This window comes from Hemitrygon akajei, unplaced genomic scaffold, assembly GCF_048418815.1.
Source record: "Hemitrygon akajei unplaced genomic scaffold, sHemAka1.3 Scf000043, whole genome shotgun sequence".
NCBI classification, from domain to species: Eukaryota; Metazoa; Chordata; class Chondrichthyes; order Myliobatiformes; family Dasyatidae; genus Hemitrygon; species Hemitrygon akajei.
Genome location: NW_027331929.1, coordinates 4868721 through 5012899, shown reverse-complemented (window position 1 = coordinate 5012899; position 144179 = coordinate 4868721). Strand labels below are relative to the sequence as shown.

The following is a 144179-nucleotide window of genomic DNA, read 5'->3' as shown; positions in this document are numbered from 1 at the left end:
TGCTCTAGTCCTGGCTCATGCCCTGTCTCCTAGTCATGTCCAGGGCCTGTGTTTTGTCCAGCGTCGCTTCCTCCCCACTTCCCTGGCTTTCTTGATACACTTCGTCCTCACCCTCTTACCTCAGTGTCTGTGTCTTGCATTACAACGCGAAGATTTATAATAATACACCGAACTTTTCTGGCTGCCGTCTCGGCCATTGCCGATATTATTACGAATGCAATAACAAAAGTCAATGTTCAATGCCTCTACCTGTCTTGTAATTGTGATCATTCTTTGGGGCCTTTGTCCCTAAATGTCTCTCCTCCAAGCTCATAACCACTTTCAGGGCAATTCTGTCCGTGGCATCGGTAATATCTTGGCCTGACAGGGATTGTAAATGACGTCATCGCTGACAATTGGCTTTATTGAACTTAGCTGGATAGATTATGAGCATTTTATTTCTTGTAAGGGAGCGGGAGTATTACCAATGTGGTCTCCATTGTGCTTGAATAACCAGTGCCTCTGTAAAGATAATGTCTGGAGTATGGTGACAGAAATCGGGGAGACTTGTGGGCAATGAAGATTAAACAATGAAGTCGTGCAGTGAACAATCTTCGGGCAACGAAGTTATGGGAGGGAATGTCGTGTCGTGCCTTGCTATGGAGATGGTGCAAGTTGCGGAGAATATGCTGTTTACATCCGTTCGTGGCGTTTTCCCTGGGGACGAGGAGACCCAAACTCTTCTGCTAATTTGGGTGGGAAGGAGTGATATTACCTGCGGGAAATACAACAGAGAGTGGTGACGGCAGCATCGGTCGTGGTGGAAGGGAAATTCCTTTTACTGTGAAATGTCTTGAGAGGAAATTCAGATCCAATGAAATGATAGAAGGGAATGCGAGTGTCCATGTTGATGGAGGCATTGTCAATATAACTCTGAGAGTCAGTAGCTTGGTTTTGTAAAATATGTCGGCAGATAACCTGTCTCTGGAATTGGGGACAGTAAGATCGGGAGAAAAGAGTGGTGTCACAATGGGACCAACCTGATCTGAGGGCGGTGTGGGAACTTGTAGGCAATGTAGATGAGATTGACGAGCACAGCGTGGGTGCAGGAAGAAGCACGAATTCAGTCGTCACTGCAGAGATAAACGGGTTGTTTCGGGAAAACAGACGCCCTCGCGGGAGTACGACCTTGCAGATGGACCAATGTATTTGGCCGGGCAGAAGGACTGCACGGTGGAAACATGGGGCAAAATGAGCTAAGAACAGTAGGGCAGAGATGAGAAGATTGGCCGGAACGAGGGACGAGCTGTGCGGCTGTATAAGAGACTGTTCTATGCAATCGCCGTTTTGGAAGTGTGAGTGGATCAAGGATTGCGCCGATCCCAGAGGAACAGAAAGTCGCCGCAATGCGTGCAACGTTAGTTAGGTCTGGGGGTGGTGTGGTTGGAGACTCCGCTAATTCACGACTTCCTCGCTCCAAGGAGAGCAAACGGAGATTTTACCACATTCTTTAGCTGCTCCCTGAACTTGGTCTGTGTCACGGCGTAAAGGGCCGTGTTTGTACAGCAGCTCAAAAGCTGCAGCATAATGCCCAGCTCTCGCAGCGAATCCAGCGGTCGCACAGACGTGGTAAGATCATACAGCCGCTCCCATGCAGAATACACAGTGAAAGGTGCCCACAGCAGGATGAAATTACCGGAGACGATCAACAATAAAACGAGGGATTTCCTGCGTTTCTCCATCTCCGGGTCTCTGGCACTCTGTCCGTTTCCTGGAGCCCTGAGTCTCCTGCGACCTCTGCTGGTGACTAATACGTGCCTGACGGTGAAGCCGTTCGTTACTAGAACCAGCACAAATGGGAGTACAGGGGTGAGGAGGTAATAAAATAGGTCAATTTGAGTCGTGAGTTTGAAATAATAAGCTCTCTTTACACAAATGAATGGATCAATTATCCATGTGAATTTCTCTGAGAGACGAAAATACCAGTAAATATTCTTTAAACAGCTGGCCACAGTCACTGTCCCCAAAACCACGGCCGCAGCTTTCCCGGTGCAATATTTTGTTTTCAGCTTCTGGCAAGAAATGGCGATACACCGATCAAAGGTGAATGCGACGGTGAACCAGACCGAACAGTCGGTTGCGGTGTAAATCAGAGTAGCGTGGATATTACATCCCTTGGTCATTGATTGGATGAAAACGTCGTACGACATGTACATTAGTGGAATCTTGCTCATTATCAGGTCCAGAATAAGGACCAGAAGATCCGCCGCTGCCATGGCAACCAGGTAGCAATTGACAACTCTGGAGAGGCCGCACGTTCCACGGGACAGGATGAATATGGTCACAATGTTCACTGCCAAACAAAATAAAGCAATCAGGTTAAATACGTGAGGAAGGGTTCAATTAAAACGAGCATCTAATGTGTACCAATGATAGACGGAATAATAGCGACTATCAATCAATAAAATTCAACCGTCTTGCAAAGCAGTGTAAACTCAGTGCAATCTGTTCGATGGACTATCAGCAACGGAACAGAAAGCGGCGAACAGAGATAAAGATGGCGGATGATTGGGAAAATCCGGACGTGTTGAGAGACAGAGAGCTGAATGATGGATGATCTATTAAGTCTCCGGAATCTCAACTGGCGGGAAATAAGCGTCCTTGACATCCACCACTTTTAGTTGATCGTTACCCAGGGCGCCTGGATTTGCAGATGGAGCAGCAGCCCAAACCTCATTATTGCACCTCTCTTCCTGTTTGCCGACATTGAGGGGGGGAGTATTACCTTGCGATGATACCACGAGTCTCACAGTACTCGTGTCTTTACATTCGAATGCATTTCATTAATATTTCGAAAATGCATTGTTTTTTTCAGCAACAATGACGTTGATTTGTTACCGCAACAATACGTCATGTTCATTATATCGATCATTTGCAGTGGTCTATCATGTTTTCAGAAACGTGCTACATGGGGTTTGTACACTGTCAGATGCGGATTCCGTGAAAATGTACATGAAGGAACTTTGCATTTTATACATTTTCTGTCACAATCCGAAAATGCATTTAAGAATACAGTGGGGAGGAGGATGGCGGGAGCCAGAAGAGGCAGCCAGGAATTATATTGCGGAGACAATGCTTACTTTGCTTCAGTGGTATCTCCGACAGCACATGACATTTGGAAGGGTATCAAAGAGTTTATTAGTTTCGAATCTGACCGATATTGATTACAATGATCAGAGGGAAATGGAGGAGGTGTGTTCACCGGAACGTTATTTTTTCTACGGGAAGACAGATAATAGAATATCTCTCCTTGGCGATTTACGCCAACACAATTCTGCTCCAGCCTCAGAGTGACTATTAAAACGACAACAAAAGAACGTAAACTGTTAACGTACTTGGATATAGAGCAGGCGAACGCAAACATGAGCAGGTGGAACCATTAAGATAAATGTTCACGGTTAGAGAACTTGCATAAAATGCCATTTTTGAACTACAGCAATTGTGGAATAGTAAAGAATGTACGGATTCTGGGGTTATCCCAGGAGCCAATATGAGGGAGCTAGTTCTGTTTGGAGCAGAAATGAGAGTGTTTCCTTTGATAATATGGAAGACACGTCCGAAGGTCTTCAAATCAGAGGGACCCGGTTATTGCTGAGGGTGGCCCTGGAGTGCAGATAACAGTCAGACCGATTAGCCACGGACAGACTAAGGGTTTGGAACCCTGTTGGATTCGAAAGTAATCTCAAGTGAGGATGCAACTTGATTCACAACAGACACTCCTGACTCGAGGATAGAGAGGATGAAAACAGGGTATTCTTTAAAATTGTCAGGCGGCGGTGTGCAACAATTTTATGTAAGTTTATTCATCAGAAATTTGCCAATTGCATCCAGAGCATTTATGGGGTAACGTGACCAAAGCACACGATCCATGACGGTTCATGTATTTCCTTCCCAACACCGTTCTCCTGCACTCTCTGCATAAACTTTCCCCCTGTTAATTACGCACCATTCAAACTCCGCTTAAAGTGTGCCCAGTTATGAGGCTACGGCAGTCGTTTGGTGGCAATGAATTCCAAAGACACTCTGCCACTGGCAATAGATAGATAGATAGATAGATAGATAGATAGATAGATAGATAGATAGATAGATAGATAGATAGATAGATAGATAGATAGATACTTTATTCATCCCCATGGGGAAATTCAACTTTTTTTCCAATGTCCCATATACTTGTTGTAGCAAAACTAATTACATACAATACTTAACTCAGTAAAAAAATATGATATGCATCTAAATCACTATCTCAAAAAGCATTAATAATAGCTTTTAAAAAGTTCTTAAGTCCTGGCGGTTGAATTGTAAAGCCTAATGGCATTGGGGAGTATTGACTTCTTCATCCTGTCTGAGGAGCATTGCATCGATAGTAACCTGTCGCTGAAACTGCTTCTCTGTCTCTGGATGGTGCTATGTAGAGGATGTTCAGAGTTTTCCATAATTGACCGTAGCCTACTCAGCGCCCTTCGCTCAGCTACCGATGTTAAACTCTCCAGTACTTTGCCCACGACAGAGCCCGCCTTCCTTACCAGCTTATTAAGACGTGAGGCGTCCCTCTTCTTAATGCTTCCTCCCCAACACGCCACCACAAAGAAGAGGGCGCTCTCCACAACTGACCTATAGAACATCTTCAGCATCTCACTACAGACATTGAAAGACGCCAACCTTCTAAGGAAGTACAGTCGACTCTGTGCCTTCCTGCACAAGACATCTGTGTTGGCAGTCCAGTCTAGCTTCTCGTCTAACTGTACTCCCAGATACTTGTAGGTCTTAACCTGCTCCACACATTCTCCATTAATGATCACTGGCTCCATATGAGGCCTAGATCTCCTAAAGTCCACCACCATCTCCTTGGTCTTGATGATATTGAGACGCAGGTAGTTTGAGTTGCACCATATCACAAAGACATTCATCCTCATCTAAGGGGACATTCATCTATACTGAGGCTACGCTCTTTGGCCCAATACCCTTTCGGATGCATCCCTTGCAGGACGGTTCCACCTCAGCCTGGTCCCCTAACCCCATTCTCCAAAATCCCACCGAATCCAGACACAGGGCCATTAAACACGACACATACGTCAAATCAATCTTCCCTGGATCATTTTCGTAAAACTGCTGCGGATCATCACAACTGCCAGAACATATTTTCTTGGACAGGGGTCCACAGGATAGTAAATGATCGACGTACATACAGCAAAGAACAAGTTAATTAACACCTGATAAGTGTGACAGCGGTATTATTTATCATTACGAGAGTTACAGCTGAGGAGGAAAATGCGTAGTTCAGTATTGTTTTAAGTTATCTTTGGAAAGAGACTCACCGGGAAGAGCAATGATGGCGAGGACGGGGAAGAAAATCACTTGAATGGTGATAAATATATGCGTGATTCGAAAATCTACTGTTATCCAATCATCATCTGCAAAAATATGTGGAAACATCCAGAAGACATTTTTCCAATTCCCCGTTATATTCCACGCTGCTGGTCCGAGATTTTCATCCATTACAGAACAAGCTAGTCTCTCCCTCTTTGTATCGCTCCCGATGTCTGCCCGTGTCAGGAGAGGCTGCTCTCGCTTAAACTGGGGGACTGAGTGAACCTGACTTTTATTAATAAGATAGAAACTCTCCGGTGACGTCAGCAGACTTCCTTGAAAAAAAAAAGATGCCTATTAAGTTCCATGAAATGACAGGTAGAGTGAACCCTTTGTTTACCTAGTAGCTGAGGAACAATTGTGTAGATTCGTGCTGCAGTTATGACATAACCTGAAATTACAAATAAATAAGTAAATAAATTAATAAATCTCATAACGGTCCGGTGGGCTAACACAGTTTAAAGTCGAACAAATTGGTCCAAAAATAATAAACCAATATTTGTTTTTTCGTTATAAAATTTCGTGTAAGGAAAGAGGTAAATTAGTCGAAAATCACATCTGAATCCTCCTTGGCGTGGGTACAAATGGGCAACAGAAAACAGTGTTTCAAAAGCAGAGAGGTATTAACTTATAATGAGGAAGGTTTATGAGAGAGAAACAACTATCAGCTTCTATGTAAACGTGCTCTCGTTTTGGAATTGAGTAGCGAGTAGACAAGGAAGGCAGACTTTCGGGTGTGGGAAGACAGAGAGTGAGAGTGTGAGAGACAGAGACAGAAAGAGACAGAGACTGATGTAATTAGTTATCAGCAACTGGGTTCCATCCAGCACAATTTGTATCAGATGACTCGTAGTCGTTAAGTATCCTTTGCACACAGTCTTCCTGCTTTTTCACAAGTGTCTGATTGGTATTTCTCATATCATCCTTACAATGTAGTCGTTTAATAATCTTCAGCATTTGTGTCTCACCTCCTTCCGAATTCTTGATGTCCTGAATCAGAAAGAAGCATGGAATAACATTACAACCCGTGCACGTACCCGTACCCCATACAAGAGGCCACGCCGCAGTCATACACGCATTGGCACCGTACGGAAGCTGATGCTGTTCCGCTTGGTGTAAAGAGTCGGTGTGATAGGATGCCTTTTAATTCAGGGGCATCAGCATCTTTCTGTGAGAATACTTTGTAGTTATGAGCAAGGAAAGGGGATGCTGTAACTTTGGACAATTCTTCCCCCACTGTAGATCGCACAGAAACAAGCAGCCACCAGTTCTCGAACTCGGTGTCTTATTTTATTGTACACAAACACGTGGCGAATTCACTGACTCTGAATGTGGTGAACTGCATCTATTTCAGACTGCAACTCATCTGATTGGTGATGTGCAATAATTGTCTTTGCTGTTCTACACGGTCTCGCTGACACATCACAAACCTGAACATTTATTTGCAGCTTTTTTCACAATATTTTAAGTGTGAATATGTTAGAACCACAGTGGCACGCAAAAGTTTGGGCACCGCTGATCAACATTTCTGTTACTGTGAATAGCTAAGCGAGTAAAAGATGACCCGATTTCCAAAAGGCATAAAGTAAAAGAAGACACATTTCTTTAATATTTTAATCAAGATTACTTTTAGTTAATCTATCTTTTACAGTTTCAAAATAACAAAAAAAGGACAAGGTCCCGAAGCAAATGTTTGTGCACCCGGCATGGTCAGTAATTAGTGACACGCCCTTTGGCAATTATCACAGCTTGTAAACGCTTTCTGTAGCCAGCAAAGAGTCTCTCAATTCTTGTTTGGGGGATTTTCGCACATTCTTCCGTGCAAAAGGCTTCTAGTTCTGTGAGATTCTTGGGTCATCTCGCATGCACTGCTATTTTTAGGTCTGTCCACACATTCTTGATGTTGTTTAGGTCGAGGGACTGTGACGGTCAATGCAAAACATTCAGCATGCGCCTCTAGAGGTACTCTATTGTGGATTTTGAGGTGTGTTTAAGATCGTTATCCTGTTGTACAAGCCATACTCTTTTCATCTTCAGCTTTTTTACAGACGGTGTGATGTTAGATTCCAGAATTTACTGGTATATAATTGAATTCATTCTTCCCTCAACCAGTGAAATGTTCCCCGTGCCATTGGCTGCAACACAAGCCCAGATCACGATCGGTCTACCCACGTGCTTAACAGGTGGAGAGGAGAATGCTCCATTTTAACTTCATCAGTCCACAGAACGTGTTTCGAAAATGCATCAGGCTCGTTTTCACGTTCCTTTGCAAAATTCCGACGCTGAATTTTGTGGTGAGGATGCAGGAAAGGCTTTCATCTGATGACTCTTCCATGACGGTCATAATTGTGCAGGTGCGCTGCACAGTAAAACAGTGCTCCACCACTCCAGAGTCTCATAAATCTTCCTGAAGGTCTTTTGCAGTCAAACGGGGGTTTTGATTTGCCTTTCTAGCGATCCTACGAGCGCTACTCTCGGAAAGTTTTCTTGGTCATTTAGACCTCGACTTGACCACCACCGTTCCTGTTAACCATTCATTTCCTAATTACATTACAAACTGAGGAACCGGCTGCCTTAAAACGCTTTGCTATCTTCTTGTAGCCTTCTGCTGCTATGTGGGCATCATTTATTTTGATTTTCAGAGTGCTAGGCAGCTGCTTAGAGGAGTCCAGAGATACTGATCGTGGGACAAGGTTTGAGGAGTCAGAGTATTCATAAAGTTTTGAAATTTGTATCACCTGGTTTTTCCTAACGATGATTGTGAACAAGCCATAACCCTAACAAGCTATTTACAGTCGGAGAACTTGGTAAAAGTTATCTGAGAAATTAAATCTCTTTGGTTGCCCAAACTTTTGCATGGATCTCATTTCCTTTTTTTCCCCCATTTTAAAATCGTACAAAACAAAAACAATGCAGCAATCTTGCTTAAGGTGTTGAAAACAATGTTTCGGCAATAACTTTATGACTTCTGGAGATCAGTTCATCTTCCATTCACTTAACTATTCACAGTAACAGAAATGTTGAACAGGGGTGCCGAAACGTTTGCATGCCACTGTTCGTTTAGATGCACGCTGTATATGCTAACAATTATATTTACTATATTATTGACAGCATCGGACATCAGGAAAATAGACATCTGTATAAAGCTGCAAGTGATATTCTTAGGCTCCCCGGGGTGTGACATTAATCTGCAACACTGAACACAAGCTGCACCTCTTTTCATACTTTAGGTTCTTTATCTACTTCTCCACTGAACAATGTACGGAATTATTCTTGTGCAGACAGACAATATAAAGAGATGTAAGATGCCCTTTCCTCCGCTAGTCGGCAGGTCACACTTCAGCATGGTTAGTCCACCTGCTTCACCCGCTACTCTGCCTCCATCCCACGATCAGGGTCACGTCCAGCCATGTGAGTTGGTACAGGGTCGTGTATATTACAAGTGCTGGCTATGCGACCATTGACGCCAGACAGAAAATCTTTGAAGAGTGATTATTATCACTGGGCTCCTTGAACACAGGGACGAATTGTTACCGTTTAGCGCACTGAGGTTAATGAGATTGTATTTGAGATTGTGGAGGAGATTCTTGTGAGAGAACAACCTGTACAAAAGGGAAGGATTACACGGGAATACAATAGGTCAAATGTCCTTGCGGGAAGGATGGCTAGAATTTTTAAGGTGGGTTTAAATTAATTTAAAAAGGGGGCTGGGAACAGGCGTGATAGTGCTGAAAATGTGGTAGTTGCTTGACAACAGAGCAACGTGCAATGAAACTTCTAGCAAAGTAAGGCTGATGACAGGGCAAGATTGCAAAGGCGGGCAAAATCAAAATGTGTGAATTCTGGTCTGGCGGTGTTATATTTTCTGGAAGTGCGCCGGACTCAGCAGAGAGTGGTGTGGACACCCCAGCGGATCTGTAGTTCGGAACTCAGGACATTACAGACCCCACAAACAAGAGTAAGGATAGTGTCTACAAATTTAAACGGGAAATAGGAAATGTATGCTAAAAGGACAGGACAACACGAGTCATGGAAGAATTCAATATGCAGGGAGACTGGGAAGATCAGGTTGGTGAGGGAATGGTGGGAATTTTCAGAATGCCTGCGAGGTGCCTTTTTCGAGCAGCTCGTGGTTGAGACCGCTGGGGGAACGGAACAGATATTCTAGATTAGGAGCTGTGTAATTAGCCGGAATTGATCAGAGTGTTTGGTAAAAGAGCACTTTGGAGAAAATGATAGCTACATGAAGGAATTCACACTGAAACATCAGAAAAGGGAGCTGGAACGGGGTGTATCGGAATTATTGTGGAGTAAAGAGAATTACAGAGGCATGAAGAAGGGGTTGGTCAGAATTGATTGAAAAAGAACATTGGCAGAAATGACAGAAGAGCAGCAACGGCTGTAATTTCCGTAAAGAATTTGGAAGGAACGAGATATATGCAGCTGAAAGAGGGGCAATACACACAAAATGCTGGTGGAACGCAGCAGGCCAGACAGCATCCATAGGAAGAAGCACAGTCGAAGTGTCGGGCCGAGACCCCTCGTCAGGACACGGTCTCGGCCCGAAACGTCGACTGTGCTTCTTCCTGCTGCGTTCCACCAGCATTTTGTGTGTGTGTTGCTTGAATTTCCCGCATCTGCAGATTTCCTCGTCTTTGCGATCCTAAAGAGGAGATGTGTACTAAAGGAAAGATGATACAAACGTGGCGATCAAGCGAAGGCAAATTGAACATAATAGCCAAAGAGAAGGCAGGTAATAGAGCAAGAATTAATGGGAATTCAATGACTGGGAAGTTTTTAAATGACAACAGAAGGCAACTAAAAAGTCATCAAGAATCTAAAGAAGGAATCCAAAATTATGCTAGCAAATAATATTAAAGAAGATTCCAACAGTATCGTCACATAGACAAACTGAAAGAAAGAGGCGAAAGTGGATATCGGGCTGGAAAGCCATGCTCGAGAGGTAGTAATGGCGGATAATGAAATGGCGGACGGACTGAATAAATGTTTTGCATCAATTTTCACCGTGACACTGGCAGTATGATGGAAGTTCCAGGTATCAGGGGTCACGGTAGTGAAACCTAAACTCTACACAATAATTCCAAAATCAGAGTTGCTCCGTGGATAATGTTCTGCATACCTACGGCTAAATTCCTTGTCGCATTTCAGAATCTCCAATGCAACCTGAATCGTCATGGCAAACATCGTTCAGCTGTCATTTTATCACACTGGCACATCAGCTGGTGCACCGTGCTTTTAAAGTTGTGGATGTTGTGAAGATTTGATTGAACGGAGGACATTATATACAGCATCGGATAGGCCATTCAGTGCACGATGTTTTGCCGACGTTGACACCACTTTATACTGTGTGAAGGATTACCCCTCAGTTATAACGGTCAGTTAGGGACGGGCAGATTCTGTACTTATTGTATCATCGAATACACAAATAAATCTACACAACCTAAAACGCCTGTCTGTACTTACAAAGTTTCCAGGACGTCCCCGCCCCCAAAAAACGGACAAAGAATAGAACAGCTAGAAAGGAGTCAACGCTGGCCAGGTTCTTCCTTGCCCCGATCTCACTACCACGTGTCCTACCTGGGGTCGTTTATTCAGCGACCTGCGTTGTTTTGCCTGAGGGGAGATGTGGCTCATTTGCATTTGAAGCCTCCCGTTGGAATCTACCGTGAATGGTGAATGAAGATGAAGGTAACATGCCATCAGCGGAATCAAATCCTGCTTTCTCTTTCCCAAAAGGAGGTTCTCCGGGAACTAAATATATCATCCGAATAGTTTCTAGCCATCCTTCCATCGTCAGTGGAACTTCATTGTCCTGTTGTCTGGAGCCTTTCTCCGCAAACCCTACATCCCGTCCACCCGCAGAAGACACTTGGAGCATTGACCCCGTGGTGAATCGTACCGAGTCTGCTCCAGGATGACTAACGTTGGCCAGATGCTGCCCTGTAAACAATGATCATTGTTGATAGCCGTATCTTTGTCAGCTCTGTTCATTGCCCTGACAGATGTATTTGGACTGCAGTGAGCTGAGAACTGTAAACGCTATGCTATGTCTGAATGTTCCTTTGTTCTCGTACTAGGTTTCATGACAATGTTGTGAGCTTTCGTCTCTGATACCACCCGTCCCTCACCAGCGCCCACTCCAGCGCACCCCTACCCCGTCATTGTCTTCACAGGACCACCAACTCGAAAAGTCGTTGGAACGCACATCTTTTTCTGCTTATTGTGAAGTTGTTGAATATCACCGGTCAGGGAATAATGACCCTGAGACGACAGTTGAAGATCGCATAAGAGCGTCGATTTGAATTGCTTTCAATAACTTTCATTGAATAACCTATTCAGAGAAACACCGATGCGTTACGGTACTAGAATGCCGACAACTATTGTTTCGTTTGTGCGTTTTCGGCATTATTTCTCCTCTCTGATCAGTCTGTATCTCTCTGTAACTCCAACCCGATATCAATTCTCAAGGTTTGGGATTATTTATTGTCACTCATCAGCTGGCGAGCATAAAGAAGAGTGAAACGATTATCACTGGATTCCGATGCACACTGCGTATAAAAACACAATAAACAAACTATAATCGCAATACTATAAAACACTTAGGACTGTCAGAGAGTTGTGCAGCAAAAGTATGGTGGCTTCCGAAGACGATAAACTTGGCTTCCGGGGATTAATGTTAAGGCCGGTACCAGCGGGGTGGCGTCTGTTTTGACTATTGCACAAACGTCATTGTTCTGGATCGATGAGGAAACCATAGAAATTGTTAAAACACTTGGCTAAGCAATAAGAGCAAATCAAGGACAGGCAGGTGCTGCCCTACCTCTGGCGGGGCAGGAAGCAAATACTCAGCCTTTTCAACCTAGAGACCATCTACATGAAACGACGCCGAACAAAGTCTGTGTTAAGAACGGCCTATCAGGTGATCCTGGTGACAAGGACTGCTGTGGACGTCCAACTGGATACACGACACCAACTACAAGTTACCTTCTGCTGAAGTACGGAAGTCGGAAGACTGAATTATGAGGACATTACTTCGGTTGTTTTGAATATTGGAGTTCACTATGCCGGGGAAATCCTACGGTACTTAATTGGGCTTAGCTTATGAATATGCAACTAATGTAGTCAGTTGTTGAGTTTGTCGGGAGATTCCTCCGCACGAAGCAGGGGTTGCGCCCTTGTGGCCAATTCCCCTCAACGGGACGGAGCGAGAATGTTTCTTTAAAATGGCCAGCAGCTTCAACACCTATTACTGGCCAGAAAAAGGGAAGGAATGGATACAGGATAGACAAGATAATCAACAGGAGAACAAGGTTATATGGATATCAATCAGCTCGATATTAATTAATGGACGTTGATTCGTGGGATGGTCTATGCCAATCGATTATTTAACAACTCACAATGTGCCTCGTTTGCCTGCCGCTACTCAAACAGCTGGAAAGTGCTGGTGCCGAAAACAAAGGCAGGGTCAGTGAATGGGAAGGAGTAGCTGCAGAGAGAAGACTGACTTATTGCACCGTAACCTTTGCAACTCTGACAGGTGCTGACGATTAGTAAATGGCACATACTGGATACCCGTCGTTAACCCTGGTAACGTCTGAACTGGACTGGATGTTGCTACCCTGGATTTGCGGTACCGGCGGTACTTCGCTCCCATGACTCAAACCACCCCGCCCATCCGCGAAGGAAGAGGGGGATTACGCTTACAGAAACGTTCCGGATGCTTACTTTTCCTATGCATGCGGCAGGGAGAACAGCTCAAGGACTGACGCGGGTGGATTCATCCCACTAAAAAATGAAACGGCCTTAACTCCGGAGATTACGTAACTGAAGAGAAATTAATTATCCGCTGATATATTAGCTGCAAGCACAATGGTTTTACAAAATCGTATGACCCTAAATTTTGTGTTCGGAGTCACTTATGCCATCACAGGACACACTGGGGTCTGATATTGGTGTTAATTTTAAATGTACGGGTTATCCGATGTGCCTGCGCCTTCAGGCCATGGTTCTGCCCCGGACACGTGGCAATGTTTACTAAATTGAAACTAGCATCTTTTGACTCCTAATGTGATGAAAACGCGTGTTTAAACATGTGGCTGTTCTCCTCAGATTACGGACAAGTAGGAGGAGTGGGATGGATCTAGCAAATAAAAAGGAGAAGATTGTCGCAGGAAAAATGACAAAGGGTTATCGGAATCATGGGCATTCTATGATAGGAAGCAGAATGAGCCTATTTTACTTACACTAATAATGGATCAATGTCATTAAAGAGGAACAGTCGGCCGCTGTCGGAGAGGCAACGTTAATAACGGTTTGCATTATGCTCCGATTAATGAGGAACTTGTTGTGTAAATGATAATTTTGTGTAAATTGTGGGAACAGAGGCTTCAGGCCTGCTGATCTCGTGTGATTAGATTCGGCGTATAAATTTGAACTGTAACCTTGCCTTGGCGGACTCGCTGTCTGTCCGTTGGAGGGACGGCTTCCCGTGGTAACTCAAAATAAAGGATACAGCTGGTTTTGAGGTTTGATCGGCACAGTGAAGGAACCCTTCGGAAGCAGCGATCATAATATGACAGAATAGAATTCATCCTGCGGTTTGAGAGCGAGAAGCTAAAATTAGATGTGTCCACATTATAATGGAATAAAGGGAATTCCAGAGGCATCCGTTGGGATCTGGGGAAGTTTGCTTGTAAGGGGACAGTAGCAGGCATGGTGGCAGAGCAGCAATGTCTGGAGTTTCAGACCGCAATCAGAAGGCCTAGGACACATTCATCTGCAAGAGGAAATAATCCACAGGGGTAATACAGCAATCACGTGTGACTGGAGAGGCAGAGGCAGCATAATAACAAAGGACATGCGATACAACCGCTCAACAAGACTAGAGGAGTGGAAAGTTTTTTTGTTCTAAAACAAAAACTAACACAAGACAATTAAACCAATAAGGTGGGGAACATGAAATGAAGGTAAACCAACCAATAACCTAAAAAAATGATGCGCATTAGACAAAAATTAGAGAGTGTCGGGAGGTACATGATAGAAAACGCACACGCCCGTACGTTTTCCTGAAAGGGAAAACTCTCCTGACTATTTGAGGAAGTAACAGTCAGTATAGACAAACGAGATGTTGTTTACCTACATTTGCAGAGGCCTTTGAAAAAGCGCCGCACATCAGGTTGCTGAACAAGATCAGACCTGATGGTATTGCAGGAAATATTACAGTGGAGGGAAGGTTGGCTGACAGACATTGAGAAAAGAGTCGGAATAAAAGTGGCCTAGCTGGTAGGCTGCCAGTGAATAATGGCGTTCCGCAGGGGTCTGTATTGCGATTCCTGCTTTTCATGTATAGGCCAACGATTTGGATGCTGGAATTGATTTTTTTTTTGTTACCAAGTTTGCAGACAATGAAATAAATCGTTTGAGGAGCAGATAGTTTTGAGAAAGCATGGAGCTTTCAGGAGGCTTTAGACGCATTCGGAGAATGGGCAAACGTAAGTATATATATACACACACACGCGCGCGCACACACACACACACACACACTCACACACACACACACTCACACTCACACACACACTCACACTCACACACACACACACACACACCCACACACACACACACACACACACACACACACACACTCACACACACACACACACACACACACACTCACACACACACACACACACACACACACACACACTCACACACTCACACTCACACACACACACACACACACTCTCACACACACACACACACACACACACACACACACACACACACACACATACAAAGTGTTCATGCACTTTGATGAAATTGATAAAAGCGCAGACTCTTTCGAAACTGGAGAAAACTTTTTTTTTTAAACCATAGTCTTTGGAGTTTCTTCCTCAGGTTTTCCTGGAGGTTAACCTGTAGGTTGATTCGGAAGTCAGGAAGATAAACACAAACAACACATTCATTTAGAGAGTAAAATAATAAAAGAGCAAAGATCTGATGCTGCGGTTTTGTTGGTGAGACGGTACTTGTAGAATTGTGATAGGTTTTGTCCCCCTTGTGAAAAATAGACCTAATATTGAAAAAGGATTCAGAGGAAATTCACGAGAATAATTCCTGGAATTAAAGGGTTAACTTACAAGGCGGGTTTGATGGCTCCGAACCTGTACTAGTTTGAGTTTAGATTAGAAGAATGTGAGTGGATTTCATCCAAAGTTATTAAATATCAGAAGCCCGAGATAAAAGGGTTATGGAAATGTTGGTTCCAATAATGGGTGAGTCTAAGACCAGAGGGTATGTCCTCAATTGATATCTGTAAATAGCAACAGCAAAGACTGTCCGATGTTCTTCATCCGGGTTTCGTTGTCCACAGCGAAGTAAGAACAGAACGGCTTCCGAGATACAACAGATTCCCGGAGCCACTGAACGCTGCTGCTGTTAATTACCTGAGACAGAGTATACACCGACTGAGATGTGATATTGCTTTAAATTGTTTTACTTCATACATTGTGAAATCATTGGACTTTCAAGGAACGAAACCTAAGACAAATTTTCACTGCATTTCGGTACATGTGAGATTAATACTTATAAAGCAGAAATAAACCCAGACAGAAGAAAGTCTGGATAGAAATTCCGGTGTCAGCTGCAGCGACACACCCTGAGGCTCAGGGCATCACAATTATCGGCAGAAAATAGGCAGTTTTAATCTCTTGCAGGCAAGACTGGCGTCTCAGGTCAGGCAGCTAAGACGATTATAAAGGATACCGAACACAGAGAACATCGGATTTTTTTTCCCTCACCGGAAGATTTTGCCAAGTCAGTGAGAATTGCTGATGCCGGAAGTGGTGTGACAACTTCTCGTACGTTTGCGAACCCGTGATATGACCCTGTCTTCCGTCAGCGGTTCGGGCAAGGGAACTGAGTGTGGGCGGCCTGATCTGTCCAGGAACTGTGACTCCCGCACGGTGGGAAGTCTTCCTTAGATCTGTTCCTCGTTACACCGCGGGCAGATGGAAATGGAATCGGGTTAATATTGTCAGATAGACCGAGATTCTGTGAAAATCTTCACCTGTGTACTGGTCATAAAACTCAAATAATTATACAGAGCAATGAAGTAGGTCAGGATAAATAATAACAATGCGGAGTAAAGTGAAACATCTACAGATACAGTGCAGAACAAGTGGACAAAAAAAGAGGAAAATCACAGCCAAATATACTGGGAAGTGAGTCCGCAGCGTACTCGCATTTCAGCAATAATCTTACATCTTACAATCAGCGGAGCAGATCTCGACGAACCTGAGGTTTCATTTGCCGTATTTTTTGTACCTTTTCCAAAGTTTTCCCGATCTTGATTGCAGGGAATATCGGCGAAACAGTGTGACGAATCATGTGGCGATAGTAGACCGGCTGAGTATCGAGTCGAACAAGGAATACGCCGGACTCCGATGCGGGAAGAATTAATCCAGACCGACCGAACTAATCCATGCATCCTCCCATCCGCATTCCTGTCCAAACTTCTCCGAAGGGTTGAAATCGAAATCGCGTTCGCCACTTGCGCCGGCAGCTCGTTCCGCACTCTCACCACCCACTTGACCTTTCACACTTAACCCATGACTTGTAGTTGTATTCCACAATAATCAGTGGAAAAAATGAGAACTGGTTGCATTTACCCTATCTATACTTCTCCTAATTGTGTAAACCTCCCTTCATGTCCCCTGAATCTTCTACTTTCTAAGCAATAAATTTCAATCTATCCTTATAACTCGGGTCCTCCAGACCTGTCAACACCCTTGATTATTTTCTGTACTCCATCGATCTTGTTTACATTAATCCTGCAGGTAAGCGGCCGAATCTGTACTCGGTACTCGAAATTAGACCTTATTAACGCCTTATTCTCGCAACTAAAAGAACCAGTGGATATTTTATTACGGCCCTCATTTGCTCCCTGAACATGGTTTGGGTGACGCAGTATTTACGGAGAACGGTGCCCAGAGCAGGAGGAAATTGCTGGAGATGATCAGCAGTAAAACGAGGGATTTCCTGCGAGTCTCCATTTCAAGGGACCCTGGCACTCTGTCCCTTGTCAACACACCGGAGTCTCCTGCGCCTTCTGCTGGTGACTCAAACGTGTCTGGCGGTTAATCCATTCGTGAGGAGATCCAGCAGGAATGGGATTACGAGGGTGAGGATGTAATTAAATAAGTCTATTAGCCTCAAGATATATGGGGACAAAGACCCGGAAGGCTGGCAAATAAATGAAGCAATCATCAGTGTATAATAACCTGAGAGTCGAAAATACCAGTAAATGTTCCTTAAACAGCTGATCACCGTCACTGTCCCTAGAATCAGAACCGCTGTTTTCCCGGTAAAATATTCAGTTTTCAGCTTTTGGCAACATATGGCCACAAATCGATCAAATGTGAAAGTGACGGTGAAGCAGAAGGAACAATCGGTGGCGATGTGAAGCAGGACGGCATGTATATTACACACGGGTGCAGACAGAGACCAGAAGTAAACATCGAATGGCGCGTAACTATTCGGAATCTTGCTTAATATGAGATCCAGGACAACGACCAGAAGATCCGCTGCTGTCATGGCAACCAGGTAGCCAGTGACCACTCTAGAGAGACCACACTTTCCTCTGGACAAGATTAAAATCGTCACCAGGTTCACTGTGAGAAGTATAAAAAAATCAGTCAGTACTCATCAGGAAGCTTTCTCCATTAAATGGACATCTAATATATCTCGTGCGTTTCTATGCTTAGTCATGTTTTTAATTTTAGTGAAAAGCAATTACTATGTGAAATCTGTGAAAAGTCGAGCAGAATATTTGCGGTCAAATATCACCCAGGAAATAGCATTAAATATCAAAGATAACGATCACTGATGATTGGACAATTTCGTACATGTTGAGGGAATAGAGGTAGTAGGGGCATTAAATACTAACTCCGGTGAAACGTAATTGCCATGAAATAAATGTCCGCAACACTGACACAGGCTCCTGCCCTTGATCATGATAAAGTAACGTGCAAAACTCTTACGCATATATAATATAGCTGGGTTGCCTGAGACTTTTGAACAGGGCCAACTTCATCAACGTATAGCGGAGAGCGAGTTTGCGAATCTGGCGGGAGCAAACGGTGTTGGCAAATGGGAGGGTGGAGATGTGGAACAGTGGCAGAGGAGGACTGCCGGGGCGGGTTGGCGTGGGTGCAGACACACCCAGTCCTGAGTCACCGGCAAGGTCATTCTATTCCAAACAATTGTTTATTGATCATTACAGAATGTCTCTATAGTGCTTCCCGCTCCGGCCCTCTATCTTCTCCTTTTCCCAACCGTGACTCCCCTCTCCCTGCTCTCTTCCCACTGTCAGTCAACATCAGATCAGGCTCATCATCACCCTCTCATGTCAATGAATCAATTATTTTGTTTGCAGTAGTCTCACAGTGCAATGCATAAAATTACTGTAGTACAGTACTGTGCAAAGGTCTCGAGCATCCTCTCTATCCTATGATAGATCCTATGCTAGCCCGATGCATTAACCAAAAGGGTACTGTCACTGATCATCCTGTCAGCAGTAGCTCCGTTGAATTCGCTCAATGAGAGAGTGTGTCAGAGCTGCGGTATCGAACCAAGTTTCACACGACCCGTCAACTGATCCAAGGCAGCCGAAATAAAGCTTGGAGAAACGGGTAGACTTTCCGGAACGCTGAGTGGAAGAGCCGACCTTCCTGCATCAAATGATGTGATCACAGACCGAAGGTTACCTGCTCAGATCGTACTCACTTGGAACAATTCCTGCAAGGTACTTTATCTCCTTCAGAAACACCTTCCTGTGTGAACGGCATTCCCTTCATTCATATGCATTTTATTCCGTTCCTGACGAAATATTATTTAGCCGCAGCTGTGATCCCCCTCCACAGTAGCACAGTAAGAATATCGTGGCCTATTCGCAATCTTACAGTTTGCAGGTATGTTTTCAGTTTTGAGCAAGGATTGAGTTCACAGTCCAAAACAAACTCCGATGATAACAAAACTATCAGTTCAGGACATTTTTGTAATGCAATCGGAGAATGCAATCAGTTTTAGGCGACGACTACCGTAAATCACTGAGTCAAATGCGCCCGCCAAATATCAGTAAAAACATTGGCAAATTACAAAAGTTGAATTCCAGTCGTAGATATAACTATGATACAGCCAACATGGTGAGGAGAAGCATGAGTCATCGCAACATTTTAATGGAGGGATACTGGAAATTGTGAACGCTTTCCTTTTGATGAAGAACATTTAAACGGATTTCAAGGAATAATTCCAAACTTCGAGCAATAACGCCGAAGCTCATGTTGTTGATATGAGGATTACTATTTTTTTGAAATGACCAGAGAACAAGAGAGGCGGGAGGATTCAAAATAGCTTAACTCTTTGAGGAGAAGACAAATAATGGGCCGTTTCACTTTGCTTTCATTATTACACAATTCCACGAATGGGTCAGAGTGACAATCTAAAAGGGAATCAAAGGAAATGAAATATTTACTTTGCTGGAGACAGGAAAGGACAATGTGGAATTTCGAAGGGGCGGAACAATTGATAAGTTTAGATATTGTGGGGATGGAGCTGCAGTGGGACGAATGCCAACAGAGAACCGCGAGGAAAGGAGCGGGGGTTCTCTGGACCTCCCGAGAGTTTAAGAATAGACAGCTGGCCCTGGGAGAAGTAGAACGGGGGAATGATCTGTTTATGACATGGTTGGCCCGTACGAAGCTTCAGTACGCTTGTGAACTGTCGCTGTAGGGGAGTGACCCCGGCGTGTAGATGACACAGTCCGAACAGTTGCCTGCAGGAATAGTGCGGATTTGGATCTCAGATTACAGTGACCATCGCAAATAGACAACAGAGCAGTTGTCTCCGGGAATATTGCCGATAGTAAGATCAGATTAAATTCAATGGGAACACAACGCGAGAAGCGCCTGGATTCAGCACCAGATATTCCCGAGGCGAGTATGGTGGAAACAAAAATGAAGCAACGTCTACAGATGCAAAATATCAAAGCCTTGACCCTAAACTAATTCGAGCAAAGATTGAACACAGTTTGCCGATCAGATCATTGACTATTACACTGGAACATTTCTAAAAGCCACAGTGAACAGCATCGGTTGCAGATTTTAGAGTGCTGAAGCTTTCATATCTGGTGTGTGACAGTCGCAATAATTTCAAATTCGTTTTACACATTAGAATGAAAGGAATGCAGTTAAATATAGGTGCGTAATTAAGCTTTGGAGAGAGATTCACCAGGAAGAGCAACCATAGCGAGGACGGGGTAGTAAATCACCCGAATTAATTTTATTGCATACACGATTTGAAAATGCAAGATTATCCACTCATCATTTGCAAAGAGAAATTCAGCAGCCCAGAGGGGATTCTGCCGAATTCCTGTTACATTCCACACTGCTGTTCGCAGACTCTGATCCACTCCGGAGCAAGCAAAGTTTCTTCCCCCAAAGTATGTCCTCTCTGTCCCGCTTGGTGGGTCCTCCAGTCGCTGTCAGTGCCGGGGCGGCTGCTCACGTTGACACTGAGAGAACTCGGTGAGTCGGACGGCTATTAATATGAGAGAGAAACTCTCTTGTGACGTCGAAATCCTGCGTGGAATTTACATTATTTCTATTCTGTAAAATGAGAGATGCAGTTAACCCTTTTTGCATAGCAGCCGTGATGCTGGTGTGGGATGAACACCCTTCATTTGGATTGCTTGTGTTTGTGGCTCTACCATCTTTACCCTGCTGAAGCATATATTAAATGCAATTCATAAACCTGTCACGCCCACCCGATCGTTCCATGCACTTAACTGAAGCAGCTCCCCATCTTTCCAGAGTAATTGTCTGCACTCACCCTGTCCTTTGGTGCATGACTCGTGAGGATCTGGTCAGTGATGACTCTGCAGAAGCAACAAACTCATCTGTGTGGTCAGTGATAGACCGGAAGCGGCAGAAACACCGCTGGCCTGGTCCGTGTACTGAGGGGAGTGTTTGGGCAAATCCCGAAGACCGTGGTTCACATCTCTCCCCAACTGCAGAACTCTCTTTATTCGAACCCTGAGACATTTCTCTCCTATGCGAGGACATTTATATTTCCTTAGAAGATATTTTGAATAATTGTACGCCTTTACTGGTTAACATTTGGTTAAACACCCCCTCTTTGCATCTCGTTCGATGGTTCACCTTTCAGTGTATTTGACGGACGGGTATACTCACAGAAACACCGAGAACGATATTTCAAACGTTGTGCAGCTGTATACGGAACACGTGGAAATTTAAAACCTTGGCTCCTTAGAAACAAATATTGAAATGAGCAAAGTTCTAGACTCACTAGCATGTGCTTGCAACCCTGCCGGTCCTGTCCTTCAACTTTACACCTAACTCCTAAACTCTCTTTGCAGGACTTCCTCCTTCTTGCATATCCATGCCATTGGCCCCTACATTGGGTTGAGTTTGCTAAGTGTATGCAAAAGGGTTCCAGGGACAATATTTAGATAGGTCTGCAAGAGGAGAAGGTGTATTGATCTTGTATTGGGAAATGATCCCTGGTCAGTTGTCAGGTCTCTCCGTGGGGCAGCATCATGGAGTTAGTGATCACAATTCCATCTCATTAACCAGAGCAATGGAGAATGATAGGAACAGACATGGTAGGGTAACGTTTAATTGGAGTAAGGGGAAAATATGAGTCTATCAGGCAGGAACTTTGAAGCATAAACTGGAAGCAGATGTTCTCCGGGAATCGTACGGAAGAAATTTGGGAAATGTTCAGGGGATATTTTGTGGTGTTCTGCGTAGGTATTTCCCAATGAGACATGGAAAGGATGGAAGGGTACAGAAACCGTGGTGTACGAAGGCTGTTGAAAATCTAGTCAAGAAGAGAAGTAGTCAAGAAGAAATCTTCAAAAAAAAAGCTAGATAATGATAGAAATCTGGAAGATTATAAGGCTAGCAGGAAGTAGGCTAAGAATGAAATTTGGAAGGGGCCATGAAAATGCCCAGTTTGACAGGATGAAGCAAAACCTCAAGGAATTCTACAATTATGTGAAGAGCAGGAGGAGAAGACGTAAAAGATTAGGACCAATCGACAGTGACAGTGGGAAAGTGTGTATGGAACCGGAGGAGATAGCAGACGTAGTTAATTAATACTTTGATTCAGTAGTCACTACGGAAAAGGATCTTGCCGATTTTAGCGATGACTTGCAGTGGACTGAAAAGCTTAAACGTGTACATGTTAAGAAAGAGGATGTTCTGGAGCATTTGGAAAGCATCAAGTTGGATAAGTCGCCAGGAGCGTACGGGATGTACCCCAGGCTACTGTGGAAAGCGAGCGAAGTGATTGCTGACACTCTGGCAATAATCTTTGCATCATCAATGAGGACGGGAGAGGGTCCGGAGGACTGGAGTGATGCGGATGCTGTTCCCTTTTTCAAGAAAGGGAGCAGGGATAGCCCGGAGGTTAGTAAGTTGATGGTGAAGGTCCTGAGAGGCAGGATTTATGAACATTCGGAGAGGCATAATCTGATTACGAATAATCAGCATGGCTTTTACAAAGGCAGGCCGCGCCTTACGACCCTGACTGATTTTTCTGAGGATGTCGTTAAACGCATTGTTGTAGATGGATTTTATCAAAGTAAGGATGCTTGAGATCGAGGGGCACATTACCTTGTGGGTTCAGATTTGGCTTGCACACAGAAGGCAAAGTGTGGTTGTGGAACGGTCATATGCTGCATGGAGGCCAGTGAACAGTGGTGTGTCTCAGTGATCTGTTCTTTGATCCCTACTCTTTATGATTTTTATATATGAAGTGGATGAGGAAGTGGAGGGGTGGATTAGTAAACATGCTGATGACACAAAGGTTAGGGGTGTTGTGGATAGTGTGGATAGTTGTCACAGGTTACAGCGGGACATTGACAGGATGCAAAACTAAGCTGAGAAGTGGAAGATGGAGTTCGAGCCATATAAGTGAGAGGTGGTTCATGTTTGGTAGGTCAAATGTGAAGGCAGAATATAGTATTAATTGTAAAACTGCGGGCAGTGTGCAGGATCAGAGGAGTCTTGTGGTCCGAGTCCCTAGGACGCTCAAAGCTGCTTCGCAGGTTGACTCTGTGGTTAAGGAGGTGTACGGTGTATTGGCCTTCATCAATCGTGGGACTGAGATTCAGAGCCGGAAGGTAAGGCTGCATCTATATAGCACCCTGGGCAGACCCTACTTGGAGTACTATGCACAGTTCCGGTCGCCTCACTACAAGAAGGACGTGGCAACCATAGAAAGAGTGCATTACAGATTAACAAGACTGTTGCCGGTATTGTAGAGCTTGTCTTATGAGAATAGGTTGAGTGAACTCGGCCTTCTCTCATTGGAGCGACGTAGGATGAGAGGTGTTCTGATAGAGGTGTACAAGATAATAAGAGGCATGATCGTGTGGACAGTCATAGGCTTTTTCCCCAGGGCTGAAATGGCTAGCACGCGAGGGCATAGCCTTAAGGTGCTTGCAAGTAGATACAGAGGAGATGTCAGGGTCAGTTTTGTTTTACTCAGAGAGTGCTGAGAGCGTGGAATGGGTTCCCGGCGATGGTGGTGGAGGCGGAAACGATACGGTCTTTTAAGAGACTTTTGGATAGGTACGTGGAGCTTAGAAAAATAGAGGGGCTGTGGGTAAGCCAAGGTAATTTTAAGATAAGAACATGTTCAGCACAGATTTGTCGGTCGAAGGTATACATAGAGTGCTCTATAGGTTTTGTATGTTTTTACCCTCAATCGCAGAGAGCGGTGTTGGCAACCCAGCGCATCTGAGGATGAGAAGCTTCCTTTCCGCAGTATAGTTACATCAGTAGATGAGTGAAAAGGGCCCGGAGGATCAAAACCGAGTCCAGCCTCAACAACTATAATTTGTTTCAGGTACTTCCGTCCAGCAAGCGATACTGCAGCTTGAAGGCCTGGGCCAACAGGCTCTTGGAAGGCATCTTTCATCAGGCCATCATAGAACCATAGAACCATTGAACATTACAGAACAGAAACAGTCCTTTTGGTCCTTCTTGGCAGTGCCGAAACATTTTTCTGCCTAGTCCCACTGACCTTCACCTGACCCATATCCCTCCATACTCCTCTCATCCATGTACCTGTCGAAGCTTTCTCCCCTGTTAAAAGTGAACCCGCATTTACCACTTAATCTGGTAGCTCATTCCATACTCACAATACTCCCTGTGTGAAGAAGCCCTCCCTAATGTTCCCTTTAAACTTTTCCTCCTTCACCCTTAACCCATGTCCTCTGTTTCTTTTTTCTCCCCCAGCCTCAGTGGAAAAAGCATGCTTGCATTCACTGTACGCATACCCATCATAATTTCATATCCCTGTATCAAATGTCCCCTCATTCTTCTACGCTTCATTGAATAAAGTCCTAACCTATTCGACCTTCCTCTGTAACTGGGTTTCTCAAGTCCCGGCAACATTCTTGTAAACCTTCTCTGCACTCTTTCAAACTTTATGATATCCTTCCTGTAATTCGGTGACCAAACCTGCACTCAATACTCCAAATTCGGCCTGACCAATGCTTTATACTAACTCACCATAACATTCCAACTCTTATACTCAATACTTTGATTTATAAGGCAAACGTTCCAAAAGCTCTCTTTACTACCCTCTCTATCTGTGACTCCACTTTTATGGAATTTCTTATCTGTATTCCAAGATCCCGCTGTTCTACTGCACTCCTCAGTGCCCTACCATTTACCTTGCATGTTCTGTCTTGGTTTTTCCTTCCAAAGTGCAATACCTCGCACTTGTCTGTATTAAACGCCATCTGCAATTTTTCAGCCGATCCGTTTGATCAATACACATTGATCTGATTGCATATCTGACTGTAGATTGTATGCCACTGCAAAACAATTCTGTATACAATCTTAGTGTTTAGGTAATATCCTACCAACTGCATGATAAATAGCAGCGGACCTAGCACCAATCCCTGCAGCAGAATCGTCATAGTCAAGGAATCAACTATCTACACTCTGGCCTCTTACCCTAAATCTGTGTTGGATTCAAGATTTTTTGGTTTGATGTGTCTGACTGAAAACTGGAAGACAACATACGAAACAAAACCACAACTGAAGAAACAAAATAATGTAGTGACGGCAGTATTTCATGGGGACATAATCGGCACTTTGGATTTTCAGCACTCAGTGTCAGTGTCAATTGAATGCGTTGCACGCTATGGTGTTCAATCCAGTTTTCCTCACAAATAATAGAGCTGCCTGGGAACTTGCTGATCGATCACGTATTTTTCTGTCTACTTTTGTTGAAAACGAATATAATTGAGAAATGCTTGTAGAATTGTGAAAGCTCTGGCTAATGTCTTTGAAGTTAAATAGACTGCAACACAAGTCATGGTAGTGGAGTAAAGTGATCAAGTTATTCACGAGTAGATGCTCTGTGCTTCATACCGAACTGCTGATGTCCCATTTCAGCAGCTGAAACCTCGTATCTTGCAAACTATATGTTGGAAACGTTCATATTATCATTTGTTTAAAAGTTAACAATCTGTAACATCCCTTGTGTAGACGAATTTATGGCACGGTTGGTGTAGCTGGTTGTCCCTGATGTGACTGATGTCATAACCATACTAATTGCCTCAGAGGAGTTACACTGAATTGCATATAACTCTGTAAGTCTGATAACCAGTTGGAAATTTCCATATAGTTGGAAATTTCCATACAATTGAACGCTGCTTCCGACGGAATATGGAATATGCAGCGATTTACTACATCGCGGGCATTTTCTATCCTGCAATTGTAGCGATCGGTGTCCCTGGTAAGATACTGAAGCTCTATCATGCATGGTGCATGGTGCCATCGTCTTGCTTTTGACTTTTACTCAGCACAAATGCTACCCTCAGTTTCAGTTTCCATATCTTTCTGACATCATGATTTTTTTCTCTTTCGTTAAATAAGTTGTTGCCGATATGTCCATAGTTTCATAGTCTGATCTTGCTCGGCTCTCTGAAACGACATTCGTCGCTATTCTAGATCGTCAGTTTATTTTTCAAATGCCCCTCCAGCCGAATATCGACACGATTATGGTTCCTCCATAATCGCTAAATTAGAACTCATGATTTGCACCTAATTAATTTCACTACAAATATACCCTTCAGCTGTTTCATCTTTAGTAATTGAAATGGCGTTGTTCGTGGGCCGTGCGTCGTGAGAATCAGATGGCCGGCTATAACCTGTCGGATGGTTGCCAACCCACGGCCACTCCGGTCCATTATTGTCCTCCATCCGGAGTGCACCGTCTGAAGCCGGCTGCATTGCATTTCTGTTGTTTGACTTCCATAAAAAACTACACCCTGCATATCATTGGAAGAATGGTGGAAATTCAGACAGTTGTAACTACCGATAATTCTGTGTTGTTTTTATTTTCCTGCAAATTTCCTGTAGTTAATTTAACGGCGATTGTGATCCTATCTCGGGGAAAATGCGGACTCTCCAAATGCATCACCCGTTACCTGGTTGGAATGGCAACAGCGGACCTGATGGTGGTTATCGTTGCCGTTTTACTGGATGAGATCAGAAGAATCTACATTCAATCCAGATCCCTGCTCATCACTCCGGTATGTGCTCTAGCACTTGTATTTTGGGTTGCGACGAGAGACTGTTCTGTTTGGTTTACGGTCAGTTTTACCTTCGATCGTTTCATCGCGATATGTTGTCGAAAGCTGCGGGAACGTTACTGCACTGAGAGAGCAGCAACGGTGGTTATGGTGACCGTGGTTATAGTGAGCGTCGGGAGATGTGCCCCGTTTTACTTTGCCGTTGAACCTTACGTCATTATTGACAACATACCGTGGCATTGCGCCCTCACATATGAATACAATACTTCACCCTTGTGGAGAGGATACGAATTGCTGGATAGCATTTTAACACCTTTGCTACCAATCGGCTTAATTCTAGTGTTCAATGGCTTAACAGTGAGGCATATCATTGCGGCCAATAGAGTCCGCAGAGGACTTCGGAACGGCAGTGAAAATCAGCAGGATACCGAGATAGAAAACCGCAGAAAATCGATGATTTTGTTGTTTGCTATATCAGCTAATTTTATTTTATTTTGGATCCCCTATGTAGCTCATTCCCTGAAATGGCAAACGCAAAACTATGATTATCAGGACAGATATTTCAGTTCCCCGGTATATATACTACAACAATTCGGGTTCATGTTGCAAATTCTGAGTATGTGCACCAATACCTGCATCTATACTCTGACACAGAGGAAGTTCAGAAAAGAGCTGAAGGATGGAATGAAGTATGTGGTTACGTTAAATGGCCGTCTGTGCGGATAACATCCACGTCCAATTGCGCAGTTCTCTGACAAAACAGTTTTACAAACTCAGTGGAAGCTTCTAATAAAACGGTTTTACAAATGAGTAGGTCATGAATCCAAACAATCATTTGCCTGGTCATCCTGAAATTGCAAAATCCACGGAAGGTTGTATACTTCACACAGCTGAGGTAGGAACCTGGGCAAATGTTCAATTGACTTTCGTGATTGTTACATTGTTTGACTTTCTCCAAACTATCGCAGAGACTTGAGACAGACAAAGACAGCAATGGCTTCCGGACAAACCCGTGTTCAGATGATTGAAAATTGACAGTGTCGGGTTAAAGAGAGTAAAGTGAGTGCCATTGAAACACACGGACAGTAACACAGCTGCGGAAATGGAATAAACAGTCTATAAATTGTCTATTTATAGACAGTGATTAGAACTCAGAAGCAGAAAGGAAGCAATCACTCGCTTGGGACCCCGCACACTATCTCTAAATCAAAAAAAAAAGGTAGAGACAAGAAGAATCTGATGAAGAGGTTGATTTTGGACAGGTGGCATATTAACACGGTTGTTGTCACAATCAAATTAAACTTCCCTAATATTCATTGGCACTTTTTCGGGATAAAAGGTTCCCGAGAACCTTTATGATAATAAAAATAATAAAAAAGTAATAATAAAAAATAAGTATGATAGTATTTCTCAATAAGCTGGCAGGGGAATAGAGCACCGTCTATTCAGGACCTGGTACCAGAAAATGACACAGATCTCCTCGCGGGTCAACTGTTCGACATTTACCATAAGCATTCAGTGTGCTAGGAGCTGACAGTAGAGAATGTGTTTAATTGGTGCTATTAGGTAGGCATTTGGAGCCGAATTTGGGAAATGGTGTGCTCCTTGAAATGCGCAATAAATGATTTGCTAATGGAACAGTTGATTGGCGTTCAGTATAGACTTGTCTCACTGCAGCCAGGAACGGAAGGTAGTGTCAAATAACCCTGGTTGCCAAGAGATATGGAAAACCTCGTCAAGAAGAAGAGAGAACTATACTTAAGATTCAGGAAGAAAAGATCAGACAGGGCTGCGGAAAGTCACAAGTTGGGCGGGAAGGAAATGAACTGAACTTAGAAGAATTGGAAAGGAACATGAGAATGCCTCTGAGTGTCTCATTACGGTACATGAAGAACAAGAGGGTGACGAGAGGGTGGGAGGGACATATCAGGAAACATCTGGCTGGAGTGCAAGGAGGCAGTGAAGGTCCTTAATGATACTTTGCTTCGGTGTCAGCCGGTGAGCGCGACCTTGATAAAAAGACGGATACAGTGGGACATCCCTACGTTACGATCTATGCCTTGGAAAATTGTAAACCATTAAAATAAACCATTCTATATTTATATATAGAAGATATGTACCCCAGGTAACTAGAGCAAGCGGGCGATGATACTACTGCGGTTTTAAACATGATATTTGTGTCTTCACTGGCCACAGGAGTATTACCGGGGAATTGGAGGATGGTGACTGTTAATTCTTTTTTCAAGAAAGATTTACAGGACATTGAGCCTTTCGTCAGGGTGGGCAAGCTCCCGGGGAGGATTCTTAGAGATGGAATTTATGCATATCTGGAGAAATTTATTCTGGATGAGAACAGTCAGCATGGTTTTGTAGGAGCTGGTCCTCCCACATGAGCCTAAATGAATTATTTGAAAATGTGAAAAAATATACTGATGAAGACAAAACAGTCGATGCGGGCTGTATTAATCATGTAAGGTGTTTGACCGGGATATGCATGATAGGCACATTCAGAGAGTGAGACGGCATTGGGTCGAGCGAAACCTGATTGTGTACACTGAGAATGGGCTTATCAACAGAAGGCAGATTAGATACTAGAAGGAAGGGATTCTGCAAGGAAGACGGTGGTCAGTGGTGTTCCACAAGTAACGGATACACGTTAATAGACTTTACAACTATGTCTCCACTCCGCAATGAAAGTGTTCTGAAATTCCGACTGTAATTTGACCATCCTGCAAAACTTGGATATTTTATTGAATTACTGCTGACGATGTATGCAAAATTCTGAATTTCTGAATGGAACTGCACGCAATACAATCTGACCTCCCGTTGGCATATTACACAGCTGATGCTACAATGACAACAAAAGAAATATTTTCAATGGAACCCATAACACTCAACATTTGATAGTCTTCAGCAGCATCTGTTAGTGCTCCCCAGATCGACCAATCTCCCAAAATGCGAATTCCAAATTCCAATTTCAAGTATACATGAATTTATCCATCTGCCAACTTATCTTTCAACAATGAGTTTGTCGTGGCCGGAATAGTCACACTCATATTTCGATCCCTTTAACCGTGATTCCACCTGGCCGCGGAGGAATCTGCGTCTCCGTCTGAAATCAATACAAAAGCAGACAAATAAAAGATCATATTCTAAATACGCAGGTAAAGCAAAACCAAAAATACAGACTTGAACTTTTCTATCGTCAAACCGTTGCAGGTCACTGGCATATGGAGGGTTAATTGCCAGGGTGAAATACCTTATCAAATATGCTAAAGAGCACAAGGAAGGTAAATGAGGGTGATGGTCGCCCAGATACACTAAGAGTTTCGGAAAGAAACCCACCATCTGAAATTCACATCAGGGCCTGGAAATGCATTTCATTCAAGGAAACATACAATTTGAGATAGATATATTGTGGTGTCGAACGGAGGATTAATTCAAGCATTCTCTCAAAACAAACCTAACAAACAGGAGTGCCTTCCGTTCACTTACGCACGAATTGTCTCTCTTTAGATTTCAAGTGATCTGACAAATGTCCAGTCCCTATGCAATATTTTACGTTCTCAATGCATTCACACTTTAAACTATCACAGAAAATGAAATCTTTTCCATGTCAAAAGCAAATGGACGCTGGAAGTTATGTATCGTACGCAGATTAATATTTAAACCATTTAAAATACCTCAGCGCGCCATTAAATCTCTAACGGCGTCCACGTTCTCTCACCTGCAATCTATGACCAAGTACAGGATTCAGAGTAAATCAACGTTTTGTTGCATACTAGCAAGGTTAATAAACCTAAATACCACCGCTGAATGAATAGGTTTGGACACAGTACTGGGAACATTTCCCCAACAAAATCCAATTCAGAAATCTCTTACTGATGGAGTGAAGGTATATTCCTTTAGAGTGTTACTTCCCTCAGAATTTCACACTTGCACTTTCTTGTGCACACTCGAAAACTTTGTACTGAACCTCAATTCCTCACTGTGTGTTAGGACAGAAGGATGAAACAATATCAAGGACATTCTAGATTCATCGGTGCTGCCAGACACCACATATATCTGACTATTGGCTTTAAATTGTCTCGATATAATGTTTATTCATTGTGGCCCTTGGGACACCATTCATTGATCTGACGTAAATTTAATTGAGTGCTTGCCGCTCCTCTGGTTACATTTGGTTGGCACGTCTGGCGAGATACTCTGCTCGTACCCAGAAATAACTTAAAGGATTGTTTAATTCTTCACTTGCTGCCTTATTCTTGTATTTGCCGCAAATTCGAGTGTGAAGAATGTAATTCCGGGACTGAGAAAAGGCTGCTATGTATTATGACCTAATGATATGTTCCTATAGAAACACATTCAAATCAATGTCCTTTCATCAGCGTTACCTAGACCGTGTATTGCTCTCCGGTGACCATGGTCTGTAACAACTCAGTATGATAATCCGCAGGCATGAATGTCTCATTTTCCTGAGCAGTATCTCTCAGATGCTTAAACACAAAGGAAGTAGTGCATGTTATATTCCCGTTTCAGTTCCTGCTTCGTTTCCTTACATTGCGATCTCTTTCTGGTCTCACATGGGGAAATCGCCAAGAGAGGTACAAGGTTCTTCGGTTTGTATGCTGGCAAGAGATGTTTGGAGCGAGGCTGCCGTACAGAGATGCGTCACTACGTCCTCTTCTATTTCAAAGACCCATATTATTTCTCTCTGAATGGGCAAGTTGGCTGTGCAGCTTTTCCATCACTTTGGAAACTTCTTCTGATCTCTAGTGTTGTGTTTCTTTTCTAATATTGATTTAAGAATTATATTCATAATGTCTTTAAATCAGTGCAAATTTTCCCATCCTTCCACTACAAGCTAAAATGCTTCTTATCTCTCACTCTTTTCTATAATAAGCTCTCTAAATCTGACTGAAAAGCATTGTTATCCACTCTCCTTTCGCCCACTCTCCTTGTAAATTATTGGGCTTCTCCCTAATGTGAATATTTTCTCTTCAAGCCTGACACCACCTCATGCAACGCATAATTGCTTCTTCGAATCATTCCCGCTTTACTTTATATTACTGCCGACAGTCTCCACAATCCTCAATTAAACATTCTCCTGCACTGACTTTGCTTAACTACCAGACGTCACATCCTTCCGCGAGGAATCATCCACATCTTTATCGTAGCTTTTTCAAAAAATGTATTTATTTTAATTCATACCTCCATGACCAGCCTAGTCTACACAATGAGGACAATTCCTTGTTACGTATTTCTCCATCAGACGATTAAAAAAAAACCGTGATGGTGTGTTGTAGTTATGGGTACCATTATCTTCCAAAATACTGACTGGAAGAACCCAGTGACTTATGGACCAGAGGAGAGTGAATTTATTGAAACGTTAAACAAGTGTTTCTTGACCCAGTGTATTCATGCACCAGCAAGAGGAGAATCCTGTCTAAATTTGATATTCTGTAAACATAACGCTGAGTTTTGAGTACGGAAGTTGTTGTGCCTTTAGGAACAAGTGATCATATCATTGTTAGTCTCGAAGTTTTTTTTGGGAGTATATCAGTAAAAACTAAAACAAGTGAATTCAATATCGGGAAGGTACATTTTGTGAAGATGTGGCTAAGGCTTTAGAAGGTGAACTAGAAGGATCTGCTTGACATTCGGGCCGATTTAAAGAAGTAATACTCGCAGTGCAGGAAAAGTTCATACCCAAGGTCGGGAGAAGCAATCAAAACGATAGATCAATGTTCAAAGGTTAAAGGAAAATTTTTAATCAGAGTACACATCTAACGGCAGACACAGCCCTGAGATTATTTTCCAGTGGCTATACATAGCAAATCTATAGAAAGTGTGTGCTGCCTTTATGGCAGTTATTTAGTTTATAATATTTTCGCTTAGTAATTTGTTAGCATTTTTTAGGTAAAGTTAGGATTGTTTAAGTAAATTCATTCGTCTGTAATATATCGCGGCTGCGATGACGTCACATCCGGTTTCGCCGCGTCTTGTGGGAAAATACCGGTTTGGGATAAACGCAAGGGTGGGGGTCGCTCACATGTGGTAGTCCAGCGCAAGCAGTTGTTCCCTACGCACCAAAAACACAGCGAAAGCAACGCTGTAAGTCATTAGATAATCGATATGTTGAATTAAAATGTTAACGCCGATTCTGTTAAAAGTAACGACGGTCGATAAGGTTTATGTTTTCGTTAGTTAAAGAGTCGGGATAGTTTGTGTTGAAGTGTATTTAAAGTAGTCAATGGAGCAGGTAGATTCTGACTGTATGCTGCACTTTAATGTAATGTAGTTATTGTAGTTTTACCTTTGCAAGTATTCACGATGTAAATGTGATATTGAGAAGGAAACAAATACTGTACCAATCTTGTATTGTTTTTTATCAACAGTTTTCACCATACGTTAATGTGAAGAGTGAACAGTAAATGTTTAATCTTACTGCGACCTTGTTTTCATTGACTCCGGTTTAACTCGACGTTTAATTCGGGTCCGTTACACCCGAGCGAGAACGTTACAGTGAAAAAGCGGCATTATCAGGTGTTTCAAGTGCAGCAATGTCAAATCGGTCCAGCATAAAGTCGTTGCCATCCAGCGACAGGGGCAGTAGGGCATCAAGTAAGGCCATCCAAGCAAGAGCTAAAGCAGAACTCGCCGATGTGCGAGCGTGCTTTGCCAAACAAGAATTAGAAGTCAAAATGAAAGCGGCTGCCAGAGAAGCCGAAAACGAGTTGGAAGAGCAAAACCAGAGGACAGAAGCCGAAAACCAGAGGAGGAAAGCCGAAAACAAGAGGAAAAAGGCTGCCAGAGAAGCGAAAACGAGTTGGAAAGAAAAAGGATAGCGTCAGAGTTAGAAGTGCTGAAGCTAGAACGAGAAGCAGCAGCTGCCAGGGTGGAAGCAGAGTTCATAGAAGATGCTGAAGAAATGCATGATCCGGTTGACGGAAAATCTACTTCAGAAAAGATCAGGTTGGAACGCACAAGCGACTATGTCCAATCTCAAATAAACTGGAAGATTCGTTCTTCCGCTCCACACTCAGTAGATAACGTTCAACTTCACGAGGAGTCTCAGAGAGGGCCGACCGCATCACATCCATCCGAGGAAATCAATTTACGCGTGCAACTCGGCGACGAACCCTAGAGTGCAAGGGCTCACGACAAGTACTTCTCGACACCGAACTTACCAGATTTGGGGAGAAGAGAGGCAAAGACCGAGTCCAGAACAGCAAATTCCATAACAGATGTACGCCCTCAGTCGTGTACCTGCAGACATGTTCCCTCAGCCCGCACGCCACTTGCAGTCGAACCCGTAGCACGGTATTTAGCACAACGGGATCTCGTCACTTCAGGACTATACCAGTTCGACGATAAACCTGAAAATTACCGTGCATGGCACTCCACATTCACCAACGCTATCGACGAAGTCCAGCTCAGAACAACCCAGAAGTTGGATCTTATGGCGAAATGGCTGGGAAAAGAATCATGCGAACAGGTGAGATGCATGCGTTCAGTGTACATCAACAAACCCGAGCTAGCATTGAAGAAAGCATGGGAGAGACTTCAGAAGGGCTATGGGGCCCCCGAAATTATTGAAGCGGCGCTATGCCAACGTTTGGGAAATTTTCCTAAGGTGTCAGCCAAGGACCACACTAAGCTAAGAGAATTCGGAGATTTACTCATGGAGATTCAAGGCGCCAAAGAAAATGGCTACTCAGCTGGTCTAGTATACCTAGATACTCCAACCGGGATTAGACAAATCGTGGACAAACTTCCATTTGGGCTGCAGGACAGGTGGTTGTCCGTTGCCTCAGAGTACAAGGAAGATCACAGAGGTCGATTTCCTCCCTTTGAGTATTTCACTAGGTTTGTGTGCAAGGAGGCGAAGAAGCGAAATGATCCTAGCCTCATAGGTCCAGGAAGCAGTACAATTTACACCAAGCCAGATAAATCCTCTCCGAATAATTTCAACATTAATAAACCAGTCTCAGTGCTTAAGACTGAAGCCTTTACAACTAACAACGACCCTAGCAAGAATTGTCCATTGCATAACAAACCCCACCCCCTCAAAAGATGCAGAACGTTTAGGGAAAAACCCCTTGAAGAGTGGATGGCCCTTCTCAAGGAGAAAAGAATATGTTTTAAATGCTGTTCCTCGACCTCTCACTGTGCTAGAGAGTGTACGATTGCCGTGAAGTGCCCGGAATGTAATAGCACTAATCACGATGGGGCCATGCATCCCGGCCCGTTACCGCGAACCGACAAAGCTCCACCACCCCCACAACAGGACGGCGGGGAGGGAGAAGCTCAGTCCAGGACAACTGTTGTCAGCTCGAGCTGTACAAAAGTTTGCGATCAAGCTCAGTCAAGCCGTTCTTGTTCAAAGATCTGTCTCACTAAGGTATACTCTAAGGGAGCCAAAGACAAGGCCATCAAAGCCTATGTAATTCTGGATGATCAGAGCAAACGTTCGCTAGTCAGTCCAGAGTTCTTTAACTTGTTCAACATTGAGAGTGAGCAGTTCCCATACTACCTTAGAACTTGCTCAGGCAACATGGAAACTTACGGAAGGAAGGCTGAAGGCTTCCAGATCGAGTCCCTGGATGGTAAAGTCGTCATCTGTCTCCCTCCACTCTTAGAGTGCAACGAAATCTTGAATAACCGCACTGAGATCCCGACGCCAAGTGCGGTGCTACACCAGCCACATCTCCACCACATCGCCAAACACATCCCAGAACTGGATCCAAAAGCGGAAATACTCCTGCTATTAGGAAGAGATGTTCTCCGGGTGCACAAGGTCAGGCAGCAGGTCAATGGACCACACGACGCCCCCTTTGCGCAACGCCTGGATCTGGGCTGGGTGGTGATAGGAGAGGTGTGCCCTGGCAACATACACAAATCGACGGTTAACGTACTCAAGACCAATGTGCTAGAGAGTAGCCGCCATTCGATTCTTCAACCCCGCACAAGTTCCATGTGTGTCCAGGAAGCACAACAAGGCTTTAACAAGCGCAAAGTAACTGACGAGACGCTGGGTCAGTCAGTCTTCGCTCAAACGGAGCATGATAATAAACCTGTTCCGTCAGCTCAAGACGTCATTTTCTTAGAAATAATGGACACCGAAGTCTTCAGAGATGAAGCAAATAATTGGGTTGCCCCACTACCTTTCAGAGAACCACGCCAGCGACTGCCAAACAACAAAGAGCAGGCAGTCAAGCGGTTCACGTCCTTGCAAAAAACCCTGAAAGGGAAACCTGAGATGCAGCAACGCACCCGATTGACCCACGGGGTACTGTGCACACTAATGGCAGAGGTCACAGCCATTATAAATGCACGATCACTCCTACCTGTGTCTTCCGACCCGGAAAACCCCTTCATACTCTCGCCATCAATGCTCCTTTCGCAGAAGGCGGGAGCACCCCCCTCCACCAGGGGACTTCTCTCATAAGGATTTGTACACAAAGCAATGGAGACAGGTCCAGGCCCTAGCAAATCGATTCTGGTCTCGTTGGAGACAGGAATATCTACCTTTGTTGCAACACAGACAAAAGTGGACAGAACCCCGCAGGAATCTTCAAGTTGGAGATTTATTCCTGCTCAGAGACAAGCAAATCGCCCGCAACTGCTGGCCAATGGCCAGAATCACTGCCACATTCCCTAGTAGTGATGGACATGTCAGGAAAGTCGAGTTGAAAACTACCGACCAAGGCGATGTGAAAATTTACCAAAGGCCAGTTACAGAAGTCATTCTACTTCTACCTAATGACTGATTTAGAGACTGAAGTTTTGTATTATGTTCATTGTGACCTTACGAAGGTCAAGTGGGGAGTGTGCTGCCTTTATGGCAGTTATTTAGTTTATAATATTTTCGCTTAGTAATTTGTTTGTTAGCATTTCTTAGTTAAAGTTAGGATTGTTTAAGTAAATTCATTTGTCTGTAATATATTGCGGCATGCGATGACATCACATCCGGTTTCGCCGCGTCTTGTGGGAAAATACCGGTTTGGGATAAACGCAAGGGTGGGGGCCAGACATGCGTCAGTTCAGCGCAAGCAGAGTTTTCTTTCTACGCACCAGAAACACAGTGAAAGCAACGCTGTAAGTCATGAGATAATCGATATGTTGAATTAAAATGTTAACGCTGATTCTGTTAAAAGTAACGACGGTCGATAAGGTTTATGTTTTCGTTAGTTAAAGAGTCGGGATAGTTTTTGTTGAAGTGTATTTAAAGCAGTCAATGGAGTCGGTAGATTCTGACTGTATGCTGCACTTTAATGTAATGTAGTTGTTGTAGTTTTACCTTTGCAAGTATTCACGATGTAAATGTGATATCTAGAAGGAAACAAATATTGTACCAATCTTGTATTGTTTTATCAACAGTTTTCACCAGACGTTAATGTGAAGAGTGAACAGTAAATGGTTAATCTTACTGCGACCTTGTTTTCATTGACTACGGTTTACCTCGACGTTTAACTCGGGTTTCGTTACACCCGAGCGAGAACGTTACATGGACTATAGTCAGACCATCAATAGGTTCACGCAGCTTGACGCGTACCCCCTACCCCGCATCGCGGATATGGTCAACCAGATAGCTCAGTACAAGGTGTACTCGACGATAGATCTGAAATCCGCTTATCACCAGCTCCCCATCCGCCCAGATGACCGCCCCTACACCGCCTTCGAGGCGGGCGGCAGGCTCTATCACTTCCTGCGCGTCCCATTTGGTGTCACCAATGGTGTCTCAGTCTTCCAGAGGGAGATGGACCGGATAGTGGACCAGTAGATATCTGGTTCCCTATCTAGATAACATCACCATCTGTGGTCGCGACTGGTCGGATCACGACGCCAACCTCCAACGATTTTTCCAAGTGGCCGAAGCTTTGAACCTTACTTATAACAGGGACAAGTGTGTGTTCAGAACCACCCGACTCGCTATCCTTGGGTATCTCGTGGAAAACGGGGTCATTGGCCCTGACCCCGACCGTATGCGCCCCCTGTTAGAACTCCCTCTTCCCACCACTCTCAAAGCCCTCAGACGGTGCCTGGGTTTTTTTTCCTATTACGCCCAGTGGGTCCCCCCTTACGCAGACAAGGCCCGCCCCCTGGTCAAGTCTACCACTTTTCCCCTCTCTGCTGAAGCCTGCGCGGCCTTCAGCTGCATTAAAGGGGACATTATCAAAGCAACGATGCATGCGGTGGACGAGACCATTCTCTTCCAAGTAGAGAGTGACGCCTCCGATTTCGCGCTTGCCGCTACCCTGAATCAGGCAGGCAGGCCAGTAGCATTCTTTTCTCGTACCCTTCAAGGCTCTGAACTTCGACACTCCGCGGTGGAGAAAGAAGCCCAGGCCATAGTGGAAGCTATTAGGCACTGGAGGCACTATCTCGCCGGCAAAAGGTTCACCTTGCTGACCGACCAGCGCTCGGTTGCGTTCATGTTCAGCAACCAACAGCGGGGCAAAATCAAAAATGTTAAAATTTTGCGGTGGAGAATGGAACTCTCCACCTACAATTATGATATCCTGTACCGGCCTGGCAGACTCAATGAGCCCCCTGATGCCCTATCCTGGGGAACGTGTGCTAGTGCACAGCTCGGCCAGCTGTATGCCCTTCATGCACATCTTTGCCATCCGAGGGTCACCCGATTTTACCATTTTGTTAAAGCCCGGAACCTGCCGTACTCCCTGGAGGACATCAGGACGATGACCAGGGACTGCCAAATCTGCGCTGAGTGCAAACCGCACTTCTACCGTCCTGACACTGCGCAGCTTGTCAAGGCCACCCGCCCCTTTGAGCGACTGAGTGTTGACTTTAAGGGCCCCCTTCCCTCCACTGAACTCAATGTCTATTTTCTCAATATTATTGACGAGTACTCGCGATTCCCCTTTGCCATTCCCTGCCCCGACACTACTACCACGTCCGTCATAAAAGCCCTGCGCCAGCTCTTCACTCTGTTCGGATATCCCTGCTATATCCACAGTGATAGAGGGTCCTCCTTTATGAGTGACGAGCTGCGCCGGTACCTGCTGGCTAGGGGCATTGCTACTAGTCGAACCACGAGTTACAATCCCTGGGGGAATGGACAGGTGGAGAGGGAGAATGCCACAGTGTGGAAGGCCACACTTTTAGCCCTTAAGTCAAAAGGGTTGTCGGTCTCTCGCTGGCAGGAGGTCCTCCCCGAGGCACTCCACTCTATCCGCTCTCTGTTATGTACATCCACCAATGCCACCCCTCACGAACGCCTATTCTCTTTTCCCAGGAAGTCTGCCACTGGGACCACCCTACCGGCTTGGCTGACGTCCCCGGGGCCAGTGCTGCTCCGGAAACATGTGAGGAGTAATAAATACTCCCCGCTGGTAGAGAAGGTTCACCTCCTGCATGCTAACCCCCAGTATGCCTACGTGGTCTTGCCTGATGGGCGGGAGGACACGGTCTCCGTCCGCGACCTTGCGCCCGCAGGAGCAGCAGACCACTACACCGAACACTCCACGGTAACTATGAACCCGGTACCCGAGGTGACACCGCGCACACCGTGCCCCACACAGACTCGTCACGACGCTCATGTACCGGGCATCTCGTACGCGTATATTCCGGGCGCCTCGCACACACGTGAGGGATCCCTGACACCTCCAGTTAGGCCAGAACCAGCACAACCTCCGTCTCCTGTGCAAACACCACCACCGGCACCTGTGCATTCACCACCACCGGCACCTGTGCATTCACCACCTCCGGCACCTGTGCAATCACCACCACCGGCACCTGTGCAATCACCACCTCCGGCACCTGTGCAATCACCACCTCCGTCCCCTGTGCAATGACCACCTCCGGCACCTGTGCAATCGCCACCTCCGGCACCTGTGCAATCACCACCTCCGGCACCTGTGCAATCACCACCACCGGCACCTGTGCAATCACCACCTCCGGCACCTGTGCAATCACCACCACCGGCACCTGTGCAATCGCCACCTCCGGCACCTGTGCAATCACCACCACCGGCACCTGTGCAATCACCACCTCCGGCACCTGTGCAATCACCACCACCGGCACCTGTGCAATCACCACCTCCGGCACCTGTGCAATCACCACCACCGGCACCTGTGCATTCACCACCACCGCCACCTGTGCAATCACCACCTCCGGCACCTGTGCAATCACCACCTCCGTCCCCTGTGCAATCACCACGTCCGGCACCTGTGCAATCGCCACCACCGGCACCTGTGCAATCACCACCTCCGGCACCTGTGCAATCACCACCACCGGCACCTGTGCAATCACCACCTCCCTCTCCTGTGCAATCACCACCTCCGGCACCTGTGCAACCACCACCTCCCTCTCCTGTGCAATCACCACCTCCGGCACCTGTGCAATCACCACCACCGGCACCTGTGCAATTACCACCACCGGCACCTGTGCAATCGCAGCTGGAGCTACGTAGATCGCAGCGACAGATTCGACCACCTGATAGACTTAACCTGTAAATATACTTGTAAGAAACTTCGCCACCTGGGGACTCTCTTTTAAAACAAGGGGGGGGGGGTGAATGTGGTGAACTACATATACCTGTCTGGACTGCTCCTGTGGCTCCTCCCACAGACCCCTGTATAAAGGCGATTGAGGCCTGAGCCCGGCCTCATTCTCCAGAATGTAGTGTTGTTCATTCTTCCAGTCAATAAAAGCCGATATCTCGCTTCTTCCGTCTCAGAGTGAGTTATTGATGGTGCATCACTGCTGTTGTGCAGATCCTGTCAGTGTCTCAGTGTCACGATGAGGGGCGTGTTCATGTCAGATGTGGGTTGTGGCTGTGACATCGAAACACTTTCAGTGTCCCATTGAAGAACATCCCCGTGTCACAGTGAGGGTTGTGTGTCTCGTTCATAGCTTATGCAAACGGCACTGTCCCGCCTGCAATCAAGTCTCACTAATATCTGCCGTGTCAGGCTTAGAGGCGTTGTCCCCTGACCTGAGCGCATCGGCCCTTCAAACAATACTTCCTGCATCGAAACGTACGCAGCTCAGAACATGAGTCCCGACAGGCTCGAGTTTTTCAGAAGTCCTCACAACATCTGTCCGAACAACCACTCTACTAACTCTAATGGTGTTCTTATTAACATGTCCCTGCAACTCTAGTTTATACCACCACTCTCCCCTTCTCATGGCAAACCTTACCGCTGGGATATTAGTTCGATCCCAGTTCAGGTGTAAACTGTGAGAGTTGCTCATGGGAGAGGAAATGAAGGAGCTGAGCGAGGTGGGGGCGGTGTGGCGCGGCCTCCAGGCAGGGGTCTGTGCTGCCCCGCAGTGTTCGCTCGGCAGAAGATAATCTGCTTTGTGAATAATTGTCGATTACAATGGCATTCAAAATGCCCGGGGTGCTTCAAGCTGCATAAATGTGTGTGTGTGTGTGTGTGTGTGTGTGTGTGTGTGTGTGTGTGTGTGTGTGTGTGTGTGTGTGTGTGTACTTACTGATATCCTACATATACTTGCTATCTGTTTCCTTATACATATTACGTGAGTTTCAACACTAACTCCTTAGCCACGTATTAAACTGAATGTTCTTGCTAATTTTGTCCACACCGACACATACATCAGTTTGGAGAACCGGCTCCCTTTTCCTACTTATACACCGGTGACGATAACGAGAGCATACCATCGAGGAATCTCGTTCTCGTCCACAGCGTCACTTTTCCTTTCCCCTAACAAAGAGAACACTATCGATACAGCTCGCCAACTTTCACCCTTTACTCCCTGCTGAGCCACAGAACCATAGTCAGTGCCAGAGACCTGACCGGTGAGACTTTCCCCTGCTTGGTCATTTGCACCTCTCTCCTCCCATCCAGTGGTATCCAAAGTGGTCTGCCTGTTATTGAGCGGGTTGGCCACGAGGGGTCGCTGCACTGTCTCTGGCTGTTTAAGTCCTTTCACCGTACTGTCTGTCACCCATTTTCCTGTACCCTGCACCTTGGGTGTAAGCACCTCTCTATATGTCCTCCCTATCACCTCATGAGCTTCCCGAATGATCCCGATTTCATCCAGTTCCAGTTCCAACTCTGTAACGCAGAGTGATAGACGGTGCAGCTGGATGACTTTCTTACAGGTGAAGTTGTCGGGGACTCTGGAGGTCTCCATGCCTCCCACATCTCGCAGGAGGAGTATTCAACTCTCCTGATAGTCATTGCTACTGCTCTGACTGTGCGATTATAAAGAAGGAAACAATATTTAAACTGAGAACAAATCATGAACAGTTTTGTACCTTCTCTCAGCCAAGAGTCTCCTCCTGAATGATTCAAAAAGATAATCCCACTCAACTTCAATTTCCCTTCACTTTTTCTCTCTACTCCGGCTCATCTCACACATGCACACACACACACACACACACACTGAGTGAATCTCCCTCCACACCGTCCCATCAGACACTCCCAGGGTCGGACACAGAGTGAATCTCCATCCACACCGTCCCATCACAAACTCCCGGGGTCAGACACAGAGTGAATCTCCCTCCGCACCGTCCCATCACACACTCCCAGGGTCGGACACAGAGTGAATCTCCATCCACACCGTCCCATCACACACTCCCGGGGTCAGACACAGAGTGAATCTCCCTCCACACCGTCCCATCACACACTCCCGGGGTCAGACCCAGAGTGAATCTCCCTCCACACCGTCCCATCACACACTCCCGGGGTCAGACACAGAGTGAATCTCCCTCCGCACCGTCCCATCACACACTCCCAGGGTCGGACACAGAGTGAATCTCCATCCACACCGTCCCATCACACACTCCCGGGGTCAGACACAGAGTGAATCTCCCTCCACACCGTTACGTCACTCATATTCGGGATCAGAGCTCCTCCGCTCGTCCTACCGAACGCAGGGTGAAGCTCCCCCTGTGGGGCAGCAATAACGCACTCCCGGGACCAGCCACTAGGTGTCTCTCCCGGCACACCGTCGCTTGACGCACTGCTCGCGTTCGGACACTAGGTGTCGGTCTCGCCTGAAGTCTCGTCGCCACATTCCCGAGATCAGCAGCCTCCCCTCCCTCTCGGCCTTGTGATTCGGAGCGGGGGGAGTGGGGATGTTTCCTCACCCTGTCTGCCGGTCATATCGGAGTATAAAAGTTGCATTTTTTGCTGTGTAATCAAAACTATGTAGTCAGCTTTGAACTTGCTATGCATGTATCCAATTTAGTAGGAGAATGAAATCTTAAGAATGTAGAAGACAATGGTGTGTTAATGAGAGGTAGCTAAGAGATGTAGATTAGAACAGTATTAAGTCAATGGGTAGAAACAATAGTGGCGGATGTACTTGTGATACGCAACAGTAGAACGATTGGATATGCTAATGCAACTAAACCAGGAGATTGCTATAAAAAATGCTATGCACAAGGATCGGTGGGCAATCGGCGACCAGCTCACTGACTGTATCAGCTTTGTTTTGCAAATTAAAGTTTAACACTTCTTGAAGAATCTTCTGCGTCTCCTGGTCGTTTATGGGGCACGAGAAACCACGACAAAATTGGCGACCGCGGCCAGACCGGAAAGAGACCCGCGGAAAGGAAACGGCAGATTGGGGACACTTCCCAGTCCTCTAGGGACCCCCACAAGGCTGACAGAATAAAGGGTGCGCCCAAACAAAAGGTAAGCGCTTTTTGCGACAATTTGGACTAAGAATTCTGTTGGCTTTGGGGAGATCTCGGAGTCTCAGAAGTGTGGAACCACTGCCGAAGGGTCTCTCCGGTCCAAAGAATCTGGCGGAATTGGGGGTTAACAGGAGGCTCAGAGGATTGATCAAGAACACTGCAGTGAGGGTAGGTACAAATAAGCTAATGAGAAGTTAAGTGAAGAAAAATTCCACGTGGTGTTGGTAAGTCCCTGTGGATACCGCTTCGTATGAAACGAAGGGCTGAACGGGCAGGGAAAGGGAAAATACAGAAAATCCTCGTGAATACCGCCTTATGAGATAAGGGTCTGAATAGACGAGGTGCAAAGAGAAAGTTCTGTGGATACCGCTCTGAATAGAGGTCTGTACGGGCAGAACATAATAGGAAACAAGGACAGTTCAATATATAGTTTAAAGCGCTGGTAGATAGACGATAGACCAGGCATAGAATTCGAGTAAATAATATTATCCAGTAAACGAACTGTGAATCTCTGAAATACCTTAAAAAGAGAGAACAATATGACAGGTAAAGAAACAGCAGTAGAGATTCTGAGCAAAAAAAAAAAATCCCGGTAAATAAATATCAGATCACAAAAACTTCAGAAAAATGGGAAAAGAGAACCAAAAACCTGGTCACAAAATGGCCAAGAGAAGGAACGTTTGATGTAAGTTTGTGCGAAGAAATGGAGGGACTAATTAAAAATTACAAACCAAAAGATAAATCTAAGAAAAGAGGGCAAAAAAGAGAACGAGAAATGGAAGTGCTAAGACTCTTCAGAATGGAGGGAGAAAGGCTGAGGAGGACAGGTAGAATATTGATTACAAGCGAGGAAGACACTAAGGTGCTGGAGAAACAGCCTGTAGAGAGAGAGAGGAGGGTACGGTGAGAAGTTGGCTTCAGCTCCGTACCCGGATGTGAAAGAAACAGAAAAGCCCCCTCCCTATAATGAGGAAGGAACCCCTAAGCAGTGCCCCCTGCTGACGGGAACAGTAAACATGCAGGGAGAAGTACAAGTTTGTGATAATGAGGAGGAAACAAGACAACACGAGAAGGAAAAAGCGGCGATATGGAAGGAGATACAGGCAGAAAGGATAAAGGTGGAACAGGCAAAGAGAGTAATGAAAGAAGAGATTGAACGGATGAAATACTTGAGAGAGGAAAAGGAGTATGAGGAGTATCGGTTATACCATTGAAATGAACAGACTAGAAAAGAAAGTGGCTCACCAGGGCAGGAAGAGATGAGGCATTCAAGAGGAAGTGGAAAAAAGGTAGGAGATGAGATTCTTGAAGAAACACAAGAGAGAAGGGAATCAAGCACGAGTAAGGATCATGAGGAGTCCCTGCCACAGGTGTACAGACACGGACAGGAAGAAAGAGAATGTGACTCATTGGAGGAGCAAGAGTTAAGTGGAAAGAGAGAGGATGCGAGAATTTGTCTGGAAGAGGTAGGAGGCATAAGCCTAGAAGGGCAGAAGGAGGCAGTAGGAGAGCGACTTGCGGAAGTAGAGAGAGAGCTAGATAAGTTACTGAGAGCGGATTGCCAGAGGAGATGCGAAAAATACTCCAGGGGCCAACCAAGTATTGAATCGGGACAGAAAGGAAGGACTCCACAGGGAGACCGAGGGAAGAAGAGGACCCCGGAGACATTTGTGTGGGAGGCAGTAAAGACATACCCTGAGACAGATGGGGAGTCAGGCGAGGAGGAGAGCCAGGACAGGTGGGAAGAAGGAGGAAGAATGATGCCGTTGTTAGTTAAAGGATCAGGACAAGTGCAGTATATCCCTTGGGGATCCCAGGACCTAGAAAGGCTGAAAAACACTGTGTCCAATTTACATGAAGGAGCAGGGAAATGGATTAGAGCCTTTGAAGAAGAAACGGCGGGACGATTATTGGCTATGGGAGATTTGAAGGCACTGTTGATAAGGTTGATGGGAACCTCCAAATTTAATGAACTAATGGAAATGGCTGGCATAGTAAACTCGAACGACCCAAGAACTGTTGGAGATGGGTTTGAGAGTGAGGCAGAGGGTATGGCAGGCCCTCAGAAAGCTTTATCCACCCAAAGTGGACCCCAAAGCCTTACAAGTGGATCCACTGGGAGACACTGAAAACCCAGCAGCCTCCGTAGGAAACCAGTTGAAAAGCTGGAGACTGGAGTCTGAGCAAGAGGTGGAGAATAGCTTATTTATGACCTCACTGTTCCGACATAGCATTTTGGATGCAATGCCTCCACAAGTAAAATCCAAACTGGAGGAAGTGGTTGGGCTGACGTCAATGACCCCACAAGAATTCAGAGACCACGTAGTCCATGCGGTTGAGAAATAGCGGAAAGACAAACAAAGGTTGGCTGAGCAGCAGGAAGAGGTGCAAAGAAAGTTAATACAAATGCAGCTCGAATAACTCAAAAAGAAGGAAAAAGAGAAAAGCAAAAAGATGCTGCCAGCAACCACCGGTTTGAGTACAGCCATCGAACTGGACAAAGCACTGCTATATGGAGGAACCGATCATACTGTTAGACAAGGGCCGGAAAACCCCATGCCAATAATTGACTTTGAGGGAGCATTCCCACAAATGCTCTATCAGGAACAGACTAAATTCAAACAGCCCAGACAGGACTGGAAGTCCCAAGGAGGGGGACAGAGGAGCTATGGGCAAAGGAGACGAGTGAGAAGACAGTGGGAAAGAGAGGTAGAGAGATTGTGCTGGGAATGTAATCAGCCAGGTCACATGAGAAGAGATTGTCCGTTTATACTATGGTCTGTCACACACCAGCAGGAACCGATAAGAAGGGAACTAAAGTTTAGCCAAGGACCAGCCCCCACAGGCCCAAGCGGACCTGTGAACCCCTATGCGAGGTATTAGGGGTGCACGGAGAACTCGAGTGGGAAGGGACATTACCCAATGATAACAAGGGAGGCAGATGAGGAACCCGTTGTTCAGGTTATGTTAGAAGGGCAACTGACACCAATGATGATAGATACTGGAGCCACGTACACTTGTGTACAGCCACAGTATGCCCTTCACCTTCCCATGTCAGGAAAGTTTATTAAGACGGTAGGGTTCTCGGGGGAAAACACAGTTGACACAGTGCACGGCTCCAGTGCGGTTGAGAATGGGAAATAAAGAAATTGTTTTGCCGGTGCTAGTATTTAAAGGAACTCCGATTAATTTGTCAGGCAGAGATGCCTTATTGAAATTGGAATTAAAATTAGAATGCACCAGAAATGGGCTGAGTGTGGAAAGAGCAGGGGCTCAATTGATAGTGCAAGAAGACAAGAAGGCTAATGTCTTTTGGATAGGAGACATCGCAGATCAGATTCAGGAAACCTGGGAAAAATGGAAAAAGGGCGTGCAGGCTGTATTACCCAGGGCTGTAATGCCCAAATCTGAGCTACATTGTACAGTGATTTTTGACAAGACTCAGAACAGGGAGTTAGAGGAGAGATGGCACCTGGAGGTATGTACCCAACAGCACCTGGAAGGGGAGGCTGTGATAATTGGAAAGCCAGGGGCAGCTTTATAAGTTAAGTGGAACACCTTTTTAGAAAAATGGTACAGGATACCGGAGGCTGCGCCCCACGTAACGTTGTTGGTAAATAAGGGATATCAGTCTAAAGACTTAGGACCTTTAGTTAAGAGTGCGGAAACCGTAACAGTGTGGAGGGAAATCACGCCAGAGGTGTGGATATCAGAAGACAACAATTGCATTAAAATAATGGTAAGTGTAGATATGGTAGGGACAGTGAGAGAGGTCGAAATAACTCCCCAACCACACATGCCCGTGCTGGGAAAGGAAAGAGGCCAGCAGAAAGATAGAAGGTTAGATGAGTTGCCATCTATTCTGTGGTCACAGCATGGCACAGACGTAGGGAAAATAAAAACAGCTAGTCCGGTGGAAATAAGGCTGAAAAGGGGAGCAATTCCACCCAGGAGACCACAATACCCTCTAAGACCAGAAGCAGAAGAGGGAATAGCATCGACAGTGCAGGGGTTGCTTGAAATAGGAGTGCTTAAAAGAACAAACAGTCCATGCAATACCCCGTTGCTGCCGGTCTTAAAAACAGATAAATCTAAATGGAGATTGGTGCATGATTTGCGAGCGGTAAATGATGTGGTAGAGGACTGTCCAACCCACACACGCTTTTGACTAATGTTCCACCAGAAGCAAGTTACTTTTCAGTGATTGATTTGAGTTCGGCTTTCTTCAGCATTCCTCTAGCCGATCAGTGTCAGTATTTGTTTGCATTTACTTACAGAGGTGCTCAGTATACCTATACCAGAATGCCGCAAGGATTTAAACATTCACCACACATTTTTAATCAGGTATTGAAGGCAGACCTAGAGGGCATGCCGTTGGAAAGTACATTATTACAGTATGTGGATGACCTGTTGATTTGCTCCTACAGTAAGGAACAGTGTGAGCAGGACACTATAACTCTGTTAGAGAAGCTGGCGCACGGAGGACATAACGTATCCAAAAGGTAACTGCAATTCTGCACGCAGCAAGTGGAATACTTAGGCAGGGTAATATCCAAGGGAGTGAAGGCGATAGCACCAGATCAGATTGAGGCAATAACTAAGGCCCCCAAACCCCAGACTGTAGGGCAGATGATGACGTTTTTTGGGAATGGCAGGGTACACCTCAGATTGGATAGGAGAATATGCTGAGATTGTGGCACCTTTGAGAAAGATAATGAAAGAAGCAGGACATACAAATTTGAAGAGCGGCTTACAGTGGAATGGAGAGGCGGAGATAGCTTTCAATACTATTAAGCAGGAATTGCAGTCAGCACCAGCATTAGCTTTGCCTGACTACGAGAAGGTTTTTCATTTGTATGTATCCAACCGACAGGAGGGTTGTGTCACAGCGGTTCTAACACAAGAGGCAGGCACAGGAAAAGCAAAGCAGCCGATAGCATACTACAGTACGAGACTAGATGAGGTGGCTCAGGGGTACCCACCCTGTTATCAGGGATTGGCGGCGCTGTACTATGCATATGAAAAGGCATCATCTGTAACCCTGGGCTATTCTGTGACTCTGTACACACACCACAAAGTAACAGAATTGCTGGAAAGAGGGAAATTTGTGCTGACGCCAGCCAGGATAGCAGCGTATCAGATGCTATTGACATTTCCAGACATAACCATACAGAGATGCACTACCAGTAATATAGCCGATTTTGTCCCTTTGGGCTATGAAGGAGAACCCCATGATTGTGTAGGGAAGACGATGGCATTTGCCAAATTGAGAGCAGATTTACGGTCAGAACCACTAGAAGATATAGATAAAAAGGTTCTGTTCGTAGATGGCTCTTGTTACAGGGATTATGATGGAAATCATGCAGGGTTCTCAGTAGTGCAGCAGGATCAGTCGAGCTATAAGATTATTAGGATGGAGTCCTGTCCCCAACCGTGTTCCGCCCAACTAGCAGAAATCAAAGCCTTGACAGCTGCGTGTGAAATGATGGAAGGTGAGAAAGTAGACATCTATACTGATTCAGCATATGCTCATGGAGTATGCCATTTGTTCGGGACAGTGTGGAAGCAGAGATGTTTTAAAAAAAGCAGTGGAGATCCCATACAACAATGTCAGTGAATTCTAGACTTAATAAAAGCCATAATGAAACCTAAAGCATTGGCTATAGTAAAATGCCAGGCACATAAAAAGGGAAATGATGTAATAACAAAGGGAAATCAAGCTGCGGACGAGGCAGCCAGAAAAGCGTCTGGATGTACGTCAGCTGCCATTGCCCCCCAGGTAAGCCTAGCTCCAGAACCTGTGGTAGAGGACCTAATTGAAATACAAGGTAAGGCAACTTTGGCAGAACAGACGATGTGGAGATGAAGGGGGGCCAAGCAGAACCTGAAAGGCTTGTGGAACACGGAAGACGGTTTGTTGGTAGTGCCCACCCCTCTACTGACGGTTCTGATTTCAGAAGCGCATGGGATTGACCATTGTGCAAGGGGGGAAGTGATAAAGAAAATAAAGAAGGATGGTTTTTGGTCGCCTTATATCCAGGCTTCAGTGGACTTTGTCTTGTCACAGTGCGAGGTATGCGCACAGAATAATGTTCGGAAGGGAATTACAACCCCAATAGGTCACATTCCTGTACCTGAAGGACCATTTAAACATCTAGTGATCGATTACGTAGACATGATAAAGACAGTGAGAGGGAAGAGGTACATGCTGGTAGTAATTGATCGATTTAGCAGATGGGTGGAGGCGGTACCTTCAAGAGATCAAGGGGCAAAGACAGGGGTAAAATTTCTGACAACCGAAGTGATCCCAAGGTTTGGAATACCTACAGAAGTTAGCTCAGACAATGGTTCAGCTTTTATCCAGAAAGCGGTCAAATTGGTACTACAGGCGCTGAGGATACAGCAAAGATTTGGATGTGTATACCACCCTCAGTCGCAGGGCATGGTAGAGAGAATTAATGGAACCCTGAAAGCCAAACTGAACAATATCTGTGCAGACACTAAACTTAATTGGGTAGATGCTTTACCGTTAGCATTGATGAGTTACCGCATGCAAACTAATCGAATGACATGCCTGACACCGCATGAGATGCTCACTGGGAGGCCCATGCCAGTGCCCCAGTGGAGAGGGCCGTATAAAGGACCTAGTTTGGAACAATTGGAAATAGAATTGAAACAATACATGCAGCAGCTAACTATGATACATAGGTCTATTTATGCCCAGGAAAAACAGAAAGAGCCGGAGACCGGACAAGGGGAAGGACCGATCAAACCAGGAGACCAGGTTTACGTGCGAGTTTTTCGGAGAAAGTGGAACGAGCCGAGAAGGGAAGGACCCTTTACGGTGACCAAGGCGTCACCCACCGCAGTTCAGGTAGAAGGACGCTCCCACCTGGTACCGTCTGAATCACTGCACGAGGGTAGTCCCGCAGGGGCAATCAGGTGAGGCGTCCGAGGTAAGTGAATCGGAGGAGCAGTTAGCAGGAGACAGACAGGAGGAACAAGAAGCTGACACCGCACCTCAGGAGTTTGATCAGTTGGTAAGGGAAATTTTTGGTCCTGAGGACGGGCCTGAAGACCCTCAGGATGTGGTGGTGGACAGTAGGGCTTCTTCAGATAATGGGGATGAGCTGGGAACGACCAGTCGTGCCCCTGTGGACAAAGCACCCACATACTCCAGTGCAGACTTGGGAACCATTAGTGTGGCAGATATGGAATGGGACTGTTAAGTCCCCACAGAACCTACAGAAAAGAAGTAAGAGGAGCACAACACTTACCTCCTCGCCATGGTTACAGACACGTACTAATCAGTGGTATCAATGGGCAACTTACACGGCAGGAATGATGGAGAGACAGAATTGTTACCTGTGCTCAAGGGAAAGCCCCACTCAGCATGTAGTTCCCATGTCTGATAACTCCTCCACCTGCACGCGGTGGCGAAGAGAGCACAGGGGAACAATGTGAACGACAGTGTCCAGGTCCGATTAAGGCTTGCTCCCTGAAGCTTTGTGTTATAACAGACCCCTGCTATCAAAGCTGTATGAGAAACGCACCAATGTGCCCATATTGGTGTATGTTCTATCAGGCATCCTCGCAGTTTGTGTGATGTTTGGAGAGAAGTGCTGTACTTTTATACCAAATAACACTAGTCCGGAAGGATCGTTTACTAAGGCAATGTATAAGTTGAAAAGTCTAAGAAAGGAAGTTAAACAGAATGCAGGGTCCGGACATCAGTTATTTGACTGGTTAGACAGTAGACTCGGAGGATGGGGAGCATGGCTGACTAAGATGGCAATAACTGTCAGTATTGTATTGTTGAACTGTGCTGTTTTCCTCCTTGTCTCAAGTCTGTTGTAGTGCGTGCTGCAACCAAACAATTTCCGATGCTCGTGGCAATTACTGAAGCAAGCTTAGTGGAGAAAGAAACACCGAAAATGTATCGTTACAGCCTACAACACCTGCAGGATGAACAAGAGCAAAACGACAGTGTGGGTGTAGATTGCAAGAGCTTCTGAGTTTTTCCCCCCTGTCTCAGGTACAAAGGGACAGGTTTTTGGCTCAGCGGCCCAGGGTAACAGGGAGAGAATACTTTGAGGTCTTGGCGCAGAAAATTATAGTTTAACTCGAGATTTGGGAATAAGTGCTTGAGTTTATTGGGGCTTTTGTGCGCGGGCTCTTAAGTCTTCTTTCTCTGTGAGACCCTATGGGTCTCAAAGGGGGGATATACTGGAGTATAAAAGTTGCATTGTTTGCTGTGTAATCAATACTATCTAGTTAGCTTTGAACTTGCTATTTGCTATGCATGTATCCAATTTAGTAGGAGAATGAAATCTTAAGAATGTAGAAGACAATGGTGTGTTAATGAGAGGCAGCTAAGAGATGTAGAAATCTGCAGATTCTGGAAATTCAAACAACAACACAGACAGAATGCTGGTAGAACACAGCAGGCCAGGCAGCATCTATAGGGAGAGGCGATGTCGACGTTTCGGGGCGAGGCCCTTCGTCACAACTAACCTATCTTTCCTTTCGGTTAGTCCTGACGAAGGGTCACGGCCCGAAACGTCGACATCGCTTCTCCCTATAGATGTAGATTAGAACAGGATTAAGTCAATGGGTAGAAACAATAATGGCGGATGTACTTGTGATACGCAACTGTAGACCGATTGGATATGCTGATACAACTAAACCAGGAGATTGCTATAAAAAATGCTATGCACAAGGATCGGTGGGCAATCGGCGACCAGCTCACTGACTGTCTCAGCTTTGATTTGCAAATTAAAGTTCAACACTTCTTGAAGAACCTTCTGCGTCTCCTGGTCGTTTGTGGGGCACGAGAAACCACGACAGTCAGCAGTCGGCAGATTTGAGCCTTGGTTTCGCTGAGAGTTCTGTATTTCAATTCCAGGTCATTGAATCTGTCTCGGAGATGAGTTTGCGCTGGATGCTGAACAGAGAGATCGGTGCTCAGGACCGAGAGGTTCCTTCGCAGGGCGAACAATTCGTTTCCGAGGGTGGAGCGGTCGCTTTCGAGAACAAACAGTTTGCTCTCGGGGGTGGAGGCGTTGTGGTTGAGGGCCGAAACGTTCCTGAGACGGAGATCCGGGCGGGAATCCTCGCCTGTCCTGGATTCAAGGGTTGAGTTCGGCTCGTCGATCAGCGGGCGACATGGGCGCTGGGTCCTGTTCAGCTCCGGATATTGTTCCCAAAGGCTCCGGTATTTTTGATCGGAGGCGATCAGAGACTGACGGATCTGTAACACTGAGGGAGATGGTGAAGGGGGTGTCGGTGATGCTACAGAGAGCGGGGTGTCGGTACCGCGGTGAGGGCTGTGAGTGGGAATAAAAGGATCCTTTTCTGGTCGGCTGCCAGTGACCGGTGGTGTTCTGCCGGGGCCGGTGTTGGGACCGCTTCTCTTTATGCTGTGTTCCAGTGATTTAGATGATGGAATAGATGGCCTTGGTGGCAAGTTTGCAGCTTTGGAGAGGGTGCAGAGGAGATTTACCAGGATGTTGCCTGGTTTGGTAGAGAAGTCATATGAAGCAAGGTTAGCAGAGCTGGGACTTTTCTCTTTGGAGCGTAGAATGAGAGGGGCCTTGATGGAGGTCTAGACGATTATGAGAGGCATAGATAGGGTGGATAATCAGTACCCGTTTCCCAGGGCACCAATAGCAAACACCAGAGGGCATAGGCACAAAATTAAGGGAGGGAAGTTTAGGGGAGACATCGGGGGTAAATTTTTTACACAGAGGGTGGTGAGTGCCTGGAATGACTTGCCAGGGATGGTAGTGGAGGCTAAAACATTAGGGGTATTTAAGAACCTCTTTGACAGACACACGGATGAAATAAAAACAGAGGGTTACGGGGTAGTACTCTTTTTTAAAGGATTATACGGGTCAGCACAACATGGAGGGCTGAAGGGCCTGTACTGTTCTATGGTGTGTCAGTGGGAACATAATGGGACACGGGACTGTGGGGTAAACGATTAGTTTGGGGACTGACATAAGCCTGAGGGAGAGTGTGGGTCAGTGGGTGTATTCCGGAGGCTGACACAGGGCTGTGTTGGGGAAGTGGGAGATGGTGGGCTCTGCTACAGGTCAGTGGTGAGGGAGGGTGTCAGTGACTTTGGAGACTGACACAGGGCGGTGTTGGGAGAGTGGGAGATGTTGGGGTCTGCTACAGGTCAGTGGTGAGGGAGGGTGTCTGTGACTTTGGGGACTGACACGCGGCTGTGTTGTGGAAGTGGGAGATGTTGGGGTCTGCTACAGGTCAGTGGTGAGGGAGGGTGTCAGTGACTTTGGGGACTGACACAGGGCTGTGTTGGGGAAGTGGGAGATGTTGGGGTCTGCTACAGGTCAGTGGTGAGGGAGGGTGTCAGTGACTTTGGGGACTGACACAGGGCTGTGTTGGGGAAGTGGGAGATGTTGGGGTCTGCTACAGGTCAGTGGTGAGGGAGGGTGTCCTCCCCAAAGTCACTGGGGACTGACACAGGGCTGTGTTGGGAAAGTGGGAGATGTTGGGGTCTGCTACAGGTCAGTGGTGAGGGAGGGTGTCAGTGACTTTGGGGACTGACACAGGGCTGTGTTGGGAAAGTGGGAGATTTTGGGGTCTGCTACAGGTCAGTGGTGAGGGAGGGTTTCAGTGACTTTGGGGACTGACACAGGGCTGTGTTGGGGAAGTGGGAGATGTTGGGGTCTGCTACAGGTCAGTGGTGAGGGAGGGTGTCAGTGACTTTGGGGACTGACACAGGGCTGTGTTGGGAAAGTGGGAGATGTTGGGGTCTGCTACAGGTCAGTGGTGAGGGAGGGTGTCAGTGACTTTGGGGACTGACACAGGGCTGTCTGCTGGAGTTGTCATTTGAAATGGTTTTCCCCTCCTTGACGGAAAAGTGGCCTCTCAGGTCGTGTATGGGAAGAACGCTGGAGAGTTCGAATGCAAAGGATGTACATGGTACACTCATCTCTCTCGCTGCAGTCAGGTTCGCCATCGTTTCATCTGTGAGAAGCCTGCACCTCTGTGCCCGGATATTCCTGAAAACATCCGGGATCTCTGAAAACAGCCCGTGGGTCCGACTCCAATCACATGACAACACCCTCGTTCTCCCCATCTCTCTCTCCGACTCTCACTAACCCATCCTCTCTGCCCCTCGTCCCTAACCTCCCTCCTTCTATCGCTCACACTCGCCATCTTTCTTTCTCTTTACCCTCGTTCCTCTGAACTCTCTCTCTTTCTCATCCTCCTCCCTTCCGCTGTTACATCCTCATTTTCCTTCCTCTTGCTACCTTGCCTCTCTTTCCCCCAACTCTTCCCCCTTCCGATCAATCTCTCTCCCCATTCTCTACTCCCTCTCGACCCCGCTCTCCGTTATCCAACCCCTCTCGCTCTCCCGCTCCCCTCTTCAGCTGCTTTCACCTCGATCACGTGCGCTGTTGCTCTCGATACCCCAGTCCCGGGGGAAAGAAAGCGCACGCATTCGCCTGATCTGTGTCCCCCTCGTACTTTGATACATCTCTGAAAAGTCACAGAACAGATCCTCAACATTCCCGAGCTCTCTCCGTATCCCAGTCCCCCGAGTTCCTCGCAAATCTTCCCCTGGACTCCTCCCAGCTCAGGGGCATCTTTTCCCCAGCAGGGCGACCAGAACCGAACACCGGACTCCAAGCGCGGCCTCACCGACGTCTTGTACAACTGGGACGTGACCCCACCGGCTTCTGTACTCAGTGTCCCGACTGATGGAGGCCGGCGTGTCGAATGTCCCGTCCCCCTGTGTCGCATCTCTTCTGCCGGATTCACGGTCCGATTTACCATCGGTGATTTACACGACCTGAGATTTGTTCTTTTGCGCAACCGGTAAAGCAAAAAGGATGTAAAGTTAATGGACGGAGGGGGATATAAAGAGAAGGGAGGGGGAAAGGAGTGGAAGAAGGGGATTAGAGGAGGAGTGAAATACAGAGGGGTATGTATCACTCATGCTGAGCCTTGTTGTCCTGGGGAACTGTGTCCCATCGACACCACCCCAACACACCCACTGCTCTGCTCATCGCCGGGGATTCAGACCCTCTGTGCGGGGGAAACCACGACCCCGGGGACAAACACCCGACACCCACCGAAGCAAGCGAGCCCCCTCCCTCCGAGTGAAATGAACAACTCCTCACAGTCTCTCTCTTCCCTAATATATCTCCCCATCCCTCTTTCTCCCTCCCTCCTTCTCTCTCCCTCCCTCCCGCTCCATCCCTCCTTCTCTCCCCCTCCCTCCGAGTGAAATGAACAATTCCTCAGTCTTTCTCTCTCTTCCCGAATCTCTCCCTCCCTCCCTCCTTCTCTCTCACTCCCCCTTCCTCCGAGTGAAATGAACAACTGTCTCTCTCTCTCTTCCCTAATATCTCTCCCCCTCCCTCTCTCCCTGCTTCTCTCTCCTCCCCCTCCCTCCGAGTGAAATGAACTCCTCAGTCTCTCTCTCTTCCCTAATATCTCTCCCCCTCCCTCCCTCCTTCTCTCTCTCCCCCTCACTCCCCAATCCCTCCTTGAAGTGAACAACTGCTCAGTCTCTCTCTCTCTTCCCTATCTCTCCCCCTCCCTCTATCCCTCCTTCTCTCTCTCCCTCTCTATATCTCTTGTCTTTATATCCCCCTTTCCTATTTTAAAGGATGTAAGGTTAATGTAAATTACATATATATATATATATAATAAATACGGCAGAAATGTCGGGGGTGCTCTGACGCACTCAAACACCTGATGGCGGAGGGGAAGAAGGTGTTGCTGAATCGTCGAGTTTTCAGGCTCCTCTCCCTTCCCCGATGGTGGCAGTGAGCCGGGAGCCTGTCCCGGTGCTGAGGGAGTCACGGTGATGAGGATCTCCATCATCCAGTTCCAGAGGGAGGTTCGCTGGCCCAGGATCCGGAGCCTGTGGATCAGAACGGAGGGGAGGATGATGCTGAACGCCGAGCTGGTCTCAGTCATCAGCAGCCTGGCGTCGGTGTTGTAATGCCCAGGGACCAGGGGAGAGCGAGTGAGATCGTATCCGCGGTAGACCTTTCGTTGAGTTTCCCCAAATCACAGCGGGCCCACGTCCTCGCTGGAGAAGGGGTCGGCTCTGGGTATGACCAGCCTCTCAACCAGATCCCCGCACTAGATTCCCAATCGTTCCCAATTCCTCTCAATCACCAGCACCTGGTTTCCATTAGCCACCAGAGGATAAGACTCCGACAGCTCCGGTCAGCCCTTGCCAGATTGTTGGTCGACTCTCAGAGAGAGAGAGGAACCTTGCTCCAAGTCACGACACCAACTGGGTGGCAGTGTGAAATGTATGGAAGATGTTATGAGAATGCAGGGTGACTTGGACAGGTTGGGTGAGTGGGCAAATGTATGGCAGAAACAGTTTAATGTGGGTAAATGTGAGGTTATCCGCTTTGGTGGCAAGAACAGGAAGGCAGATTACTATGTAAATGGAGTCAAGTTAGGAAAAGGGGAAGTACAGCGAGATCTAGGTGTTCTTGTACATCAGTCAATGAAAGCAAGCATGCAGGTACAGCAGGCAGTGAAGAAAGCTAATGGCATGCTGGCCTTTATAACAAGAGGAATTGAGTATAGGAGTAAAGAGGTCCTTCTGCAGCTGTACAAGGCCCTGGTGAGACCCCACCTGGAGTATTGTGTGCAGTTTTGGTCTCCCGATTTGAGGAAGGACATTCATGCTATTGAGGGAGTGCAGCGTAGGTTCACAAGGTTAATTCCCGGAATGGCAGGGCTGTCATATGTTGAAAGATTGGATCGACTGGGCTTGTATACACTGGAGTTTAGAAGGATGAGAGGGGATCTGATTGAAACATATAAGATTATTAAGGGATTGGACACGCTGGAGGCAGGAAGCATGTTCCCGATGTTGGGGGGGTCCAGAACCAGAGGCCACAGTTTAAGAATAAGGGGTAGGCCATTTAGAACGGAGATGTGGAAAATCTTTTTCACCCAGAGAGTGGTGGATATGTGGAATGCTCTGCCCCAGAAGGCAGTGGAGGCCAAGTCTCTGGATGCATTCAAGAGAGAGTTAGATAGAGCTCTTATAGATAGCGGGGTCAAGGGATATGGGGAGAGGGCGGGAACGGGGTACTGATTGTGTATGATCAGCCATGATCACAGTGAATGGTGGTACTGGCTAGAAGGGCCGAATGGCCTACTCCTGCACCTACTGTCTATTGTCAAAGCAGTTAATCCCAGTAGGTGTGAGTGTCACTGGGCGATTGTTGTCGAGGCAGCTCTCCCTACTCTTCTCCGGCACTGGTGTGATTGTCGCCTTTTGAAGCGGGGTGGGGGGGTGTAATTCAGACTGCAGGGGAGAGACACGTCCTCGGATACTCCAACCTCCGCTGCTGTTCTCCTCACATCAGTCGACACAACCCTCACCTGCACGCCTCTCCGTCTCCTTCGACCCCTTCAACATCTACCACATTCCCCTTCTCCGTCATCGCCTCCCTCCCCGTGACCTACCACAGACATGCAGCCCCCTCGTCTCTGTCACACCCCCTCTCTCCCCAAACACCTCACTCTCTGTGTTGACAGGGATTTGTGGAGAGAATGGGGGAGAGTTGAATTCCGGAGTTAGACTCCCCCCTTCAACCGCATTTCAATCTCTCAGTTCTGAGCCTATACTGAATGGTCAGAGAGGGAGATTCGCTGTTTCATAATACCTCACTGTGTAATCGGACCGTGTGGAGGGAGATTCACTCTGTGTCTGACCCCGGGTGTAAGTGTGATGGGACAGTGTGGAGGGAGCTGCACTCTGTGTCTGACCCCGGGAGTGTGTGATGGGACGGTGTGGAGGGAGATTCACTCTGTATCTGACCCCGGGTGTGTGTGATGGGACGGTGTGGAGGGAGACTCACACTGTTTCTGAACACGGGAGTGTTTGATGGGGCGGTGTGGAGGGAGATTCACTCTGTGTCTGACCCCGGGAGTATGTGATGGGACGCTGCGGAGGGAGATTCATTCTGTGTCTGACCCCGGGAGAGTGTGATGGGACGGTGTGGACGGGGATTCACACTGTGTCTGACCCCGGGAGTGTGTGATGGGACGGTGTGGAGGGAGATTCACTCTGTTTCTGACCCCGGGAGTGTGTGGTGTGACGGAGTGGAGGGAGATTCACTCTGTGTCTGACCCCGGGAGTCTGTGATGGGACGGTGTGGAGGGAGATTCACTCTGTGTCTGGCCCCAGGAGTGTGTGATGGGAAGGTGTGGAGGGAGATTCACTCTGTGTCTGACCCCGGAAGTGTGTGATGGGACGGTGTGGAGGGAGATTCGCTCTGTGTCCAACCCCGGGAGTGTGTGATGGGACGGTGTGGAGGGAGATTCGCTCTGTGTCTGACCCCGGGAGTGTGTGATGGGACAGTGTGGAGGGAGATTCACTCTGTGTCTGACCCCGGGAGTGTGTGATGGGACGGTGTGGAGGGAGATTCACTCAGTGTCTGAACCCGGGAGTGTGTGACGGGACGGTGCGGAGGGAGATTCACTCTGTGTCTGACCCCGGGACTGTGTGATGTGACGGTGTGGAGGGAGATTCACTCTGTGTCTGACCCCTGGAGTGTGTGATGGGATGGTGTGGAGGGAGATTCACTCTGTGTCTGACCCCGGGAGTGTGTGATGGGACGGTGTGGAGGGAGATTCACTCTGTGTAGACCCCAGGAGTGTGTGACGGGACGGAGCAGAGGGAGATTCACTCTGTGTCTGACCCCGGGAGTGTGTGATGGGACAGTGTGGATGGAGATTCACTCAGTGTCTGACCCCGGGAGTGTGTGACGGGACGGTGCGGAGGGAGATTCACTCTGTGTCTGACCCCGGGACTGTGTGATGGGACGGAGTGGAGATTCACTCTGTGTCTGACCCCTGGAGTGTGTGATGGGACGGTGCGGAGGGAGATTCACTCTGTGTCTGACCCCGGGAGTGTGTGATGGGACGGAGGGAGATTCACTCTGTGTCTGACCCCTGGAGGGTGTGATGGGACGGTGCGGAGGGAGATTCACTCTGTGTCTGACCCCGGGACTGTGTGATGTGACGGTGTGGAGGGAGATTCACTCTGTGTCTGACCCCGGGAGTGTGTGATGGGACGGTGTGGAGGGAGATTCACTCTGTCTGACCGCGGGAGTGTGTGATGGGACGGTGTGGAGGGAGATTCACTCTGTGTAGACCCCAGGAGTGTGTGACGGGACGGAGCGGAGGGAGATTCACTCTGTGTCTGACCCCGGGAGTGTGTGATGGGACGGTGTGGATGGAGATTCACTCAGTGTCTGACCCCGGGAGTGTGTGACGGGACGGTGCGGAGGGTGATTCACTCTGTGTCTGACCCCGGGACTGTGTGATGGGACGGAGTGGAGATTCACTCTGTGTCTGACCCCTGGAGTGTGTGATGGGACGGTGCGGAGGGAGATTCACTCTGTGTCTGACCCCGGGAGTGTGTGATGGGACGGAGGGAGATTCACTCTGTGTCTGACCCCTGGAGTGTGTGATGGGACGGTGCGGAGGGAGATTCACTCTGTGTCTGACCCCGGGACTGTGTGAAGTGACGCTGTGGAGGGAGATTCACTCTGTGTCTCACGTCGGGAGTGTGTGATGGGACGGTGTGGAGGGAGATTCACTCTGTGTCTGACCCCGGCAGTGTGTGATGGGACGGTGCGGAGGGAGATTCACTCTGTGTCTGATCCCGGGAGTGTGTGATGGGATGGTGTGGAGGGGGCTTCACTGTGTCTGACCCCGGGGGTGTGTGATGGGACGGTGTGGAGGGAGATTCACTCTGTGTCTGGCCCCGGGAGTGTGTGATGGGACGGTGTGGAGGGAGATTCACTCTGTGTCTGACCACGGGAGTGTGTGATGGGACGGTGCGGAGGGAGATTCACTTTGAGTCTGACCCCGGGAGTGTGTGATGGGACGGTGTGGAGGGAGATTCACTCTGTGTCTGACCCCGGGAGTGTGTGATGGGACGGTGTAGAGGGAGATTCACTCTGTGTCTGACCCCGGGAGTGTGTGATGGGACGGTGCGGAGGGAGATTCACTCTGTGTCTGACCCCGGGACTGTGTGATGGGACGGAGTGGAGATTCACTCTGTGTCTGACCCCTGGAGTGTGTGATTGGACGGTGTGGAGGGAGATTCACTCTGTGTCTGACCCCGGGAGTGTGTGATGGGACGGAGGGAGATTCACTCTGTGTCTGACCCCTGGAGTGTGTGATGGGACGGTGCGGAGGGAGATTCACTCTGTATCTGACCCCGGGACTGTGTGATGTAAGGGTGTGGAGGGAGATTCACCTTGTGTCTGACCCCGGAAGTGTGTGATGGGATGGTGTGGAGGGAGATTCACTCTGTCTGACCCCGGGAGTGTGTGATGGGACGGTGTGGAGGGAGATTCACTCTGTGTAGACCCCAGGAGTGTGTGACGGGACGGAGCGGAGGGAGGTTCACTCTGTGTCTGACCCCGGGAGTGTGTGATGGGACGGTGTGGATGGAGATTCACTCAGTGTCTGACCCCGGGAGTGTGTGACGGGACGGTGCGGAGGGAGATTCACTCTGTGTCTGACCCCGGGACTGTGTGATGGGACGGAGTGGAGATTCACTCTGTGTCTGACCCCTGGAGTGTGTGATGGGACGGTGCGGAGGGAGATTCACTCTGTGTCTGACCCCGGGAGTGTGTGATGGGACGGAGGGAGATTCACTCTGTGTCTGACCCCTGGAGTGTGTGATGGGACGGTGCGGAGGGAGATTCACTCTGTGTCTGACCCCGGGACTGTGTGATGTGACGGTGTGGAGGGAGATTCACTCTGTGTCTGACCCCGGGGGTGTGTGATGGGACGGTGTGGAGGGAGATTCACTCTGTGTCTGGCCCCGGGAGTGTGTGATGGGACGGTGTGGAGGGAGATTCACTCTGTGTCTGACCCCGGGAGTGTGTGATGGGACGGTGTGGAGGGAGATTCACTCTGTGTAGACCCCAGGAGTGTGTGACGGGACGGAGCGGAGGGAGATTCACTCTGTGTCTGACCCCGGGAGTGTGTGATGGGACGGAGTGGAGATTCACTCTGTGTCTGACCCCTGGAGTGTGTGATGGGACGGTGCGGAGGGAGATTCACTCTGTGTCTGACCCCGGGAGTGTGTGATGGGACGGTGCGGAGGGAGATTCACTCTGTGTCTGACCCCGGGAGTGTGTGATGGGACGGAGGGAGATTCACTCTGTGTCTGACCCCTGGAGTGTGTGATGGGACGGTGCGGAGGGAGATTCACTCTGTGTCTGACCCCGGGACTGTGTGATGTGACGGTGTGGAGGGAGATTCACTCTGTGTCTGACCCCGGAAGTGTGTGATGGGATGGTGTGGAGGGAGATTCACTCTGTCTGACCCCGGGAGTGTGTGATGGGACGGTGTGGAGGGAGATTCACTCTGTGTAGACCCCAGGAGTGTGTGACGGGACGGAGCGGAGGGAGATTCACTCTGTGTCTGACCCCGGGAGTGTGTGATGGGACGGTGTGGATGGAGATTCACTCAGTGTCTGACCCCGGGAGTGTGTGACGGGACGGTGCGGAGGGAGATTCACTCTGTGTCTGACCCCGGGACTGTGTGATGGGACGGAGTGGAGATTCACTCTGTGTCTGACCCCTGGAGTGTGTGATGGGACGGTGCGGAGGGAGATTCACTCTGTGTCTGACCCCGGGAGTGTGTGATGGGACGGAGGGAGATTCACTCTGTGTCTGACCCCTGGAGTGTGTGATGGGACGGTGCGGAGGGAGATTCACTCTGTGTCTGACCCCGGGACTGTGTGATGTGACGGTGTGGAGGGAGATTCACTCTGTGTCTGACCCCGGGAGTGTGTGATGGGACGGTGTGGAGGGAGATTCACTCTGTGTCTGACCCCGGGAGTGTGTGATGGGACGGTGTGGAGGGAGATTCACTCTGTGTCTGACCCCGGCAGTGTGTGATGGGACGGTGCGGAGTGAGATTCACTCTGTGTCTGATCCCGGGAGTGTGTGATGGGATGGTGTGGAGGGGGCTTCACTGTGTCTGACCCCGGGGGTGTGTGATGGGACGGTGTGGAGGGAGATTCACTCTGTGTCTGACCCCGGGAGTGTGTGATGGGACGGTGCGGAGGGAGATTCACTTTGAGTCTGACCCCGGGAGTGTGTGATGGGACGATGTGGAGGGAGATTCACTCTGTGTCTGATGGGGCGGTGTAGAGGGAGATTCACTCTGTGTCTGACCCCGGGAGTGTGTGATGGGACGGTGCGGAGGGAGATTCACTCTGTGTCTGACCCCGGGACTGTGTGATGGGACGGAGTGGAGATTCACTCTGTGTCTGACCCCTGGAGTGTGTGATGGGATGGTGTGGAGGGAGATTCACTCTGTCTGACCACGGGAGTGTGTGATGGGACGGTTTGGAGGGAGATTCACTCTGTGTAGACCCCAGGAGTGTGTGATGGGACGGTGTGGATGGAGATTCACTCAGTGTCTGACCCCGGGAGTGTGTGACGGGACGGTGCGGAGGGAGATTCACTCTGTGTCTGACCCCGGGACTGTGTGATGGGACGGAGTGGAGATTCACTCTGTGTCTGACCCTTGGAGTGTGTGATGGGACGGTGCGGAGGGAGATTCACTCTGTGTCTGACCCCGGGAGTGTGTGATGGGACGGAGGGAGATTCACTCTGTGTCTGACCCCTGGAGTGTGTGATGGGACGGTGCGGAGGGAGATTCACTCTGTGTCTGACCCCGGGACTGTGTGATGTGACGGTGTGAAGGGAGATTCACTCTGTGTCTGACCCCGGGGGTGTGTGATGGGACGGTGTGGAGGGAGATTCACTCTGTGTCTGACCCCGGGAGTGTGTGATGGGACGGTGCGGAGGGAGATTCACACAGTGTCTGGCCCCGGGAGTGTGTGATGGGACGGTGTGGAAGTAGATTCACTCTGTGTCTGTCCCCGGGAGTGAGTGTGATGGGACGGTGTGGAGGGTGATTCACTCTGTGTCTGACCCCGGGAATGTGTGATGGGACGGTGTGGAGGGAGATTCACTCTGTGTCTGACCCCGGGAGTGTGTGATGGGACGGTGCGGAGGGAGATTCACTCTGTGTCTGACCCCGGGAGTGTGTGATGGGACGGTGTGGAGGGAGATTATCTCTGTGTTTCACGCCGGTATTCCATCCTCCATCCGTGTCGTACTCGGGACCTCAGTGACTCACGTCTGATAGTCGAGCCGATATTAACTGTCTGCGGGTACAGGAGGGGGACGGTTAGCCAGGAAGGGGGTTAATTTGTGACGAGATCCTGGGCACCCAGACTCTGCCAGTCCGACCTCCCTCAGCCTGGAGCTGAGACGCTACTGTGTCAGTGTGAGGAGCTCCGACCCACTGTTACAGGGCACAGGGTGCGGGGGGCAGCAGAAACCTCAAACAAACTCAAGTCCGACACCAAGGCAGGAAGTTACAGCGGTTTATTGATTTCATCATGATAAATGATAATTAAACAGTATGTGAGCTGCTGACTTGCGGGAATAAATACACTGTTGTAGCGATGTACTATGTACAGAGCGAGAGACAACGACACGCAATCGGTGAGTCTGTTCCAGACTAGTTTATTCAAACTTCGCGGCGCTGGTATTTAATCCCTGGGTATTTGTGAGCCGATGCGCCTGCGCATTTAATCCCGAGCGCCCGCCCTCTCCGAGCGGAAATGACGTCAGAGGTGCTCACCGCGCTGGCTATTTGTGAGTCCATGCGCCTGCGCAGAAAGTGGGTCGCCACACTGTTCCCGACTCTCTCACAATTAACTGACCGGTAACAACGGGTGACCGGTAGATTAATCAGTCCCGTGTATCACCGTCACTCTGCATCCAATCACACTTCAGGGCCGTGTCCGGGATCGCTGCGGATCCGAGGCCATTGCCGAGGGATTTGTCAATTTAACACCATTGTATCGGCCAAACAGCCGAATGCACCGTCCTCGACAACGGGAGCAAAAGGATTCTCTCCCGGGACACCGGTGTCCCAGACTGAGCCCCGGCCCCCCCCCCGGGCTCCTCCTGTCCGGGTAATTCCCCGGGGTGTCACGCGGGAGACTCTCGATCCCGCACATCCGGCGGAAGTGGCGCCGCCGGACGACGGGCGGAAATGCGTCACTGCGGGAGCGCTTCCGATATCACCGAGCTCGAGACCGGAGCCAGTTCCGTTAAAACCGTTGGGAATCAGCCCCGGCGCGCGGCCGTTAAAGGTAAGGGCGGGAGTTAAAGGGGAGGGGGAGTTAGGGGGAGGGGGAGTTATAGGGGAGGTGGGAGTTAAAGGGGAGGGGGAGTTAAAGGGGAGGGGGGAGTTAAAGGGGAGGGGGGAGTTAAAGGGGAGGGGGGAGATAAAGGGGAGGGAGAGTTAGGGGGAGGGGGAGTTATAGGGGAGGTGGGAGTTAAAGGGGAGGGGGAGTTAAAGGGGAGGGGGGAGTTAAAGGGGAGGGGGAGTTAAAGGGGAGGGGGGGGAGTTAAAGGGGAGGGGGAGTTAAAGGGGAATGGGGAGTTAAAGGGGAGGGGGGGGGTTATAGGGGAATGGGGAGTTAAAGGGGAGGGTGAGTTAAAGGGGAGGGAGAGTTAAAGGGGAGGGGGAGTTAAAGAGGAGGGGGGAGTTAAAGGGGAGGGGGGAGTTAAAGGGGAGGGCGGGGAATCGGCTCCATCCGGCGGGTGGGGACGTTCACACATTCAGATGTTCAGATCCCCACTCTCAGTCCGGGTCTGACTTCCCGCAGAGATCTCAGTTCCTTCTCCCCGGTCTCAGTGAACCGATTCCCGTCCAGCCTGAAACAGATGGGAGAATAAAGATGGAATAAACAGATTACACAACAGTGTCAGTAACAGGGGACTGGGGTTAATGTTACAATAACACTCACAGACAAATATCACCAGAAAACCCGCGGATCCGCTGACATTTTATCACATTGAACATTAACACAAACACTCACCAGATCAGCTTCAGACTCGGGTGGGTCAGTATGAGGCGGCGGAGACCGGGGACAGATCCGTCTGTCAGAGAGTTTAATCTCAGGTCCAGCCCCATCAGTGATGGGTTTGTACTGAGAGCGGAGACGAGATCCTCGGCCCCAGAATCTGTGAGACCGACATCGATCAGCCTGGAGATGAGAGAGAGTGAGGGTGAAGGACACAGAGAGACAGGAGACGGTACAAATCCCCAGTGTTTATCAGTAACACTATTACTGATCACATTAATGTTCAGTGTCAGACACCCAGTGACTGTAAACACAATCTCCCACAGTCTGGTACTTACCCCAGTTTCTGTATTTTACACTCCGGGTTCCTCAGAGCCGACAACACCAGTTTCACTCCTGAATCTCCCAGGTCATTCTCCCCGAGTCTAAACACAAACAGACAAATTGATGAACAAAGTGATACAAACCGTGGGACTGAGGGTAATTCTCTCACGCGGATATTTCAGGAAACATTAAACCCTTCCGTAAATCACTGATCGGAGTTCCCATCACTGTCAATGTCCCTCACTGCCCAGCTCCAGGGTATTCACCAAATGTCAGTCATTTAGTCTGTTGCTGTGACCCTGTGAACTCCACATATTCTGTCTCGTTTTCCGTTGGCTAGAAAAGTGTTACTGACCACAGAGTGTCAGAAGGGTCAGGGATGAAGGTGATATAGCCCCACAGTGAGGAAGATTTGTGAGTCGGAAAATGTCGATGGGAGATGGAGGAAGAGACCCCACCTGAGGGAACGGAGGGAAAGACGCAAGAGGAAAGGGATGGGGGAAAGAGTTCCCACAGGAGGAAGTGGGATGGGGAAGGAGAGATCCCACAGGAGGAAGAGGGATGGGGAATAGACATCCCACAGGAGGACGGGGGACGGGGAAGAGAGGTCCCACAGGAGAAAGGGGGATGGGGATAAGAGATCCCACAGGAGGAAGAGGATGGGAGAGAGATATCCCACAGGAGGAAGAGGAAAGTGGAAGAGAGATCCCAGAGGAGGAAGTGGATGGGGAAGAGAGATCCCGCAGTAGGAAGCTGAATCAGGAAAATAGATCCCACAGGAGAAAGGAGATTGGGAAAAGAGATCTACAGGAGGAAGGGGATCAAGAGGAGAGATTCCACAGGAAGAAAGGGATGGGGAAGAGATATCCCACAGGAGGGAGGAGATGAGGAAATGAGATCCCGCAGGAAGAAGTGGGATGGGGAAGAGAGATCCCACAGGAGGAAGGTGAATGGGGAAGGGAGATCCCACAGGAAGAAGGGGATGGGAAAGAGGTCCCGTAGGAGGAAGGAGATGGGGAAGAGCGATGCAACAGGAGGACGGGGATGGGGAAGAGAGATCCAGGAGGAAGGGGGATGTGGAAGAGGAGATCCCACAGTAGGAAATGGATGGGGAAAAGAGATCCCACCGGAGTTGGGGGGATGGGGAAGAGAGTTCCCTCAGGTGGAAGGGGTTAGGAAAGAGAGAACCTATTGGAGGAAAGGGAGTGGGAAGGAGAGATCCCACAGGAGGAAGGAGGATGGGGAAGAGATGCCACAGGGTGAAAGAGATTGGGAAGAGAGATCACACAGTCGGAAACGGAATCAGCAAGAGAGATCCCACATGAGAAGGGGAAGGCGATGAGAGATCACACAGGAGGAAGAGGATGGGCAATCGACTTCCCAGAGGAGGAGGGGGACGGGGAAGAGAGATCCCAGAGGAGCAAGATGGGAAGAGAGATCCCTCAAGAAGGGGGATGGGAAAGAGAGATCTCACAGGATGAAGGGGATGGGAAAAAGAGATCACGCAGGGGGAATTGTGATGTGGAAAAGAGATACCACAGTTGTAGGGGGATGGGGAAGAGAGATCCCTCAGGAGGAAGGGGGATGGGGATGAGAGATCCCGCAGTAGGAGCTGAATTAGGAAAATAGATCCCACAGGAGAAAGGAGATTAGGAAAAGAGATCTACAGGAGGAAGGGGATCAGGAGGAGAGATCCCACAGGAGGAGGGGGATGGGGAAGAGAGTTCCCACAGGAGGAAGCGGGGTGGGGAAAAGAGATCCCACAGGAGGAAGGGGGGTGGGGAAAAGAGATCCCACAGGAGGAAGGGGATGGGGAAGAGAGATCTCACAGGAGGAATGTGATGGGAAAAACAGTTCCCAAAGGAGGAAGGGGGATGGGGAAAAGAGATCCCACAGGAGGAGGGGGATGGGGAAGAGAGATCCCACAGGAGGAAGGGGGATGTGGAAGAAAGTTCCCACAGGAGGAAGGGAGATGGGGAAGAGAGATCCTACTGCAGGAGGGGGATGGGAAAGAGAGATCCCACAGGAGGAAGGGGGCTGGGGAAGCAAGATCTCACAGGAGGAAGGGGGATAGGGAAGAGAGATCCGACTGGAGGAAGGGGGCTGGGGAAGAGAGATCCCACTGGAGGAAGGGGGCTGGGGAACAGAGATCCCACAGGAGGATGGGGGATAGGGAAGCGAGATCTCACAGGAGGAAGGGTGATGGGGAAGAGAGATCCCACAGGAGGAAGGGTGATGGGGAAAAGAGATCCCACAGGAGGAAGGGGGATGGGGAAGACAGATCCCACAGGAGGAAGGGGGATGGGAAAAAGAGATCCCACAGGAGGAAGGGGGATGGGGAAAAGTGATCCCAAAGGAAGGAAGGGATGAGGGAAGGGATGAGGGAAGGAGATGCCGCAGGGAGAAGTGGGATGGGGAAAAGAGATCCCTCAGGAGTTGGGGGGATGTGGAAGAGAGTTCCCACAGGTGGAAGGGGGATGTGGAAGAGAGTTCCCGCAGGAGGAAGGGGGATGTGGAAGAGAGTTCCCGCAGGAGGAAGGGGGATGGGGAAGAGTGATCCCACATGTGGAAAGGGGATGGGGAAGAGAGATCCAACGGGACGAAGGAGATCGGGAGAAGAGATCTACAGGGGGAATGGGATGGGGAAGAGAGAACCCACAGGAAGAAAGGGATGGGGAAGAGATATCCCACAGTAGGAAGAGGATGGGAAAGAGATATTCCACAGGAAGAAGAGGGATAGGGAATAGAGATCCCACTGGAGGAAGCGGGCTGGGCAACAGAGATCCCACAGGAGGAAGAGGATGGGAAAGAGAGATCCCAGAGGAGGAAGTGGATGGGAAACAGAGATCCCACAGGAGGAAGAGGATGGGAAAGAGAGATCCCAGAGGAGGAAGTGGATGGGAAAGAGAGATCCCGCAGTAGGAAGGGGGATGTGGAAGAGAGATCCCACAGGAGGAAGGGGGATGGGGAAAACTGTCCCAAAGGAAGGAAGGGATGAGGAAAGGAGATGCCGCAGGAAGTAGTGTGATGGGGAAAAGAGATCCCACAGGAGTTGGGGGGATGGGGAAGAGAGATCCCACAGGAGGAGGAGGGTGGGAATGAAATATCCCACAGGAGGAAGAGGAAAGTGGAAGAGAGATTCCAGAGGAGGAAGTGAATGGGGAAGCGAGATCCCACAGGATGAAGGGGGATGTGGAAAACAGATCCCACAGGACGAATGTGATGGGGAAAAGAGTTCCCACAGGAGGAAGGGGGGTGGGGAAAAGTGATCCCAAAGGAAGGAAGGGATGAGGGAAGGAGATGCTGCAGGAAGAAGTGGGATGGGGAAAAGAGATCCCACAGGAGTTGGGGGGATGGGGAGTTCCCACAGGTGGAAAGGGTTAGGAAAGAGAGATCCTATGGGACGAAAGGGAATGGGAAGGAGAGATCCCACAGGAGGAAGGCGGATGTGGAAGCGAGATCCCACAGGAGGAAGGGGAATGGGGAAGAGGTCCCATAGGAAGAAGGAGATGGGGAAGAGAGATCCAACAGGAGGACGGGGATGGGGAAGAGTGATCCCACAGGAGGAAGGAGGATGGGGAAGAGAGATCCCGCAGTCGGAAATGGAATCAGCAAGAGAGATCCCACAGGAGAAGGGAAAGGTGATGAGAGATCCCACAGTAGGAAGCAGAATCAGGAAGAGAGTTCCCACAGGAGTAAGGAGGATGGGGAAGAGAGATCCCACAGGCGGAAGAGGGATAGAGAAGAGAGATCCCACAGGAGGAAGGGGGATAGGGAAGAGAGATCCTACGGGAGGAAGGGGGATAGGGAAGAGAGATCCTACAGGAGGAAGGGGGATAGGGAAGAGAGATCCTACGGGAGGAAGGGGGATGGGGAAGAGAGATCCCACAGGAGGAAGGGGGATAGGGAAGAGAGATCCCACAGGAGGAAGGGGGATAGGGAAGAGAGATCCTACGGGAGGAAGAGGACTGGGAACTAGAGTTCCTATAGGAGCAATGCAGATGGGGAAGGGAGATCCCAAAGGAAGAAGGGGGATGGGGTAGAGAGATCCCACAGGAGGAAGGGGTGGGGAAGAGAGATCCAACAGGAGGAAGGTGGATGGGCAAGAGAGATCCCACAGGAGGAAGAGGGATGGGGAAGCGAGATCCCACAGGAGGAAGTGGGGTGGGGAAAAGAGATCCCACAGGAGGAAGTGGGGTGGGGAAAAGAGATCCCACAGGAGGAAGGGGATGGGGAAGAGAGATCTCACAGGAGGAATGTGATGGGAAAAACAGTTCCCAAAGGAGGAAGGGGGATGGGGAAAAGAGATCCCACAGGAGGAGGGGGATGGGGAAGAGAGATCACACAGAAGGAAGGGGAATGGGGAAGAAACATCCCACAGGAGGAAGGGGGATAGGGAAGAGAGATCCTACGGGAGGAAGGGGACTGGGAACTAGAGTTCCTATAGGAGCAATGCAGATGGGGAAGGGAGATCCCAAAGGAAGAAGGGGGCTGGGGTAGAGAGATCCCACAGGAGGAAGTGGTTGGGAGGAGAGATCCCACAGCAGAAAGGGGGATGGGGTAGAGAGATCCCACAGGAGGAAGGGGGATGTGGAAGAGGAGATCCCACAGTAGGAAATGGATGGGGAAAAGAGATCCCACCGGAGTTGGGGGGATGGGGAAGAGAGTTCCCTCAGGTGGAAGGGGTTAGGAAAGAAAGAACCTATTGGAGGAAAGGGAGTGGGAAGGAGAGATCCCACAGGAGGAAGGAGGATGGGGAAGAGATGCCACAGGGTGAAAGAGATTGGGAAGAGAGATCACACAGTCGGAAACGGAATCAGCAAGAGAGATCCCACATGAGAAGGGGAAGGCGATGAGAGATCCCACAGGAGGAAGGAGGATGGGGAAGAGATGCCACAGGGTGAAAGAGATTGGGAAGAGAGATCACACAGTCGGAAACGGAATCAGCAAGAGAGATCCCACATGAGAAGGGGAAGGCGATGAGAGATCCCACAGGAGGAAGAGGATGGGCAATCGACTTCCCAGAGGAGGAGGGGGACGGGGAAGAGAGATCCCAGAGGAGCAAGATGGGAAGAGAGATCCCTCAGGAGGAAGGGGGATGGGAAAGAGAGATCTCACAGGATGAAGGGGATGGGAAAAAGAGATCACGCAGGGGGAATTGTGATGTGGAAAAGAGATACCACAGTTGTAGGGGGATGGGGAAGAGAGATCCCTCAGGAGGAAGGGGGATGGGGAAGAGAGATCCCGCAGTAGGAGATGAATTAGGAAAATAGATCCCACAGGAGAAAGGAGATTAGGAAAAGAGATCTACAGGAGGAAGGGGATCAGGAGGAGAGATCCCACAGGTGGAAGGGGATGGGGAAGAGAGATCCCACAGGAGGAAGGGGGGTGGGGAAAAGAGATCCCACAGGAGGAGGGGGATGGGGAAGAGAGTTCCCACAGGAGGAAGTGGGGTGGGGAAAAGAGATCCCACAGGAGGAAGGGGGGTGGGGAAAAGAGATCCCACAGGAGGAAGGGGATGGGGAAGAGAGATCTCACAGGAGGAATGTGATGGGAAAAACAGTTCCCAAAGGAGGAAGGGGGATGGGGAAAAGAGATCCCACAGGAGGAGGGGGATGGGGAAGAGAGATCACACAGAAGGAAGGGGAATGGGGAAGAAACATCCTACAGGAGGAAGGGGGATGGGGAAGAAGTCCCATAGTTGGAAGGCGATGGGGAAGAGAGATCCCACAGAAGGAAGGGGGATGCGGAAGTGAGATCCCGCAGGCGGAAGGGGGCTGGGGAAGAGAGATCCCACAGGAGGAAGGGGGATGTGGAAGAAAGTTCCCACAGGAGGAAGGGAGATGGGGAAGAGAGATCCCACTGGAGGAAGGGGGCTGGGGAAGCAAGATCTCACAGGAGGAAGGGGGATAGGGAAGAGAGATCCCACTGGAGGAAGGGGGCTGGGGAAGAGAGATCCCACTGGAGGAAGGGGGCTGGGGAACAGAGATCCCACAGGAGGATGGGGGATAGGGAAGCGAGATCTCACAGGAGGAAGGGTGATGGGGAAGAGAGATCCCACAGGAGGAAGGGTGATGGGGAAAAGAGATCCCACAGGAGGAAGGGGGATGGGGAAGACAGATCCCACAGGAGGAAGGGGGATGGGAAAAAGAGATCCCACAGGAGGAAGGGGGATGGGGAAAAGTGATCCCAAAGGAAGGAAGGGATGAGGGAAGGAGATGCCGCAGGGAGAAGTGGGATGGGGAAAAGAGATCCCTCAGGAGTTGGGGGGATGTGGAAGAGAGTTCCCACAGGTGGAAGGGGGATGTGGAAGAGAGTTCCCGCAGGAGGAAGGGGGATGTGGAAGAGAGTTCCCGCAGGAGGAAGGGGGATGGGGAAGAGTGATCCCACATGTGGAAAGGGGATGGGGAAGAGAGATCCAACGGGACGAAGGAGATCGGGAGAAGAGATCTACAGGGGGAATGGGATGGGGAAGAGAGAACCCACAGGAAGAAAGGGATGGGGAAGAGATATCCCACAGTAGGAAGAGGATGGGAAAGAGATATTCCACAGGAAGAAGAGGGATAGGGAATAGAGATCCCACTGGAGGAAGCGGGCTGGGCAACAGAGATCCCACAGGAGGAAGAGGATGGGAAAGAGAGATCCCAGAGGAGGAAGTGGATGGGAAAGAGAGATCCCGCAGTAGGAAGGGGGATGTGGAAGAGAGATCCCACAGGAGGAAGGGGGATGGGGAAAAGTGATCCCAAAGGAAGGAAGGGATGAGGGAAGGAGATGCTGCAGGAAGAAGTGGGATGGGGAAAAGAGATCCCACAGGAGTTGGGGGGATGGGGAGTTCCCACAGGTGGAAGGGGTTAGGAAAGAGAGATCCTATGGGACGAAAGGGAATGGGAAGGAGAGATCCCACAGGAGGAAGGCGGATGTGGAAGCGAGATCCCACAGGAGGAAGGGGAATGGGGAAGAGGTCCCATAGGAAGAAGGAGATGGGGAAGAGAGATCCAACAGGAGGACGGGGATGGGGAAGAGTGATCCCACAGGAGGAAGGAGGATGGGGAAGAGAGATCCCGCAGTCGGAAATGGAATCAGCAAGAGAGATCCCACAGGAGAAGGGAAAGGTGATGAGAGATCCCACAGTAGGAAGCAGAATCAGGAAGAGAGTTCCCACAGGAGTAAGGAGGATGGGGAAGAGAGATCCCACAGGCGGAAGAGGGATAGAGAAGAGAGATCCCACAGGAGGAAGGGGGATAGGGAAGAGAGATCCTACGGGAGGAAGGGGGATAGGGAAGAGAGATCCTACAGGAGGAAGGGGGATAGGGAAGAGAGATCCTACGGGAGGAAGGGGGATGGGGAAGAGAGATCCCACAGGAGGAAGGGGGATAGGGAAGAGAGATCCCACAGGCGGAAGGGAGATGGGGAAGAGAGATCCCACTGCAGGTACGGGGATGGGAAAGAGAGATCCCACAGGACGAAGGGGGATGGGAAAGAGAGACACCACAGGAGGAAGGGGGATGTGGAAGAGGAGATCCCACAGTAGGAAATGGATGGGGAAAAGAGATCCCACCGGAGTTGGGGGGATGGGGAAGAGAGTTCCCTCAGGTGGAAGGGGTTAGGAAAGAAAGAACCTATTGGAGGAAAGGGAGTGGGAAGGAGAGATCCCACAGGAGGAAGGAGGATGGGGAAGAGATGCCACAGGGTGAAAGAGATTGGGAAGAGAGATCACACAGTCGGAAACGGAATCAGCAAGAGAGATCCCACATGAGAAGGGGAAGGCGATGAGAGATCCCACAGGAGGAAGAGGATGGGCAATCGACTTCCCAGAGGAGGAGGGGGACGGGGAAGAGAGATCCCAGAGGAGCAAGATGGGAAGAGAGATCCCTCAGGAGGAAGGGGGATGGGAAAGAGAGATCTCACAGGATGAAGGGGATGGGAAAAAGAGATCACGCAGGGGGAATTGTGATGTGGAAAAGAGATACCACAGTTGTAGGGGGATGGGGAAGAGAGATCCCTCAGGAGGAAGGGGGATGGGGAAGAGAGATCCCGCAGTAGGAGATGAATTAGGAAAATAGATCCCACAGGAGAAAGGAGATTAGGAAAAGAGATCTACAGGAGGAAGGGGATCAGGAGGAGAGATCCCACAGGTGGAAGGGGATGGGGAAGAGAGATCCCACAGGAGGAAGGGGGGTGGGGAAAAGAGATCCCACAGGAGGAGGGGGATGGGGAAGAGAGTTCCCACAGGAGGAAGTGGGGTGGGGAAAAGAGATCCCACAGGAGGAAGGGGGGTGGGGAAAAGAGATCCCACAGGAGGAAGGGGATGGGGAAGAGAGATCTCACAGGAGGAATGTGATGGGAAAAACAGTTCCCAAAGGAGGAAGGGGGATGGGGAAAAGAGATCCCACAGGAGGAGGGGGATGGGGAAGAGAGATCACACAGAAGGAAGGGGAATGGGGAAGAAACATCCTACAGGAGGAAGGGGGATGGGGAAGAAGTCCCATAGTTGGAAGGCGATGGGGAAGAGAGATCCCACAGAAGGAAGGGGGATGCGGAAGTGAGATCCCGCAGGCGGAAGGGGGCTGGGGAAGAGAGATCCCACAGGAGGAAGGGGGATGTGGAAGAAAGTTCCCACAGGAGGAAGGGAGATGGGGAAGAGAGATCCCACTGGAGGAAGGGGGCTGGGGAAGCAAGATCTCACAGGAGGAAGGGGGATAGGGAAGAGAGATCCCACTGGAGGAAGGGGGCTGGGGAAGAGAGATCCCACTGGAGGAAGGGGGCTGGGGAACAGAGATCCCACAGGAGGATGGGGGATAGGGAAGCGAGATCTTACAGGAGGAAGGGTGATGGGGAAGAGAGATCCCACAGGAGGAAGGGTGATGGGGAAAAGAGATCCCACAGGAGGAAGGGGGATGGGGAAGACAGATCCCACAGGAGGAAGGGGGATGGGAAAAAGAGATCCCACAGGAGGAAGGGGGATGGGGAAAAGTGATCCCAAAGGAAGGAAGGGATGAGGGAAGGAGATGCCGCAGGGAGAAGTGGGATGGGGAAAAGAGATCCCTCAGGAGTTGGGGGGATGTGGAAGAGAGTTCCCACAGGTGGAAGGGGGATGTGGAAGAGAGTTCCCGCAGGAGGAAGGGGGATGTGGAACAGAGTTCCCGCAGGAGGAAGGGGGATGGGGAAGAGTGATCCCACATGTGGAAAGGGGATGGGGAAGAGAGATCCAACGGGACGAAGGAGATCGGGAGAAGAGATCTACAGGGGGAATGGGATGGGGAAGATTGAACCCACAGGAAGAAAGGGATGGGGAAGAGATATCCCACAGTAGGAAGAGGATGGGAAAGAGATATTCCACAGGAAGAAGAGGGATAGGGAATAGAGATCCCACTGGAGGAAGCGGGCTGGGCAACAGAGATCCCACAGGAGGAAGAGGATGGGAAAGAGAGATCCCAGAGGAGGAAGTGGATGGGAAAGAGAGATCCCGCAGTAGGAAGGGGGATGTGGAAGAGAGATCCCACAGGAGGAAGGGGGATGGGGAAAAGTGTCCCAAAGGAAGGAAGGGATGAGGAAAGGAGATGCCGCAGGAAGTAGTGTGATGGGGAAAAGAGATCCCACAGGAGTTGGGGGGATGGGGAAGAGAGATCCCACAGGAGGAGGAGGGTGGGAATGAAATATCCCACAGGAGGAAGAGGAAAGTGGAAGAGAGATTCCAGAGGAGGAAGTGAATGGGGAAGCGAGATCCCACAGGATGAAGGGGGATGTGGAAAACAGATCCCACAGGACGAATGTGATGGGGAAAAGAGTTCCCACAGGAGGAAGGGGGGTGGGGAAAAGTGATCCCAAAGGAAGGAAGGGATGAGGGAAGGAGATGCTGCAGGAAGAAGTGGGATGGGGAAAAGAGATCCCACAGGAGTTGGGGGGATGGGGAGTTCCCACAGGTGGAAGGGGTTAGGAAAGAGAGATCCTATGGGACGAAAGGGAATGGGAAGGAGAGATCCCACAGGAGGAAGGCGGATGTGGAAGCGAGATCCCACAGGAGGAAGGGGAATGGGGAAGAGGTCCCATAGGAAGAAGGAGATGGGGAAGAGAGATCCAACAGGAGGACGGGGATGGGGAAGAGTGATCCCACAGGAGGAAGGAGGATGGGGAAGAGAGATCCCGCAGTCGGAAATGGAATCAGCAAGAGAGATCCCACAGGAGAAGGGAAAGGTGATGAGAGATCCCACAGTAGGAAGCAGAATCAGGAAGAGAGTTCCCACAGGAGTAAGGAGGATGGGGAAGAGAGATCCCACAGGCGGAAGAGGGATAGAGAAGAGAGATCCCACAGGAGGAAGGGGGATAGGGAAGAGAGATCCTACGGGAGGAAGGGGGATAGAGAAGAGAGATCCTACAGGAGGAAGGGGGATAGGGAAGAGAGATCCTACGGGAGGAAGGGGGATGGGGAAGAGAGATCCCACAGGAGGAAGGGGGATAGGGAAGAGAGATCCCACAGGAGGAAGGGGGATAGGGAAGAGAGATCCTACGGGAGGAAGGGGACTGGGAACTAGAGTTCCTATAGGAGCAATGCAGATGGGGAAGGGAGATCCCAAAGGAAGAAGGGGGCTGGGGTAGAGAGATCCCACAGGAGGAAGTGGTTGGGAGGAGAGATCCCACAGCAGAAAGGGGGATGGGGTAGAGAGATCCCACAGCAGAAAGGGGGATGGGGTAGAGAGACACCACAGGAGGAAGGGGGATGTGGAAGAGGCGATCCCACAGTAGGAAATGGATGGGGAAAAGAGATCCCACCGGAGTTGGGGGGATGGGGAAGAGAGTTCCCTCAGGTTGAAGGGGTTAGGAAAGAAAGAACCTATTGGAGGAAAGGGAGTGGGAAGGAGAGATACCACAGGAGGAAGGAGGATGGGGAAGAGATGCCACAGGGTGAAAGAGATTGGGAAGAGAGATCACACAGTCGGAAACGGAATCAGCAAGAGAGATCCCACATGAGAAGGGGAAGGCGATGAGAGATCCCACAGGAGGAAGAGGATGGGCAATCGACTTCCCAGAGGAGGAGGGGGACGGGGAAGAGAGATCCCAGAGGAGCAAGATGGGAAGAGAGATCCCTCAGGAGGAAGGGGGATGGGAAAGAGAGATCTCACAGGATGAAGGGGATGGGAAAAAGAGATCACGCAGGGGGAATTGTGATGTGGAAAAGAGATACCACAGTTGTAGGGGGATGGGGAAGAGAGATCCCTCAGGAGGAAGGGGGATGGGGAAGAGAGATCCCGCAGTAGGAGATGAATTAGGAAAATAGATCCCACAGGAGAAAGGAGATTAGGAAAAGAGATCCCACAGGAGGAGGGGGATGGGGAAGAGAGTTCCCACAGGAGGAAATGGGGTGGGGAAAAGAGATCCCACAGGAGGAAGGGGGGTGGGGAAAAGAGATCCCACAGGAGGAAGGGGATGGGGAAGAGAGATCTCACAGGAGGAATGTGATGGGAAAAACAGTTCCCAAAGGAGGAAGGGGGATGGGGAAAAGAGATCCCACAGGAGGAGGGGGATGGGGAAGAGAGATCACACAGAAGGAAGGGGAATGGGGAAGAAACATCCTACAGGAGGAAGGGGGATGGGGAAGAAGTCCCATAGTTGGAAGGCGATGGGGAAGAGAGATCCCACAGAAGGAAGGGGGATGCGGAAGTGAGATCCCGCAGGCGGAAGGGGGCTGGGGAAGAGAGATCCCACAGGAGGAAGGGGGATGTGGAAGAAAGTTCCCACAGGAGGAAGGGAGATGGGGAAGAGAGATCCTACTGCAGGAGGGGGATGGGAAAGAGAGATCCCACAGGAGGAAGGGGGCTGGGGAAGCAAGATCTCACAGGAGGAAGGGGGATAGGGAAGAGAGATCCCACTGGAGGAAGGGGGCTGGGGAAGAGAGATCCCACTGAAGGAAGGGGGCTGGGGAACAGAGATCCCACAGGAGGATGGGGGATAGGGAAGCGAGATCTCACAGGAGGAAGGGTGATGGGGAAGAGAGATCCCACAGGAGGAAGGGTGATGGGGAAAAGAGATCCCACAGGAGGAAGGGGGATGGGGAAGACAGATCCCACAGGAGGAAGGGGGATGGGAAAAAGAGATCCCACAGGAGGAAGGGGGATGGGGAAAAGTGATCCCAAAGGAAGGAAGGGATGAGGGAAGGAGATGCCGCAGGGAGAAGTGGGATGGGGAAAAGAGATCCCTCAGGGGTTGGGGGGATGTGGAAGAGAGTTCCCACAGGTGGAAGGGGGATGTGGAAGAGAGTTCCCGCAGGAGGAAGGGGGATGTGGAAGAGAGTTCCCGCAGGAGGAAGGGGGATGGGGAAGAGTGATCCCACATGTGGAAAGGGGATGGGGAAGAGAGATCCAACGGGACGAAGGAGATCGGGAGAAGAGATCTACAGGGGGAATGGGATGGGGAAGAGAGAACCCACAGGAAGAAAGGGATGGGGAAGAGATATCCCACAGTAGGAAGAGGATGGGAAAGAGATATTCCACAGGAAGAAGAGGGATAGGGAATAGAGATCCCACTGGAGGAAGCGGGCTGGGCAACAGAGATCCCACAGGAGGAAGAGGATGGGAAAGAGAGATCCCAGAGGAGGAAGTGGATGGGAAAGAGAGATCCCGCAGTAGGAAGGGGGATGTGGAAGAGAGATCCCACAGGAGGAAGGGGGATGGGGAAAAGTGTCCCAAAGGAAGGAAGGGTGAGGAAAGGAGATGCCGCAGGAAGTAGTGTGATGGGGAAAAGAGATCCCACAGGAGTTGGGGGGATGGGGAAGAGAGATCCCACAGGAGGAGGAGGGTGGGAATGAAATATCCCACAGGAGGAAGAGGAAAGTGGAAGAGAGATTCCAGAGGAGGAAGTGAATGGGGAAGCGAGATCCCACAGGATGAAGGGGGATGTGGAAAACAGATCCCACAGGACGAATGTGATGGGGAAAAGAGTTCCCACAGGAGGAAGGGGGGTGGGGAAAAGTGATCCCAAAGGAAGGAAGGGATGAGGGAAGGAGATGCTGCAGGAAGAAGTGGGATGGGGAAAAGAGATCCCACAGGAGTTGGGGGGATGGGGAGTTCCCACAGGTGGAAAGGGTTAGGAAAGAGAGATCCTATGGGACGAAAGGGAATGGGAAGGAGAGATCCCACAGGAGGAAGGCGGATGTGGAAGCGAGATCCCACAGGAGGAAGGGGAATGGGGAAGAGGTCCCATAGGAAGAAGGAGATGGGGAAGAGAGATCCAACAGGAGGACGGGGATGGGGAAGAGTGATCCCACAGGAGGAAGGAGGATGGGGAAGAGAGATCCCGCAGTCGGAAATGGAATCAGCAAGAGAGATCCCACAGGAGAAGGGAAAGGTGATGAGAGATCCCACAGTAGGAAGCAGAATCAGGAAGAGAGTTCCCACAGGAGTAAGGAGGATGGGGAAGAGAGATCCCACAGGCGGAAGAGGGATAGAGAAGAGAGATCCCACAGGAGGAAGGGGGATAGGGAAGAGAGATCCTACGGGAGGAAGGGGGATAGGGAAGAGAGATCCTACAGGAGGAAGGGGGATAGGGAAGAGAGATCCTACGGGAGGAAGGGGGATGGGGAAGAGAGATCCCACAGGAGGAAGGGGGATAGGGAAGAGAGATCCCACAGGAGGAAGGGGGATAGGGAAGAGAGATCCTACGGGAGGAAGGGGACTGGGAACTAGAGTTCCTATAGGAGCAATGCAGATGGGGAAGGGAGATCCCAAAGGAAGAAGGGGGCTGGGGTACAGAGATCCCACAGGAGGAAGTGGTTGGGAGGAGAGATCCCACAGCAGAAAGGGGGATGGGGTAGAGAGATCCCACAGCAGAAAGGGGGATGGGGTAGAGAGACACCACAGGAGGAAGGGGGATGTGGAAGAGGAGATCCCACAGTAGGAAATGGATGGGGAAAAGAGATCCCACCGGAGTTGGGGGGATGGGGAAGAGAGTTCCCTCAGGTGGAAGGGGTTAGGAAAGAAAGAACCTATTGGAGGAAAGGGAGTGGGAAGGAGAGATCCCACAGGAGGAAGGAGGATGGGGAAGAGATGCCACAGGGTGAAAGAGATTGGGAAGAGAGATCACACAGTCGGAAACGGAATCAGCAAGAGAGATCCCACATGAGAAGGGGAAGGCGATGAGAGATCCCACAGGAGGAAGAGGATGGGCAATCGACTTCCCAGAGGAGGAGGGGGACGGGGAAGAGAGATCCCAGAGGAGCAAGATGGGAAGAGAGATCCCTCAGGAGGAAGGGGGATGGGAAAGAGAGATCTCACAGGATGAAGGGGATGGGAAAAAGAGATCACGCAGGGGGAATTGTGATGTGGAAAAGAGATACCACAGTTGTAGGGGGATGGGGAAGAGAGATCCCTCAGGAGGAAGGGGGATGGGGAAGAGAGATCCCGCAGTAGGAGATGAATTAGGAAAATAGATCCCACAGGAGAAAGGAGATTAGGAAAAGAGATCTACAGGAGGAAGGGGATCAGGAGGAGAGATCCCACAGGTGGAAGGGGATGGGGAAGAGAGATCCCACAGGAGGAAGGGGGGTGGGGAAAAGAGATCCCACAGGAGGAGGGGGATGGGGAAGAGAGTTCCCACAGGAGGAAGTGGGGTGGGGAAAAGAGATCCCACAGGAGGAAGGGGGGTGGGGAAAAGAGATCCCACAGGAGGAAGGGGATGGGGAAGAGAGATCACACAGAAGGAAGGGGAATGGGGAAGAAACATCCTACAGGAGGAAGGGGGATGGGGAAGAAGTCCCATAGTTGGAAGGCGATGGGGAAGAGAGATCCCACAGAAGGAAGGGGGATGCGGAAGTGAGATCCCGCAGGCGGAAGGGGGCTGGGGAAGAGAGATCCCACAGGAGGAAGGGGGATGTGGAAGAAAGTTCCCACAGGAGGAAGGGAGATGGGGAAGAGAGATCCTACTGCAGGAGGGGGATGGGAAAGAGAGATCCCACAGGAGGAAGGGGGCTGGGGAAGCAAGATCTCACAGGAGGAAGGGGGATAGGGAAGAGAGATCCCACTGGAGGAAGGGGGCTGGGGAAGAGAGATCCCACTGGAGGAAGGGAGCTGGGGAACAGAGATCCCACAGGAGGATGGGGGATAGGGAAGCGAGATCTCACAGGAGGAAGGGTGATGGGGAAGAGAGATCCCACAGGAGGAAGGGTGATGGGGAAAAGAGATCCCACAGGAGGAAGGGGGATGGGGAAGACAGATCCCACAGGAGGAAGGGGGATGGGAAAAAGAGATCCCACAGGAGGAAGGGGGATGGGGAAAAGTGATCCCAAAGGAAGGAAGGGATGAGGGAAAGAGATGCCGCAGGGAGAAGTGGGATGGGGAAAAGAGATCCCTCAGGAGTTGGGGGGATGTGGAAGAGAGTTCCCACAGGTGGAAGGGGGATGTGGAAGAGAGTTCCCGCAGGAGGAAGGGGGATGTGGAAGAGAGTTCCCGCAGGAGGAAGGGGGATGGGGAAGAGTGATCCCACATGTGGAAAGGGGATGGGGAAGAGAGATCCAACGGGACGAAGGAGATCGGGAGAAGAGATCTACAGGGGGAATGGGATGGGGAAGAGAGAACCCACAGGAAGAAAGGGATGGGGAAGAGATATCCCACAGTAGGAAGAGGATGGGAAAGAGATATTCCACAGGAAGAAGAGGGATAGGGAATAGAGATCCCACTGGAGGAAGCGGGCTGGGCAACAGAGATCCCACAGGAGGAAGAGGATGGGAAAGAGAGATCCCAGAGGAGGAAGTGGATGGGAAAGAGAGATCCCGCAGTAGGAAGGGGGATGTGGAAGAGAGATCCCACAGGAAGTAGTGTGATGGGGAAAAGAGATCCCACAGGAGTTGGGGGGATGGGGAAGAGAGATCCCACAGGAGGAGGAGGGTGGGAATGAAATATCCCACAGGAGAAAGAGGAAAGTGGAAGAGAGATTCCAGAGGAGGAAGTGAATGGGGAAGCGAGATCCCACAGGATGAAGGGGGATGTGGAAAACAGATCCCACAGGACGAATGTGATGGGGAAAAGAGTTCCCACAGGAGGAAGGGGGGTGGGGAAAAGTGATCCCAAAGGAAGGAAGGGATGAGGGAAGGAGATGCTGCAGGAAGAAGTGGGATGGGGAAAAGAGATCCCACAGGAGTTGGGGGGATGGGGAGTTCCCACAGGTGGAAGGGGTTAGGAAAGAGAGATCCTATGGGACGAAAGGGAATGGGAAGGAGAGATCCCACAGGAGGAAGGCGGATGTGGAAGCGAGATCCCACAGGAGGAAGGGGAATGGGGAAGAGGTCCCATAGGAAGAAGGAGATGGGGAAGAGAGATCCAACAGGAGGACGGGGATGGGGAAGAGTGATCCCACAGGAGGAAGAGGGATGCGGCAGAGAGATCCCTCAGGAGAAAGGGTGATAGGGAAGAAATTTCCGGCAGGAGGAAGTGGATGGGGATGAGAGATCCCACAGTAGGAAGCAGAATCAGGAAGAGAGATCAAACAGGAGGAAGGGGGATGTGGAAGAAAGTTCCCACAGGAGGAAATAGATGGGCAAAAAGAGATCCCACTGCAGGTAGGGGGATGGGAAAGAGAGATCCCACAGGAGGAAGGGGGCTGGGGAAAGAGAGATCCCACAGGAGGAAGGTGATCCGGACGAGAATTCCCACAGAAGGAAGGGAGATGGGGAAGACAGTTCCCACAAGAGGAAGGAGAATGGGAAAGAGAGATCCCACTGGAGGAAGGGGGCTGGGGAATAGAGATCCCACAGGAGGAAGGGGGATGTGGAAGAAAGTTCCCACAGGAGGAAATAGATGGGCAAAAAGAGATCCCACAGGCGGGAGGGGGATGGGGAAAAGAGATCCCAAAGGAGGAAGGGGGATGGTTGAAGAGAGGTCCCACAGGAGGAAGGGGGATGTGGAAGAGAGATCCCACAGGAGGAAGGGGGCTGGGGAAGAGATATCCCACAGGAGGAAGGGAGATGGGGAAGAGAGATCCCACTGCAGGTAGGGGGATGGGAAAGAGAGATCCCACAGGAGGAAGGGGGCTGGGGAAAGAGAGATCCCACAGGAGGAAGGTGATCCGGACGAGAATTCCCACAGAAGGAAGGGAGATGGGGAAGACAGTTCCCACAAGAGGAAGGAGAATGGGAAAGAGAGATCCCACTGGAGGAAGGGGGCTGGGGAATAGAGATCCCACAGGAGGAAGGGGGATAGGGAAGCGAGATCTCACAGGAGGAAGGGTGATGGGGAAGAGAGTACCCACAGGAGGAAGGGTGATGGGGAAAAAAGATCCCACAGGAGGAAGGGGGATGGGGAAGACAGATCTCACAGGAGGAAGGGGGATGGGGAAAGAGAGATCCCACAGTAGGAAGGGGGCTGGGGAAGATGGATACCACAGGTGGAAGGTGATCCGGAAGAGAATTCGCACAGAAGGAAGGGAGATGGGGAAGACAGTTCCCACAAGAGGAAGGAGAATGGGAAAGAGAGATCCCACTGGAGGAAGGGGGCTGGGGAAGCGAGATCTCACAGGAGGAAGGGTGATGGGAAAGAGAGATCCCACAGGAGGAAGGGTGATGGGGAAGACAGATCCCACAGGAGGAAGGGGGATGGGGAAAAGTGATCACAAAAGGAAGGAAGGGATGAGGGAAGGAGATGCCGCAGGGAGAAGTGGGATGGGGAAAAGAGATCCCTCAGGAGTTGGGGGGATGGGGAAGAGAGTTCCCACAGGTGGAAGGGTGATGTGGAAGAGAGTTCCCACAGGAGGAAGGGGGATGTGGAAGAGAGTTCCCACAGGAGGTAGGGGGACGGGGAAGAGATCCCACAGGAGGAAGGGAGATTGGGAAGAGAGATCCCACTGCAGGTACGGGGATGGGAAAGAGAGATCCCACAGGACGAAGGGGGATGGGAAAGAGAGATCCCACAAGAGGAACAAGAATGGGAAAGCGAGATCCCACCGGAGGAAGATGGATGGGGAAGAGAGATCCCACAGACGGAAGAGGGATAGGGAAGAGAGATCCAACAGGAGGATGGGGGATGGGGAAGAGAGATCCCACAGGAGGAAGAGGATGCGTAAGAGATATCCCACAGGAGGAAGAGGGATGGGGAATAGACATCCCACAGGAGGAAGGGGGCTGGGGAAGAGAGATCCCACAGGAGGAAGGGTGATGGGGAAAAGAGATCCCAAAGGAGGAAGGGGGATGGTTGAAGAGAGATCCCACAGGAGGAAGGGGGATGTGGAAGAAAGTTCCTACAGGAGGAAATAGATGGGAAAAAAGAGATCCCACAGGCGGAAGGGGGATGGGGAAAAGGGATCCCACAGGAGGAAGGGGGCTGGGGAAAGAGAGATCCCACAGGAGGATGGGAGATGGGGAAGATAGATCCCATAGGAAGGAGGGGATGTGGAACTGAGATCCCGCAGGAGTAAGGAGGATGGGGAAGAGATACCACATGGTGATAGAGATTGGGAAGAGAGATCTCGCAGCCAGAAACAGAATCAGGAAGAGAGATCCCACAGGAGAAGGGGAAGGTGATGAGAGATCCCACAGGAGCAAGATGGGAAGAGAGATCACATAGGAGGAAGGGGGATGGGAAAGAGAGATCCCACAGGAGGAAAAGGGATGCGGCAGAGAGATCCCTCAGGAGAAAGGGTGATAGGGAAGAAATTTCCGGCAGGAGGAAGTGGATGGGGAAGAGAGATCCCACAGTAGGAAGCAGAATCAGGAAGAGAGATCAAACAGGAGGAAGGCTGATGGGGAATAGAGATCCCACAGGAGGAAGGGAGATGGGGAACAGAGATCCCACAGGAGATAGTGGATGGGGAAAAGAGATCCCAAAGGAGGAAGGGGGATGGGGAAGAGAGATCCCACAGGAGGAAGGGGGCTGGGGAAGAGAGATTCCACAGGAGGAAGGGGGCTGGGGAAGAGAGATCCTACAGGAGGAAGGGGGCTGGGGAGAGAGATCCCACAGGAGGAAGGGGGATAGGGAAGAGAGATTCCACAGGAGGAAGGGGGATGGGAAAGAGAGATCCCACAGGAGGAAGGGGGCTGGGGAAGAGATATCCTATAGGAGGAAGGGGGCTTGGGAAGAGAGATCCTACAGGAGGAAGGGGGATGTGGAAGAAAGTTCCCACAGGAGGAAGGCTGATGGGGAAAAAGAGATCCCACAGGAGGAAGGGGGCTGGGGAAGAGAGATCCTACAGGAGGAAGGGGGCTAGGGAAGAGAGATCCTACAGGAGGAAGGGGGATGTGAAAGAACGTTCCCACAGGAGGAAGGCTGATGGGGAAAAAGAGATCCCACAGGAGGAAGGGGGCTGGGGAAGAGAGATCCTACAGGAGGAAGGGGGATGTGGAAGAGAGATCCCACAGGAGGAAGGGGGATGTGGAAGAGAGTTCCATCAGGAGGAAGGGAGATGGGGAAGAGAGATCCCACAGGAGATAGTGGATGGGGAAAAGAGATCCCAAAGGAGGAAGTGGGATGGGGAAGCGAGATCTCACAGGAGGAAGGGTGATGGGAAAGAGAGATCCCACAGGAGGAAGGGTGATGGGGAAGACAGATCCCACAGGAGGAAGGGGGATGGGGAAAAGAGTTCCCACAGGAGGAAGGGGGATGGGGAAAAGTGATCACAAAAGGAAGGAAGGGATGAGGGAAGGAGATGCCGCAGGGAGAAGTGGGATGGGGAAAAGAGATCCCTCAGGAGTTGGGGGGATGGGGAAGAGAGTTCCCACAGGAGGTAGGGGGACGGGGAAGAGATCCCACAGGAGGAAGGGAGATTGGGAAGAGAGATCCCACTGCAGGTACGGGGATGGGAAAGAGAGATCCCACAGGACGAAGGGGGATGGGAAAGAGAGATCCCACAAGAGGAACAAGAATGGGAAAGCGAGATCCCACCGGAGGAAGATGGATGGGGAAGAGAAATCCCACAAGAGGATTGTGGATGGGGAAAAGAGATCCCATAGGAGGAAAGCAGACTGGGAAGACAGATCCCACAGCAGGAAGTGGGATAGGGAAGAAACATCCCACAGGAAGTAGGGGATGAGGAACTGAGATGCCGCAGGAAGAAGTAGGATGGGGAAGAGAGATCCTAAAGGAGGAAGGAGAATGGGAAAGAGAGATCCCACAGGAGGAAGGGGGACGGGGAAGAGGTCCTATAGGAGGAAGGCAATGGGGCAGAGATATCCCTTCAGGAGGAAGGGGGATGGGGAAGAGAGATCCCACAGACGGAAGAGGGATAGGGAAGAGAGATCCAACAGGAGGATGGGGGATGGGGAAGAGAGATCCCACAGGAGGAAGAGGATGCGTAAGAGATATCCCACAGGAGGAAGAGGGATGGGGAATAGACATCCCACAGGAGGAAGGGGGCTGGGGAAGAGAGATCCAACAGGCGGGAGGGGGATGGGGAAAAGAGATCCCAAAGGAGGAAGGGTGATGGGGAAGAGAGATCCCACAGGAGGAAGGGTGATGGGGAAAAGAGATCCCAAAGGAGGAAGGGGGATGGTTGAAGAGAGATCCCACAGGAGGAAGGGGGATGTGGAAGAAAGTTCCTACAGGAGGAAATAGATGGGAAAAAAGAGATCCCACAGGCGGAAGGGGGATGGGGAAAAGGGATCCCACAGGAGGAAGGGGGCTGGGGAAAGAGAGATCCCACAGGAGGATGGGAGATGGGGAAGATAGATCCCATAGGAAGGAGGGGATGTGGAACTGAGATCCCGCAGGAGTAAGGAGGATGGGGAAGAGATACCACATGGTGATAGAGATTGGGAAGAGAGATCTCGCAGCCAGAAACAGAATCAGGAAGAGAGATCCCACAGGAGAAGGGGAAGGTGATGAGAGATCCCACAGGAGCAAGATGGGAAGAGAGATCGCATAGGAGGAAGGGGGATGGGAAAGAGAGATCCCACAGGAGGAAAAGGGATGCGGCAGAGAGATCCCTCAGGAGAAAGGGTGATAGGGAAGAAATTTCCGGCAGGAGGAAGTGGATGGGGAAGAGAGATCCCACAGTAGGAAGCAGAATCAGGAAGAGAGATCAAACAGGAGGAAGGCTGATGGGGAATAGAGATCCCACAGGAGGAAGGGAGATGGGGAACAGAGATCCCACAGGAGATAGTGGATGGGGAAAAGAGATCCCAAAGGAGGAAGGGGGATGGGGAAGAGAGATCCCACAGGAGGAAGGGGGCTGGGGAAGAGAGATTCCACAGGAGGAAGGGGGCTGGGGAAGAGAGATCCTACAGGAGGAAGGGGGCTGGGGAGAGAGATCCCACAGGAGGAAGGGGGATAGGGAAGAGAGATTCCACAGGAGGAAGGGGGATGGGAAAGAGAGATCCCACAGGAGGAAGAGGGATGCGGCAGAGAGATCCCTCAGGAGAAAGGGTGATAGGGAAGAAATTTCCGGCAGGAGGAAGTGGATGGGGAAGAGAGATCCCACAGTAGGAAGCAGAATCAGGAAGAGAGATCAAACAGGAGGAAGGCTGATGGGGAATAGAGATCCCACAGGAGGAAGGGAGATGGGGAACAGAGATCCCACAGGAGATAGTGGATGGGGAAAAGAGATCCCAAAGGAGGAATGGGGATGGGGAAGAGAGATCCCACAGGAGGAAGGGGGCTGGGGAAGAGAGATTCCACAGGAGGAAGGGGGCTGGGGAAGAGAGATCCCACAGGAGGAAGGGGGATGGGGAAGAAACATCCCACAGGAGGAAGGGAGATGGGGAAGAGAGATCCCACAGGAGATAGTGGATGGGGAAAAGAGATCCCAAAGGAGGAAGGGGGCTGGGGAGAGAGATCCCACAGGAGGAAGGGGGCTTGGGAAGAGAGATTCCACAGGAGGAAGGGGGATGTGGAAGAAAGTTCCCACAGGAGGAATGCTGATGGGGAAAAAGAGATCCCACAGGAGGAAGGGGGCTGGGGAAGAGATATCCTATAGGAGGAAGGGGGCTTGGGAAGAGAGATCCTACAGGAGGAAGGGGGATGTGGAAGAAAGTTCCCACAGGAGGAAGGCTGATGGGGAAAAAGAGATCCCACAGGAGGAAGGGGGCTGGGGAAGAGAGATCCTACAGGAGGAAGGGGGCTTGGGAAGAGAGATCCTACAGGAGGAAGGGGGATGTGAAAGAACGTTCCCACAGGAGGAAGGCTGATGGGGAAAAAGAGATCCCACAGGAGGAAGGGGGCTGGGGAAGAGAGATCCTACAGGAGGAAGGGGGATGTGGAAGAGAGATCCCACAGGAGGAAGGGGGATGTGGAAGAGAGTTCCATCAGGAGGAAGGGAGATGGGGAAGAGAGATCCCACAGGAGATAGTGGATGGGGAAAAGAGATCCCAAAGGAGGAAGTGGGATGGGGAAGAGAGATCCCACAGGAGGAAGGGGGCTGGGGAAGAGAGATCCCACAGGAGGAAGGGGGATGGGGAAGAAACATCCCGCAGGAGGAAGGGGGATGGGGAAGAGAGATCCCACTGCAGGTAGGGGGATGGGAAAGAGAGATCCCACAGGAGGAAGGGGGATGGGGAAGAGAGATCCCACAGGAGGAAGGGGGATCTGGAAGAAAGTTCCCACAGGAGGAAGGCTGATGGGGAAAAAGAGATCCCACAGGAGGAAGGGGGCTTGGGACGAGAGATCCTACAGGAGGAAGGGGGATGTGGAAGAGAGTTCCCTCAGGAGGAATGGAGATGGGGAAGAGAGATCCCACTGCAGGTAGGGGGATGGGAAAGAGAGATCCCACAGGAGGAAGGGGGCTGGGGAAAGAGAGATCCCACAGGAGGAAGTTGATCCGGACGAGAATTCCCACAGAAGGAAGGGAGATGGGGAAGACAGTTCCCACAAGAGGAAGGAGAATGGGAAAGAGAGATCCCACTGGAGGAAGGGGGCTGGGGAATAGAGATCCCACAGGAGGAAGGGGGATGTGGAAGAAAGTTCCCACAGGAGGAAATAGATGGGCAAAAAGAGATCCCACAGGCGGGAGGTGGATGGGGAAAAGAGATCCCAAAGGAGGAAGGGGGATGGTTGAAGAGAGGTCCCACAGGAGGAAGGGGGATGTGGAAGAGAGATCCCACAGGAGGAAGGGGGCTGGGGAAGAGATATCCCACAGGAGGAAGGGAGATGGGGAAGAGAGATCCCACTGCAGGTAGGGGGATGGGAAAGAGAGATCCCACAGGAGGAAGGGGGCTGGGGAAAGAGAGATCCCACAGGAGGAAGGTGATCCGGACGAGAATTCCCACAGAAGGAAGGGAGATGGGGAAGACAGTTCCCACAAGAGGAAGGAGAATGGGAAAGAGAGATCCCACTGGAGGAAGGGGGCTGGGGAATAGAGATCCCACAGGAGGAAGGGGGATAGGGAAGCGAGATCTCACAGGAGGAAGGGTGATGGGGAAGAGAGTACCCACAGGAGGAAGGGTGATGGGGAAAAGAGATCCCACAGGAGGAAGGGGGATCGGGAAGACAGATCTCACAGGAGGAAGGGGGATGGGGAAAGAGAGATCCCACAGTAGGAAGGGGGCTGGGGAAGATGGATACCACAGGTGGAAGGTGATCCGGAAGAGAATTCGCACAGAAGGAAGGGAGATGGGGAAGACAGTTCCCACTAGAGGAAGGAGAATGGGAAAGAGAGATCCCACTGGAGGAAGGGGGCTGGGGAAGCGAGATCTCACAGGAGTAAGGGTGATGGGAAAGAGAGATCCCACAGGAGGAAGGGTGATGGGGAAGACAGATCCCACAGGAGGAAGGGGGATGGGGAAAAGAGTTCCCACAGGAGGAAGGGGGATGGGGAAAAGTGATCACAAAAGGAAGGAAGGGATGAGGGAAGGAGATGCCGCAGGGAGAAGTGGGATGGGGAAAAGAGATCCCTCAGGAGTTGGGGGGATGGGGAAGAGAGTTCCCACAGGAGGAAGGGGGATGTGGAAGAGAGTTCCCACAGGAGGTAGGGGGACGGGGAAGAGATCCCACAGGAGGAAGGGAGATTGGGAAGAGAGATCCCACTGCAGGTACGGGGATGGGAAAGAGAGATCCCACAGGACGAAGGGGGATGGGAAAGAGAGATCCCACAAGAGGAACAAGAATGGGAAAGCGAGATCCCACCGGAGGAAGATGGATGGGGAAGAGAAATCCCACAAGAGGATTGTGGATGGGGAAAAGAGATCCCATAGGAGGAAAGCAGACTGGGAAGACAGATCCCACAGCAGGAAGGGGGATAGGGAAGAAACATCCCACAGGAAGTAGGGGATGAGGAACTGAGATGCCGCAGGAAGAAGTAGGATGGGGAAGAGAGATCCTAAAGGAGGAAGGAGAATGGGAAAGAGAGATCCCACAGGAGGAAGGGGGACGGGGAAGAGGTCCTATAGGAGGAAGGCAATGGGGCAGAGATATCCCTTCAGGAGGAAGGGGGATGGGGAAGAGAGATCCCACAGACGGAAGAGGGATAGGGAAGAGAGATCCAACAGGAGGAAGGGGGCTGGGGAAGAGAGATCCAACAGGCGGGAGGGGGATGGGGAAAAGTGATCCCAAAGGAGGAAGGGTGATGGGGAAGAGAGATCCCACAGGAGGAAGGGAGATGGGGAACAGAGATCCCACAGGAGATAGTGGATGGGGAAAAGAGATCCCAAAGGAGGAAGGGGGATGGGGAAGAGAGATCCCACAGGAGGAAGGGGGCTGGGGAAGAGAGATTCCACAGGAGGAAGGGGGCTGGGGAAGAGAGATCCTACAGGAGGAAGGGGGCTGGGGAGAGAGATCCCTCAGGAGAAAGGTTGATAGGGAAGAAATTTCCGGCAGGAGGAAGTGGATGGGGAAGAGAGATCCCACAGTAGGAAGCAGAATCAGGAAGAGAGATCAAACAGGAGGAAGGCTGATGGGGAATAGAGATCCCACAGGAGGAAGGGAGATGGGGAACAGAGATCCCACAGGAGATAGTGGATGGGGAAAAGAGATCCCAAAGGAGGAAGGGGGATGGGGAAGAGAGATCCCACAGGAGGAAGGGGGCTGGGGAAGAGAGATTCCACAGGAGGAAGGGGGCTGGGGAAGAGAGATCCCACAGGAGGAAGAGGGATGCGGCAGAGAGATCCCTCAGGAGAAAGGGTGATAGGGAAGAAATTTCCGGCAGGAGGAAGTGGATGGGGAAGAGAGATCCCACAGTAGGAAGCAGAATCAGGAAGAGAGATCAAACAGTAGGAAGCAGAATCAGGAAGAGAGATCAAACAGGAGGAAGGCTGATGGGGAATAGAGATCCCACAGGAGGAAGGGAGATGGGGAACAGAGATCCCAAAGGAGGAATGGGGATGGGGAAGAGAGATCCCACAGGAGGAAGGGGGCTTGGGAAGAGAGATTCCACAGGAGGAAGGGGGCTGGGGAAGAAAGTTCCCACAGGAGGAAGGGGGATGGGGAAGAAACATCCCACAGGAGGAAGGGGGCTGGGGAAGAGATATCCTATAGGAGGAAGGGGGCTTGGGAAGAGAGATCCTACAGGAGGAAGGGGGATGTGGAAGAACGTTCCCACAGGAGGAAGGCTGTTGGGGAAAAAGAGATCCCACAGGAGGAAGGGGGCTGGGGAAGAGAGATCCTACAGGAGGAAGGGGGCTTGGGAAGAGAGATCCTACAGGAGGAAGGGGGATGTGAAAGAACGTTCCCACAGGAGGAAGGCTGATGGGGAAAAAGAGATCCCACAGGAGGAAGGGGGCTGGGGAAGAGAGATCCTACAGGAGGAAGGGGGATGTGGAAGAGAGATCCCACAGGAGGAAGGGGGATGTGGAAGAGAGTTCCATCAGGAGGAAGGGAGATGGGGAAGAGAGATCCCACAGGAGATAGTGGATGGGGAAAAGAGATCCCAAAGGAGGAAGTGGGATGGGGAAGAGAGATCCCACAGGAGGAAGGGGGCTGGGGAAGAGAGATCCCACAGGAGGAAGGGGGATGGGGAAGAAACATCCCGCAGGAGGAAGGGGGATGGGGAAGAGAGATCCCACTGCAGGTAGGGGGATGGGAAAGAGAGATCCCACAGGAGGAAGGGGGATGGGGAAGAGAGATCCCACAGGAGGAAGAGGGATCTGGAAGAAAGTTCCCACAGGAGGAAGGCTGATGGGGAAAAAGAGATCCCACAGGAGGAAGGGGGCTTGGGACGAGAGATCCTACAGGAGGAAGGGGGATGTGGAAGAGAGTTCCCTCAGGAGGAATGGAGATGGGGAAGAGAGATCCCACTGCAGGTAGGGGGATGGGAAAGAAATATCCCACAGGAGGAAGGGGGCTGGTGAAGAGAGATCCCACAGGAGGAAGTGGGATGTGGAAGAGAGTTCCCTCAGGAGGAAGGGGGATGGGGAAGAGAGATCCCACTGCAGGTAGGGGGATGGGAAAGAGAGATCCCACAGGAGGAAGGGGGATGGGGAAGAGAGATCCCACAGGAGGAAGGGGGATCTGGAAGAAAGTTCCCACAGGAGGAAGGCTGATGGGGAAAAAGAGATCCCACAGGAGGAAGGGGGCTTGGGACGAGAGATCATACAGGAGGAAGGGGGCTGGGGAAGAGATATCCCACAGGAGGAAGGCTGATGGGGAAAAAGAGATCCCACAGGAGGAAGGGGGCTTGGGACGAGAGTTCCTACAGGAGGAAGGGGGATGGGGAAGAGAGATCACACAGTAGGAAGGAGAATGGGGAATCGACTTCCCAGAGGAGGAGGGGGATGGTGAAGAGTGATCCCAGAGGAGGAAGTGGATATAGAGAAGAGAGATCCCACAGGCGGAATGGGATGGGGAAAAGAGATACCACAGTTGTAGGGGGATGGGGAAGAGAGATCCCACGGGAATAAGGAGAAAGGGGAAGAGAGATACCACAGGAGGAAGGGGATGGGAAAGAGATATCCCACCGGAGGAAGAGAGTTCCCGGAGGCGCAAGAGGACATTGAAGAGAGATCCCGCAGTAGGAAGCTGAATCAGGAAGAGAGATCGAAAGGGAGGAAGGAGATCGGGAAAATAAATATACATGGGGGATGGGTAAAGAGATCCCAAAGCAGGAAGGTTAATGGGTGAGAAACATCCCACAGGAGGGAGAGGATGAGGAAATGAGATCCCGCAGGAAGAAGTGGGATGGGGAGAAGAGATCCCACAGGATTTGGTGGTAATGGTAGGATAGATCCCACAGGAGGAAGGGGGATAGGAAAGAGAGATCAAACGGGAGTAAGGGGAATGGGGAAGAGGACCCACAGGAGGAAGGGGGATGGGGAAGAGGTTCCACAGGAGGAAGGGGATGGGGAAGAGGTCCCACAGGAGGAAGGGGATGGGGAAGGGAGATCCCACAGGAGGAAGGCGATTGGGAAGAGAGATCACACAGTAGGAAGGAGAATGGGGAAGAGAGATACCACAGGAGGGAGGGGGATGGGGAATAGGTCCCATAGGAGGAAGGCGATGGGGAAGAGCGATCACAGAGTAGGAAGGAGAATGGGGAAGAGAGATCCCAGAGGAGGAAGGGGTTGGGGAAGAGTGATCCCACAGGAGGAAGGAGGATGGGGAAGAGAGATCCCACTGCAGGTAGGGGGATGGGAAAGAGAGATCCCACAGGAGAAGGGGAAGGAGATGAGAGATCCCACAGGAGCAAGATGGGAAGAGAGATCCCACAGGAGGAAGGGGGATGGTTGAAGAGAGATCCCACAGGAGGAAGGGGGCTGGGGAAGAGATATCCCACAGGAGGAAGGGAGATGGGGAAGAGATATCCCACAGAAGGAAGGGAGATGGGGAAGAGAGATCCTACTGCAGGAGGGGGATGGGAAAGAGAGATCCCACAGGAGGATGGGGGATAGGGAAGCGAGATCTCACAGGAGGAAGGGTGATGGGGAAGAGAGATCCCACAGGAGGAAGGGGGATGGGGAAGACAGATCCCACAGGAGGAAGGGGGATGGGGAAAAGAGTTCCCACAGGAGGAAGGGGGATGGGGAAAAGTGATCCCAAAGGAAGGAAGGGATGAGGGAAGGAGATGCCGCAGGGAGAAGTGGGATGGGGAAAAGAGATCCCACAGGAGTTGGGGGGATGTGGAAGAGAGTTCCCGCAGGAGGAAGGGGGATGGGGAAGAGAGATCCCACAGGAGATAGTGGATGGGGAAAAGAGATCCCAAAGGAGGAATGGGGATGGGGAAGAGAGATCCCACAGGAGGAAGGGGGCTTGGGAAGAGAGATTCCACAGGAGGAAGGGGGCTGGGGAAGAAAGTTCCCACATGTGGAAAGGGGATGGGGAAGAGAGATCCAACGGGACGAAGGAGATCGGGAGAAGAGTTCTACAGGGGGAATGGGATGGGGAAGAGAGAACACACAGGAAGAAAGGGATGGGGAAGAGATATCCCACAGTAGGAAGAGGATGGGAAAGAGATATTCCACAGGAAGAAGAGGGATAGGGAATAGAGATCCCACTGGAGGAAGCGGGCTGGGCAACAGAGATCCCACAGGAGGAAGAGGATGGGAAAGAGAGATCCCAGAGGAGGAAGTGGATGGGGAAGAGAGATCCCGCAGTAGGAAGGGGGATGTGGAAGAGAGATCCCACAGGAGTTGGGGGGATGGGGAAGAGAGATCCCACAGGAGGAGGAGGGTGGGAATGAAATATCCCACAGGAGGAAGAGGAAAGTGGAAGAGAGATCCCAGAGGAGGAAGTGAATGGGGAAGCGAGATCCCACAGGATGAAGGGGGATGTGGAAAACAGATCCCACAGGACGAATGTGATGGGGAAAAGAGTTCCCACAGGAGGAAGGGGGGTGGGGAAGAGAGATCCCACTGCAGGTAGGGGGATGGGAAAGAAATATCCCACAGGAGGAAGGGGGCTGGTGAAGAGAGATCCCACAGGAGGAAGTGGGTTCGGGAATAGGTCCCATAGGAGGAAGGCGATGGGGAAGAGCGATCACAGAGTAGGAAGGAGAATGGGGAAGAGAGATCCCAGAGGAGGAAGGGGTTGGGGAAGAGTGATCCCACAGGAGGAAGGAGGATGGGGAAGAGAGATCCCACTGCAGGTAGGGGGATGGGAAAGAGAGATCCCACAGGAGGAAGGGGGATGGGGAAGAGAGATCCCACAGGAGGAAGGGGGATCTGGAAGAAAGTTCCCACAGGAGGAAGGCTGATGGGGAAAAAGAGATCCCACAGGAGGAAGGGGGCTTGGGACGAGAGATCCTACAGGAGGAAGGGGGCTGGGGAAGAGATATCCCACAGGAGGAAGGCTGATGGGGAAAAAGAGATCCCACAGGAGGAAGGGGGCTTGGGACGAGAGTTCCTACAGGAGGAAGGGGGATGGGGAAGAGAGATCACACAGTAGGAAGGAGAATGGGGAATCGACTTCCCAGAGGAGGAGGGGGATGGTGAAGAGTGATCCCAGAGGAGGAAGTGGATATAGAGAAGAGAGATCCCACAGGCGGAATGGGATGGGGAAAAGAGATACCACAATTGTAGGGGGATGGGGAAGAGAGATCCCACGGGAATAAGGAGAAAGGGGAAGAGAGATACCACAGGAGGAAGGGGATGGGAAAGAGATATCCCACCGGAGGAAGAGAGTTCCCGGAGGCGCAAGTGGACATTGAAGAGAGATCCCGCAGTAGGAAGCTGAATCAGGAAGAGAGATCGAAAGGGAGGAAGGAGATCGGGAAAATAAATATACATGGGGGATGGGTAAAGAGATCCCAAAGCAGGAAGGTTAATGGGTGAGAAACATCCCACAGGAGGGAGAGGATGAGGAAATGAGATCCCGCAGGAAGAAGTGGGATGGGGAGAAGAGATCCCACAGGATTTGGTGGTAATGGTAGGATAGATCCCACAGGAGGAAGGGGGATAGGAAAGAGAGATCAAACGGGAGAAAGGGGAATGGGGAAGAGGACCCACAGGAGGAAGGGGGATGGGGAAGAGGTTCCACAGGAGGAAGGGGATGGGGAAGAGGTCCCACAGGAGGAAGGGGATGGGGAAGGGAGATCCCACAGGAGGAAGGCGATTGGGAAGAGAGATCACACAGTAGGAAGGAGAATGGGGAAGAGAGATACCACAGGAGGGAGGGGGATGGGGAATAGGTCCCATAGGAGGAAGGCGATGGGGAAGAGCGATCACAGAGTAGGAAGGAGAATGGGGAAGAGAGATCCCAGAGGAGGAAGGGGTTGGGGAAGAGTGATCCCACAGGAGGAAGGAGGATGGGGAAGAGAGATCCCACTGCAGGTAGGGGGATGGGAAAGAGAGATCCCACAGGAGGAAGGGGGATGGGGAAGAGAGATCCCACAGGAGGAAGGGGGATCTGGAAGAAAGTTCCCACAGGAGGAAGGCTGATGGGGAAAAAGAGATCCCACAGGAGGAAGGGGGCTTGGGACGAGAGATCCTACAGGAGGAAGGGGGCTGGGGAAGAGATATCCCACAGGAGGAAGGCTGATGGGGAAAAAGAGATCCCACAGGAGGAAGGGGGCTTGGGACGAGAGTTCCTACAGGAGGAAGGGGGATGGGGAAGAGAGATGACACAGTAGGAAGGAGAATGGGGAATCGACTTCCCAGAGGAGGAGGGGGATGGTGAAGAGTGATCCCAGAGGAGGAAGTGGATATAGAGAAGAGAGATCCCACAGGCGGAATGGGATGGGGAAAAGAGATACCACAGTTGTAGGGGGATGGGGAAGAGAGATCCCACGGGAATAAGGAGAAAGGGGAAGAGAGATACCACAGGAGGAAGGGGATGGGAAAGAGATATCCCACCGGAGGAAGAGAGTTCCCGGAGGCGCAAGTGGACATTGAAGAGAGATCCCGCAGTAGGAAGCTGAATCAGGAAGAGAGATCGAAAGGGAGGAAGGAGATCGGGAAAATAAATATACATGGGGGATGGGTAAAGAGATCCCAAAGCAGGAAGGTTAATGGGTGAGAAACATCCCACAGGAGGGAGAGGATGAGGAAATGAGATCCCGCAGGAAGAAGTGGGATGGGGAGAAGAGATCCCACAGGATTTGGTGGTAATGGTAGGATAGATCCCACAGGAGGAAGGGGGATAGGAAAGAGAGATCAAACGGGAGTAAGGGGAATGGGGAAGAGGACCCACAGGAGGAAGGGGGATGGGGAAGAGGTTCCACAGGAGGAAGGGGATGGGGAAGAGGTCCCACAGGAGGAAGGGGATGGGGAAGGGAGATCCCACAGGAGGAAGGCGATTGGGAAGAGAGATCACACAGTAGGAAGGAGAATGGGGAAGAGAGATACCACAGGAGGGAGGGGGATGGGGAATAGGTCCCATAGGAGGAAGGCGATGGGGAAGAGCGATCACAGAGTAGGAAGGAGAATGGGGAAGAGAGATCCCAGAGGAGGAAGGGGTTGGGGAAGAGTGATCCCACAGGAGGAAGGAGGATGGGGAAGAGAGATCCCACAGTCGGAAACGGAATCAGCAAGAGAGATCCCACAGGAGAAGGGGAAGGAGATGAGAGATCCCACAGGAGCAAGATGGGAAGAGAGATCCCACAGGAGGAAGGGGGATGGTTGAAGAGAGATCCCACAGGAGGAAGGGGGCTGGGGAAGAGATATCCCACAGGAGGAAGGGAGATGGGAAAGAAATATCCCACAGGAGGAAGGGGGCTGGTGAAGAGAGATCCCACAGGAGGAAGTGGGATGTGGAAGAGAGTTCCCTCAGGAGGAAGGGGGATGGGGAAGAGAGATCCCACTGCAGGTAGGGGGATGGGAAAGAGAGATCCCACAGGAGGAAGGGGGATGGGGAAGAGAGATCCCACAGGAGGAAGGGGGATCTGGAAGAAAGTTCCCACAGGAGGAAGGCTGATGGGGAAAAAGAGATCCCACAGGAGGAAGGGGGCTTGGGACGAGAGATCCTACAGGAGGAAGGGGGCTGGGGAAGAGATATCCCACAGGAGGAAGGCTGATGGGGAAAAAGAGATCCCACAGGAGGAAGGGGGCTTGGGACGAGAGTTCCTACAGGAGGAAGGGGGATGGGGAAGAGAGATCACACAGTAGGAAGGAGAATGGGGAATCGACTTCCCAGAGGAGGAGGGGGATGGTGAAGAGTGATCCCAGAGGAGGAAGTGGATATAGAGAAGAGAGATCCCACAGGCGGAATGGGATGGGGAAAAGAGATACCACAGTTGTAGGGGGATGGGGAAGAGAGATCCCACGGGAATAAGGAGAAAGGGGAAGAGAGATACCACAGGAGGAAGGGGATGGGAAAGAGATATCCCACCGGAGGAAGAGAGTTCCCGGAGGCGCAAGTGGACATTGAAGAGAGATCCCGCAGTAGGAAGCTGAATCAGGAAGAGAGATCGAAAGGGAGGAAGGAGATCGGGAAAATAAATATACATGGGGGATGGGTAAAGAGATCCCAAAGCAGGAAGGTTAATGGGTGAGAAACATCCCACAGGAGGGAGAGGATGAGGAAATGAGATCCCGCAGGAAGAAGTGGGATGGGGAGAAGAGATCCCACAGGATTTGGTGGTAATGGTAGGATAGATCCCACAGGAGGAAGGGGGATAGGAAAGAGAGATCAAACGGGAGTAAGGGGAATGGGGAAGAGGACCCACAGGAGGAAGGGGGATGGGGAAGAGGTTCCACAGGAGGAAGGGGATGGGGAAGAGGTCCCACAGGAGGAAGGGGATGGGGAAGGGAGATCCCACAGGAGGAAGGCGATTGGGAAGAGAGATCACACAGTAGGAAGGAGAATGGGGAAGAGAGATACCACAGGAGGGAGGGGGATGGGGAATAGGTCCCATAGGAGGAAGGCGATGGGGAAGAGCGATCACAGAGTAGGAAGGAGAATGGGGAAGAGAGATCCCAGAGGAGGAAGGGGTTGGGGAAGAGTGATCCCACAGGAGGAAGGAGGATGGGGAAGAGAGATCCCACAGTCGGAAACGGAATCAGCAAGAGAGATCCCACAGGAGAAGGGGAAGGAGATGAGAGATCCCACAGGAGCAAGATGGGAAGAGAGATCCCACAGGAGGAAGGGGGATGGTTGAAGAGAGATCCCACAGGAGGAAGGGGGCTGGGGAAGAGATATCCCACAGGAGGAAGGGAGATGGGGAAGAGATATCCCACAGAAGGAAGGGAGATGGGGAAGAGAGATCCTACTGCAGGAGGGGGATGGGAAAGAGAGATCCCACAGGAGGATGGGGGATAGGGAAGCGAGATCTCACAGGAGGAAGGGTGATGGGGAAGAGAGATCCCACAGGAGGAAGGGGGATGGGGAAGACAGATCCCACAGGAGGAAGGGGGATGGGGAAAAGAGTTCCCACAAGAGGAAGGGGGATGGGGAAAAGTGATTCCAAAGGAAGGAAGGGATGAGGGAAGGAGATGCCGCAGGGAGAAGTGGGATGGGGAAAAGAGATCCCACAGGAGTTGGGGGGATGTGGAAGAGAGTTCCCACAGGTGGAAGGGGGATGTGGAAGAGAGTTCCCGCAGGAGGAAGGGGGATGGGGAAGAGTGATCCCACATGTGGAAAGGGGATGGGGAAGAGAGATCCAACGGGACGAAGGAGATCGGGAGAAGAGTTCTACAGGGGGAATGGGATGGGGAAGAGAGAACACACAGGAAGAAAGGGATGGGGAAGAGATATCCCACAGTAGGAAGAGGATGGGAAAGAGATATTCCACAGGAAGAAGAGGGATAGGGAATAGAGATCCCACTGGAGGAAGCGGGCTGGGCAACAGAGATCCCACAGGAGGAAGAGGATGGGAAAGAGAGATCCCAGAGGAGGAAGTGGATGGGGAAGAGAGATCCCGCAGTAGGAAGGGGGATGTGGAAGAGAGATCCCACAGGAGTTGGGGGGATGGGGAAGAGAGATCCCACAGGAGGAGGAGGGTGGGAATGAAATATCCCACAGGAGGAAGAGGAAAGTGGAAGAGAGATCCCAGAGGAGGAAGTGAATGGGGAAGCGAGATCCCACAGGATGAAGGGGGATGTGGAAAACAGATCCCACAGGACGAATGTGATGGGGAAAAGAGTTCCCACAGGAGGAAGGGGGGTGGGGAAGAGAGATCCCACTGCAGGTAGGGGGATGGGAAAGAAATATCCAACAGGAGGAAGGGGGCTGGTGAAGAGAGATCCCACAGGAGGAAGTGGGATGGGGAATAGGTCCCATAGGAGGAAGGCGATGGGGAAGAGCGATCACAGAGTAGGAAGGAGAATGGGGAAGAGAGATCCCAGAGGAGGAAGGGGTTGGGGAAGAGTGATCCCACAGGAGGAAGGAGGATGGGGAAGAGTGATCCCACAGGAGGAAGGGGGATGGGGAAGAGAGATCCCACAGGAGGAAGGGGGATCTGGAAGAAAGTTCCCACAGGAGGAAGGCTGATGGGGAAAAAGAGATCCCACAGGAGGAAGGGGGCTTGGGACGAGAGATCCTACAGGAGGAAGGGGGCTGGGGAAGAGATATCCCACAGGAGGAAGGCTGATGGGGAAAAAGAGATCCCACAGGAGGAAGGGGGCTTGGGACGAGAGTTCCTACAGGAGGAAGGGGGATGGGGAAGAGAGATGACACAGTAGGAAGGAGAATGGGGAATCGACTTCCCAGAGGAGGAGGGGGATGGTGAAGAGTGATCCCAGAGGAGGAAGTGGATATAGAGAAGAGAGATCCCACAGGCGGAATGGGATGGGGAAAAGAGATACCACAGTTGTAGGGGGATGGGGAAGAGAGATCCCACGGGAATAAGGAGAAAGGGGAAGAGAGATACCACAGGAGGAAGGGGATGGGAAAGAGATATCCCACCGGAGGAAGAGAGTTCCCGGAGGCGCAAGTGGACATTGAAGAGAGATCCCGCAGTAGGAAGCTGAATCAGGAAGAGAGATCGAAAGGGAGGAAGGAGATCGGGAAAATAAATATACATGGGGGATGGGTAAAGAGATCCCAAAGCAGGAAGGTTAATGGGTGAGAAACATCCCACAGGAGGGAGAGGATGAGGAAATGAGATCCCGCAGGAAGAAGTGGGATGGGGAGAAGAGATCCCACAGGATTTGGTGGTAATGGTAGGATAGATCCCACAGGAGGAAGGGGGATAGGAAAGAGAGATCAAACGGGAGTAAGGGGAATGGGGAAGAGGACCCACAGGAGGAAGGGGGATGGGGAAGAGGTTCCACAGGAGGAAGGGGATGGGGAAGAGGTCCCACAGGAGGAAGGGGATGGGGAAGGGAGATCCCACAGGAGGAAGGCGATTGGGAAGAGAGATCACACAGTAGGAAGGAGAATGGGGAAGAGAGATACCACAGGAGGGAGGGGGATGGGGAATAGGTCCCATAGGAGGAAGGCGATGGGGAAGAGCGATCACAGAGTAGGAAGGAGAATGGGGAAGAGAGATCCCAGAGGAGGAAGGGGTTGGGGAAGAGTGATCCCACAGGAGGAAGGAGGATGGGGAAGAGAGATCCCACTGCAGGTAGGGGGATGGGAAAGAGAGATCCCACAGGAGGAAGGGGGATGGGGAAGAGAGATCCCACAGGAGGAAGGGGGATCTGGAAGAAAGTTCCCACAGGAGGAAGGCTGATGGGGAAAAAGAGATCCCACAGGAGGAAGGGGGCTTGGGACGAGAGATCCTACAGGAGGAAGGGGGCTGGGGAAGAGATATCCCACAGGAGGAAGGCTGATGGGGAAAAAGAGATCCCACAGGAGGAAGGGGGCTTGGGACGAGAGTTCCTACAGGAGGAAGGGGGATGGGGAAGAGAGATCACACAGTAGGAAGGAGAATGGGGAATCGACTTCCCAGAGGAGGAGGGGGATGGTGAAGAGTGATCCCAGAGGAGGAAGTGGATATAGAGAAGAGAGATCCCACAGGCGGAATGGGATGGGGAAAAGAGATACCACAGTTGTAGGGGGATGGGGAAGAGAGATCCCACGGGAATAAGGAGAAAGGGGAAGAGAGATACCACAGGAGGAAGGGGATGGGAAAGAGATATCCCACCGGAGGAAGAGAGTTCCCGGAGGCGCAAGTGGACATTGAAGAGAGATCCCGCAGTAGGAAGCTGAATCAGGAAGAGAGATCGAAAGGGAGGAAGGAGATCGGGAAAATAAATATACATGGGGGATGGGTAAAGAGATCCCAAAGCAGGAAGGTTAATGGGTGAGAAACATCCCACAGGAGGGAGAGGATGAGGAAATGAGATCCCGCAGGAAGAAGTGGGATGGGGAGAAGAGATCCCACAGGATTTGGTGGTAATGGTAGGATAGATCCCACAGGAGGAAGGGGGATAGGAAAGAGAGATCAAACGGGAGTAAGGGGAATGGGGAAGAGGACCCACAGGAGGAAGGGGGATGGGGAAGAGGTTCCACAGGAGGAAGGGGATGGGGAAGAGGTCCCACAGGAGGAAGGGGATGGGGAAGGGAGATCCCACAGGAGGAAGGCGATTGGGAAGAGAGATCACACAGTAGGAAGGAGAATGGGGAAGAGAGATACCACAGGAGGGAGGGGGATGGGGAATAGGTCCCATAGGAGGAAGGCGATGGGGAAGAGCGATCACAGAGTAGGAAGGAGAATGGGGAAGAGAGATCCCAGAGGAGGAAGGGGTTGGGGAAGAGTGATCCCACAGGAGGAAGGAGGATGGGGAAGAGAGATCCCACTGCAGGTAGGGGGATGGGAAAGAGAGATCCCACAGGAGGAAGGGGGATGGGGAAGAGAGATCCCACAGGAGGAAGGGGGATCTGGAAGAAAGTTCCCACAGGAGGAAGGCTGATGGGGAAAAAGAGATCCCACAGGAGGAAGGGGGCTTGGGACGAGAGATCCTACAGGAGGAAGGGGGCTGGGGAAGAGATATCCCACAGGAGGAAGGCTGATGGGGAAAAAGAGATCCCACAGGAGGAAGGGGGCTTGGGACGAGAGTTCCTACAGGAGGAAGGGGGATGGGGAAGAGAGATCACACAGTAGGAAGGAGAATGGGGAATCGACTTCCCAGAGGAGGAGGGGGATGGTGAAGAGTGATCCCAGAGGAGGAAGTGGATATAGAGAAGAGAGATCCCACAGGCGGAATGGGATGGGGAAAAGAGATACCACAGTTGTAGGGGGATGGGGAAGAGAGATCCCACGGGAATAAGGAGAAAGGGGAAGAGAGATACCACAGGAGGAAGGGGATGGGAAAGAGATATCCCACCGGAGGAAGAGAGTTCCCGGAGGCGCAAGTGGACATTGAAGAGAGATCCCGCAGTAGGAAGCTGAATCAGGAAGAGAGATCGAAAGGGAGGAAGGAGATCGGGAAATTAAATATACATGGGGGATGGGTAAAGAGATCCCAAAGCAGGAAGGTTAATGGGTGAGAAACATCCCACAGGAGGGAGAGGATGAGGAAATGAGATCCCGCAGGAAGAAGTGGGATGGGGAGAAGAGATCCCACAGGATTTGGTGGTAATGGTAGGATAGATCCCACAGGAGGAAGGGGGATAGGAAAGAGAGATCAAACGGGAGTAAGGGGAATGGGGAAGAGGACCCACAGGAGGAAGGGGGATGGGGAAGAGGTTCCACAGGAGGAAGGGGATGGGGAAGAGGTCCCACAGGAGGAAGGGGATGGGGAAGGGAGATCCCACAGGAGGAAGGCGATTGGGAAGAGAGATCACACAGTAGGAAGGAGAATGGGGAAGAGAGATACCACAGGAGGGAGGGGGATGGGGAATAGGTCCCATAGGAGGAAGGCGATGGGGAAGAGCGATCACAGAGTAGGAAGGAGAATGGGGAAGAGAGATCCCAGAGGAGGAAGGGGTTGGGGAAGAGTGATCCCACAGGAGGAAGGAGGATGGGGAAGAGAGATCCCACAGTCGGAAACGGAATCAGCAAGAGAGATCCCACAGGAGAAGGGGAAGGAGATGAGAGATCCCACAGGAGCAAGATGGGAAGAGAGATCCCACAGGAGGAAGGGGGATGGTTGAAGAGAGATCCCACAGGAGGAAGGGGGCTGGGGAAGAGATATCCCACAGGAGGAAGGGAGATGGGGAAGAGATATCCCACAGAAGGAAGGGAGATGGGGAAGAGAGATCCTACTGCAGGAGGGGGATGGGAAAGAGAGATCCCACAGGAGGATGGGGGATAGGGAAGCGAGATCTCACAGGAGGAAGGGTGATGGGGAAGAGAGATCCCACAGGAGGAAGGGGGATGGGGAAGACAGATCCCACAGGAGGAAGGGGGATGGGGAAAAGAGTTCCCACAGGAGGAAGGGGGATGGGGAAAAGTGATCCCAAAGGAAGGAAGGGATGAGGGAAGGAGATGCCGCAGGGAGAAGTGGGAAGGGAAAAGAGATCCCACAGGAGTTGGGGGGATGTGGAAGAGAGTTCCCACAGGTGGAAGGGGGATGTGGAAGAGAGTTCCCGCAGGAGGAAGGGGGATGGGGAAGAGTGATCCCACATGTGGAAAGGGGATGGGGAAGAGAGATCCAACGGGACGAAGGAGATCGGGAGAAGAGTTCTACAGGGGGAATGGGATGGGGAAGAGAGAACACACAGGAAGAAAGGGATGGGGAAGAGATATCCCACAGTAGGAAGAGGATGGGAAAGAGATATTCCACAGGAAGAAGAGGGATAGGGAATAGAGATCCCACTGGAGGAAGCGGGCTGGGCAACAGAGATCCCACAGGAGGAAGAGGATGGGAAAGAGAGATCCCAGAGGAGGAAGTGGATGGGGAAGAGAGATCCCGCAGTAGGAAGGGGGATGTGGAAGAGAGATCCCACAGGAGTTGGGGGGATGGGGAAGAGAGATCCCACAGGAGGAGGAGGGTGGGAATGAAATATCCCACAGGAGGAAGAGGAAAGTGGAAGAGAGATCCCAGAGAAGGAAGTGAATGGGGAAGCGAGATCCCACAGGATGAAGGGGGATGTGGAAAACAGATCCCACAGGACGAATGTGATGGGGAAAAGAGTTCCCACAGGAGGAAGGGGGGTGGGGAAAAGTGATCCCAAAGGAAGGAAGGGATGAGGGAAGGAGATGCTGCAGAAAGAAGTGGGATGGGGAAAAGAGATCCCACAGGAGTTGGGGGGATGGGGAGTTCCCACAGGTGGAAGGGGTTAGGAAAGAGAGATCCTATGGGACGAAAGGGAATGGGAAGGAGAGATCCCACAGGAGGAAGGCGGATGTGGAAGCGAGATCCCACAGGAGGAAGGGGAATGGGGAAGAGGTCCCATAGGAAGAAGGAGATGGGGAAGAGAGATCCAACAGGAGGACGGGGATGGGGAAGAGTGATCCCACAGGAGGAAGGAGGATGGGGAAGAGAGATCCCGCAGTCGGAAATGGAATCAGCAAGAGAGATCCCACAGGAGAAGGGAAAGGCGATGAGAGATCCCACAGTAGGAAGCAGAATCAGGAAGAGAGTTCCCACAGGAGTAAGGAGGATGGGGAAGAGAGATCCCACAGGCGGAAGCGGGATAGAGAAGAGAAATCCCACAGGAGGAAGGGGGATAGAGAAGAGAACTCCCACAGGAGGAAGGGGGATAGGGAAGAGAGATCCCACAGGAGGAAGGGGGATAGGGAAGAGAGATCCTACGGGAGTAAGGGGGATACGGCAGAGAGATCCCTCAGGCGAAAGTGTGATAGGGAAGAAATTTCCGGCAGGAGGAACGCGGATGGGGAAGAGTGTTCCCACAGTAGGAAGCAGAATCAGGAAGAGAGATCAAACAGGAGGTAGGGGGATGGGGAAGAGAGATCCCACAGGAGAAAGTGGATGGGGAAAAGAGATCCCAAAGGAGGAAGGGGGCTGGGGAAGAGAGATCCTACAGGAGGAAGGGGGCTGGGGAGAGAGATCCCACAGGAGGAAGGGGGATGTGGAAAAGATATCCCACAGGAGGAAGGGGGATGGGGAAGAGAGATCCCACAGGAGGAAGGGGGATGTGGAAGAAAGTTCCCACAGGAGGAAGGCTGATGGGGAAAAAGAGATCCCACAGGAGGAAGGGGGCTGGGGAAGAGAGATCCCACAGGAGGAAGGCGGATGGGGAAGACAGATCTTACAGGAGGAAGAGGATGGGAAAGAGATATCCCACAGGAGGAAGAGGGATGGTGAAGAGAGATCCCAGAGGAGGAAGTGGATATAGAAGAGAGATCCTGCAGTAGGAAGCTGAATCAGGAAGAGAGATCGAACGGGAGGAAGGAGATCTGGAAAATAAATATACACGGGGAAGCGGATGGCGAAGAGAGATCCCACAGGAGGAAGAGGGATGGGGAAGAGAGATTCAAGGGATATAGAAGAGAGATCCCGCAGTAGGAAGCTGAATTAGGAAGAGAGATCGAAAGTGAGGAAGGAGATCGGGAAAATAAATCAACATGGGGGATGGGGAAAAGAGATCCCAATGCAGGTAGGGGGATGGGGAAGGGAGATCCTACATGAGGAAGTGGATGGGGAAAGGTGATCCCACAGGAGGAAGGGGGATGGGGAAGAGAGATTCCACAGGAGGAAGGGGATCCGGAAGAGACTTCCCACAGAAGGAAGGGGGATGGGGAAGAGTTACCACATGGTGAAAGAGATTGGGAAGAGAGATCTCTCAGTCAGAAACAGAATCAGGAAGAGAGATCCCATAGGAGAATGGGGCTGGGGAAGAGAGATCCCACAGGAGAAGGGGAAGGTGATGAGAGATCCCACAGGAGCAAGATGGGAAGAGAGATCACATAGGAGGAAGGGGGATGGGGAAGAGAGATCCCACAGGTGGAAGGGGGCTGGGGAAGATAGATCCCACAGGAAGGAGGGGATGTGGAACTGAGATCCCGCAGGAGTAAGGAGGATGGGGAAGAGATACCACATGGTGAAAGAGATTGGGAAGAGAGATCTCGCAGTCAGAAACAGAATCAGGAAGAGAGATCCCACAGGAGAAGGGGGCTGGGGAAGAGAGTTCCCACAGGAGAAGGGGAAGGTGATGAGAGATCCCACAGGAGCAAGATGGGAAGAGAGATCACATAGGAGGAAGGGGGATGGGAAAGAGAGATCCCACAGGAGGAAGAGGGATGCGGCAGAGAGATCCCTCAGGAGAAAGGGTGATAGGGAAGAAATTTCCGGCAGGAGGAAGTGGATGGGGAAGAGAGATCCCACAGGATGAAGGGGGATGTGGAAAACAGATCCCACAGGACGAATGTGATGGGGAAAAGAGTTCCCACAGGAGGAAGGGGGGTGGGGAAAAGTGATCCCAAAGGAAGGAAGGGATGAGGGAAGGAGATGCTGCAGAAAGAAGTGGGATGGGGAAAAGAGATCCCACAGGAGTTGGGGGGATGGGGAGTTCCCACAGGTGGAAGGGGTTAGGAAAGAGAGATCCTATGGGACGAAAGGGAATGGGAAGGAGAGATCCCACAGGAGGAAGGCGGATGTGGAAGCGAGATCCCACAGGAGGAAGGGGAATGGGGAAGAGGTCCCATAGGAAGAAGGAGATGGGGAAGAGAGATCCAACAGGAGGACGGGGATGGGGAAGAGTGATCCCACAGGAGGAAGGAGGATGGGGAAGAGAGATCCCGCAGTCGGAAATGGAATCAGCAAGAGAGATCCCACAGGAGAAGGGAAAGGCGATGAGAGATCCCACAGTAGGAAGCAGAATCAGGAAGAGAGTTCCCACAGGAGTAAGGAGGATGGGGAAGAGAGATCCCACAGGCGGAAGCGGGATAGAGAAGAGAAATCCCACAGGAGGAAGGGGGATAGAGAAGAGAACTCCCACAGGAGGAAGGGGGATAGGGAAGAGAGATCCCACAGGAGGAAGGGGGATAGGGAAGAGAGATCCTACGGGAGTAAGGGGGATACGGCAGAGAGATCCCTCAGGCGAAAGTGTGATAGGGAAGAAATTTCCGGCAGGAGGAACGCGGATGGGGAAGAGTGTTCCCACAGTAGGAAGCAGAATCAGGAAGAGAGATCAAACAGGAGGTAGGGGGATGGGGAAGAGAGATCCCACAGGAGAAAGTGGATGGGGAAAAGAGATCCCAAAGGAGGAAGGGGGCTGGGGAAGAGAGATCCTACAGGAGGAAGGGGGCTGGGGAGAGAGATCCCACAGGAGGAAGGGGGATGTGGAAAAGATATCCCACAGGAGGAAGGGGGATGGGGAAGAGAGATCCCACAGGAGGAAGGGGGATGTGGAAGAAAGTTCCCACAGGAGGAAGGCTGATGGGGAAAAAGAGATCCCACAGGAGGAAGGGGGCTGGGGAAGAGAGATCCCACAGGAGGAAGGCGGATGGGGAAGACAGATCTTACAGGAGGAAGAGGATGGGAAAGAGATATCCCACAGGAGGAAGAGGGATGGTGAAGAGAGATCCCAGAGGAGGAAGTGGATATAGAAGAGAGATCCTGCAGTAGGAAGCTGAATCAGGAAGAGAGATCGAACGGGAGGAAGGAGATCTGGAAAATAAATATACACAGGGAAGCGGATGGCGAAGAGAGATCCCACAGGAGGAAGAGGGATGGGGAAGAGAGATTCAAGGGATATAGAAGAGAGATCCCGCAGTAGGAAGCTGAATTAGGAAGAGAGATCGAAAGTGAGGAAGGAGATCGGGAAAATAAATCAACATGGGGGATGGGGAAAAGAGATCCCAATGCAGGAAGGGGGATGGGGAAGGGAGATCCTACATGAGGAAGTGGATGGGGAAAGGTGATCCCACAGGAGGAAGGGGGATGGGGAAGAGAGATTCCACAGGAGGAAGGGGATCCGGAAGAGACTTCCCACAGAAGGAAGGGGGATGGGGAAGAGTTACCACATGGTGAAAGAGATTGGGAAGAGAGATCTCTCAGTCAGAAACAGAATCAGGAAGAGAGATCCCACAGGAGAAGGGGGCTGGGGAAGAGAGATCCCACAGGAGAAGGGGAAGGTGATGAGAGATCCCACAGGAGCAAGATGGGAAGAGAGATCACATAGGAGGAAGGGGGATGGGGAAGAGAGATCCCACAGGTGGAAGGGGGCTGGGGAAGATAGATCCCACAGGAAGGAGGGGATGTGGAACTGAGATCCCGCAGGAGTAAGGAGGATGGGGAAGAGATACCACATGGTGAAAGAGATTGGGAAGAGAGATCTCGCAGTCAGAAACAGAATCAGGAAGAGAGATCCCACAGGAGAAGGGGGCTGGGGAAGAGAGTTCCCACAGGAGAAGGGGAAGGTGATGAGAGATCCCACAGGAGCAAGATGGGAAGAGAGATCACATAGGAGGAAGGGGGATGGGAAAGAGAGATCCCACAGGAGGAAGAGGGATGCGGCAGAGAGATCCCTCAGGAGAAAGGGTGATAGGGAAGAAATTTCCGGCAGGAGGAAGTGGATGGGGAAGAGAGATCCCACAGTAGGAAGCAGAATCAGGAAGAGAGATCAAACAGGAGGAAGGCTGATGGGGAAGAGAGATCCCACAGGAGGAAGGGGGCTGGGGAAGAGAGATTCCACAGGAGGAAGGGGTCTGGAGAAGAGAGATCCTACAGGAGGAAGGGGGCTGGGGAGTGAAATCCCACAGGAGGAAGGGGGTTGGGGAAGAGAGATTCCACAGGAGGAAGGGGGCTGGGGAGAGAGATCCCACAGGCGGAAGGGGGATGGGGAAGAGAGATTCCACAGGAGGAAGGGGGATGTGGAAGAAAGTTCCCAGAGGAGGAAGGCTGATGGGGAAAAAGAGATCCCACAGGAGGAAGGGGGCTGGGGAAGAGAGATCCTACAGGAGGAAGGGGGATGTGGAAGAGAGATCCCACAGGAGGAAGGGGGATGTGGAAGAGAGTTCCCTCAGGAGGAAGGGAGATGGGGAAGAGAGATCCCACTGCAGGTAGGGGATGGGAAAGAAAGATCCCACAGGAGGAAGGGGGCTGGGGAAAGAGAGATCCCACAGGAGGAAGGGTAATGTGGAAGAGAGTTCCCTCAGGAGGAAGGGAGATGGGGAAGAGAGATCCTACTGCAGGTAGGGGGATGGGAAAGAGAGATCCCACAGGAGGAAGGGGGATGGGGAGGAGAGATCCCACAGGAGGAAGGGGCTTGTGGAAGAAAGTTCCCACGGGAGGACGGCTGATGGTGAAAAAGAGATCCCACAGGAGGAAGGGGGCTTGGAACGAGAGATCCTACAGGAGGAAGGGGGATGGGAAAGCGAGATCCCACAGGAGGAAGAGGGATGCGGCAGAGAGATCCCTCAGGAGAAAGGGTGATAGGGAAGAAATTTCCGGCAGGAGGAAGTGGATGGGGAAGAGAGATCCCACAGTAGGAAGAAGAATCAGGAAGAGAGATCAAACAGGAGGAAGGCTGATGGGGAAGTGAGATCCCACAGGAGGAAGGGGGCTGGGGAAGAGAGATTCCACAGGAGGAAGGGGTCTGGGGAAGAGAGATCCTACAGGAGGAAGGGGGCTGGGGAGTGAAATCCCACAGGAGGAAGGGGGTTGGGGAAGAGAGATTCCACAGGAGGAAGGGGGCTGGGGAGAGAGATCCCACAGGAGGAAGGGGGATGGGGAAGAGAGATTCCACAGGAGGAAGGGGGATGTGGAAAAAGAGATCCCACAGGAGGAAGGGGGCTGGGGAAGAGAGATCCTACAGGAGGAAGGAGGCTTGGGAAGAGAGTTCCTACAGGAGGAAGGGGGATGTTGAAGAAAGTTCCCACAGGAGGAAGGCTGATGGGGAAAAAGAGATCCCACAGGAGGAAGGGGGCTGGGGAAGAGAGATCCTACAGGAGGAAGGGGGATGTGGAAGTGAGATCCCACAGGAGGAAGGGGGATGTGGAAGAGAGTTCCCTCAGGAGGAAGGGAGATGGGGAAGAGAGATCCCACTGCAGGTAGGGGATGGGAAAGAAAGATCCCACAGGAGGAAGGGGGCTGGGGAAAGAGAGATCCCACAGGAGGAAGGGGGATGGGGAAGAGAGATCCCTCAGGAGGAAGGGTAATGTGGAAGAGAGTTCCCTCAGGAGGAAGGGAGATGGGGAAGAGAGATCCTACTGCAGGTAGGGGGATGGGAAAGAGAGATCCCACAGGAGGAAGGGGGATGGGGAGGAGAGATCCCACAGGAGGAAGGGGGATGGGGAGGAGAGATCCCACAGGAGGAAGGGGGATGTGGAAGAAAGTTCCCACAGGAGGAAGGCTGATGGTGAAAAAGAGATCCCACAGGAGGAAGGGGGCTTGGAACGAGAGATCCTACAGGAGGATGGGGAAGAGAGATTCCACAGGAGGAAGGGGGATGGGGAAGGGAGATCCCACAGGAAAATGGGGGATGGGGAAGAGAGATCACACAATAGGAAGGAGAATGGGGAATCGACTTCCCAGAGGAGGAGGGGGATGGGGAAGAGTGATCCCAGAGGAGGAAGTGGATATAGAGAAGAGAGATCCCACAGGCGGAATGGGATGGGAAGAGTGATCCCAGAGGACGAAGGGGATGGGAAAAAGAGATCCCACAGGAGGATGAGGGATGGGAAAAAGAGATCCCACAGGTGTAATTGGGATGGGGAAAAGAGATACCACAGTTGTAGGGGGATAGGGAAGAGAGATCCCACGGGAGTAAGGAGAAAGGGGAAGAGAGATCCCACAGGAGGAAGGGGATGGGAAAGAGAGATCCCGGAGGCGGAAGTGGACATTGAAGAGAGATCCCGCAGTAGGAAGCTGAATCAGGAAGTGAGATCGAAAGGGAGGAAGGAGATCGGGAAAATAAATTACATGGGTGATGGGTAAAGAGATCCCAAAGCAGGAAGGTTAATGGGTGAGAAACATCCCACAGGAGGGAGAGGATGAGGAAATGAGATCCCGCAGGAAGAAGTGGGATGGGGAGAAGAGATCCCGCAGGATTTGGGGGTAATGGTAGGAGAGATCCCACAGGAGGAAGGGGGATAGGAAAGAGAGATCAAACGGGAGTAAGGGGAATGGGGAAGAGGTCCCACAGGAGGAAGGGGGATGGGGAAGAGGTCCCACAGGAGGAAGGGGATGGGGAAGGGAGATCCCACAGGAGGAAGGCAATTGGGAAGAGAGATCACACAGTAGGAAGGAGAATGGGGAAGAGAGATACCACAGGAGGGAGGGGGATGGGGAATAGGTCCCATAGGAGGAAGGCGATGGGGAAGAGCGATCACAGAGTAGGAAGGAGAATGGGGAAGAGAGATCCCACAGGAGGAAGGGGGATGGGGAAAGGAGATCCCACAGGAGGAAGGGGGATGGGAAATAGAGATCTCACAGGATGAAGGGGATGGGGAAGAGAGATCCCACAGTAGAAGGGGAAGGTGATGAGAGATCCCACAGGAGCAAGATGGTAAGAGAGATCACATAGGAGCAAGGGGGATGGGAAAGAGAGAAACCACAGGAGGAAGAGGGATGGGGAAGAGAGATCCCACAAGAGAAGGGGAAGGTGAAGAGAGATCCCACAGGAGAATGGGAAGGCGATGAGAGATCCCACAGGAGCAAGATGGGAAGAGAGATCACATAGGAGCAAGTGGGATGGGAAAGAGAGAAACCACAGGAGGAAGAGGGATACGGCAGAGAGATCCCTCAGGCGAAAGTGTGATAGGGAAGAAATTTCCGGCAGGAGGAACGCGGATGGGGAAGAGTGTTCCCACAGTAGGAAGCAGAATCAGGAAGAGAGATCAAACAGGAGGTAGGGGGATGGGGAAGAGAGATCCCACAGGAGAAAGTGCATGGGGAAAAGAGATCCCAAAGGAGGAAGGGGGATGGGGAAGAGAGATCCCATAGGAGGAAGGGGGCTGGGGAAGAGAGATTCAACAGGAGGAAGGCTGATGGGGAAAGGAGATCCCACAGGAGGAAGGGGGCTGGGGAAGAGAGATCCTACAGGAGGAAGGGGGATGTGGAAAAGATATCCTACAGGAGGAAGGGGGATGGGGAAGAGAGATCCCACAGGAGGAAGGGGGATGTGGAAGAAAGTTCCCACAGGAGGATGGCTGATGGGGAAAAAGAGATCCCACAGGAGGAAGGGGGCTGGGGAAGAGAGATCCCACAGGAGGAAGGGGGCTGGGGAAGAGAGATACCACAGGAGGAAGGCGGATGGGGAAGACAGATCTTACAGGAGGAAGAGGATGGGAAAGAGATATCCCACAGGAGGAAGAGGGATGGTGAAGAGAGATCCCAGAGGAGGAAGTGGATATAGAAGAGAGATCCTGCAGTAGGAAGCTGAATCAGGAAGAGAGATCGAACGGGAGGAAGGAGATCTGGAAAATAAATATACACGGGGAAGCGGATGGCGAAGAGAGATCCCACAGGAGGAAGAGGGATGGGGAAGAGAGATTCAAGGGATATAGAAGAGCGATCTCTCAGTAGGAAGCTGAATTAGGAAGAGAGATCGAAAGTGAGGAAGGAGATCGGGAAAATAAATCTACATGGGGGATGGGGAAAAGAGATCCCAATGCAGGAAGGGGGATGGGGATGGGAGATCCTACATGAGGAAGTGGATGGGGAAAGGTGATCCCACAGGAGGAAAGGGGATAGGAAGGCAAGATCCCACAGGAGGAAGGGGGATGGGGAAGGGAGATCCCACAGGAGGAAGGGGGATGGGGAAGGGAGATCCTACATGAGGAAGGGGATGGGGAAAGGAGATCCCACAGGAGGAAAGGGGTTGGGAAGGCAAGATCCCACAGGAGGACGGGGATGGGGAAGGGAGATCCCACAGGAGGAAGGGGGATGGGGTAGATATACCACAGGATGAAAGAGATGGGGAAGACAGATCCCACAGGCGAAATGAGAAAGGGGAAAAGAGATCCTACAGGAGGATGGGGATGAGGAAAAGAGATCCCAGAGGAGGAATGGGGATGGGGAGGAGAGATCCTACAGGATGAAGAGGATGGGGAAGAGAGGTCCCACAGGAGGAAGAGGGATGGGGAAGAGAGATCCCACAGGAAGAAAGGAATGGGGAAGAGATATCCCACAGGAGTTAGGAGATCGCGAAAAGAGATCCCTCAGGAGGAAGGTGAATGGGGAAGAGAGATCCCACAGGAGGAAGGCGGATGGGGAAGAGAGATCCTACAGGATGAAGAGGATGGGGAAGAGAGGTCCCACAGGAGGAAGAGGGATAGGGAAGAGAGATACCACAGTTATGGGGGGATTGGGAAGAGAGTTCCCACAGGTGGAAGGGGGATAGGAAAGAGAGATCCTGCAGGAGGAAGGGGGATGGGGAAGAAACATCCCACAGGAGGAAGGGGATGAGGAAATGAGATCCCGCAGGAAGAACTGGGATGGGGAGAAGAGATCCCACAAGAGATGGGGGTTTGGGGAAGAGAGATCCCTCGGGAAGGGGGATGGGGAAAGTGATCCGACAGGAGGGAGATCCCACAGCAGGAACGTGGGTGTGGAAGAGAAATCTGAAAAGAGGAAGGGTAATGGCTAAGAGAAATCCAACAGGAAAAAGGGGGATGGGGAAGAGTGGTCGCACAGGATGAAGGGGGTGGCATTTGTCACAATTCATCTCAATCTGATTTACTGCAGTTTTACCCAAATCCCTTTTCATTCAAACAGCACAATGGAACAGTTTCACAGTTCTGAGTGAGAGCTAAATCAAGTTACCTCAACTCCTGGCACTTGTGCAGCCCGGGTCCCAGCCGCTGGATTCCTTCACACTGAATGTTGCAGTTCTCCAGGTTGAGATGTTTTATTGTATCACAGAGTCCGATGGCATGAGACAGGACCGCGCAGTCAATAGGGGTCAGTGTCATTCCACTGAATGAAAGTGTGTCCATGGATCCCAGTGTAGCCTGAGCCAGTCCACGATTCTGAGACTCAAACAGGTAGTGCAATGTGTTCAGGAGGCTCCTTTTACCAGCTTCACTCTCCGTGTTTCCACTCTGGCGTTTAACCTCCTCCTTCACCCAGTCAATCACCCGGCAGGTTGTTTGATTAGGAAATGGACCCAGAAACTCCTCCAGGCCCCGAGCTGTCATTGGGTTGGAGAGACCAGCAAAAAAACGGAAAAATACCTCAAATCGCCCATCTTCCATCTTGTGGGCTTCAGTGAGGAATTTCAGGATATCCTTGGGATGTACAGACAGGAATTTTGCGACTGCAGCTACAAACTCTTGGATGGTGAGGTGTGGGAATGTGTACACCACGCTCCGGGCAGAATCCTCTCTCTCCAAAAGCTCCATCAGGAAACCAGACAGGAACTGGGAAGGCTGCAGATTGAACTTGATCAAATCTCCGTCTGTAAACACAATCTTCTTCTCGGACACTCCTCTGTAGGCCATCTGACCCACCCTGAGTAACACATCACGGGGTCTCTCAATCTCACGGCCGTGGTTTTTCAGGATATTGTAAATATAGTAGGAGTACAGTTGAGTGATGGTCTTGGGAACTCGCTGCGGGTCCCTGACTCTTTGTGTGAAGAAGGGGCCCAGTGCCAGAGCAAGGATCCAGCAGTAGGAGGGGTTGTAGCTCATAGTGTACAGGATCCCGTTCTCCTGCACGTGTTTGAAAACAGCTGCTGCCACCATCTGATCTTCAAAATGCCTGATGAAATATTCCTTCCGTTCCTCACCAACAAATCCCAGGATTTCAGCCCAGACACCGACCTTTGCCTTTTCCAATAAATGTAACACAGAGGGGCGGGTGGTCACCAGCACTGAACACCCTGGGAGCAGCTTGTGCTGTATTAAACTGTACACTATGTCAGACACTTCACACCACCACCCGGGATCTGGGCACTGGTGCTTGGGTTCTGTATCTCTCCGACTGTCCGCAAAATCGATTCTGTGCTTGAATTCATCCAAACCATCGAATATAAACAGCAATCCCTCTGGGTTCTTCCAGACCTCTCTCAGTGAATTCCCGAAGTAAGGATACTGATCCAGAATCAGTTCCCTCAGGTTTATTCTGCAGTTAATAGAGTTTAAATCCCGGAATTTGAAACTGAAGACAAACTGGAATTGTTGGAATATTTTCCCGGCGGCCCAGTCATAAACAATCTTTTGTACCATTGTTGTTTTCCCTATTCCTGGCACTCCGGCTACTGCTGCAGAACTCCCAGATTTGGATTTACTCCGGGAAAAACTGCTGTGGAATAACTGAGCAGTCTGTATTTTTTCTAACGCTCCACGGAGATGTTTCTCTCTGTAATCCTCGTGGTCTTTGCCTCTTGCCAGCAGCTCGTGTTCCACCAGTCTCCGATGTCGAAGAGTAGAAATGACAGTGAGCTTTGTGTATCGATCATCCAGCTGGAAAACCTTCACCTTCTCCCTCATCAGGATCGTGTTCACTCTCAGTGTTTCAGTTTGTGCCCGCAGAGTCTCCTTGTGTTTCTGTTGAACATCTTCATGGGAACAGAGAACATGGTCAAAATGTTAACTAGCTCAACTGACAAAGAACTTTATAACTACATTCCAATATTCAGTGTTTGAGATTACATGAATTAATTCAATGCTTCCATGGATATTAGGACAGAAGGTAAAATTCTGTTCACAGACACAGGAACTAACAGCAATGATTGTCTCAGAAAAATGTCCAATCCTGATATTCTGATGCTAATTACTGATGAAGGTGAACATTCCCCGATATCCTATTGCAATCCTGACTGCACTCCCGTTACAACATTTCACTATATTTAAAGCATTGTTTGCATCATTAACAGACGATGTTATTGCTGACCTGGTGTGGAAATATGGAGAGCAGGACACTGTGCCTTTTGGCAAAGCTACACACTGGGGAGTCACAGGTGTCCACTGCAAACACCAATGGTGTCAAAACAGGAACAGAACATGCGGGAAATGGAGGTTTCTTTACTCAGAGATGTTCCTGATTCGGAAGAGCGTCAGCATTTAGAGAAGGCAGGATAATGGGGTTGAGAAGAATTGCGGAGCAAATTCACTGAGCTGAATGGCTTCATTATCTTCCTAAGACTTATGGTTTTAGGGAGTATCTAGAGTATTGTGTTCACTTCTGATTGTCCAGCACTGGGGATGATTGGAGAGGGTGCAGAACAGGTTCACCAGGATGTTGCTTGGATTCGGTGCCATGTGAGGTAAGTAGTGGTTTGAGAAACTTGGATTGTTTATTCTGGAGTTAGAATAGAGATCTGACAGATGTTTATAAGATTGAGAGATCAGATTTGGGGTAGAGAGCCTGTATTTTACTTTCAACTTGGGATTCATGGCTCATACCAGAGGGCATTTGGTAAAGGTGAAATGGGGTAAATTTAGAGTACATGTGGGCAGATTTTTCACAGGGTTGTGTGTGCCTGGAATTTACAGCCTGGGTCGTGTTAGAGGCAACTATGTCATAGATGCTCCAAGAGATACATGAATGTGCAGGAAATGCGAGGGTATGGTCAATAGCATAAGAGAGGATAGCAAAGTGATTTTTTGTTCTTTCCCAGATATATAAAGAGTAAAAAAAGTAGAGGGTTGATATCGGACCGCTGGAAAATGAAGTTGTAGATTTAGTAACGGGTGAAAAAGGAAATGTCAGACATACTCTGTGGAAGTCACTAGCAGAATTCCAAATTGTAAAGAGCATCAGCGGACAGAATTGAGTGCAGCTGCTATTACGAAGGAGAAGCTGCTTCGGAATCTGAAAGGTCTGAAGAGAGAAAGGTCACCTGGACTGGGTCATACAGTGTGTCAGGAGCCTGTCTGGGTTGTGTGGGGATACCCAGAGCGTTAGGACCCGGAGTGGAGGGTTCAGAGACACAAGGACTGGATTAATACATTAACAGCTGGAACAGCTGGAAAAATACACTTTACAATGTTCAGGCTGCAACGAGAGATGATCTGAATTGTAACCTGAAACCAGAGATCGGCGAATGATTGATGGTGGATTTTCGTTCCCAGATTCTGCCAAGTCACAGTCTAACATTTGAGATGTGGTTTGAACGGAACATTTCATCACTCACCTATCAGTTCAGTGGGTAACTCAGACAACCCTTGTGCGATGTTTATGTATCCCTCCGGGTCAGGACCTGTTTAAATCAAAAAAAGAGTTCATGAAAACAAAACTAAATAATTACAACTATTTAATGTGCCTTTGTGTTCAGTGTGTGTTTTTAACATACCGAGCTCCTGTATCTCCCTCAGTATCCTGTCCAACTTCGGTAACTCAGTCCTCCACATCACAAAGGATTCCCACATCGCCCTCCGGGCCCGGGAGCCTTTGCCATTCACCAAACTGAGGAAGAGTCTGGAACTCTCTGTCCGGTTTCCCTTCTCTGTCAGTTCAGTGACTTTCTAGAAAAGCAAACAATTAATTTATTGTGGAGTAGATGGACAGACATGGCGAATCTCACAGATTAATATTCATCCTGGATTAATGAGCTGAGGTGAATTTGACCGACGGTCCTGATAAGATGCAAAATTAATTTTAGACTGAATGCCTGTTCAACAGTCCAGATATACAGCCCTTTCACTTATGTCATACAACGATATGACTATTACAGCACAGTAACACAATCCGTGCCGAGCGCTTACTCTCACCTAGTCCCACCTAACTGCACTCAGCCCATAACCCTCCATTCCCTTCCTGTCCATATACATATCCAGTTTTTAAAATGACAATATTGAACCTGCCTTTGCCACTTCTACTGTAAGCTCATTCCACACAGTTACCACTCTCTGAGTAAAGAAGTTCCCGCTCGTGTTACCCCTTAACTTTTGCCCCCCAACTCTCAACTCATGTCCATTTGTTTGAATCTCACCTACTCTCAATGGAAAAAAGCCTATCCATATCAACCCTATCTATCCCCTCATAATTTTAAATGCCTCTATCAAATGCCCCCCCCCCCCGAAACTTCAACGCTGTAAAGAATAAAGACTTAACTTGTTCAACCTCTCTCTGTACTTAGGTGCTGAGACCCAGGTAACATTCTAGTAAATCTCCTCTGTACACTCTATATTTTGTTGACATCTTTATGAATAATTCGGTGGCCAGAACTGTACACAATACTCCAAATTTGGCCTTACAAATGCCTTGTACAATTTATCTTTACTTCCCAACTCCTGCACTCAATGCTCTGATTTAAAAAGGCCAGCATACCAAAAGCTTTCTTCACCACCCTATCCACATGAGATTCCACCTTCAGGGAACTATGCACCATTATTACTAGTTCACTGTGTTATACTGCACTCTTCAATGCCCTACCATTTACCATGCATGTCCTATTTTGATTAGTCCTACAAAAATAAAGCACCTCACACTTATCAGCATTAAACTCAATCTGCAAACTTTCAGCCCACTCTTCTAACTGTCCTAAATCTCTCTGTAAGATTTGAAAACTACTTCATTTTCCACAACGCCACCTATCTTAGTATCATCTGTATACTTAGTAATCCAATGTACCACCCCATCATCCAGATCATTAATGTATATTGCAAACAACATTGGACCCAGTACAGATCCCTGAGGCACACCACTAGTCAACGGCCTCTAACCTGACAAACAGTTATCCACCACTACTCTCTGGCATCTCCCATCCAGCCACTGTTGAATCCATTTATTAGTTCAATATTAATACCTAACGATTGAACCTTCATAACTAACCTTCTGTGCGGAACCTTGTCAAAGGTCTTACTGAGGTCCGGTACACGGATAAATACAGCAGGTGTGAGAGGAGAAGGTGACTCTGAACCTGCAGTTCCCAGTGCTCCCCACCTGAACAGCTGAAACAGATCTACTGAAGACAAAGGTCTGACTGAGGTCCGGTACACTGATAAATACAGCAGGTGTGAGAGGAGAAGGTGACTCTGAACCTGCAGTTCCCAGTGCTCCCCACCTGAACAGCTGAAACAGATCTACTGAAGACAAAGGTCTGACTGAGGTCCGGTACACTGATAAATACAGCAGGTGTGAGAGGAGAAGGTGACTCTGAACCCGCAGTTCCCAGTGCTTCCCCACCTGAACAGCCGAAACAGATCTACTGAAGACAAAGGTCTGACTGAGGTCCGGTACACTGATAAATACAGCAGGTGTGAGAGGAGAAGGTGACTCTGAACCTGCAGTTCCCAGTGCTCCCCACCTGAACAGCTGAAACAGATCTACTGAAGACAAAGGTCTTACTGAGGTCCGGTACACGGATAAATACAGCAGGTGTGAGAGGAGAAGGTGACTCTGAACCTGCAGTTCCCAGTGCTCCCCACCTGAACAGCCGAATCAGATCTACTGAAGACAAAGGTCTGACTGAGGTCCGATACACTGATAAATACAGCAGGTGTGAGAGGAGAAGGTGACTCTGAACCTGCAGTTCCCAGTGCTCCCCACCTGAACAGCTGAAACAGATCTACTGAAGACAAAGGTCTGACTGAGGTCCGGTACACTGATAAATACAGCAGGTGTGAGAGGAGAAGGTGACTCTGAACCTGCAGTTCCCAGTGCTCCCCACCTGATCAGCTGAAACAGATCTACTGAAGACAAGTCAGAGATCAAAGTCTCCATTGCCATGTAGAACTCAGAACGTGCAGGAGATTAATATCGATCACTATTCCCTCTGATACCAGCAGTTCAGTGACAGTACACTAAATACACTCACCTCATTTTCTTCTCTACTGAAATGTCCCTCCTTTGTCAACATCCAACCGAGTCTTTCAACTTTTTCTTCAATTGCTTGTTTGAGTCTGTCCCTGTAGAACTTGGTCAGTTGGTACAGTCGATACTCGCCCCCCTCTGCCAGGAGGTCGGAGATTGTAAACTCTGTCTCTGCGAATATAAAATGAGAATGTAGTCACAAACTCAAATCTCGCTTTTCTCCACCGCTCTCACCCAGCCCTAACAAACCAGTCATGTCTTGAACCTCAATGTTTACCTGCTTTCAGCTGGAAACACGTATTTTGCCCTAATCTCCAAAACTGGCCTTAAAAAACCGACCCATCAATGCGCTGTGCTAGACGTTCCCAGAAGGAACCCATTCACCAGATACATGTCTCTCCCACCGTCCCACCCACTCACCGATTTCAGTTTAAAATGGGCAATAAATGTTGGGGTTATCGCTTCCCAGAGATACTCTCTCTATCCTGGTGAATACATTTCCCATAACGCATATCCTGGAAATTCTCTCTTATCTGGAGAGCTGCATTTCCTCCGATACACATCCTGGAAATCCTCAGAACAGGTAGGACATTTCCTCTAGTGCGGGAACCGGTGCCACACTACACCGACTGCACCACGCCCACACTTTATCCCTCTCTGACCAACCCTCCAACAAGGAATCACATTTACCCGCTTCCCACCTCATTCTGCGAACACATCACCCTCGTGTTTCACTCACCCACTCCCTGTTGGGCACTTGACAATTCCGTGTTTAATGAGTTTCCGAGCTGACAGGAAGTCGCCTCACTTGTGCCGGTTCCAGGGTCCTGCTCAGTGTCTCTGACGTCACTGTCTCTGGGCTGACAGGCAGTCGCCTCACTTGTGCTGGGTCCAGGGTCCTGCTCAGTGTCTCTGACGTCACTGTCTCTGGGCTGAATTTGCTCCTCCTCCTCTGCGGCCGGACCGCATTCCATTGGGACATTGCTCTCAATCTGACCCTGCTTTGGAACCTTGCTTCCCGTGTCCCGATCATCTTCCCTCGCTGAGCTGCCTGGGAAAAGCCTCTTGAGTACTTTCTGTACCGGATTTAATTTCCCACCTGCAGTAAATGATGAATTGCAGGTTTAGAGTGATTTATACTCGAACAAGGATTCACAACGGGTGTCTGCAATGGAGCCGGGACTCCGTCTGACCGGATTTGGAGTGGGACTGTGCTGGTGAATGTGAAATACACTTCCTGCCAGGTGACCATCACGGTAAGCCAGTGAGTGGACACATCCACTCCCAGTAAAAGAACTGGATAGACACAGTAATACTGATCACCGACTACGCATTAGCTGAACACACCAATAACTAGCGGTTATTAATGGAAAGACATTAGGTGATACCGGGAATTATCATTGGGATTATCTCCCACAAACATAAATCTCCCTGGATCACAAACTGTCCAGTCACCTGTATCACTCACAGACAAGCCACTGGATTACTCGTGGTCCGATCCTCCAGATCGAACGTTCTCCGGTTGCTTTGTCACACACTGTCTTGTCCCCTGGGTTAAAGAGTGACCACTGCCTTGAGATGGACAACGTCCAGTCCCCTGGGTTACAGATTTAATATAACCTTGAAGCCCATGATGCCTGGTCCCCTGGGTCCCATCACATCTCCTGGATAATAATTGTCACGTAGCAACTATACAAGTCATTGGCAAAGGGAGAGTCTTGCGTGCAGTTCCAGTAGCTAAACAAAGTCTCGCTGAGAGAGCTTTGCATTTGCTAAGGATGCAGTTGCTAACATTCTACAGGATGGATGTGACTCAGCTGGGAAGAGTGTCGGGGAGATTCACAAGTACGTTACCGGACGGGGTTGTTTGTTATCTGGTTCGGCTGGGACAGTTTGCCCCGGAACACGGGAGCTTGAAGGGTAAACTTGCACACGTAAAACAGAATCAGAATCAGGTTTATTATCACCGGCATGTGTCGTGAAATTTGTTAACTTAGCAGCAGCAGTTCAATGCAATAGGTAATCTAGCAGGGGAAAAATAATAATGAATAAAATTTAAAAATAATAAGTAAACAAGTCAACCAATTATTTATATTGAATAGATTTTTTAAAAATGTGCAAAAACAGAAAGACTGTGTATTTTGAACAAAGTTAGGTAGTGTCCAAAGATTCAATGTCCATTTAGGAATGGGATGGCAGAGAGGACGAATCTGTTCCTGAATCGCTGAGTGTGTGCATTCAGGCTTCTGTACCTCCTCCCTGATGGTAACAGTGAGAAAAGGGCATGCCCTAGGTACAGGACGTCCTTAATAATGGACGCTGCCTTTCTGAGACACCGCTCCCTGAATATTTACAACTTCTGGCAGCTTCTCTCGGTCCTGTGCCCTCTCGGAAAACTCCCCTCATCTACTTTGCGCAGCGAGGGGGGAGTTGAGAGCTGCCCTGACAAAACCTGAAGTGTTGTATTATCGCACAATCTCTGAAATCCCAGAAATGCTCTTGTCACCTGTCTCTGAATTTTGTAAATGAAAGTTGAAGATGTCTTTCATCTCTAAACAGGCCCTGATGTGCAACAAACCCTGAACCTAGATAATGTTGTAGGGGTGGAACTGGACTCTCTGACGGTGGTGTCTGAAAAGAAGATGCTGTCCAAGTTGCATGCCATCTTGGACAATGTCTCCCATCCACTCCATAATGTACTGGTTAGGCACAGGAATACATTCAGCCAGAGACTCATTCCACCGAGATGCAACACTGAACGTCATAGGAAGTCATTCCTGCCTGTAGCCATCAAACTTTACAACTCCTCCCTTGGAGTGTCAGACACTCTGAGCCAATAGACGGGTCCTGGACGGATTTCCACGGCGTGATTAACTTATTATAATTTAAATATTTATGGTTTTATATTGCTATATTTCTACACTATCCGTGGTTGGTGCAGCTGCAACGAAATCCAATTTCCCTCGGAATCAATAAATTATGTCCGTCTGTCTGTAGACTTTTATGTAACTAACAACACCGCTGTCACATTCCTGTTTGTGTTTCACTCTCAACCTGCTGATTCAGGGTCTCCGGCTCCTTTCACTCAGGTGAAGCTTTGCCTGGTGAGTGGAGTCATTCGACCATTACTGGTGTCAGGTCCCTTCGCTGGAACTGTTGGACCGATCGATTACTCAAAGGCACTTTAGCAGTGGGATCAATGGCACTGCTTGATTAAACTTTTTCTCTGCCTTGTTAGCGCCTGTGTAAGCTTCTTCATCTGAACTATTGTGCACCAACAGGGCAGAAGTTTAGTTATAAAGATCCAGGTGAACATACCTCTAGCCATTCTGATTCTGACTGACGGTTGTTGACTGTCGTCTTGTTTACACTTGAATCGCGGTGCAGGACAGCGCCGCCTACTGGTGATGCCCTGAATTACACACAAAAAGCAGTGAGTCAGAGAGAGTTGGATTACTTTGCAAATGTGACAGTACAGCCATTCTCTCTATCAGAGCCGCAGTTCGCATCAACTCCCAAACCATGTCTGTATGTCTGTCCAATGATATCTGGAGCATCCTTCCGATAGAGGCACAGAGCAACAGATCACAGATACTGACCCTTCAGCCCATCGAGACAATGCTGGCCACAGTGTACACTGAGATGGTCCTAATTTTCAGGCCTTTGGTACAGGGTCAAACAGGAACATAACTTCATTGTAAAATCTAATTCTGCTTAATCACAGATTCGCAGGTTCTGACAATTTATTAGTAGAAAAGCACTTGATGACGACAGGGTAGGTAAATGTAAATTATTGGCTGGCATTTGCTAGTTAGGACTGAGTGAAATGTGATGTTGGGACATTTGGCTTCAAGGGGGTTTGCTTTCAGCAGAGGCTCGCACGCCGATATACTCGAGGGCAAGTATATCATTGCAGCTTGCAATAGACAGAGGAGTCAATGACATGTTGCTGTAGTTCATGGTGATTCCACATTTCTGCAATCACTGCAGCAGGAAACAAAAGCGGCATCTCCTGACGGGAGGAAATTCTCCACGCATTTTGAGATAATTGTGACGTAACACAGACGAAGCAAGGAAAGGTCAGAGGTGATGTTGGAAATGGACAAGCAGTGTGAGGGAATGTGCGTGGCTTCGCAGAGCTGATGCTGACATCTGCAATGATTGCGACTGAGTCTGATAGAGGCATAAATGGTATTTCTAGGCTTACTCAGTCTGACTCCAGCTATTTTCTACCTTCCTTGGTACAGAAATGTAATGTCTAAAGAACTAGCGTTTGAGTGAATGAGACTCACCAATCTTTCTCCTGAGTGAGTCAATGGAAACTCTGATTCAGACTGAGGGTAAGTTGTTCTACTCAGAGAGGTGTGGATCCCCGGATTGCCCTGTCTGTTATGGTGGTGGAAGCAAATACAATGGGGGCTTTTAAGTGAAGTTTAGATTAGCACATGGGTGTGAGGAAGACTGAGAGGATATGGACATTGTGTAGGAGGGAGTCATTAGTATATTTCGGGGGGTGTTGATTTACTTTTCAGCTGGTTTGGCACACCATTGTGGCGGGAAGGCCTGTTCCTGCGATGTACTGTTCCATGTTCTGTTCTATCTTCAGCACCAGGAGTTTCTCTTTGACTCCCACTGGCCGATGGACAGGTGACAGTCAGGGGGAATTTCCAAATACAAATTGATTTCTGAAACTCCGCTCTATTTCTACCGGTGCAAACACAAAACAGCGTATTGAACCACAGCCTCTCCCTGTGAGGGATGGAATGGGGACTCGTCCTCTGCTTTGCTTCCAAAGGAACTTCACAACCAAACACCTGAGCACAGAACAGAAATACTCGCTCAACATCTCATAAACCCGGACAGCTTGATCCCCTGACTCATTTTATCTGGATCAAATCAGGTGTGGTATCCCAGGTCCAACCTCAGAGGGTCACAGCCCACACCGAGAGACTCACATCTTTCCCACACCTCACACTGGGTGTTCCCACAGCCCACAATGAGAGATTCATTGGGGGTCCTGGTGCAGGAAACACAAAAAGTTAGTATGCAAGTGCAGCAGGTGGTCAAGAAGGCCAATGGAATGCTGGCTTTTATTGCTAGGGGGATGGAGTATAAGAACAGGGAGGTCTTACTGCAGTTGTACCGGGTATTGGTGAGACCACACCTGGAGTACTGCGTGCAGTTCTGGTGTCCATATTTAAGAAAGGACATACTGGCTCTCGAGGCAGTGCAGAGAAGGTTCACTAGGTTAATTCCGGGGATGGGTGGGTTGATGTATGATGAGAGGTTGAGTAGATTGGGACTCTACTCGTTGGAGTTCCGAAGAATGAGAGGCGATCTTATTGAAACATATAAGATTGTGAAGGGGCTTGATCGGGTGGATGCGGGGAGAATGTTCCCAATGATGGGTGAAACTAGGACTAGGGGGCATAATCTTAAAATAAGGGGATGCCGTTCCAGGACTGAGATGCGGAGAAATTTCTTCACTCAGAGGGTAGTGGGGCTGTGGAATTTACTGCCCCAGAGAGCTGTGGAAGCTACTACACTCAATAAATTCAAAACGGAGATAGACATTTTCCTGGATAAAAATGGCATTAGGGGATACGGTGAGCGAGCAGGTAAGAGGACAGGAGGCTAGGTTTAGATCAGCCATGTGATCTCCTGGACCAGTTTTCGATAACTTGGATGGGTCGGAGAGGAATTTTCCAGATTTTTTCTCCTCAATTGGCAACTCGGTTTTTTCCCCCGGGTGATCACATGGGTTTGGGCGGGATGAATAATAAAATAAAATGGGCGGCATGGTGCCCTGTTGGTTGGCACTGTTGCCTTGTGGGATTCGGTGAAAACTAGAGTTAAGATTGGATCAGCAATGATTTTGTTGAATGGCGGAGCAGGCTTGAGGGGCCGATTGGCCTACTCCTGCTCCTATCTCTTATGTTCTTATGTTCTATCCCAGGTCAATTAGCAGCCCCTTTTCTCGTCGTGTAACAGGAACAAAATGTTTTAAATATAAAATTGAAAATATAGCACTCAGTACAGGAGATTTTTTTTTCTGTTCTTTTGACGTAGAAACGATTCACTGACTGCAAGGTGTTTGACACCCAGAACAGAATTGCATAAATACTATCCCTGCAATTTTCTTCATTCCATCGATAAACATGTTCAACACTCTCTGCAGCTCTGGTGAGCTGTTGCCCTGGCGACGGAGAAAGTGGCTCGCAAAGATAACCGAGCGGGGAAATAACAAACTCAGTGTGACATGTTCTCAGTTTCATTGTGACGAAGATGAACTGAACATTCAGCCATTTTGTAATGGTGACACTAAAATTCCGGTGGTTGTTTTTACCCTGTCGAGGTGCATTCGGTAAATCTCATGGTGGTTCCAGCTCTACAGAACTCTCAGCAGCGCAGATGCTGGCCCAACATAAAAACAAATTGTTGGATACGACCCTTCCGCAACAAATGTCGATGTTGTGCAGAAGTTTCAATTGAGATTCACAGAGACCTTAAAGCACAGACACAGGACTGTTAGCCCATCCAGTCCGTGCCGTGTTCGGTGTGGTCCCATCCCCCCGCACCCAGACCGCAGCCCTCTATACCTCTCTCATCTAGATACCCACCCAAACATCGCTCAAATACCACAATCGAACCTTCATCTCTCACTTCTGCTGGGAGCTGGTTCCCCATTCGCACCACCCAGTGAGTGAAGTAGTTCCCCCTCAGATTCCCCTTCAATGTGTCAGTTTTTGCCCCAAATCCATGATCTTACCCAGCCTGAGGGGAAAATGTCTCCCTGCATTCACCCTGCTTATAGCATCATAGATTTATGTATCTCTAGCAGGGGTTCCCAACTTGGGGTCCATAGACCCTTCCTTTAATTGTAGGGCAAAATGGCTTAGAAAAATTGGAACCCTACTAGGGTACCCCGTCATTCACTTGTATCCAGGTAATAAAGTTTAACCTGTTCAAACTATCACTATAATTAATTCCTGAAATACCAGCAATGTCCGTGTAATTTTCCCTGCACTCTTTCACGCTTATCGGTAACTTTCCTCCAAGTAGCTGACCAGAACTGCAGACAATTCTGCCTATTGTAGAATCACGGTGCCCTTTACAACTTTAGCATTAATATCCCAACCCCTCTTCGTAATAGCCTGCGTTGTGAAGGTCAATCTGCCCAAAACTCTCTTTATGACTCTGGTGCTACCTTAAAGGAATTGTGGATCTGTAACACCCACACCAGGACAATCAGGCTCAAAACAGTTATTTTCCCCAAGTAGTAAGCCTGATCAACACCTCTACTCACTAACCCACGCTCCACACCCCACACACTACCAGTTTAACATTTCCTGACCGTTCCAGACACTCCTGTGCCTAACGTCACTTTATGGACAGACAATCAATGTCAGTCTCCATATGTCCAGACACTTCTGTGCCTAACGTCACTTTATGGACAGACAATCAATGTCACTTTCCGTATGTCCAGACATTCCTGTACCCACCGTCAACTTATGAACATAGAATCAATGTCACAGACCAGACAATTGTGCAATATTGCAAAGGAAGAATCGCTGAATCAAAAATGCAATCAAGTAGAAGGCTATATTAACAACAGCAAAGATATGCACAAAGAAAAAGGAAATTGCTGGAGTTAAGGAAACCTCCTCTGCAGGATGCATAACAGATCAATAAAGTATGTGACAGCTGGATTCAGTATATAGAGCAGCTTTTTCTGAAGATAATAGAGGGGAACCCCCAGATATTAAACACCCTAATTCTGGCCCACCGATTGCCAAAGAAGAAATAACTAAAGCAATGAAAAGCATGAATCATGGTAAGGCCACTGGACCTGATGAAATATCAATGGAACTGATACAAGCCCAAGAAGATCTGGGCATAGACATTCTTTCTGAAGTGTTTAATGGCGGATATGAGTCTGGTGTATTCACTGACGATCTCTTGAAATCAGTGTTTATAACTCTGCCTAAAATTCCTGGAACTTTTGACTGAAAATTATAGAAGAATCAGTCTTGTGAATCACATAATAAGAATTTTGTTGAGAATTGTTCTGAGTCGAATCAAAAACAAGTTAAGGCCAGAAATTTCTAAACTGCAATAAGGGTCTATTTAGGATAGAGGAGCTAGGAACGCAATTGTCATACTACGAATACTTTCAGAAAGGGCAATTGAATATCAAAATGATGTATTTTTATGATTTATTGAGTTCACTAAAGCATTCGACGAAGTCAACATGAAAAATTATTTCAAATTCTCAGTAAACTAAATATTGACGGAACGGACCAATAATCTCTTCAAAATGTATTTTGGAATCAAACGGTGGAGGTAAGAATTGATGATTTAATAAGCATTTGGACTAAAATTCAAACAGGAGTTAGGCAGAGATGCGTTGCCTCACTGAAATTATATAACATCTAAACTGAAATGATTTTCAAAGAAATAGAAGACCTAAATGGGATGGAAATTGGAGGTGTTAACATCAACAATATGAGATATGCAGATGATACCACCCGAATAGCAAGTGCTGCCAAAGGCCTACAAATCCTCCGAGATAAAGTAGCACAAACAAGTGCAGATTTTAGTCTGACCATCAATTGTAAAAAAAAATCCAAATATATCGTCACATCAGAAGAGCAGAATTCTCCCAAGTGCAAATTGTCCATCAGTAACAAAAGAGATTGAACAAAAGACCGGCTGTAATTACCATGGTAGCTTTATATCACAAGATGCTAGAAGTAAAGTAGAAATAAAAAGAAGAATTGCCATTGCCAAAAACAACTTCCAAAAAATAAAATCTATTTTTCCCAACAGACACATTTCAATGACAACAAAGCTTAGGCTACTAAAATGCTACATCTGGTCAATCTTGCCGTATGCTTCCGAAACATGGACGATAACATCAGAACTCCAAAGAAACTTAGAAGCAGCAGAAATGTGGTTTCTCAGAAGAATTCTGAAAATATCATCTAGAGATGGGGTAACTAATGAGGCAGTACTCCAACATGCCCAGACAAAAAGATCTTTAATGAGAATATTACCTGAGAGGAAACTTCAATTCCTGGGCCATGTCATTAGAAAGGGAGAAATAGAATGTCTTACATTGCAAGGCCGTATGCCTGGGAAACGTGACAGAGGAAGGCAAAGAGGAAAATATATGGACACTGTGAAAGAATTAACAGATCTAAGTGTGCTAAGTGTGATTAACAGATCTAAGTGTGCGAGGTATCATCGAAGCTGTGAGGGATCATTGGATGTGGAGAGTCATGATCGGCCAGGCATGTAAGGCGCAAGTCACACGCAGAAGAAGAATCAATGTCAGTCTCAGATGTCCAGACACTCCTGTGCTTAACCTCACTTTATGGACAGACAATCAATGTCAGTCTCATATGTCCAGACACTCCTGTGCTTAACCTCACTTTATGGACAGACAATCAATGTCAGTCTCAGATGTCCAGACACTCCTGTGCTTAACATCACTTTATGGACAGACAATCAATGTCAGTCCCATATGTCCAGACACTCCTGTGCTTAACGTCACTTTATGGACAGACAATCAATGTCAGTCTCATATGTCCAGACACTCCTGTGCTTAACCTCACTTTATGGACAGACAATCAATGTCAGTCTCATATGTCCAGACACTCCTGTGCTTAACCTCACTTTATGGACAGACAATCAATAGTTTTAAACGATCATACTTTATGTATTGTGTTTTTTCTATTATTGTGGTCTCCATCGTTTTTTTTTTCTGTCTTGCTTTGGATCCAGAGTAACAATTATTTCGTTCTCCTTCACACTTGTGTACTGGAGTGACATAAAACAATTTAGGATCTTGAACCCTGGGGAGAATACCACGACCATCCACATTATCTAAACTCCCGCTTGATTCCATCAGTTCCTACAATGTCACCCTCATTCTCCTCTGGAATAAAGATCCAGCTCGGCCAAACGCTTCCTATGACTCGGCCCTCTAGTCCAAGCAACATCTTCAGTAATCTCTTCCGCACCCTCTCCAGCTTGCAAATATATTTACTACAGTAGGGTGAACACAACTGTACATAATACTCTGTGTAGCCATGTTGATTCATACACAAATCAATGGCATGAATAGTGAATTACAGAGGTCTTAACACTGACACACACACCCCACTCGTCCCAGGCCTCCATTCGCTAAAACCATCTTCAATCATCTCCCTCTGCTTCTTGTTCTCGAGCCCGGAGTGAATCCTCGTCGACAGCTCTCCGTGAATCCCTCGTGACCGAAACTCCCCGATCAGCTGCCACGCGGGTTTTGTTACAGACTTTACCAAAGTTCAGATAAACAACATCACTGCACAACTTCACCCAACTCCCTAGTGAACTCTTAAATAATATCCAAAATACCTGACAGATATGATGTCCTATTGGGCAGTGTAGTGGGTGATATCCCCATCACTAATGCCCAACCGCCCGAGACTTCAGCTTCACTCCAGACTGAGAAAATTCCGATCCCAGCTGTGGAATTACCAACCTGGACTGAAGCCCGCATACTGCCAGTTCCATATCCTCAGAGTCACCAGCCCAATATTCTCACCCATACACAGACGCTTTGGTGCCGGCGATTTGAGGTGATGTTCCTGCCATTTCCGATTCATAAACTAAGGTGGAACTGGAACCTAATGACCCTCTGCCGGGGCCGGGGCTCAGGCTGATTCCCCGGTCTGTGTAGAGGATGCGGATACACTTCAGCCTGACCCCAGCAGCAAAACCGAGCACATTTGATCACAATTTTCCTGCTGTGTGGGATCTTGCCCAGCACAGCTGGCTGCTATGTTTCCCGCAGTGTAGCAGAAACAAAATGTAAAATTACAAAGTAGAAAATGCTGGGAACTCAGTACATCAAACTACATCTCTGAAAGGTGAAATGGTGGAAGACTGTCCGAGATCTGCTGAGCGTCTCCAGTATTTTTCTCCTCCTCACTTTAAATTTCCTGCAACTGTAGTATTTCCTCCCTCTTCATTTTAATGCACAGATAGTAATTGATTGCTACCCTTGACTGTCAATGCCACCCCACCCCAACCAATTTGTCAGTTCTCAGTTCATTCTGACCCTGGTGTAACACAGCCCATACAGTCAATGCTCACAGCATCCTTTCCCCCACTATCACTCTGTCAGTTCTCAGTTCATTCTGACCCTGGTGTAACACAGCCCATACAGTCAATGCTCACAGCATCCTTTCCCCCCATTATCACTCTGTCAGTTCTCAGTTCATTCTGACCCTGGTGTAACACAGCCCATACAGTCAATGCTCACAGCATCCTTTCCCCCCACCATCACTCTGTTGCATTTGCCCCTGAGGCCGCTGTCTCTGCGCTGAGAGGCCGTGACCACAGAACCAGTGAAACACTCGCTGCAGCTCTGACGGACTGTCACCATGGAAACAGAGGAAGTGGCTCACTGAAAATAACCGAAAAAGGAAATAACAAACTCATCATGTGATACAAGTGTCGTTTTGACAAAGACGAACACTGCAGCCATTTTGTAACGGTGAAACTAAAATTGAAATGGCCGCTTTTACCCCGCCCCGTACAAATAACCCTCTGTCTGAACGGGGGAAAGATGCATCTACTCATACACGTGGAGCCGTGTCCCGAGGGTGAGATCACTCTGTTTAACTCTCGCTGTCTGCAAGCACACAACGGGCCGAACGGCCGCTTCCGGTGTGATGGAAGCATTTAAAACAAATATCGACCCCAGGCATCGATCCAGGTGAAGTCTGGATCCGCTACCGGGCCGGGTGATGGAGTTAAAGTTCCCCAGGTACATCTTAATGCGTGTGTTTAATCTCGGCATCGCCACCTCATCCCGCTCCTGGGACCAGAACACCAGGGGCTGAGCGGCGGCTCATCTCAGGCGGTCCGGCGTGAAGGTCCCATAACGCGGACCGACCACGACAGGTTGGATCCAGGAAGCGGGACGAGGCCGCCAGTTCGAGGAAGTTAACGGGACTCCCTGCCCGACATCAGGTACCCTCAACCACACCCCTCACCCGAATCGGCTTCAGTACTCACCGATGGGAAATTGTTGGTCGCGTTCACCCCTAATGACCGGCCTCAATGCTCACTGATGAGAACTTGATTAATTTGTCCCGCAAAGAGCGATCGGTACACCACTCCCCGCCGACGTCCCGCTTCAACAGAGGACGGGAAGAAAAGCACCGCCCATCCGGAGACTGTGAGAGCAGGGGCGGGGCCTCGGAAGCGAAAACCTCAGATGCTGCAGATCTGTGTTTGAAATGGGAGCCAGACGCTGGATCACGTGACGGGTGGAGGGACTCCCTCCTGAACCGGGGACTCTGTTCCTCGCCCCTCACACACTGCCCGACCTACCTGCCGCATTTTAAACCTTATTTCATACTTACACCAGCTACATTTTTAATTTTCCCCTCTGTATCTTTCCCGTCCCCATCGCTCCGCCTCCCGGTTCCTGGAGCTTTGCGGGTTCGATTCCATCACGGTCCGATACACAATGCCCACCCGAACAGGAATTGCGCAGTTTTCTTTGAAATCACTTGTCTGTTTATAAACAGTAACTTCTATTCACAATCCTCCGGAGCCTCACTGAACAGGAACCCTGTAACATCAAGTGAGAAACAGCAGGAGGATGTTCGGCCCCTCCAACCATCAACAAGATGGCGGCTGCTCTCCCATCTCAGCCCACACGTTTCTGCTTGATCCTCATTTCCTCGATCCCTTCGGTCTCCACACATCCGCCGGCCTCTGTTTTATGTGAAGATGATCACTGAGACTTCATCGTCCTCCAGGAATTAGTCTGGTGAATCTCTAAAGCATTCTCTAACTTCCAATAATCCTCTATGGAATTAAATTCTATTTCTGCAGCCCTGTCTTCCCTCCACAACTCACCTCCCACCCCTGTCACTATTTCTACCTTGCCACCTCCCCTCTCACCTGGATCCACCCCTCTCTCCCCAGCTCTTGCCCCATCCCTACCCCTCACCGCTTTTCTCTGAATATTTCCCGTCCACTGACAGTCCAGAGGGAGGGTATCGGCCCGAAATGTTCACGGTCCATTTCCTTCCACAGCCGCTGCCCGACCCACTGTGTTCCTCCGGCAGTTTGTTCTTTGGTCTGTATAACCCGTGTTAGTATGGGGAGCGGGATTTTACACCAAATACTCTCAGAACACGTACAATACGCTGGAGGAACTCAGCAGGTCGGGCAGCTTCCGTGGACACGTAAAGTGAACGTTTCAGGCAGAGACCCTTCGGCAGGACTGAGAGGGAGGGGGCAGGGGCACTATAGTCTGTGGTGGGAAAGCTGTTGGAAAAGATTCTTAGAGATAGGATCTATGGGCATTTAGAGAATCATGATCTGATCAGGTATAGTCAGCATGGCTTTGTGAAGGGCAGATCGTGCCTAACAAGCCTGATAGAGTTCTTTGAGGAGGTGACCAGGCATATAGATGGGGGTAGTGCAGTGGATGTGATCTACATGGATTTTAGTAAGGCATTTGACAAGGTTCCACACGGTAGGCTTATTCAGAAAGTCAGGAGGCATGGGATCCAGGGAAGTTTGGCCAGGTGGATTCAGAATTGGCTTGCCTGCAGAAGGCAGAGGGTCGTGGTGGAGGGAGTACATTCAGATTGGAGGCTTGTGACTAGTGGTGTCCCACAAGGATCTGTTCTGTGACCTCTACTTTTTGTGATTTTTATTAACGACCTGGATGTGGGGGTGGAAGGGTGGGTTGGCAAGTTTGCAGACGACATAAAGGTTGGTGGTGGTGTAGATAGTGTACAGGATTGTCAACGATTGGGGAGAGACATTGATAGGATGCATAAGTGGGCTGAGAGGTGGCAGATGGAGTTCAACCTGGAAAAGTGTGAGGTGGTACACTTTGGAAGGACAAATTCCAAGGCAGAGTACAAAGTAAATGGCAGGATACTTGGTAGTGTGGAGGAGCAGAGGGTTCTGGGGGTACATGTCCACAGACCCCTGAAGTTGCCTCACAGGTAGATAAGGTAGTTAATAAAGCTTATGGGGTGTTAGCATTCATAAGTCGAGGGATAGAGTTTAATAGACGCGATGTAATGATGCAGCTCTATAAAACTCTAGTTTGGCCACACTTGGAGTACTGTGTCCAGTTCTGGCCGCCTCTCTATAGGAAGGATGTGGAAGCGTTGGAAAAGGTACAGAGGAGATTTTCCAGGATGCTGCTTGGTTTAGACAGTATGGATTATGATCAGAGATTAAGGGAGCTAGGGCTTTACTCTTTGGAGAGAAGGAGGATGAGAGGAGACATGATAGAGGTGTACAAGATATTAAGAGGAATAGACAGAGTGGACAGCCAGCGCCTCTTCCCCAGGGCACCACTGCTCAGTACAAGAGGACATGACTTTAAGGGAAGGGGAGGGAAGTTCAAGGGGGAGATTAGAGGAAGGTTTTTCACTCTGAGAGTGGTTGGTGCGTGGAATGCACTGCCTGAGTCAGTGGTGGAGGCAGATACACTAGTCAAGTTTAAGAGACTTAGACAGGTATATGGAGGAATTTAATGTGGGAGGTTATATGGCAGGCAGGGTTTGAGGGTCGGAACAATATTGTGGGCTGAAGGGCCTGTAATGTGCTGTACTATTCTATGTTCTATAAAGAAGAGGGAAGGGTGGGAAGGAGAAGGCTTTTAGGTGCCAGGTGAAAAACCGGTAAGGAGAAAGATCAAGGGGTGGGGGAGGGGAAGCAGGGTGGGGTTAGGCAGGAAAGGTAGAGAAGGAGTGTAAGGGGAAAGCACTATGTGTAGTTGAAGAAGGCAGAATCAGGAGAGAGATGATATTTGTGGCAAATATGATTATATGATATGTATGTACAATATCTGAAGTATATCTTATGGAAGTGTTTGTTTGATGATGTACTTCAATAAAAAAAATTACAAAATAAAGTAAATTTACTGATGACACAAAGTTTGGGGGTGTTGTGGCTAATGTGGAGGGCTGTCGAGGTTACAGCGGGACATTGATAGGATGGAAAACTGTGCTGAAAAGCGGCAGAGGGCGTTTTTCAGGATTGGGGAGCAAGCCTTATGAGAATAGGTTGAGTGAACTTGGCCCTTTTCTCCTTCGACAGATGGAGGATGAGATGTGACCTGATAGAGGTGTATAAGATGATAAGAGGCATTGATCGTGTGGATAGAGTGGGGTGTTTTAGGAGAATTTTGGGCAAATACATGGAACTTAGAGGAATGGAGGGCTAATGGGTAGCCCTAGGAATTCTGGAAAGTAAGTTCATGTTTGGGACAGCACTCTTGGCAGAAAGGCCAGTGTATTATGTTATAGGTTCTCTATGTTTCTATGCTTCTATGTTCTCAGTTCATTCCATACCGCCAAGGCTCACAGCATCCTTTCCTCCCACTATCATTCTGTTTCATTTGCTCCTGAGGCCACTGTCTCTACCCTGAGAGGCGGTGAACACTGAGCGTTAAAAAAATGTGCAACTCTTCTTGCAGCTCTGGTGGGCCGTTACCCTGGAAACGGAGGAAGTAGCTCACCACAAAATAACCGAAAAGGGAAATGACAAACTCGACATCGTATGCTGTGAGTTTCATTGTGACAAAGGTTGACACTGCAGCCATTTTGAAATAAAGAATCTAAAACTGTAAAGTCTGCTTTTAACGTGCTGTATTCAGTTAATTCTCTAGTAGTTCTGGCTAACAAAAAATGATCAATAGTTAGCGATCAATAATATATAAACCTCTGCCGTAAATATACGCAGTGACAGCCTGAATCACCATCTGTTGCTACAAACTCCACAGATTGAACAATCTTTTGCTGAAGAGGTTTCTCTCATCTCAGTTTTAAAGGGAAGCTTGATTATTTGGATGTTGTCCTCTCAAACCTCAGACTCTCCGTTTCGCTCCCGACGCGACTCCCTTGTCCATTCATCCCCCCCATCCCACCCCACCGACCTCCCTCCGGGCACTCATCCCTGCAAACGGAAGAAGTGCTACCTGCCCCCACACTTCTTCCCTCACCACCATCCCAGGCCCCAGACAGTCCTTTCAGGTGAGGCACCACTTCACCTGCGATTCAGCTGGGGTGATATACAGTATCCGGTGCTCCCGATGCGGCCATTTATACATTGGGGAGACCCGCCGCAGACTGGGAGACCGTTTCGCCGAACACCGGCGCTCAGTCCTCCAGCAGTGGCGGGATCTTCCTGTGGCCACACACTTCAAATCCACAGACCACCCCCACTCCAACATGTCTGTCCATGGCCTCCTCTACAGTCAAGATGAGGCCACACGCAGGTCGATGGAGCAATACCTTATCTCCCGCCTAGGTAGCCTCCTACCTGCCGGCATGAACATCCAACTCACAGACCTCCGTTGATACCCCTGCCTCCCCCTTACCCCCATCCCTATCTATTATTTTAGTCTGGTTCTCTTTCTCTCTCTTTCTTCCCCCCTCACTATAATCTCCCTCCCAGCCCTACCTTTCTTTCTCTTTTATTTCCCATAATTCTCCACCTTCCCCCTAGCCCATTTCCCTCCAGCCTATCACTTCCCAGTTCTCTACGTGATCCCTCCCCCCACTTCTTATTCCCCCTCGACCATACCATGGTATTTCACTCCTGATGATAGGTTTCGGCACGAAACGTCGTCACTACCTCCTCCCATAGATGCTGTCTGGCCTGCTGAGTTCTGCCAGCATTTTGTGTTTTTACTTGGAGTACTGTGTCCAGTTCTGGTCGCCTCACTATAGGAAGGATGTGGAAGCATTGGAAAGGGTACAGAGGAGATTTACCAGGATGCTGCCTGGTTTAGAGAGTATGGATTATGATCAGAGATTAAGGGAGCTAGGGCTTTAATCTTTGGAGAGAAGGAGGATGAGAGGAGACATGATAGAGGTGTACAAGATATTAAGAGGAATAGATAGAGTGGACAGCCAGCGCTTCTGCCCCAGGGCACCACTGCTCAGTACAAGAGGACATGGCTTTAAGGTAAGGGGTGGGAAATTCAAGGGGGATATTAGAGGAAGGTTTTTTTACTCAGAGAGTGGTTGGTGCGTGGAATGCACTGCCTGAGTCAGTGGTGGAGGCAGATACACCAGTGAAATTTAAGAGACTACCAGACAGGTATATGGAGGAGTTATATGGGAGGCAGGGTTTCAGAGTCGCACAACATTGTGGGCCGAAGGGCCTGAACTCTGCTGTACTGTTCTTTGTTCTGTGTTCCAAATAATCTCTTCCCCAGATCCCTCTGAACCTCTTATTCCCAAATATATTCCCTTTGACCTATGACATGTCTGCTCCCGGATTGTGGCCGATATGGGCATCAGTGAGGCCTTTGATCAGGTTCCACATGGTCAGCTGCTGTGGGAAGTTACACCGCATGGTACCCAGGGAGAGACGGCGAACTGGATGCACGGTTACCTCGATGGCAGGAAGCATGGAGCGATGCTGGGAGGCTGTATATTGGACTCGAGGCCCGAGCCTTGTGGTGTTCGCGGTGTTATTGTCATTTGATACATGTCACCTGTGTCAACACTTTGGTTCAGACTGTACAATGTGTGGGTAGTAATTTTGTAACAAGTAGGTTGATCATTTTTTTGAACGACAGTAAGTGTAAACACTTCCCTCTGTTTCCCTCACACCTTACCAACTTCTCCCTCCTCCCGCACCTTCTACCCACTTACCCCTCGACCCCATCTTCCCTCTCCCCCGACAGAGATCCCGGATAAAGGATGACATATTATAGGGGAACCTGCGGGGATTTTCTTTTCACTCACAGACTGGTGTGAGTGTGCAGCGAGAAGTGGTGGAAGTGGGGCCAATTTTAAAATTTAACAAGCATTTAAGTGCATAGATGTGAGGGGTGCAGGTAGATGGGACTAGGCAGAAAATCAGTTTAGTTTTGCAGTTCGGACTAGATGGGCCAAAGGGCCTGTTTATGTGTGGGGGGAGGGCTTCTTCACGCAGAGAGTGGTGGGAGTGTGGAATGAGCTGCCAGATGAAGTGGTGAATGTGGACTCACTTTTGACATTTAAGAAAAAATTGGATAGGTATATGGATGAGAGGGGTTTGACGGGATATGGCCCAGGCGCAAGTCAGTGGGACGAGGCAGAGAAAATGTTTCAGAACAGCCAAGAAACGCCAAAAGGCCTGTTTCTGTGCTGTAATGTTCTATGGTTCCATGGACAGAATTAACAATGTCATAGAACATGGACAGGACATAGAACAGCACAGCCCATAAACAGATCATTTTGCTCACATTCGTGTGACTTTCTCAGAGTTTCTTAAAACTCTCTGATGTTTCTATCTCTAGCGCCGCCCCAGACACGCATTCCAGCCACTCACCAATCTGTGTGAAAGAACTCGCCTGTCACATCTCCTTTCGGCATCTGCTCGTGGGACGGACAGAGTTTGTGATGCCCCAGACACGCATTCCAGCCACTCACCAATCTGTGTGAAAGAACTCGCCTCTCACATCTCCTTTCGGCATCTGCTCGGGGGACGGACAGAGTTTGTGATGCCCCAGACACGCATTCCAGCCACTCACCAATCTGTGTGAAAGAACTCGCCTCTCACATCTGCTCGGGGGACGGACAGAGTTTGTGATGACCCAGACACGCATTCCAGCCACTCACCAATCTGTGTGAAAGAACTCGCCTGTCACATCTCCTTTCGGCATCTGCTCGTGGGACGGACAGAGTTTGTGATGCCCCAGACACGCATTCCAGCCACTCACCAATCTGTGTGAAAGAACTCGCCTCTCACATCTCCTTTCGGCATCTGCTCGGGGGACGGACAGAGTTTGTGATGCCCCAGACACGCATTCCAGCCACTCACCAATCTGTGTGAAAGAACTCGCCTCTCACATCTCCTTTCGGCATCTGCTCGTGGGACGGACAGAGTTTGTGATGACCCAGACACGCATTCCAGCCACTCACCAATCTGTGTGAAAGAACTCGCCTCTCACATCTCCTTTCGGCATCTGCTCGGGGGACGGACAGAGTTTGTGATGCCCCAGACACGCATTCCAGCCACTCACCAATCTGTGTGAAAGAACTCGCCTCTCACATCTGCTCGGGGGACGGACAGAGTTTGTGATGACCCAGACACGCATTCCAGCCACTCACCAATCTGTGTGAAAGAACTCGCCTCTCACATCTCCTTTCGGCATCTGCTCGTGGGACGGACAGAGTTTGTGATGCCCCGGACACGCATTCCAGCCACTCACCAATCGGTGTGAAAGAACTCGCCTCTCACATCTCCTTTCGGCATCTGCTCGTGGGACGGACAGAGTTTGTGATGCCCCAGTCACGCATTCCAGCCACTCACCAATCTGTGTGAAAGAACTCGCCTCTCACATCTCCTTTCGGCATCTGCTCGTGGGACGGACAGAGTTTGTGATGCCCCAGACACGCATTCCAGCCACTCACCAATCTGTGTGAAAGAACTCGCCTCTCACATCTCCTTTCGGCATCTGCTCGGGGGACGGACTGAGTTTGTGATGCCCCAGGCGCGCATTCCAGCCACTCACCAATCTGTGTGAAAGAACTCGCCTCTCACATCTCCTTTCGGCATCTGCTCGGGGGACGGACAGAGTTTGTGATGCCCCAGACACGCATTCCAGCCACTCACCAATCTGTGTGAAAGAACTCGCCTCTCACATCTCCTTTCGGCATCTGCTCGGGGGACGGACAGAGTTTGTGATGCCCCAGACACGCATTCCAGCCACTCACCAATCTGTGTGAAAGAACTCGCCTCTCACATCTCCTTTCGGCATCTGCTCGTGGGACGGGCAGAGTTTGTGATGCCCCAGACACGCATTCCAGCCACTCACCAATCTGTGTGAAAGAACTCGCCTCTCACATCTCCTTTCGGCATCTGCTCGTGGGACGGGCAGAGTTTGTGATGCCCCAGACACGCATTCCAGCCACTCACCAATCTGTGTGAAAGAACTCGCCTCTCACATCTGCTCGTGGGACGGACAGAGTTTGTGATGCCCCAGACACGCATTCCAGCCACTCACCAATCTGTGTGAAAGAACTCGCCTCTCACATCTCCTTTCGGCATCTGCTCGTGGGACGGACAGAGTTTGTGATGCCCCAGACACGCATTCCAGCCACTCACCAATCTGTGTGAAAGAACTCGCCTCTCACATCTCCTTTCGGCATCTACTCGTGGGACGGACAGTGTTTGTGATGCCCCAGACACGCATTCCAGCCACTCCCCAATCTGTGTGAAAGAACTCGCCTCTCACATCTCCTTTCGGCATCTGCTCGTGGGACGGACAGAGTTTGTGATGCCCAAGACACGCATTCCAGCCACTCACCAATCTGTGTGAAAGAACTCGCCTCTCACATCTCCTTTCGGCATCTGCTCGTGGGACGGACAGAGTTTGTGATGACCCAGACACGCATTCCAGCCACTCACCAATCTGTGTGAAAGAACTCGCCTGTCACATCTCCTTTCGGCATCTGCTCGTGGGACGGACAGAGTTTGTGATGCCCCAGACACGCATTCCAGCCACTCACCAATCTGTGTGAAAGAACTCGCCTCTCACATCTCCTTTCGGCATCTGCTCGGGGGACGGACAGAGTTTGTGATGCCCCAGACACGCATTCCAGCCACTCACCAATCTGTGTGAAAGAACTCGCCTCTCACATCTGCTCGGGGGACGGACAGAGTTTGTGATGACCCAGACACGCATTCCAGCCACTCACCAATCTGTGTGAAAGAACTCGCCTGTCACATCTCCTTTCGGCATCTGCTCGTGGGACGGACAGAGTTTGTGATGCCCCAGACACGCATTCCAGCCACTCACCAATCTGTGTGAAAGAACTCGCCTCTCACATCTCCTTTCGGCATCTGCTCGGGGGACGGACAGAGTTTGTGATGCCCCAGACACGCATTCCAGCCACTCACCAATCTGTGTGAAAGAACTCGCCTCTCACATCTCCTTTCGGCATCTGCTCGTGGGACGGACAGAGTTTGTGATGACCCAGACACGCATTCCAGCCACTCACCAATCTGTGTGAAAGAACTCGCCTCTCACATCTCCTTTCGGCATCTGCTCGGGGGACGGACAGAGTTTGTGATGCCCCAGACACGCATTCCAGCCACTCACCAATCTGTGTGAAAGAACTCGCCTCTCACATCTGCTCGGGGGACGGACAGAGTTTGTGATGACCCAGACACGCATTCCAGCCACTCACCAATCTGTGTGAAAGAACTCGCCTCTCACATCTCCTTTCGGCATCTGCTCGTGGGACGGACAGAGTTTGTGATGCCCCGGACACGCATTCCAGCCACTCACCAATCGGTGTGAAAGAACTCGCCTCTCACATCTCCTTTCGGCATCTGCTCGTGGGACGGACAGAGTTTGTGATGCCCCAGTCACGCATTCCAGCCACTCACCAATCTGTGTGAAAGAACTCGCCTCTCACATCTCCTTTCGGCATCTGCTCGTGGGACGGACAGAGTTTGTGATGCCCCAGACACGCATTCCAGCCACTCACCAATCTGTGTGAAAGAACTCGCCTCTCACATCTCCTTTCGGCATCTGCTCGGGGGACGGACAGAGTTTGTGATGCCCCAGGCGCGCATTGCAGCCACTCACCAATCTGTGTGAAAGAACTCGCCTCTCACATCTCCTTTCGGCATCTGCTCGGGGGACGGACAGAGTTTGTGATGCCCCAGACACGCATTCCAGCCACTCACCAATCTGTGTGAAAGAACTCGCCTCTCACATCTCCTTTCGGCATCTGCTCGGGGGACGGACAGAGTTTGTGATGCCCCAGACACGCATTCCAGCCACTCACCAATCTGTGTGAAAGAACTCGCCTCTCACATCTCCTTTCGGCATCTGCTCGTGGGACGGGCAGAGTTTGTGATGCCCCAGACACGCATTCCAGCCACTCACCAATCTGTGTGAAAGAACTCGCCTCTCACATCTCCTTTCGGCATCTGCTCGTGGGACGGGCAGAGTTTGTGATGCCCCAGACACGCATTCCAGCCACTCACCAATCTGTGTGAAAGAACTCGCCTCTCACATCTGCTCGTGGGACGGACAGAGTTTGTGATGCCCCAGACACGCATTCCAGCCACTCACCAATCTGTGTGAAAGAACTCGCCTCTCACATCTCCTTTCGGCATCTGCTCGTGGGACGGACAGAGTTTGTGATGCCCCAGACACGCATTCCAGCCACTCACCAATCTGTGTGAAAGAACTCGCCTCTCACATCTCCTTTCGGCATCTACTCGTGGGACGGACAGTGTTTGTGATGCCCCATACACGCATTCCAGCCACTCCCCAATCTGTGTGAAAGAACTCGCCTCTCACATCTCCTTTCGGCATCTGCTCGTGGGACGGACAGAGTTTGTGATGCCCAAGACACGCATTCCAGCCACTCACCAATCTGTGTGAAAGAACTCGCCTCTCACATCTCCTTTCGGCATCTGCTCGTGGGACGGACAGAGTTTGTGATGACCCAGACACGCATTCCAGCCACTCACCAATCTGTGTGAAAGAACTCGCCTCTCACATCTCCTTTCGGCATCTGCTCGTGGGACGGGCAGAGTTTGTGATGCCCCAGACACGCATTCCAGCCACTCACCAATCTGTGTGAAAGAACTCGCCTCTCACATCTCCTTTCGGCATCTGCTCGTGGGACGGACAGAGTTTGTGATGCCCCAGACACGCATTCCAGCCACTCACCAATCTGTGTGAAAGAACTCGCCTCTCACATCTCCTTTCGGCATCTGCTCGTGGGACGGACAGAGTTTGTGATGCCCCCAGACACGCATTCCAGCCACTCACCAATCTGTGTGAAAGAACTCGCCTCTCACATCTCCTTTCGGCATCTGCTCGGGGGACGGACAGAGTTTGTGATGCCCCAGACACGCATTCCAGCCACTCACCAATCTGTGTGAAAGAACTCGCCTCTCACATCTCCTGTCGGCATCTGCTCGTGGGACGGACAGAGTTTGTGATTCCCCAGTCACGCATTCCAGCCACTCACCAATCTGTGTGAAAGAACTCGCCTCTCACATCTGCTCGTGGGACGGACAGAGTTTGTGATGCCCCAAACACGCATTCCAGCCACTCCCCAATCTGTGTGAAAGAACTCGCCTCTCACATCTCCTTTCGGCATCTGCTCGTGGGACGGACAGAGTTTGTGATGCCCCAGACACGCATTCCAGCCACTCACCAATCTGTGTGAAAGAACTCGCCTCTCACATCTCCTTTCGGCATCTGCTCGGGGGACGGACAGAGTTTGTGATGCCCCAGACACGCATTCCAGCCACTCCCCAATCTGTGTGAAAGAACTCGCCTCTCACATCTCCTTTCGGCATCTTCTCGGGGGACGGACAGAGTTTGTGATGCCCCAGACACGCATTCCAGCCACTCACCAATCTGTGTGAAAGAACTCGCCTCTCACATCTCCTTTCGGCATCTGCTCGTGGGACGGACAGAGTTTGTGATGCCCCAGACACGCATTCCAGCCACTCACGAATCTGTGTGAAAGAACTCGCCTCTCACATCTCCTTTCGGCATCTTCTCGGGGGACGGACAGAGTTTGTGATGCCCCAGACACGCATTCCAGCCACTCACCAATCTGTGTGAAAGAACTCGCCTCTCACATCTCCTTTCGGCATCTGCTCGGGGGACGGACAGAGTTTGTGATGCCCCAGACACGCATTCCAGCCACTCACCAATCTGTGTGAAAGAACTCGCCTCTCACATCTCCTTTCGGCATCTGCTCGTGGGACGGACAGAGTTTGTGATGCCCCAGTCACGCATTCCAGCCACTCACCAGTCTGTGTGAAAGAACTCGCCTCTCACATCTCCTTTCGGCATCTTCTCGGGGGACGGACAGAGTTTGTGATGCCCCAGACACGCATTCCAGCCACTCACGAATCTGTGTGAAAGAACTCGCCTCTCACATCTCCTTTCGGCATCTGCTCGTGGGACGGACAGAGTTTGTGATGCCCCAGACACGCA

At 50.1% G+C, this 144179-nt stretch overlaps 1 protein-coding gene across 1 annotated transcript; it reads right to left on the bottom strand.

Annotated features, from left to right (window-relative positions):
* Positions 1-65964: 65964 nt before the first annotated feature.
* On the bottom strand, positions 65965-121367 carry LOC140720474 (NACHT, LRR and PYD domains-containing protein 3-like). Its single transcript, XM_073035324.1, has 6 exons — positions 120906-121367; positions 120171-120337; positions 117705-117876; positions 117546-117611; positions 114230-115967; positions 65965-66062 (listed from the first exon to the last, which is right to left on the bottom strand). The coding sequence occupies exons 1-6, from the start codon at positions 121138-121140 to the stop codon at positions 65972-65974; spliced, it is 2469 nt and encodes an 822-aa protein (XP_072891425.1). The 5' UTR covers positions 121141-121367; the 3' UTR covers positions 65965-65971.
* Between the last annotated feature and the right edge of the window lie 22812 nt (positions 121368-144179).

Coding starts and splice junctions, on each gene's coding strand:
- LOC140720474 (XM_073035324.1), bottom strand. CDS start 121,140: ATGGAATGCGGTCCGGCCGCAGAGGAGGAGGAGCAAATTCAGCCCAGA. Junction 120,338..120,905: donor AAGTGCCCAACAGGGAGTGG/GTGAGTGAAACA, acceptor TTATATTCGCAG/AGACAGAGTTTACAATCTCC. Junction 115,968..117,545: donor GTTACCCACTGAACTGATAG/GTGAGTGATGAA, acceptor GTTCCCATGAAG/ATGTTCAACAGAAACACAAG.